General features: G+C 40.4%; 3 protein-coding genes across 4 annotated transcripts in view; 2 read left to right on the forward strand and 1 right to left on the reverse strand.

The window, feature by feature from the left end:
* htatip2 (HIV-1 Tat interactive protein 2) overlaps positions 1-3,915 on the forward strand; it is a 6,719-nt gene extending 2,804 nt beyond the window's left edge. Inside the window, exons 2-7 of the mRNA XM_042488794.1 lie at positions 1-29; positions 129-236; positions 1,656-1,793; positions 1,926-1,987; positions 2,780-3,019; positions 3,599-3,915. The exon at positions 1-29 is cut by the window's left edge and continues 161 nt beyond it. Coding sequence (XP_042344728.1) covers positions 1-29; positions 129-236; positions 1,656-1,793; positions 1,926-1,987; positions 2,780-2,996 — 554 coding nt within the window. The 3' untranslated portion in view covers positions 2,997-3,019; positions 3,599-3,915. The remainder of the gene's footprint in view (positions 30-128; positions 237-1,655; positions 1,794-1,925; positions 1,988-2,779; positions 3,020-3,598) is intronic.
* Positions 3,916-5,396: 1,481 nt separating this feature from the next.
* Positions 5,397-8,416, forward strand: LOC121944463. Its single transcript, XM_042488256.1, has 4 exons — positions 5,397-5,528; positions 5,637-5,698; positions 6,455-7,877; positions 8,343-8,416. The coding sequence occupies exons 1-3, from the start codon at positions 5,506-5,508 to the stop codon at positions 7,771-7,773; spliced, it is 1,404 nt and encodes a 467-aa protein (XP_042344190.1). The 5' UTR covers positions 5,397-5,505; the 3' UTR covers positions 7,774-7,877; positions 8,343-8,416.
* A 2,262-nt stretch (positions 8,417-10,678) lies between these two features.
* Positions 10,679-110,054, reverse strand: nav2a (neuron navigator 2a). Of its 2 annotated transcripts, XM_042490793.1 has the most exons (36): positions 109,981-110,054; positions 98,762-98,834; positions 96,361-96,604; positions 92,537-92,673; positions 82,752-83,976; positions 78,918-79,027; positions 78,723-78,831; positions 76,233-76,658; positions 68,404-68,526; positions 48,763-48,892; positions 45,539-45,857; positions 44,079-44,802; positions 42,285-42,504; positions 39,462-39,733; positions 36,480-36,524; positions 35,790-35,950; positions 35,362-35,544; positions 31,610-31,662; positions 27,332-27,355; positions 26,874-26,948; positions 24,065-24,148; positions 23,843-23,966; positions 23,103-23,296; positions 20,591-20,763; positions 20,250-20,403; positions 19,667-19,853; positions 19,127-19,227; positions 18,926-19,021; positions 18,039-18,216; positions 17,512-17,747; positions 16,822-16,973; positions 15,531-15,602; positions 15,191-15,387; positions 14,993-15,111; positions 13,585-13,785; positions 10,679-13,003 (listed from the first exon to the last, which is right to left on the reverse strand). In XM_042490793.1, exons 1-36 carry the CDS (start codon positions 109,981-109,983, stop codon positions 12,878-12,880), a joined length of 7,050 nt encoding a protein of 2,349 aa, XP_042346727.1. In that variant the 5' UTR covers positions 109,984-110,054; the 3' UTR covers positions 10,679-12,877. The 2 variants fall into 2 exon arrangements, with proteins under 2 accessions (XP_042346727.1, XP_042346737.1); XM_042490803.1 differs by lacking the exon at positions 36,480-36,524.
* Positions 110,055-144,179: the final 34,125 nt, after the last annotated feature.

The raw sequence follows: 144,179 nt of genomic DNA on the forward strand, positions 1-144,179 counted from the left end.
CCTTTGAGGACAAAGCGTATGAAAACCTGGTCAGTGGGTTGATTGAGACGTCAGTTAGCTGCCATTGCTCGTAATTCATTATTTGAGTTATTTGAGAGTGAAATTTTGTGTGTTTTCTATGCCTCCAGGTACAGGAGGTGGTGGACTTTGAGAAGCTTGATGATTATGCTGCTGCCTTCCAGGGCCATGATGTTGGCTACTGTTGTCTGGGAACGACCAGAGCGAAAGCAGGGGCTGTAAGTGTAAAGAAGTATTTCACCGATATAAAGAAGGCCCTCATCCTAATTCAGTCAGCACTGCCTAGTTTAACTGTTTAATCCGAGTTTTAGATACAGCGAGATTGGTGGGTGTGTCTCTTGATCAGCTGTATACTCTTTTGAGTCCGCTGAGGCTGCGGCTGGGTTGGTGGCCAATACGAAAATGCGCAAGCACAGCCTGTATTTCGAGTAACAGCCTCAAGAGCCAGCGAATCATCACCAGGCGATGTAAATCGTGTAATCTGACAGTGGATAACTAGGCACTGGTTAGACAGAGGAAAGTTTACCACAGGTCATTTACCCACATTGTTATTATACAAAGCTGGATGACTATCAGCAAAGTATCCTTTTAACTTTACAAATCCAACATGTGTACTTTTACAGTGTTACAGTCAAGATTTTTCTGCTGTACTGAAGCACAGAATTACAAAAATACTGTACATCTGTTGGGCTTTGATGGGATTGTTGGTCTATAGCAATGACTCAGCAGTTTCTTAGCCATGTGCAACATTTCCTCTAGCACCTGACTGATAAACTGTCTAGGTAGTGGTTGAATGTAACTAAGCACATTTGCTCAAGTACAGTAGTTAAGTATGAATTCAAGGAACTTGTACTTTACTGGAGTATTTTCTTTTCATGCTACTTCATACTTTTTACTCAACTACATTTCAGAGGGGAATATTGTACTTTTCACTTCGAACAGTTTATACAAGTACAGCTGAAATGAGTAGTTGATTAATCAATTAGCTTTTTGTGAGCTAATTAATTGCAAATATTTTGATAAACATTTAAGTCATTTTCTGTATTTTTTAATAATTTCAATTTTTTGTCTTCTTTTTTTTTTTTCATTTTTGAGTTTTAGGAGTATTTTCCCCTATTATTTTCTAGTTGTGAGTTATGAAGCATTTTTACTTTTTTTCGAATTTCGTTTTACAGTTTTGAGTTTCTGGGATGGTTTTAAATATTTTATTGTAATATTTTTTATATTTTTCAGAGTTTTTTGTGTGTGTGAGTTTTTGTTAAATTCCCCCCCTATAATATCTTCGTTTTTTCAGGTGTTTTTAAAAATATTTTCTTTTCAATAATTTTGAGGTTTGGGGTGTTTTTTCTAATGAAATAAAATTAATTTTAGTTTTTTTTATATTTCTCTGCATTGGGTACCAAAAGTAGAATTTTAATACTCTCAGTTTTTTTTCCTTTTACTAAAGTAACATTTTTAATGCACTTCAGCTCAAGAAAAGGAACTGAACAATTCTTCCACTACTGTGAATACACTAATATATCAAGTCTTTGTCTTATCTTTGTTCTTATTAATTACTGCAGTCATTGCAATATGAACATGTGATTTGTTTCTGTCAAAATATTTATTTTTTCTTTTATTTCCCTCTTTTATTTCAGGACGGATTTATCCGCGTTGATCATGACTATGTCCTTAAATCAGCTGAGCTCGCCAAAGCAGGAGGCTGCACACAGTTCCACCTGGAGTCCTCCAGAGGAGCCGATAAAAACAGCAACTTCCTCTACCTCAAAGTCAAGGTACTTTTTTCTTCCTTAACTGCTGGCCACATACTGATGTGCTCTTCTTTCTCGCAGCCTAAGCTTTACCTATTTGTCTCATTAAATAATGACTGTCACTGAAGGATCAACATGAAATGGATTTTCTTCCAGGGACAAGTGGAAGCAGATATTGAGGCGCTGGGTTTTGACAGATATTCCATTTACAGACCAGGGTGAGTGATTCAATCATTTTATGAGACGGATTTTACACATGAGACAGGAAAAACTGTCCCCAAACTGAACTATACATACATCAGGGTTCACACACTTCCTGGAAACAGCTGACCGATTTTTCAGTAACTGAAAATGAAAATGAAAAATAAGGTAAAGAGTAAAACATCCTGGAAAATCATGTGTTGTCCTGGAACATTATTTCAACCATCTTCTATTTTCTTTTAGCTGAGTATGAGCTTCAAGGTTATCTATCAGGGCTCCCCAAAACAGATAACATCTGAAAGGACTAAGTCATGTTCAGAATCATATTAATGTTAAACGGATAGTATTTTAAACAGGCTGCTCGTGGTTATTTTGTGGACACACACAAGTCACAACACACAGCAGCACATGCAGGTTGGATGGCAGTACAAATTATGTGGCCTAAACTCTGAATAATGTAAATTGCATTATTATTATTATTCACTGTCAGCCAGTCTGTCATTCCAGCTAGTTTGAGAGCTATCAGTGGCTCTGAAACTGTCATTTTTTTCAGGTAATTTTCCTTTTTTTTAACTTTCCTGTTTGTTTATTTGGGTTTTTTGTGGGTATTTTCGGCTCATGTTCTTGTACTTTTGATTAGTTTCTTGCTTGTTTCTGGGTCATTTCTCCTTAAGTTGCTCGTTGTCTTCTTCTCATGTTTTTGAAAGAAATCAAGCCAATTTTCTCAGGTATCAATGGGTTAAATAACCCAGTCCAACACCAATACAAGCTCTAAACAATAAATACCTTTATATTTTTCCTCCCAACAGGGTTTTGTTGGTGGACAGACAGGAGAGTCGGCCCGCCGAGTGGATGACCAGGAAATTCTTCGGTGCCCTTTCCTCCGTGTGCTCTACGTCCATGTCCATCCCAATCCAGGCGGTGGCAAAAGCGATGGCGTCAAACACTCTGCTTCAGCCTGAGCAGAAGACGGAGATCCTGGAGAACAAAGCCATCGCCACCCTGGGAAAGAGTGCAGGGAAATAAGAGAGAGCAGGAAATACACTGAGGTAAGAAAAAGTATTTACACTGATAACAGACAGTATGTAAGAGTAAAGCTCCCTGACTCCGGGACATCTACTGTATGTCTAATGACATGGATGTCAAACCATTTAGACACAGGGCACTGAGAGAAAGTTATCTGCTTGTTATTTATCCCTTTTTAAATAAACATATTATCCCAGGACAAGGACATCTGGAGCTCTGTTTATAGAACAAATTAGGTGTTATAGTAACACGATTGGATGATTTTAGGAATGATGAAAAATCCAGAGGAGTGAATCCAATGTGTGTTTTGACTGATGTGTGAAAAAGGATCAGCCCCTATGAGAAGTTATATCACTGTCTGTCAAACGCGGCGAGCTTCAGTCACCTTGCAAACTCATTTTGATAAAGATCTTACGCCTATACCTCTGAGAAGTTGAGTTTAAAAGTACACTAAAACAATAAACTCCCTATATTAAATGTACAATTTATTATATTATTTTTGCTCTAAAGCTGTACACGTGCAAAGTTAATTCTTTAGACTTTTGACGGTTCAAATTTCACTGTGACTTTCACACTACACTTTTTCTCCTGTTTCTTTACAGGTCATTCCAGCAGATGTATAGAGACAACTACATAAACATATTTAATCATAATATTGTATTTGGGTTTCATTGCTTTTGGTATTAAATTATATTATAATATTTTCATCAGGGAATTATTGCCATTTGTGCTGAGAGACGATGTACTGACCAACTGCCTTAAAGTAAATGCTGAAGTCTATTCTGCACTAGATTGAAATGATGGATGTCTTTTATATGTTTTCATGAGATTATCATCAATATTTCACTGAGGTGTGTGATTTAGGAAAATGTTTCCATATTGACTGTATAAATAAATATAATATCTAGTGTCTGAACTATTCAACAGCTGTGTGGCATACTGTATATTACATGCATATACACAACATCTATGCTGTGCTATATGAAAGTTAATATATTTGTTTATTTTAGATTTAACAGTATGTATAACATGCTGATTCTCATTCTTGGGTTTTGATATATTTCATTGCTTTATGTGAAGCAACACAAGTTGTGTTCAAGAGGTGAAAAAGAAATTTTATTTTTCTCTCATTGATCTAGCAGCGCCCTCTTGTGACTAGAAGTGGTTACATTCATTGGGCTCAAAATACTTCTATGATATGCGCTCCTTCTCCTCCACAAATCTGTGGTTAACATTTCAGTCCTTAAAAAAGTTATATGCATGCAAAGTTTTGAGCAGGCTAACTGAATCCTATATAATTCTTTATGGTGAAGCTTTCGTTTGCAATACAGCTTCAAGATGCTTCATGTATGAAAAATCATCCGTCTGTGTTCGGATAAAATCATGGCAATGTGTTGTGTGTAACACATTATATAACATGGATGTAAAATTACAGTTAATTTATTTTTTAAAAAAAAAAGTAAAGTGAGGGATCCTACGGTCATGGAAAACATGTTAAAGCCATGGAATTTAATAAATGTTTTTAATAAATTAAAAACATTACAATATTACATTATATTACATTATGTAACATTACAGTGAATTTATTGGGGGGAAAAAAAGACCCCAATTTTTGTAAGAAAACGCTCTCCAAACCTGATTGATTTGTAAAAAAAAAAAAAAAAAAGCCTATTATTATCATCCATAAAATTGACTTCTCTTTTGTTCTTCTTTATTAGTAATTTTTGGCAATTTCTTTAATTTTCTAGGCTATTTTTGTAACTTTTATTTCTTAAAAAAACAGTGTTGGGCAATTTTTATAGTAAACAAACTTTCGGGGTGATTTTTTTGATTGTTTATTTTTTCCTTTAAAAAAAAGGGACAACTTTTTGAAAGAAAATATCACCAAGATGACACTATTTTTCACAGGCAGAAACTGTGAAAACAGAATTTACTGCTGGATTTTCATATTTCTGAGAGTCCTTGAACATCCTGAAATTCTGATTAGTTTGAATCACATGTTTGAAAACACGGCAGACAAGTGGGAAAAGAAAAAAAGGGGTCCTAGAAAAAATCATGGCAAAGTTTTGCAATTTTATCCATGAAAATATGTGGGAACCCTGTAACGTTAGAGACACAAAACACTGAGTACAGACAGTCTGTGGGTCCATATACATTTTTTGATCTAAAATATGCAAATGCTTGCTTCCTTCAACACAAGCTGCTACCTTAACAAATATTATGGCTTCTACACAGTATTCTGCTCATTTCATCAGAACTATGGCATTGAGTGGGAGAATTTACCTTCAATTGATCTTATTTGGGGGAAAGTACAGCTTTCTCATCTTCCTGCAGCTCTGGGTGTTGAAGTCCAAGCAGCAATTAGTTCAAAATGAAGAACAGCTGAGTTGATCTGCCTCTCATGCTCAGAGGATTGAAGCAGGGCTCCGGCTCTGTGCTCCCTGTTACAACACATCAGTTGTAGCATGAGTTACTATTGGGAATAGAGCAGCTGGAAACAAGCTTGACAATGAGCGCTACACATTGTTTGAGGTAAATTGTCCTGTTCTGTGTCATTTCTGATTGCAGTTTTCTTAAATATTTACTTAAATGTACTTTGGAAACTTCTGATATTAACCTGTGTTGCACTTTACTTTGCAGGCTGTTTGTGCTTTGCTTTTGGCTGCTGGTTGGTGATGTAAATTGTGAGAATACTCAGAGAGGTATCGCACAATATGTCAATATGCAACTTTAATTAAGGCTGGGATATATGGAGAGAATCAGACATCACAATATTTTTGATCAAATACCTCTATGTCAGTATTGCAGTGATATTGTGGGGTTGACTGTCGGTGCTTTCACACATTGCTTTGCTTGGGGGCCACTTCTTGGACTTTGGGAAGTTTCTAATATTTTAGGACATTTCTAAAATTTTAGGATGTTCCTAGAGTTTTAAGGCATTACCAAGATTTCAGAACATTTCTTGGATTTGGGGATGTTTCTCAGGTTTTAGGACATTTAGGATGTTTTTTATGATTTTGGGACATTTCTAGGATATGAGGATGCTTTTAACATTTCAGAACATTTCTCAGATTTTAGGATGTTTTTCAGATTTTAGGATTTTTTTAGAATTATAAAATCTTTCCAGGATTTCATAACATTTCTTTGAGTTTCGGACATTTCAGGGATTTTTGGACATTTCTAGGATGTTTTGACATTTTGAGGATTTTAGGACAATATTGTGCATCCCTACTAATTATTGCTAACCATTAACTTATTGTCTTTTAAAAAATCTCATTGTATAAATATTTTGTAAAAGCACCAATAGTCAACTCTACAATAATGTCATTATATCTGGTCAAAAAAATTGCTATTTGATTTTCTTCATATTGCCCAGCTCAAAATTAATATTGTAATATAACTGAAGTGAGTTGCCTGTTGTTTTGGAAATTTCCCATCTGTGTGTTTTGTTTCAACAGGTTATGTCCAACACGTCCAAGTGGGACAGGCCCAAAGGGGAGTCCACAATGACAACAGAGACGACACAAGATGGAGAGAACCACCTATTGTCAGAATCCCTACAGCTGGTTACAAGACATCAAGTGTGGACAGACTGCAAAGTGGCAGCATTTACCCCACACGAGAAGATCACACCACTGCCTCCAAATCATCACAAATCATAAGACGTTATCCTGTTACTCCCAAGATACAAAATGTACCAAAAAGCCAAATCAACCAATTAAAACCTGGCTTCAATTCACCCTCAGTTATTCAAAGACGAAGTGATGTGGCATACAACCGCCCTGGACACAAAGCTTTTCCTGACGGCAAGAAGATTCACCAAGCAAACTCTGATTCTGTATTCTCCACAGGTGCAGTTCAGGTTCCATCACAAATCTATAATACCAGAATGAGGTCGACAGGAAGTTTTTCACCTGTTCAGGTTGACAAAGTCCCATTTAGCCTTAGACACAACAACAAAGGGGCGCCATTCTACTCCCACGGCAATAAACAAAGTCTAAATATTCAAGCTGTCAAGTCTCAGAAGATGCACGTAAACCCCATCGAACAAAATATATATCCACAGGAGTCACGTCTCACAACCAGACCCAAAAGTTTCAATCAGGGCAGAACAAACTTTTTACAAACAGTTTTAAAACCCAAAGACAAGCAGACTGACTCAGTCGTGGAGGGACAATCTCCTGACAGAAATTCAGCAGGAAAAAGTGACACAAAGACTTCTTTTCCAGCATGGAGTCCCAGGGCCTATAGCAGCGATATGATGTCTGAAGCCAGAGGATACACTCACGTCCGTCGCCTCAAGCCTGCCTTTGACAAAAAAACGCCCCAAGCTAGTTCTAGAAAGATATGGGAAACAGGTTTTTCACATGTAATACACAATTCAGGCGGTTACAACCATGATTCAACAAAACCAGGGTTTGATCATCCAGCATCAAGTGAAAGGCAGCAAAATTATAATTTCGGAGGAAGCAGACCCAGCTGGCGTCCTGCCCCGCCAGACCGAGCACCAAGTCCTGTCCAAGGCAAATTCAAACCTTTCCAAACACATCCTACAAATGATGCTACTCACACATCAGACAGTGAACTCATTCCCCGTCAGACAACCCTTCCTCCTAGTTTGAACTCTACTTCATCAATCGTTCCTTCAGTCGCCGCAGAATGGAGCACAAAGTCTGCTTCACCCACACCGACAGCGGGCCGAGATGCAGAGCTTACACCTCAAGCATCAAACCACGAAGGCCACATTGAGAGTTCAACAGAAATTGGATCTTCCTAGATTCCTTCCAAGATTTCTAAATATCATGAATCCATCAACCTGGAGTTTAAACTGACCTACCACATGATGCTTTCACAAACATGGGTGGCAACAACAGCAAGAGGGTAAGCTTTTGAGGTTAATTAAACTGCAGCATTTTTGGCATCTTATATATATTTGGAGCTATATCTGTTTGCAAGAATGTGAACGCCAAAGTTGTCAAGGTTAACCCTTTGAACTCTGAGCAAACTGGTGCGATTTCTTTAAAAAAAAAAAATGCAAAAGGCAACAAGCAACTTGGTTCCACAAATTGCAAGAATGTAGATTTAGAAAATGACTTTAAAAATCTAGGAAAAAAAAAAATATAATTATAATTTCCTTTTTTAATTTTTTTTCTTTCTTTTTTTAAAACAATTTTCAGGCAATTTTTTGTCCTTTTTGCAAATTTCTTACTCAATTTTTGGGACATTTCTTCTTTTGATGCTCATTGCCTTCTTCTGATGTTGAAAAAAACAAGCCAATTTGCTCAGGTTTGAAAGGGTTAAAGCAGTGATGGAATAACTGTTAACGAATGTTTTTCATCCCTCCAGATTTTAAACCAACCAGGAGATTGGCCGCTTGACCAGAAAGAGTATGAACCTGAATAAAAACATTTAAAACTTTGCCTAATTTGGTTCCTTCATTTTCTCTTTTCAGAACGGTTTTGCTACAGTACACCATGAACAAGAATTGGTTAGAGATTAGTTTGGAAGTTAAACATAATGGTCTGATCTAATTCGGAGTATGTTTTCAAGATGTAATTCACTGTAATTATCATTTACCCTTTGAACCCTCGGCAAATTGGTTACATTTCTTCAATGACTAAGAAAAAAGGAAATGTCCCAAAACATGCAAGAAACTAATAAAAGCTACAAGAAATTACCTTGAAAAGAAGTGTTTAAAACAAAAACAAACAAGGAAATGACTTGGGAAAAGTGTGTAAAATAAATAAATAATTATTTAACACCATTTTAAATCTGTAATTTTTATAATTATGCATACAGTTTCTCTTTTTTTCTGTAGACATTTTTCACTATAGGTTCTTTAAAAAATAATTTTCAAAATCACATTTCTTGCAACTTGTGAACCTGCCCATTTTCTTATGCTTTTGAGGAAAATTGCACCAATTTCCTACAACTACTTAAAGAGGATACTCATAAAAGGCTTTTGAATGCAGCACACGAGAAGTGATGAAGCTCCACGTTTCGCAAACATGTAAAACATCATCTGTAAGGGGACTCCATATTGACAGCATATTTCATATCATTTGTTGTAATAAAACAGTCTTCATATTTTTGTGCCTTCGGCTTCATGTTACTCAGGGTGGCGAAGGGATGACGTGTTTTTTTGTAGACCAACCAGGAAGTTGGCATCGCACTGGTCCCCCTCGTCAAAAACCTTTTTGACGAGGGGGATTTTTGAATGGGATTTGCGATTATCGCCAAAAATGAGCTCCCTGATGAACACAAATTTATAAGACTTACACGTTTTGTTAAGCATGATAATATTCACCGATGAACATCACTTTTGTGTGTTTTGAAGCGTAAATTAAAATACCCCGAAGTAAAAAGCTATTGTTAGGCTATACACGAACTACATCGCGGTCGCACGACTTAAACGTCACAACCACGAACACTTTAAAAACACGTTAAAACGCGATCGAAAAATATTATAAACAGATAAATTTACAACTTCGAGAGCTCATCTGTAAAGCTGTAAAAGCGAACAAGTGGGTTTGAGGAGTTTCTGTGTCCAGTGTGATGACGTTTAACGTCCCCGACAAACACTGTAGTCCCATTTAGCTACTTGTTAGCAACCGCCTTTTTTAAAACCGTAAACGTTAAAAATCGTGTTTAAGCAGACGTATTTTATGTTACAGAACAAAACGTCTACATATTTTTAGCCTGTGTTAACCACAGACCTTATTAAAAGCATTTTACCGGAAACCCAATTCAAAAAACCCATAGACATTACGACGAGGGAATCGGACGAGCTAAAAGGCTAATGGGCTTCCGCGTTTTGGGACTCATTACTTTACCGCTCTATTGCTTTGGCATTTACAGCTTATGTCTTCCACTAAAGATGGCAGCCAAAAGTAATTTAACTTCTGTCTCCTCTTGTAAGAAGCAAAAGCAACATTTTATTTCCCGCACATACACAAACATGTTTTAGAAACATATTTTAGTACAGTGTTTGGCTGTGATACCTGGATTTGTTGACAAGAAGCAAGCGTCATACGGTTTCAAAAACGGAGGCTGACATTTAAAAAAACGGTACCGCGTTATTTCCCGCCTATAAACTCTTTTAAAAACACATTTTAGCTTACCACCTAACTGCGACGAGACTGTTGTTTTCAGCTCGCCGCCATATTGTTTCATACACGTCATCCAACTGCGGGCGTTGCGGTGTCGTGCATTCTGGGAGTTGTAGGTTTTCCACTTTTTGAGCAAAAGCAAGTGTACTTGTCTCTTTCCTGTAGCACTCGGACTTCTGAGAGTCAGACTAATAAAAATGACAGTATTTTAATTTGTTGAAAATATATATATTGAGAATATAACCATGTTTTGTTTTCAGCTTATGTAAGAAGCTGCTGGCCTTAAAACTGATAAAATCTGTTTAAAAATAAAAGTTTATTAATAATAATAATAATAATAAATCTATTATTATTTACTCATTTATTTAAAATTATGTTACAGAAAAAATGTATTCATTCATTTTATTTTCAGCACTTTTGGGGGTTATTTTCTATTATTTTACCATTTTTTCTCTTAATTTTAGGTAATTTTCTTGTAATTTTTTACTTATTTCTTGTCTTGTTAAATTGCTTATTGCCCTTTCCCCATGTTTTTCAATTCAATTCATTTTTTAAAGGAACAATTTGGCAAAATTCAATCATAAATAATCATTAATTTTATTGAATCACAATAACTTAAGACTAGTACAGTGATATCAGATTTAATTCTCCGAGCCCTGGACAGACCAGTGATGACAAACTGCATCAATCTGCTCTGATGTAAAGAGACTGTACACAAAATACTCCTTTTTCAAGTACTGTAACAAATCGGCTAGAAAAAAGTCATCAAAATGCTGCGACATAATCAACTATTTACAAAGTTATGTTACATATAAAAAATGTACATAGCAAAGAAGGCTAAACATTCATTGAGTTTGTGAAACTGACAGACAAATGCTTCGACAACATCCACACATCTCAGAGCAGGCAAGACGAACAGAGAATTAGTCTCTTTGTGCTTACAAGGACCATAGCAGGAGAGCCTCTATAAACTATAAACTACACACACACACACACACACACACACACACACACACACACACACACACGAACAAAGAACATGAGCCACAAAACTGAAAAGTCCTCACAGATCTGGTTTTACACTGTACGTCTCAACAGTGCTGACAACCACACACGGGGGCGACAAAATATATGTTCAGCTTTTGGCTTCTGCTTGGAGATCTGAATGAATGTTGCATAGGATCAAAAACACTGAAAGCACTGGAAGCTGTGCTGGACAACATGAGCGTTAAACGTCCGCATGCCCTTCACAGAAGGCAGGCCAGGAAGTTTAAAGCAAATATTCTTTATATTTTACGCCACAGAAATGTCAAAACCGTTTTACATAATCATTCAAACACAAGCACCTTTATACCTTTAACCTCAGATGAATTATATCACTATAAACAAAGCAGCATATACACTAGATTTCACTTAATTATCAACATGTTTGTTAGGACAGTTTTTGTTCATCACAAAATCACATAGACTATGAGCGTTGACAGTTAAAGGATGGGGATGAGGTATAAAATCAGCACATCTTAAACTTCCCTCACCCAATCAACCTGCAAAATTTCAAGCACCAAAACAAACATCTATATATTTTTCTTTCTTGCTAGTGGTCCAAATATTTACACCAGCTTCACAGCACTGGGTCATACATGCATACAACTTAAATGTTTAAAACCCAAAGTACTGCTTCTCATTCAATCCCTCGGCATCGGTGTTTGATATGATGAGAGGTCGACGCCGCTCCTCGAGGAGAGAGGAGTCGACTCGGAGCCCTGTTAGGTTTACAGCCATTTAGACAAATAAAGAATCGGCTAATGCACATAGTCTGTTTAGAAAAAGAGTAAGGCATTGTTTGTTACAGTTCAGTCCAGCACCAAGAGACATTTGTGCTACAACAGCCTGTTTGGGCCAATGTGCATGAAGATTTCAAAGGACTGTGAGTCAAAGCAAGAACGTAGAGGTGTAAAATGTGAAGTCACGCAGAAAGTTACAACACAGATAGAATAACGATGGTAAACATTAAAAGGATAAATCTAGCCACGGTGAATGTTCCCAGTTAACGCATTTCCCTCCTGAAAGTCCTTGTTTTTTTGTGGGAACTAGGACTCAAATCAAACTGTTTGGGATGTAAAATGAATGATCTTTTGGGGTGCACGATGTTGGACTAAGCATTCACTTTGGCTCGATTTATCCTCCAGCAATCGCACCGTAAACTTCCACCACAGAGGAGGAGGAAGAGCAGAAAGCTGCTGGTTGTTCATCCATGTGTTCTCAGCAGCTGGTGGCTCAGGCTCACTCCAGAGACGAGGGTCTGTATCGCCACCTGCAGGCGGCTCAGACGCGCTGCGGCTGGACGGGAGCAGGAGCGTCGCAGCCTGATGAGCTGGAGCTGATGCTGTGGCTCAGTTAAGGATGGCGGACTCCTGGCTGGTGTTTAAGATGCTGATGGCTGGTGATGTAATGACGCCGCCTCACCGAGAGTGACAGGCTGTGTGCTTTTATTGTGTCTGTCTGATGTCAGGCTCCTGAGAGAGGAGCCACGGGCCACAGCGGTGAAAAACAAACAAACAAACAAACAAAAGAAAAAAAAACAGCGCAGTGCAGTAAAAACTTTTGTTGCCCGTTTTTCTGAAATGCAGTTTGATCCTTTTAATTTTTAAATATTTGGGTTACCTGCACCCAAATTAAGGTGGCTGGATTTTGTGGCATTAAATTATACTCTAAACAAGAAGTTCTCCTGGTGAGAACAGTTCCTCCTGAAAACCGATCTCAGTGTTGGCATCACAAAGTCGACTCCAGCGACGAGTCCAGGATGTCGTCCTGGTGGCTGTTGCTGTTGGAGTCGCTGTCGTAGCTCTGCGGGCTCGATGACGTCGCTGCCTCCTTCAGACGCATCAGCATGTTCATCTGTCAGCAGAAACAAGTCTCTGTATAAGTCTCATTGGCCAAATCATTTCTTCCAAGGTTAACCTTTTGGAACCTGGATCAACATCAGTTTTCATGTGCTTCATTCAGATGCTTTTCACAAGCTATTCATCCTGTTAAAGAAAATGCTTAAAAAGCAAATTGGGTTGATTTCTTTTGAAAACGTAGGGGGAAGGCAATGAAGAAGTTGGCAAGATATGTCCCACAATGCTCAAAAAAAACGACATAAAAATTATTTTGGAAAAAAAGGGTGAAAGAAAAATAACCAAAATATAATTTTAATTAGAATTAAAATTATATTACAGAAAAAAAGGTAAATATTTTTTCCTCAATCTTTGGCACTTCTTTCTGGGTAATTTCCTTGTTTGTCTTTGTTTTTTTTGCTTATTTTCTTGTAATTTTTTTTTTCTAATTTCTTGCCAATTTCTGGGCCATGTCTTGTTAAGTTGCTCATTGCATTTTCCCCATGTTTTTGCAAGATTTCAATGTTGGAAGAGAGCTCTGCAGAGTCTGCATGACTGCCCTGCCTAAGTCTGCTCTTCTTCATGTGTTTTTTAGCTCACCAGTGGGTCTGCATCGCTGTCGCTCTGTGGTGGCTCTTTCCTGACACCTTCCCTCGGGGCAGAATAGCCATCAAATCCCACATCCTCTGGGCGGAGCTGCAGCAGCGGGGGCCAATCAGATGGAGTGGGTGTGGCTGACCACGGGTAAGTGTCAATCACCCAAGCAGCAGGGTCCTCCCACGCAGCCCTGCGACCATACAGCTACAGAGACACAGAATGCAACACTGAAACACACTAGTATGTCATCCAAATTAGCATTGAGGAGTCATAGTATAGTACGTAACAACATAAAAAAGTCATGGTACAGTATGTCCTTCACAATAGCATAAAAAGTCATGATATAGTATGCTGTCAAAATAACATAGTATGATAGCGTAGTATAATAGTATGTCAGAATTAGAAACTTTTTTAAATCACTCCTTTATGAGATTTCCTCTATTTTAATTAATCTATTTAATTTGTCTTTAAATTTATGTTTTAATTTTTTATTTCACTCTGTCTGGATTGGGTTTAATTCCATTATTATTACTATTATTTCCGTGTATACTGTTTATATACTGTTAATTACACCTACTCTTATTGGGTATGGGTTGTTACTGTTATTTTTGCTTTTCACTTATTTATTTACTTAATGTTTATTTAAAAGAGGACACAGCATATTAGTGGATATTAGTATAAAATAATAATAATAATAATAATAATGGTCCCTTGGCAGGTAACAGACAATAGAAATAAGGAAAGAAAGAATGAAAAAGGAAAAAAATAATACAAGATTTGATTGTATCTCTAGCTCTCATTATCACCAGTCACCCAAAATAGCATAAAAAGTTATAGTATAGTATGTCATCCAAAATGGCTTAAAAAGATATAGTGTAGTATGGCATCCAAAATGGCATAAAAAAGTCACAGTAATGTCGTTTAAAGTGGCATATCAAAAACATCACACTGTGATTCCTCTTCTGAGCTGATGAGAAACAGATTCCTCCCCTTCACTTCCACTCAGAGGTCGCATTCTGCTGATTAGCTGCTGCTTAATTGAATCAGATGCTAATTACATGCAGATTAAGACTACAAATTGAATCCATTTCACTTTGATGAACATAACCCCGGTCCTCTGAGAGGGCAAATCTGAACCGTTGTATTATTCTCACACTCATTACACTTCGACTCCATTCAGCTGGATCCTTTAAAAAGCCTCTCAGGATGTCAGATCACGTCTCTGTATAAATCATTTTTTAATTGTTACAACAAAAATATCATAAAAATCCCAGGCCCCAAAATCAAAAATCAAATAAAAAAAATTACAAGTTCCCATTTACATAAAGTGCAAATGAAATGTTTTTGATATTTCAAGCTCACAGAGACAAAAACGTGTGTGTGTGTGTGTGTGTGTGTGTGTGTGTGTTACCTGCAGTCCCTCTCGTACGGCCTCCAGCATGTAGGGGATGATGGAGTAGTTCCAAAGGTCAGTGAACCAAACCCTGGATCCCTCCACGTCCATGGGACAGGACAGGAAGAGACGAGGTCCTGCCGTCACAGATCACAGAGGTAAGACGCTGATTGTTTCAACACAATGACATTTATCAAACGTGAGTCAGTATCTCACCGATGGTGACGTCAGAGGAGCTGTGTGTCTCCAGGAAGCGGTTGAGGTGGTGCCAAACCCGCGGGATCCAGTCGATGATCTTCACCAGCTCCATGTTGCGTGTGCGGCTGCCGATCTCCGTCTCGATCAGCTTCCTCCTCAGGTAGCGGCCGAGGAAGCCTTTCACCGGCTCCATGTGGTTGGCACACAGCACCCACCTGATCAGAGAGCACAGGGGTATGTGACATCTTTAAAGTATTGTACAATATGGTTACAGTTTCCCCAGATTTAAATGCATCTGAAGACAATCTCTCAATATGTCGAGCTGCCACAGTGGCTGGAGGAGTGAGCAGCACTTTACCTGAAGTTGTGGTGGAGCTGCAGGTTGGGGGCAGATGATGTGGCTTGGCTCATGGTGCCGATGATGTAGGGGCTGAGAGGGGAGAAAAACACGGGTTATCCTTTCTTTTCAGGTAACACCAGTTTATTAATTACACTTGCACTATAATCAATAAGTCACTCGATATGTTGCATCAGAATATAGAGGTTGACAGGGAGTTGGTCTGCTTTGCATTGTGTGATACAACTTTTGGACTGTGAGGGTCCAAGGACAGATGAATGTTATATAGTATTTTGTATTCTTTATTTTGTAATTGTTTTCTTTTTGCATTTCACATAAAGCGTCTTTGATTACATAGGAAATCACTTTATAAGTCCTATCTATTATTATTAATATTATCATTATCACTATATTATTATCATCATCATTTTATTATTATTATTATTATTAATAATAATATGTTGTAAAGCCCAAATTTTGACCTGTGATATGAAGTGTTTGCTGTTCTAATAGGGCTCTACTTTCAGTTAAAACATTTTAAGTCACCAATGAAATATTTTTTGGTTAATTGCCATGCTGTAGGTTTATACTTTACAAATATATATATATATATATATATATATATATATATATATATATTCTTTTTTTTTCAGCCCTTACTTAAGTAGTGATGTCATTTAAATATTAAAGGGGTCTTCATGATCATTTTTAGCCTTATGATAGTATGTTGGCTTTCTACCAGAGCGTGTTTAGCTTTTCTTCAAAGTAGAAATAAAATGTTGTAAACAGAGTATTAAAGACAGCCCGAAGCCTCACTCACAACCCTTTATCTTGGACACATCATGAGTAAAGATGATACCTATCTCATAAGGATCTTGCTGGCAGCAAGTAACAAAATACTGGCTTAGAAAAACTGCCCCACTGCTGGCCTTTTTGTCAACATTGTTTAACACTTACATCTCCTAGAAAAGATAATCTCGTCCATATGATTGCAAAAAAATGGTGAGAAAAATGGTGCATTTATTTGAAGGATAGAGATCTCTCATAATCACTGTTTGTATCATGTGCAATAACCTACCGTAAATTAGAAACATTTGCTTTGACTCTTTAAAACCCCCAATGACCTCATACTTATCTGTTTGATTTTTTTTCTGTTTGCTCTGCTCTTTATATGTCTTTGTTTTCCTATCTGTCTTTGGCCATGTTTACTTTGAACATACGACATTAAAACACTATGACAGTAAAATTAATAAAAGCACAATACGTCCCCTTTCATTTTTGGCATGATTTTTGTGTGTATGTGTGTACTGACCAGTGCTGGTAGTTGCAGTTGAAGACGCCGTTGAAGATGTCTCCCAGAGAGCTGACGTGGTGCAGGTTGTCCAGAATGACCACCAGAGGGCTGTCCACCCCCGGGACACCGCTGCACTGCTCTGCCAACCCTGACAGGTACTGACGCAACTCCTTCAAAGAGAGACAGAGAATATTTGAATTCATGTTACCAGTCATGTTTGCTTTCTTTAAACACTGGATTTTTCTGCAAACATCTTTGTGAGCAACACAAACTATAATGTTTAGATGTCAAGTTCTTTGCTATGGTGTGTTAAAATTAACCACCTGGTGCCCTAATATGATCATCCTGCTACTATTTTATTTTATTTTTTTTATTTATTTTTATGATTACATTTTGTAATTATTCAATCATTTTTTAAAAACTTGTAAAATGTGCAGCACATTGCAATATGTTTGAAATATGAAAGTTGGACTTGTAATTCATTTCAACAGTATTAAATTAAACGTGTACAACAGACTATTTCAATATTGGAGATTAGAAACAGAGCATGAATGGCTGACAAATTCAAATATAACCTCTAAACCATCACGACCAGTATGTTTTCTCATCCATTAAAGAAAAATTCCACTCACTTTTAGCCCTCTGCAGAAATCCACAAACTTTGACAGATGTGAGCACAGAGAATACAGAAAACACATTTGTGCTTACCTTGCTGGATTTGTGGTCCACGTTGAATGTGACGACGGCGTGCGGGGTCAGAGGTCGGCCCTCCAGCAGCAGCAGGTGTCGGGACAGCTGATTGGCCAGGTAGGTCTTTCCTGTACCGCTGGGGCCCGACAGGATGACGCGTCTGTGCTCCTTCAGCAGGGAGACGTAGCGCTGCAGCATCGGCTTCGGGATCAGAGTGTCAAACACCAGCGAGTCCACGTTCTCGCTGCTCACACCTGGAAACACACAAACGTCAGGATTTTTAAGTCAAGAGATGTTTAAGTCAAGAGATGGCACAACACTGCTGCTCTTTATTAAGCTTGTAGTTATGCAGCAGTGTTGTGCCAATTAAGGTCAGACTTGAGAGAAATAAGAAAAATAGACTTAAGACACTGTATGAACTTGTTTTAAACTGGATTTTTTAAAAGAATGGTGACTGTTTGGCAGTTTTTCTCTGTAAACAAAAAGATGTGTTAACTTATAACAGACTGGCAGAACAGAATAATAATTGGCAGAGGAGCTGGTACCTTTGAGCTGAATGTTGATGGTGTTGCTGTCTCCCACCAGGTAGCCGCAGGGCAGCAGCTCAGGTGTGTGTGCGGCGCTGGGGATGCTGGGCCGGTGGATTTCTCCGATGTTGTATCCCTCCACGCTGTCCGAGCTCAGACCCAGCTGACTCACTGGGTCCACATGGGTGATGTATTCCTGTCAGACACAAAATCCTGACATTTAAAGGGTGTTTTTTCTAAAAAGGATACCAGCTATAAGGCTAACTCAGGTTTAAATTAAAATGTTTTTGCCGATTAGAAGGACATTTCTGTGTGTGATACACAAAATAGTTGGAAAAACTGAGGTTGCACAATTGACTAAGCCCCATGGATGAACATAAATGTAATTAAATTACCACCAAAGTGAGGTCTTGACCTACAGCTCTTCATCGACAGAGACTTAGAAACACTTTTAAGTACTGACTGGGCCCGGGTCACCTGTCGGTCATCTGGTACATATTTGAAGGTGTGTGTCTGCATTGAATTTTGTTTGATGAAGAGTGTGTAGCTTGAAATGTCACTTCAGTGGTAATTAAATTAAGTTTGTGTTCATTCATGGTCGCATAGAATAGTGCAACAACTCTGTTTTTTCATCTTTTGTATGATTTCTTATCCAGCACCTTGTGCTCCATCATTTGGATGTATGGGCTTTTGTATACCTTTTTATAGAGGAAATAGTTTTCTTTTAAACAACTGTGTGCATTTTGTGTCATAGTACAAAACTTGATGGCCAAGACTCAGACATTTACAAGATCCTTAATGCATTTACATCCCTTTCAAACACTGTCTTTACACTTATAATGAGGTGCTTCTGACATTGTCTCTTTATCTGATTCTGGACTGCAGGTATTCCTTTATATGTTTACCTTAAATAGGCGTCGGACCACTCCGTCCAGGACGTCCCACTTGGTTTTACCGCTCACACCGATGCAACCGATCAGAAAATGTCGCGGCCGGCCCTCCTGCGATGGAAAAACAAGACTGGTTTTAGATATCATTAAGCTTTCAGGTATGTAACAATCTTAACTGACACAGAACAGTTTGTGTTGTACTAAAACACGTCTCACCTCTCCCCACTTGCTGTCCCCGTCCAGGCTGACCACCATCTTCACATGTCGGCCCTCCTTTCTCATCCCTCCCTCTCCACCGGTGTCGTCCAGCAGCATGTCTGATAGGAGGGCAGAGCAAAGTAAGACAAAGTTTCTACATTTCTCATGAAAAATGGAAAGTTAAATGATCATTTTAAGTGTTTTCATGTTTTCACTGGAGAAAGCCAACAGTAAGCAGGTTATTCAAGTGTTTGTAAATTCACTAACATATAATGCCATCTCTGTCTGTGAAGGTAATGATTCCCTTTCTGTCTACAATGATCTCATACAGAAGCATACAGAGCACATACAGAATTGTGTGCTAGTGACAGAAATTTTTAATCTCTACTCTGAATAACTAATCTATGTATAAAACGCATTTAGGTAAAAATAAAGTCAATGCTTTTATACTTCATGCCCCAACTGTTCATGTCTGTGATATTTGATTAAAGCCCATTCAGCACCTCATGTAAATCTACCAGGAATTGTGTTTGTCCCATAACATCAGCTCTGTCTTACCCAGGCTGGTGGACTCGCTGGTGGCGAGGTTGAGGCTGTGCTGGGAGAGCGCCGGCCCGGTTCCCTGGGCCTGGCTGTGTGTGTGAGGTGGGGGGGAGGAGGAAATGGATGCCTGGGAGCCCATCCTGCTGCCCTGATTCTCCACCTTCAGACGGTCATTCTCCGCCTTCAGCTTCTCAATCTCCACCTGCAGATGTGAGAAATAGGCAATTCAGTAAGTCTTGATTTACGTTTGAACAGCACTGCCTAGTTTAACAGTTTGAGCAAAAATTACAAAGTTATTTTTGTAAAAGTTACTATCAGTGTCTTCAAAGTGGCAGGAATATTTATGCTTTAAAGGGGGGAACAAAAGTTGAACACTGAGAATGAAAACTGTTGCTCAACACCCAAGTCAATGATGTCATAACTGGTGGTTATCACCAGCTGTGAGAGCCACAACCTTTGCTGTGACATCACTTTTTGGGTTGTGGCCAGAAGTGCAACATGACTTTTTGCACACTGCGATTCAGTGCTGACTTGCCCTTGAGTGTAATGTTCTCTAATATAAGTGTGTGTATGTGTGTGTGTGTGTGTGTCAGCAGACCTGCATGCGGTTCATAGCCTCCCGGAGCTGGTCCAGCTGATGGGCGGAGCTGAGAGCCTCCAGGCGGATATCGGTCAGTTTCATCTCCTTCTCCCTGAGCTCACTGCGTAGCTGCATCACCGTCTCCGCCTCGCTGTCTAAACACTCTGACAATCTGTACGTACACACATTTACAAGCAGTAAAACACTGTTTAGTGACATGAAATATTATGAATTAAGCAGACTTCTGTAGCTTTCTCATCTATACTGTTTTCACTGAGACTTTTTTGTATATATTTATATAGAAAAAGCTCTTCCCTCAGTAGTGCTACAATCACATACAGAGGACGCTGCGTACGTACAGTGAGTTGGAGTGTGTGTTCCTGAGCATGTGGCTGGAGGCTGTGGTGCCGTTGTGGGGCAGCTTAGGGGAGGACGGCAGTGACGAGTCCGTCATCTCCTCAATGTCGGAGTGGGAAGAGGCCGACTTAGGAGATTTCTTCTTGCTAAACGCCTGTTTGAAGGAGCTTCGTAGCTGCATGTGGAAATAACAGAAGGAAAAATATGGAGACAGTGAGCAGGTGAGGAACACACACACCAAAAACACACGGCTGAGAGGGAGAAGAGGATTGTGCCGGGGGGAAGTGGAGGAAAACAGCTGTGAAAAAGTGCAAGTGAGTCACAGGGAGAAAGGGAACTGGTGGTAGACTGTCTTATTACTTGAGCTACAGCTCTAAACCCAAACTCTGAGTGTGAGTATATAGCTATGGATTTATAATTATAGCTCACTGTTTTTGTTTGGGTTTTTTTAAGGTAAAGTAATCTGGAATCTTATCATTGTTTTTTAAATTTATAAATGTTAAAAATCAGGTCAAGAAATTAGACACAAATTTGTTATTACTAACTTTCTCAAAATATTAAAGGAGAAATCTCAAGGGGAGCTGTTGACAGTGTGGACAGTGTCTCTTTTGGGACACAGACTTCAGATTTTTGAACACAAGAATGAGACAGATTTATATGTGTGTGTGTGTACGTGTTTCTTCACATGGAGAATTACATATTAAAAATATAATTTACACTGTATTAACTCTGTAGTTGAACCATTTCTTATTTTTCTAAACTTGCATAATGAGCAACATATTTGCATTATTTCCCAATTTTCTCTTCACTACGTAAGGCAGCAATGCTTTGTAAGCTGTACTCATCTGTGCTCCTTTTAAAAAAAAAATCTGCATTTTTTGGCAAAAAATCTTTAAAAAAACAAACTGTTTGACTTTCTCTTATTATTTGACCAAGAGTTTGTGTTTGAAGGAGAAATCCACCGCGTACACTTTTAACTCTTATCCCTGCTTCTTTTCAAGTTTGTGATCCCCTACAAACTTTTCAACAAACTCCTGAGAAATTCCAAAGTATTGTGACTGATAAAACAGTCACATCAGCAAGCTGTTGCTACGTTGCATTTTCTCTGTTTTCTGCTCTGCAGTCTTGCATTCTTAAAAAAAGTTTTTAAAATTGGTGTTAAACAGCAACTGTCTGTGATTTTGAAGGACATCTTTACAATTTTTTGTCTTAATAGCTGCACCAAACATATCTAAACATTCTGCCACATCAACTATAGATTTAGAGATATGAGCTCTTTTCACTACAATGCCCAATTTCTGGCAGTGTTCAAGTATTTTTGGGTGGATTTTTCCTTTTAAGAGCTGGCTCAAGCATCATAAGAGCAGTTTTCAGGGAGAGGCAGTGTTAGGGAGGAGTGGACAGGCACTACGGTGGCAGCAGAGGACAGGAGGAGGAAAAGGACAGGAGGTTAGTAACCTAGAAAAAGTGCTGGGGTTAGGCTGCTTTGTTTCTTTTATTTCACACCGCATACCATTCTTACCTCATAGACCTGCCACATGAAGCGAAGCAAAGGAAGACAGAGAGACAAAACAGCACATGTTCATATGGGTCTGCGTGTGTTAATGTGTTATGGAGGGACAGAGATTGAACCAGAGGCCCATATAAGGCTAAAGCTGGGTTTTATTTGACCTCCTGGCAGCTGCAAGCTAATGCTACATCACAACCACCATGAAACAGGAAGTCTTTCATGATCCATTATACACTCTGCGACACACACCGCCCCTATAGACTCCACACACTCTGAGTGAGCACCTGCATGGAGGAGCCTCCTGTGGGGTCTCATCTACACAAACTGTGACAGCTGGACGCACATCCACACACAGGAGGGTCGTTTATTATCACTGCGAGCTAAAGCAGGAAACTCTACACGAGCTCACATCTTTTAACAGCTACCACAGAGCACCACACCGCTCTTCCTAAAACTCAACATCTGGATCAGATAGTGACAAGCACAGGCGGCTAACACAACATTGCTTCAGTCTACGGGACAACAGAGGGCTAGAAAAGTTGCCTACGTCATCTTCCTTGACTTGACCTCCGGTGCATAAAAAAGTCTTATAACAAAAAGAAAAAAAATTGTAAGTATGTAAGATGATATTTTGTATGATTACAAGTGAAGAAACAACTAATGAAGTGACACTAAGACTAGATACTAGCCAGTAAACAATGGTTTGGTAATTTGCAGGATTACTACCACTAAATTTTAACATAAATGTCTGATGTTTTTTGACCTGCAAACCCCCAAATCAGTCTTTACATGTAATTTAACAGGACTGACTAGACGAAAATCCTAAGCGTATTCACCTTTTCCCCAGTGAAAGATGCCTAGAGGGAAGAAACCCAAGCATGTGACATCAACACAGACATGAAAAAGCACGAAGAGACAAAGACAAAAACAAACCACCATGAGACGTGGGCTGGCTGCTTGTTAGTAGTTCATCACGCACACTGTTTAAATTTACAGCATCTCACCCAGTTCTTTTTGTTCTTTTTCTTGTTTTTGGCGTCATTGTCCATGTTGGAGCCCACGCTGGAGTGGCTGGTTGCGCTGGCGACGCTGCTGACACTGTCAGAGGAGTGCTGCCTCCTGATGCGCAGGTCCGGCTGCGGATTCTGCGGATTCTGCTGCTGCTGCTGCTGCTGTTGTGAGCTGCCGTTACTGCCGGCTGAGGAGAGACAGACGAGGGCAGGAAATACACGTGTTTGTGAGATATGTCTTTCATAAAATATCAGATATCAACCAGTCAGTGCTGTCCGCTTCATGACAGGAAAACGGCCTTCAAAGACTAAAATAGAGTATCATCATCAGCATCAGTTTTCTTGTGCTGCTTTCAGACGCTTTCATAAGCTGTTTGACCCTTTGAAGACTGGAGCTCTCAACTTCAACACTTTATTGATAAATTAAGATCTCCTACACATTAAATTGTTTGTTATCAATGCAATGTTCTAGCAGCTTTGTGCGTCAGACAAATTTTGGGATCTTTCTTGTACGACGTGTGGTAGAAAGGCTTTTCTCATGGACGTGTCCCTCACTGTGGCATGAGTGTGCAGGACTGCATCTTGACATACTTACGAGTTATATTTTATGGAAAAATACAAAATAATTTCATTGCATGACTACAGTCGACTTGTAAAATCATGCCACAAAATACACATAATAATTGCATGTTTGACCTTCAAATTTCCCTGCTTTGTGTAGTGGTTGTCTGTACCTGTCCTGTCCCCTTTCGGCGTCAGTTCGGGTGTGTTGATGACGCCGTTGATAGCAGCCTGAGCCACAGCGTTCTGCTTCTTCAGCAGCTCGATGGTTTTTCTCAACTCATTCAGCTCAGAGTCCTACACAGAGAGAATCATGAGGTTCAAAGCCATAAATCACCTTTGAATGTGCACTTTTAATACTTAACAGCACATAAAACAAGAGAAGCTGTTTTCACCTTCTGCTCTGCCGTCAAGGTGAGACTCTTCAGTCTGATGGTCATGTTGCCCAGACTCTGTTCAAACGCTGCCACCAGGTGAGCCTGCAGGAGACACAGAGTTGTAGAACTGTCACAAAAATAAATTGGATAAGCAAAATGTAAACCAGAGACTTAAAGATCTATGTCAATATTTCCCGCTAATCTTTGATTTTAAAAAAAGCAAAATAATTATGGCTAAATACATATTTACCAATCCTAGAATCTAATCAGTAGTTCGCCACACTTCAGCCAAATTCAACCCGTACCTTTATCAGATATCTGGCTAACAAACAGTGACATAAGTCAAAACTTTCTTCCAGCTTAAACATACAGAGATAAAATCAACAAAAATACAAGGCGCCAATAGTCTCACGCTACAAAGAAATTTCTCATAAATCTCTTCGAAACATGCATACATACTGCAAGCCTGGATTGTGTCTCAATTTTTTGGCAGTTTCTGGACTCATTGGGATCAGAGTGAGCTGGAAGTCAATTCAGACGATACAGCTATGGGTTCTAACTGCAGAAAGCTAACTGTACTGCAAATGACTGAATAAATGTGGAGAAAGCTGATTTAAGAAGGACTTAATACTTCTCAACTGAGCTGGAACAACAAGCATAGACCTGAACTAAGAAAAACAACCTGCATCCGAGAAAATGTGAGAGCTGTCGACACAACAGCTTCAACCTTGGGCTAAAAACCCAAACATGACATCAGTCCAGTAATCGCCGCACCAAAATGGAAGCATAACAAAATCCAAGTAATCGTGAAAAATAATAACGGCTGGTGATGAATGAGTGGCTTTGGACAGATTCCCACACTACAAACACAACACTGAAGCCGAACCGTTACATCATCTTACATCATCACCAGAAACAGCCCTTGGAGCTAGAGCCATTCATTCATCTGAGACACAACATCAAGCCAACTTCGGGTAAACGTTTTTTCAATACAGTTTGATTTGACAGATTTCTGGATGTTATAATGTACAGACGGTGTGTCTGGCAGTTCTTTGACCCTTGTGAATGGTGAAAAATACACTTAAATTGCACAGTAAATTCAAAATGGCTGACTTCATGTTGAGTTTAGGGCATGGCTTCAAGAGACTTTTTTGTGTGTCTGGAGATGTTTTATATGCCGACCAAATTTTGTATATCTAGGTTAAACCTAAATGTGGGGCTTTATTTTTTCACGTGCAAAACCCATAAAATGTCAAAATTTTCACCTGTTCTGATAAAAAATGCCAAATTAAGTTAATTTTCAAGACATTTACAAGCCAATTCTTTTGAAGAAATATTAATAACAACAACAACAATAATAATAAATTCAGTTTCTATAGGGTCAGTTTCAATAATGTAGAGATAAAGGATTAAACTTATAAATGTATTTATATACAGCAAATACGCACTCTCAAAGATCTAAAACCTTCAATTTTGAGTGTGATGCTGCAGATTTTACTGGTTTGAACACATCAGGGTGAGTGGGGTCATCCTTCACGATACTGTATGAGGCTTCAGACTTTACAAACAGAAATGATCCGCAGGTGCCTGCAGGTCGTGTGTGAGAGTTGATTTAACTGTTGACTGATTTGTGATTCAAGTCGTGACTTTTTGCTTAAGAGGATGTTCTTAGATTCTCGGCCTTGGGGGCTTTGAGGCGTGTTCAGATAACTCCTCATTTGTCCGTGGCATGTAATCAAATATTTGAGCAGACGAAACCCCTCCCTCACACACTACAGCCCACCTCATGAACCCCCCCCGATCCTCTTTTCTGTCTCAGTTTGTCTTTCAACACCACGCCTTCTTGTATCCAGGCGTCATTAGCCCTAAATCTTCAGTCCACATCTGCGACAGTCCCTCCGCAGTGTGCCGAGACTTGACTCTTGGCTGTAATCTAACACCGATGCCTTCCTTCCATATCTCGAATCCACGGTTAAACCACCAGCGCACACTCACTCAGGCAGCAGATCACAAGCGAAGCGTGGCGAGACTTGTGCAATACAGACGGTTAGGTGGCAGAGAGGATCGTGTCTGGAGACGCTTTAAGAGATTTCCTGATGGTTCTGTCAGATGTAAAATTACACCTTCTGGGAGCAAAGTGCTCGTTGGGAGCTCAGTATTTGATGAATATCACGCAACATACTTGCGTGCGTTTGGGAAATATTTGGGTGCTTGGGAGCAACAGAGTGCCAAATCACAGCTTTTTAATGGTTGAGAATGTGGCTATTGATAAACTTTAATCTGCTTCAGGTCATGGCATATTGATTACATAGAGCTTATCTTCTAAAATTACTGATATAATTACATGATATTACATGAATTCTTTCAGTCATTTTTTTCTGTATTTTGCTGCGCAGCCTCGGTGCTCTAAAGTGTCGTATTGACAGCTTTGCTTTATGATCAAACACCTGCAAAACTAGTGATGCTGCCTTCAGCCTCAGCTGTGCTTTGGGTTCAGTGCTAGTTTTAATTTTAGCATGCTAACACACTAACTCAAGATGGTGATTGTGATCAACATTATACCTGATACCTACAGGACTATACCATTACACCATTATACCTCCTGAACACTGAAAGAATCCTAACCGGGAGTTCACACTTGGTGCACGGGAAACGTTTCAGCTGCAATCTGCAATCCTCGCTGCCAGACGCCACTGAATCCTATACACTGTTCCCTTAAAATAAAATCCTCAACAACATTAGTTTTTCAATGGCTATACTTATGATTAAATTTGTGGCACAATAAACAACATGTCAGGAGTGTGTGTTTGCGTGCTTGCTCACTTACGTTGGCACTCAGCTGTGTCGTCAGGGCGGAAACCTTTTCCTGGGAGGCGTCCAGCTCCCTACGCAGCTTGCGGATCTGAGGTTGCAAAAAAAGCTCAACATCAAAACAACGCAGACGAAAGCATACATGCCTGGTCCACAAAAACATGCAATACCAGACACACGCATCTAGACAAAATATGGAGAAAAAAAACTGTTGCAACAAATAAGGGAGGATCCCAGATTGGAGCTCTGATACGTTCAGGTTAAGAGATGAAACACAGTGCTTGCATAAAAGAGCGCATACAGGTGTACACAGGTGTTCAGAGAGGAACAAGAGCCTGTTACAGGGTCACTCACAATACAGATACATGTGTAACTAGATACAACTGTGAAAACGCCCCCATGTTCCAACAAGTTGAGCCACTGCACAGAAAATTAAAGACAGGATAGAAGTGGTGTGGGCGGGTTGATGCCTACCTCCGACTGAGACTTCTCCTCATTCTGTAAAAACAAACATCAGAAGAAGAGAAAATCATTAGAGGAAGTAGTGATTGAAATCTGACATGCTTTAATGAAAAAGAAGAAGCTGAAGCAGCCGCAGGTCAGACCAAGCACCACGCACATGTCCTGACTCCTGTCTGATTTATTGGCTCCATGGTGACGAGCTGTATAAACTGTGGAGGAGATTGTCGAGTGTAATATGTCTGGAAAGCAGAGATATCCTCCTGAAGGCATTTCACTCATCTCTCTCCCTCTCTCTGTGTGTGTGTGTGTGTGTGTGTGTGTGTGAGAGAGAGAGGGAGAATCCCATTGTCTCTATGGGCTGCACACAGAACAATAGTAAGAAAAGACAGGTAGAAAAATGCATACAGTGTGAGAGCAGGCAAAACAAATGCTCGCACGAACACATCACGCCCCGCTGCTGCTGCCGCTGCTCACCACAACAGTGAAACATGTAACACCCGTATTTACATATAAACAAGCTACACAGTGCACCAACACTGCATCTGAAAACGTTTTTCTCTCAACCTGACTGACGCTTTTGTTACGCCTGGTTTATAGCGAGTGACAGTGAAATTTATCGACTTTCCTTCTTTTACTGGGTGGGATTTCCACAGTAACTTTGGTTGTTCCACCGTCCGCCATTTGTGCTATTTTGGAATAGTAACTGTAAAGAATGATGCTCTTTGGTCACTAGCTACCCACAGCTACAGGGGAAAACAAAAACACTATCCGCTGCTTGTTTTAGTCATAGGCTATTAACCCTTTGATACCTGGAGCGCCATTACTGTCCTTTCATGTGTCTTTCACAAGTATTTAAATCTTTGAACCTTGACCAAATTAGTGTGATTTCTTTTAAAAACACGACAAAAAGGCAATAAGCAACTTAGTAACAGATGATTCATAAATTGCAGGAAATTAGTAGATTTGGGAAATTATTTTTAAAAAGCTAGGGAAATATTTCCAGGGAAAAATGAAAGTAGCAAGGGAAACACTGTAATATACATAATTCCATATCTAAAATTATTTTACAAAATTATTATATTTTTTTAAGAACTTTTTTACAGGTCATATCCTTTTTTCTGTCCGTCTTTTTTTTAAAAAACTAATTTCTTTCTTGTAGTTATTGTTAATTTTTGTTAATTTTTCTTTTTTTTCTGTTTTAGGATTTTATTTATTTTATAAAATTTTCACAATTAAATTTTGTATTTACTTGTAATTAATTAATCTGTCATATTTATCCAATGATATTTAATTCTACTGTAGTTTTAAAGTTTCTTAACATTATCTTCTTTTTAAATCCACAACCTTAACTTTTAAGGCCTGTGGGCAGCCTGAACACATCTCTTGTGTTATGACATAAGCAAAGGCGCAGAACATGTGATAATTAACGATTTTTCATGTGGTTCCACCTACCAACCACAAAGCATTAAAACAGGTTTCAACAGCCTAATGTGTCTGTGCATGTAAAGCCATGTTTAAAGCACATGTGTTCTGCGGCATGAGTAGCTGCTTTACAAAGTGGCATCTGTCCACACATGGTCTACACGCCCAAACAGAGCTGTCAATCACGCACGCAGAACCAGTCGATCCGAGATAATACAAACAGAACAGCTGGTCTGCCTCAGAAACGCAGACAAAACACAGAGATCTCACTCTGATGCAAAATCCTGCAGCAGGACATCAGGAACAAAAGCAATCCCATGAACTGACAACATCATGGCAGTAAAGCAAGGTCTTTATACACAAGCAACAAAAAGTTAACAGAAAACATCTGTGTTCTGTGTAATCATATATTTGATTTACACCTCCGACAGAAAAATTAAAAAAAGCAGAGTAAAGTACTGCTGCACTTAACAGTCCTCCTCATCCCTACCGTTAGCTGCCAGGGCGTGACGGTGCCCGTCAGGGATAAAGTCGCCATCATCTTTGCCTCCACTCTCTTCCCCCCTCTGAATTCAAACCTGAGACTCTCCGGCTCAAAGGACCAGCCAGTGCCAAGTAAAGATCCAGTGTTTCTCTGCTCCACCTGCCCAGGTGAGTAAACCAGCCCACAGAGGGAGGAGGGGCTTTCCTGTGAAGACTGGGCTCTGATTGGCTACTGTGCGTTCATGTGGGCTGTCCCAACAAAGCCAAACCTTTTTCTCACAGGGTGTTTGAGTCAGATATCTGGATGGATTAAATGTGTAACAGTGTGTTTTGCAAACTCAAACACTTAATATTTCATCATTCTAAAGGCAAAACCACAAACTGGTTGCTCTGGTTTCCACATGAACTGTGGAGTTACGTGAAGTGAAGAATACTTTGAAAAGATTTTCCAAAACTAGATAACACCAAAGTTACACAGAGCCTGCTTTTTTCCCCCTTTTTTCTTTAGGGTTGAATAATTGAGCTGATACTGATTCTTTACTAAATGTGTGAAATGAGTTCGATATTTATTTTGAACATGCCAAGTAAAACAAAATAAAATATAAGCAAGACTAACAGCACCAGAATGCCATCGGACATATTCAGCAAGTATTTCATGCCTGAAAAGGAGTAGGTGGAAGTGATATTAATACTGATGGTGCTCTTATTACAGATTCATTTAATACTTTTAAGTAGAGAAATGCATATGAGTGTCTGTATGTTTGAGACTAATGTTAATATTAATATTTTGAGTGAAAAAAAAATCTATTTTTTAAACATGTTCATGATTGTTTTTTGTTTTTTTTCTTTATGCCTTTTTTGCCTGAATAGCACAGTTTACAGTGGAGAAGGGGACAGAAAATATGAGGAGATTGAGGTAATGATATGCAGTAAGGAGCACTGCATTTACATGGTATGTCTCCTAAGTGTTAGGGCTGACATTTGTGATGCACTAAATTGTGTTAACAAAGTGTTGTGACTGTGATATGTCCTGAGTGGAACAGTTTACAGTTGAAAAATAAACTTGTCAGTAGAGTTGGGTTGATTTCAGGTTTTGCCTGTCCGGTCTGGTGTGCGAGTTAGCACTGGTCTGATTTTATGCAACCAGCTGAGCCAGCGTTTGTCATTATGGCACGATCTGGCAAATTTAAAAGTGGCCTACACCTGCGCTGACAGCGTCACTGAGCTAAATCCAACTTTTTGTTGCATTAGTAATAAGCAATATCACAAACAACGTGATTAACATATTATTATGTTCGTTTATAAATGGATTAATGCAGCCAGTAGAAAGTTGTGTGTTTTTGGGTGATAGGACAAGACATGTCAGAGTTAGTCTATCAAGAAAACGAAAACGGTTCTAATATTTAAACATTTTTGATGCCAGTGAAAGAGATGTACTTACTGGCTGTGAGTGACACAGTGTGCTGTTTTGAGCTGAATTTTTGTCAGATGCTGTGTTTGTATTTATTCCCGTCGCTCGCTTTGAAGGCGCCGCAATGGACGAGGAACAGCAAATTCTTCAAGATGAAATGAATTATTACCTCAACAATAGCTCCTATTTTCACTACAAAAACCTAAATAAGGTGGAGGATGGTATGAGGGGGATCACAAGGAAGCTGAAATTTTATGGAAAATGACCAACACCAATAACAACCTAGGCTACTTGCTATATCACAATGTAAAACGTGCGATTTCTGCTTTGAAAAAGTATTATTATAGATGTATGAAGACAGCAAGTGGGCTACTCATCCATCTTGTAAGTGTTTACGTCTCTGTAGATCCAGCCTTATGATCCAGTCTCATGTGCACAGCTGATAGGTAAGCCTATGTTGTTTGTTTACATGATGTGACAGATTTGCAAATTTAATGGATTAAATGTCGACAGATAGTGCTAATGTTACATGATGCAACGTGATAGTCAGATGCTCATTTGCTGTTAGGACATGATTTGATTATGTTCCACTCGGGAGCAACTGCTGCGTCAAGCAAATGTGTGAAATTCAGTATACTGGTCCCCTCCTTTAAAAAACCCCAGTTGTCTGTGTGCTTTTTTGGACAAAAAAAAAAGTAGTGCAATTTAAATACACAACACATGTTGCTTCTATACTTAAATTAGGAACATTTGCTTTGACTCTTTAAACATCCCATGACCTCATACTTATCGATATGTTTGATTTTGGGGGGGGGTTGCTCATTGTCACTATAACATGAAAAAAATGTTCACAAATAAAAAGTATTGAAAAAACACATTGTTTCTGTACTGCGCAATTATTGAGTGTACCAGGATTCAGAGGGAATTTGCATAACATTAATTCCTGATTAACTCTTGACGTTTTGTGCACTCACCGTGGAGTAAATGGAGGAGGTGCTGGAGACCAGAGACAGGGATGATCCATGAACTGAAGAGACAAAAACCACAAGCAAAGGTGGGGATTAGAAAATACGTCTGTACACACAACATCACCATGATTATAACAGACCCCTTCACACACCACCCACTCCGCTCCCACCCAACACCGTTCTGCCTAGTGTTCCCAGTTCCTTCTTCCCGCCTCCTCCCAAACTGCTCTGCGGTCATAAAGATAAAAACTCCTACACGTTACAGTTGGACTGTGGCGCAACTAATGACAGCCTGAGCATTACTCTGCTAATGACTCAGCCGCTAATCACACATCAGAGGCCAGGACACAACGCCAGCTCTGTTTCCTGCCTGGGAGCAGATCAGAAAGGATCAGCGGTAGTGATGTCATCAACCACACAGAGAGGTTAGGCTGATCCCGGCACATTCATGCATTCATTCACCTCAGAGACATCGGTTTACTGAGGACTCACTTTTATCTTGATTCGGTCTAGACAGTGAGGTGTGCAGGGAGCCACATAAGAAGGAAAAATATTAATTTAGATTCACCGCTGTCTGTTTAAATCACATTAATTAGCTTGCGCAGGTCATGTGATGAGATCTTTTAACGTTTGTCATCGTTTTAAGACCTGAAATTGACTCCAGCAACAATGACTTGATTCATTGACTGACAGAAAATACATTATTACAACTATTTTGAAGGGTTTTTTTTTATTTCAGTTTTCAAACAAAAACTCCCTGGTTCCAGCTTCTACTGTCATACATGACAGTAAAATTACTATGTTCAGGTTTTGGATTTTTGGTTTAATAAAACCAACAATCCAAAAAAAGGATGGAAGATATCACTTTGCGGTGTGGGTGTCATAATGGGCATTTCCCAACATTTTATAGACAAAACTATCAACCAATAGGGGCGTTGGGTGACTCAGTGGATAAAGCAGGCGCCCCATAAATGAAGGCAAAGTCATTCTCGTAGCGACCGCGGGTTCGAGTCCAACTCATGACCCTGCTGTTTGGCAGTTTATTGATGGCAAATGTGCACATGTTGCTGCTTGTTTTAGCATTGAGAATCTGTCCTTTTTCATACTCTGGCAAAATTTAACTCGGTACATTCACTCAAGTGGAGCACAGTTTTGAGGTTGTTGCACTCAAGTATATCCATTTTATGCTCATCTATATTTTAATTCCTCAACATTTTGGAAGGAATTTTTTAATTTTTTAATTTTTATTCCACTTAATGTATCTGACACTAATAGTTGCTGTTTTTTTTAATATACAATAACATAAGATATGGTTGCATGATAGGATGCAGTACTACATACTAGTGGTATTCAGTGGTATTCAAAATGTCTAAAATTGGCTCCACTAAGGGCTTAGGTTTTGTTTCAAAGTTGGGGGAGACACTTTTGGGGTTTGGGGGTCAACATTCAACTTCCTCCGTTCTGCTGAGTGTTTTTCCACCACTGTTAATACTTGATTGGATCTAAGCTGTCAGCAACATTGACAGCATTTTAATGTACATTTTAGTTTTCCTCCACAGTTTCGTTGATATTGTGATGTAATGCACACAGCTGTCTCATAATAAAAAATGGCAACAGACAGTCGGTGGTATTTTCAGATATAACAACCATTATTCTCGGTTTCTGAACAACTAACTCAGAGGAATAAGTATATAATCTATGAATCCGTTTTTATTGGAAAATATGTTTCTACAAATATAGGGAGAAGGTGAGCAAATATAAAGGAGAGCATGCAGGCGAGGGAGGGTCTGGGTGGAGGGGATGAAGTGACACTGTGTCTTGGTGTTGTTACCACACAGGACAGGTCTGACAAAGTGTTGGGTGGATGATGTGACTTTTGTCCTGTCAATCTAACAACGGTCTGGTAACGTTACACCTCGACAACATACACATGTACACACAAACCGCATGTCCTCGCAGACCCACACACTGCGATCCAACACACACACAAAGAGAGAGAAAGTTTTCGGAGGTTTCGTGTATGTCATCACGTCTCTCTCACGCCTGTCACTGTGATCCCTGTAATTATCTCCTGCTCTGAAAGGGAAGACAGAGTCATGGAGCTGGGAAAGAGAGGCAGATGTGCTACTGGGGGGCGCAATAATAATAAGCCTGTGTCTGTGTTATTGTGCATGTGCACATTAGATGTGCGCTACCTTTGGGTTTGTATAATAGCTTCAAAATACGGGGAAAAGATCAGGCGTGTCTTTTAAAGACGGCTGTATAATAGAAGAGTGACAACTGTCTCCTTCTCTTAGACAATTACATGAACCTTCTTATTTTGTTTTCATCACTGGTCTTCGCTTTTAAGTTTAACAACATGAATGACTTTTGAAATAAGTTTAACATCACAAAGTTCATGCATTTGCAAAATTACACATTGTCTAAGCCGTCATAGTGTCTTAGATGTTAAGAAGGACTGATTTATGTGATTATTGCTTCACACTTAATAAGAATGTAAGCGTCTACTCTAGATGATTTTGTTTGTTATATTACTCTGTATCTCTGTATTTCATTTGATATTTTGAAAAAACATGATTAAAAAATAAAAATCTGACCCCTCCTCCCTCCTAAAACAAACCCTTTCTTCATTCCTTTAACCCTTTGAAACCTGAGCAAACTGGCATGATTTCTTTCAAAAACATGGGAAGTGGGCAATGAGCGACTCAGGAGGAAATTACCAAAAATTAGATAAAATAAATAAATAAAAAGTACAAGACATATACATAAATACATAAAAACGAAACACTTGTACAGACGTCTGAACGCAAAACAAGAAAAGTGATGGCGATCCAGGTGTCAAAGGGTTAAGGGTCACTGTAACTGATGAGAATTATAATGACTTTGAAATACTGTATACAGTGATATTTTATGAGATAGTTATTGTTCTGTGAAAATCACATATGGTCGCAACCCTACTTTCCACTGTCAGTCCGTGATGATCATATGTGATTTTACTGATTAACTACATCGCCCAGAACACCTTTTGAAAACTCTGGAGTGCAAACTTTTTGGATTTACCTGATGACAGTTTTTGTTATGAAAAATTAAGCCTTGTGCTCTTTAATTACAAACACTGTTTTGTGTCTGCATTATTTTGTGGGTAAGTGTGTACATTGTGGTGTATTGTTTATATTGCATTTCGCTGAGATGCAAGTTCACAACCAGCCGTGGCTATTTAATATTAATGTGTGACTTTTTTAGCCATTAATAGAACTATTTTCAACACCATACAAAACCTCCTTCCTTCCCTCCCAGTTTTTTCCTCTAAATCAAAGCGCTGTGTTTCTATTAGCCCTGAGGATTGAGCAGACTCCAGCGGAGCAAGCTCGCCTGAGCAGGGAGTCATCTTGCTGGTGGGAAAAGCACGGCTGGGTACTTTTCCCAATAAACAAGCTTATGAAAAAAACAAAGCCGCACCAAAGCTGATTATGGATTTCTAAGGGGATGGAGGGATTTTCTTAGAGGAGCAGTTGTAATCCGTCCTAATGTTCTCTAAACAAACGGAATAATAATTCTTTTGGCACGGAGATGTGGAATAAGGAAGGAGAGGCTTCACAGTCACAAAGAGATGGAGGCGTGCAGGTCTTTGAAAAGGATTACTGTGTAATTACAGATTACTCCAAACATCTGAAGACCAGGGCCAGAACTCACACAGAGTCACCGAATATTGAGTAACCTCCCTTACATCTGTCCTTCCTTCTCTTGTCTCCTCTTACCTTCCTCGAAGCCGTCCCTGAAGGAGCCCGACCTGCTCATGGTGCGAGTCTTCTCGTCAAGCGACATGCAGGAGTTTCTCAAACGGTTGTCGCTGCAGGGGTCAAAGGAGACGTCCTGATTGGTCAGACTGTTGTTGCGCAGACCGGCAAGGTTGATCTGACCTGCCGAGGTCGGGCTGGATGCTGTGAAAAATGATATACAAAATTTATGTTTTTATGAGTCAACGAATGGATTTTTAATAAAAAATCCTGCATAGTATAAACTCACATGGAGTGCTGGGTTTTGGTGGAGTGTGTGTGTGTGTGTGTGTGTGTATGTGTGTGTGTGTGTGTGTATGTGTGTGTGTGTGTGTGTGTGTGTGTGTGTGTGTGTGTGTGTTTGTGTGTGTGTGTGTGTTTGTCTGTGTGTGTGGGTGTGGGTGGCATACCGAGCTGTCCAAAGTTGAAGCGAGTGCCAGAGGGGGAGGTGAGGCTGGAGCTGGGGGAGAACGGGGAGTTACTGGCTGATTCCTGCAGCCCGCTGGTAGAGTGTGAACGCAGCCAATCACGGGCCTCCTCGTGGCCTCGAAGCTGTGGAGACGGGCCATACCTACAGGAAGTCAAAGAAAAGGTTCAAGTGGAAGCAAAGACACAAAACTGAACAAGTGCAGAGTGGATTCTGTGTTTTTACAGAACAAGATGATTCTGATTTTTCTGACTTTTTACAATCATGAAGTGGATTTTTTCTCCCTCTTAAGCAGCCGGATTAGTAGCCGGGATCTAACATGATGAATCAGACACCGAAACAAGAAATCACAAGTGTGAACACAAGACGGATTCTCAGCTGTGAGCAACAGAAACTGGGGAAAAAAGCAGCAAAGAAGCCAAAGAAAATTTGATCACCGAAATCAAGCCGGCTACAGCACAACACAGTAGCTGTGATACGAAGTGACATGCCTCCTCACAGAAGCACAACACAACAACACAAGTGCCAAACAAAAATAAATGTCCAAAGCATTTAAGCGTGAGCACAAGCCTCAAAGAGTGAATGTAGACGCAGAAGTAAAAGAAAGACAAAGAAAATTTGGTGAACCAGTGTGTAAAAGCGCAACATGTCCAGCAGGAAGTGGAGTCAGTACCTGAGTCCCTTCTTGGGCAGAGTGTTTCTACCACAGTGTGTCCCGCTGTGGGAGAGAAACACTTCAGAGGAGGAATGCAAAAGGGGCAAAGGAAGATGTGGCTGCATCTCTCAAGAACTACCCAAAAATATTTAAACATATTTTTCTGACACTATGACATCTGAACTAACACACTGCAAAAAAATCTCTATCTTGTAAACTAAGGGTGCTTTCACACCTAACCGGCCTGGTTTGGTTAAAACGAACTCTGGTTCATCTGCCTGGTTAGTGTAGTTTGTTTGGGCTGGTGTGAAATCTGTAAATCAAACCCAGGGGAAGACCAAACAACTGAGCCATGACCACTTTAAAAGCTGGACCTCGGTTTGCTTCCAAACGGACTCTGGCGCATTTGTTTGTGGTGAAAGAAATCAAATCAACCACAGAATTTTATGATAGCAGATATGTGATTTTAGCATGTTTTCAAAAGCTTCACTATAATTAATCATCCGATGATAGTCAAATTTGCCAAACCTTCTGTATAAAGGCCATGTTTAGCCTGTTAATTATTTACACCGATGCATACATGTAAACATGGCAACACATATGCAAGGGCCTCCTGCATATGTCAAATTCTGTCAATTGTAGACAAAATGCAACAATATTTTATTTCCCCCTCTGTTCTGGACCAAATGAACCAAACTACAGGTGTGACAGCACCCTGAATTTGACTGTAACTCCATCTTAAAACTCTCATTGTTAAGACAACTGAAAACACTCCTCTTTCAGATTGTTACAAGAATTTTCCTTAAGAGAAAGCAGACTAAGGCAGATCACTACACTGGACTAAAGACACACTCCATTCAAAAATTCTTGAAACAGTTACAGTCGTCTTAAACTAGATGAATATTGTGTTTTTTGTTGAAAACAAGACTTCAAGGGCTCAGAAATGGTAAAACACGTCTTATGATTGAGATGTTTTGCAGTGTGAAATCAATAGTAAACATCCTCAGCTCATCATGCTATTGGGTAAACCTGCGTGTACATACTCTGTCCACAAGGTGGCAGTATGTGAACACAGACCACTAAACAAAAACAATGAATCTGCCAACATCCACACAGACAACCTCATGTTCACACACACACATTTCCATTCATGTAGGAGCTAGAGGTCCTAAAAATAACCACAAGCTACCACACAGAGTGAAACACCACATAAAAACCATCAAACACAACGAGCTACCGCACACTGCCTCTCTCTGTGATGCTCTCTGTGTGGCAGCAGGTGGTGGTTCAGTAGGAACCTCCACAGCCGTCAAACCAGAAGCCTAACACTGCACACAGGTACATTTACCTGTCCTGCTTCCGAGGCAGCGTGTTTCGGCTGAATATAGGGCTAGCGGAGGGGGAGGAGAGGGGACTGATGGGAGACAGGAAGGAAAAACGCACAACAGACACAGAGAAAGAAAAGTTTAGAGAGTGAAGTAAATCCTGCAGGATAAAGGTCAACTGCGAGATTCTTCACCAGTGAAGTTAATAAGAAAACTCGGTGAGGAGGGTGATGTCATAGCCTCAAAGCTTCGACTCCACATGCTATTAAGTTTCCTCTGAGACATTCCTGTCACATTACACAGTCAACCTGTCAAGATGGAATCCGCTACAATGACCACAATTACTGCGTAATCGACTGAGGACGCCACAGGATTTTGTTTCTCTGCTCGAGCATGGACAGAACGGCAAACAAGAGGCGACACTTCGACGAGACGGACGCTTTTTGCATCATCACAATTCTAGACTCTTTAAAAAGGAGTCATTGTTAGAATTGGGCAGCATTTTACCATTGCCAAAGATGGGAGAAGTCTTTAAATTGTCAAGTGACAGTATTAATATTAAAAAAGTAAGTTTTGCAGTCAGAATTTTACTAAATAAAAGTTTTCTCAGCAAAAAGTAGTAGAGTATTATTACAGATAAATTAACATGTAAGTAGTATTACATTGTTTTTATCTTTTTTATGTAAAGATAATTTAAACTACTTTTATGAAATGTTGAATGCTTTAATCTGTACCAAGGGCTTCTTATTCATAAGATTTTTATATGTTTTTTATATAAAACAGTTACCAGCAACATTTAGTTCTGAAATGCAGTGAATCTAAACTGATTTATAGTAGGGTGCTTTTGATGAATGTTGCTCAACAGAAATCAAACATTCATCATCTCCTTGGTAACCAGAGACCGCCTGCATTTTTTTTTTTTACAGTTTGAGTCTAAATCTGCCGCGTTTTGTGAAGTTATCTGCACAGACAGTGGCCTCAATCACACAAATAGCCCCAAGTATATGTGTTTTATATATGAACTGTATCTACACTGATAGATCATCTCCCAGAAAGTCTGTGATTCGGACATTTGATTGCTGCAGTGGGCTGGGAAATGTCTGCTGTCAGTCATCCTGGTGACTGCAGTTTGGCCGTCCGCTGTCCTCTCAGCTCTGCAGGAGCTTCTGGTGACAGACGGCTGCTTCTGAGGACAGAGACGCTGAATGAAGGTCAGGTGCAGGTCGGAATCGGTGTGGACTACTATCGGCAGGGAGAGGACACTATCAGTCACACTGAGTGACAAAACATGACCACCACATAACAAAATTCTACAGATGTGCACCATTAAGTGTCGAACGAAACTTGTTTCTGTTGAAAATGTATCATTTCCCTGAAACGGCACTCATCAAAAGTGCTTCTGCACCCTACCATAAATCAGGCTTTAGAAACGAAACGCAGTGTAATCTCTGTCTGTTCAACACACTCCCAGACTTTACTGCTGTAGTCCTTCTTGATCCAGTGCCACCAATAGCTTATGGTGGCTAATATAAGCTGACAGACTTTATGCAAGAAACCTGGAAACAATCTCATACAACACACTGATGAAGGAAAGATGCTGCTGGAGAACAGATGTCAGACTTTACTTTTGATGGGTTTTTTTTGGAAAACAATAAAATTCACCAATTTTTCTCACCTCTCAGACATGCCGGTCTTGACGCTGCCGGTGCGTCCCAGAGCGGACAGGGTGTCCTCCCTGTGGGTCCCGTGGCCGGCGCTGCCCAGGCTCATGTCAATAGACTCACTGCTGGTGTGCATGCTGCTGACAGAGGGGTATCCCATGCTGCCCGTCCCGCCGTGGCCGCCCAGTGTGCTCTCTCTGCTCTGGGCGGAGGAGCTGCTGAAGGTGGTGCCCCATGTCAGGCTGTTGGAGGGTCCGGTGGAGTAGACTGAGCCAGGACTCGAGGCCTGTGGAGGGATGGAGAGGATGTTATTGTCTGCAGTGTGTGCATTCAAGTGCTGAAACAATGAGTCGCTAAACCCTTTGAAACCTTCATTGATATAATTTTTCTTGTGCTGCGTTCAGATGCATTTCACAAGCATTTAGACCTTTAAAATGTGAGCAAATTGGTTAGGTGTCTTTCTATGACCTGAAAATTAGCCAAAAGAGAGGGAAAAAATCATGAGAAAATTATCAAATAACTAAAGAAAAAAAATTATACTCATACCAACTACATTTACATATTTACATTTATTATAATTATAAAAATATTAAAATTATAATAATATTAATTATTATTATTACTACTATTAGTTTTTACAGGTAATTTCCTATTTTTGATATTTTACCTTTTTGACAGTTTCAGCTCATTTTCAATTAACTTTTTACCAATATTCCTAACTCCTAACATTTGGTCATTTCTTGTTAAGTTGCTTATTGCAATCTTTCCATGTTTTTGTGTGAAAACAAGCCAATTTGCCCAGGTTTTAAAGAGTTAGCACATTCAGCAACTCATTCTGTTCCTTTAAATTTGCTGCCTTTCTTTCTTTGTCTGATGATTTTTTCACGCACACTTGATGTTCTATTTGCCTGAAGATAACTATTTAAACTTTTGAACCTTTGCTAACTGTTTTTAAAGACATGGCTGCTGCTTAAAAACCATACCCAGTGAGTCACTTAATGATTGAGACATAGTCAGATACAGTCTCATGAATCATGTGAGAAGGTGACGGTGAGTTCATGACTGAGCATGTTTTCACTTTGCAATATGTAGCTTACAGTTTGTCAAACAAGCATCTAGACTGCACATCTCAACTTCCACAGAAAACACTTTGTTTGTTTGTGGTATGAGTCAGGTGAGAACAAAATCATCTTCACGCCAAAGCCTCGTCATCAGCTGACAAACACCTTTGACACAAACACTATCTCTAAGCCCAAAGGTACATAATCTTTCCTAATCTCAAACTAAAACTTAACTTTCTGGTTTGAATCTTGGTTGAACTGTGGAAATGACAGTAGCTCCAAAGTTAAATGATAAAAAATCAGATATCATTGTATAGAGGAAAGTAATAAAATACACACAGTGTGACATAAAACAAGACTCAGAGTCTATTGTAGCGGCTCTGTGAGGCTGTAGTTGGGCACGCTGAGGCTTTGAGCTTAATACAAACATCAGCATGCAAACACCATGACAATGCTACATGCTAATGTTTACAATGGTTATCATCTAAGCTTAGTGTGTTAACATTTGCTGATTTGCACTGGAGCTGCAACGATTAATCGATTGATGTCATCTTGGAGAGTACAGCTGAAGCTATAGGAAATGTCATAAGTTCAGATATTAAATAGCATTTTGAGTTGACGATGACACTAAATAAAAGTTAAACCTGCAACAACTCATTTAGGAGCAGCGGAAACAAGGTTGTGAACACACATTCACATATCATCACCTTTCAAGTTAATATGGAAAACATGCTAGCAAACAGTTGGTTATTACACATCCAGGAGTTACAAAGTGATCTAAATCCAATATTCACTCTTTTTTATCACTGATTTTAGTCTCTGCTGTGTGTGTCTTTAGCTGCTAAATGCTCCACTCCGTTCAACACCCAGGCACTGTCTGTTTGCTGCAGAGCAGGTAGTGTACAGTGAGGTTTTTTTGGCTAAAAACAGCTGCGTGCTGCAGTTTCAAACACTAACATTAGTTAGAGTGAACCAGAACAGTGAAGTTGTGGGCCAGACAACTAAACAATAAGCTGAAACGCCCCATAAAACTCCATCATCTTCAGGTGAAAATCCCCTGTGAGTTCATCATAACCTGTGACCCCTTTGACACTGTACTGGGACACATTGTTTTTACAACAATAACGACTGTAGCTGCTTTAAGAAATTATTCATAAGTTATTACAATTCCTTCACAGAGGGACATGATTATGTGTACAAAGTGTCATGGCTCTCAGCCCAGTAGTTGTTGGTAATGCAGTCTGCACCAACGTGGTTTGACTAACCAATAGGCCGACATTGCCGCCACTAGCCTGGCAAAAAAGAATTCAAATGCAATACCAAAATTAGCTCCAAAGAAAAGAAAAAAAGAAAAGAAGAGAAAAGAAAAGAAAGAGGAAATCTCTTTTCATGGTCAGTAATGAGTGGTGGGCATTTGGAGAATGCATACAGCTAAAAATACCAGCGTAACTAATGAATAAGTGGGTGCTCGGTGAAACAGATCTCAAGATAAACCAGGCTACGTCAGGCAGTTTGAAGATGGTTACTTTGGAGAATCACAGCCAATAATCCTCAAGGAACTCGGAAATGTTTTGGTTATCAACGCTCTAATCATTTAAAGACCACATTGACTGACAGACCAACCCACTGTCTCCATCATTTGTTTCTTATTCGTTTTTATCTTTATTTATTACTTATTTATGTGTCTACATGTTACTGTATGTGTACACAGCAAGCTGTTCAAACTAATTGCACCTGGTGGGATTAAAAAATTGTCTAAATCTGAGTCTCGCTCACCTGCTCGCTGCCCAGCGTCCCCATCCCTAACCCCTGTGCTCTGCCTCCAAACAGGGGGCTGCTGGTCTCGCTGTCCACGCCCCCCAGCCCTCCGTCGGGGGACTCCAGCACCGTGCCCACATGGTTCATGGTGGCGTGAGGGTTGGAGATGACAGTGGAGTTCTTCATGTTTTCAGCCGTAGTGACCGGAGCTTGTTTACTGGGCTTCCCACCAAACAACCTGTGGACATTCAGGGAGTGGAGAAACGGTCAGAACAGGAGCTAAAATACTCAAAAGGAGCAAAGGATGTGATTTCTTAATATACTACTAATTCTGTTAAATAAAAAAAAAAACATCATCAATGAAAGGAGCACTAAACCAAAAGAAGAGGCAGAGTGTAATGATGTTGAATTTAATATTCAAACTTCTATGGAGAGAAAGATTCTGTCTATTTATTGTGACCTTAAAGGAGAATATAATGTTATATAAAGTGATTCTACTTTTAGGCAAGACAAGGCAGATTTATTTATAAAGCACACAGAAATAAAAAAAACAACATAATACAAAAGAACAATTCTATTCAAATGTAAAATAACACATTTCAAAGCTAAAACAATATGATTAAAAACAAAAGCAATAAAAAGCAAAAATAATGTTAAAAGATTAAAATAATATAATGATAAAAAGACCTTGGGTTTTAAAAACATTTAGTTAAAAGCGCTCGAGAATAATCAGGCTTTCAGTTTTGATTCAAAAACTGCGATGGTTGGAGAATTCCTAGGACCATCAAAAACACATTTTTTAATGCATGTTGTACATAATTACATCTTTTAGTGCAACAATGCTTTAAAATAACAAGGTTCACTGGTGCTAAAATTGCCTGAAGCCTCTATTTTTTTTGTAAAAATATAACTTAGAAAACTGATGTTGTTGCAAGAAGCAAGGTCACAAGGTTAAGAAAAAAATAATTAGGATTCGTCCTCCAGGGATTATGAATATTAATAGCAAATTAAACAACAAATTGCATGTAAATATTCATGGCTGTTCTGGATCAAAGAGTTTAACGGAGGCTGGTGGGACAAAAAACACTGGTAGAATTCTTCTTCTTCTATGAAACGACAAAGAGAGAGGAAAGTCTGCAGCCAGGAAAGGTAGAGTCAGCACTCCCTCAAGGCCGACACACACACACACACACACACACACACACACACACACACACACACACACACACACACACACACACACACACACACACACACAGAGAGAGAGAACTCTCTCCTGGTACTCCGCTAATCCTGGGTTAGAGTTAAATGGCAGTGCTATGACGACTGGAGCCGCGGTGGGCGATAATGGCAGCACAAGCCTCTTTGAAGAGTTATCACTCCCTCACATTAATGAGGGCAGAGCACTGAGGTAAGACCCAGCGCCCATTACCCAGCACCACACCCTCCCCCTCCACCCGCCCCCCCTGCACCGCCAAGGCTGAGGCTTGGCAGCTGATCAGCCGGCTCAAAGCCTGCCTTTCACAATGGCCTGATATAACCTCACTGAGCCTGTGTGTGCGTGTGTGTCTGTGTGTGAAAAACAAGCCCACACATGTGATCATTACTCACCGCTGTTTATCATTTACTATGACTGCATGATTACTGTCTTTTAAATGGCTTCTGTTTGTTTGTGGTGTATGTGGATAAATTCAAGCCCATACAAGAAGACCCCACTCAGTATGTCTCATCAGTTATCTGTCATCACGTCTGCAGGATCACCGACAACACAAATTATGTTCCGTGTGTGTGTTTGTGCGTGTGCGTGCTAACCTGCGCAGTGTAGGTGAAGAAACCTGCTGTCTTCCTGTCAGAGGGACCGTCGCTGATCCTCCACTCTGCATCACGACTCCGCTCCTCAGGTTATCAATCTCCGAGACGCCCTTCTCCCGATCTGTCTGATTGGCCAGCGTGACTCCCGAGCCATTGGCTTTGGTCAAGCTCATTGAGTTTTTCCCGTGAGACGTGACGGAGAGCACGGCGGCCTCGATGCTGCTGGTGGAGGACCGGTTTCCGTTGCGGGCAGCTGCTCCAGAGCGGCTGGGTCTCGGCAGACTGCGGTACTGCAGTGTGGAGCGGGCGCTCATGGGCAGGAAGCCGTCATCATGGTGACCCAGCGCTGACCCACCATCCTGCCCGCCAGCCTTCAGCCCTCCTGCCAGCGAGCGTGCTCCAGATTTGGGCATTTTCCCCAGGGTGGCAGAGCCACTTGTGATGGTGGCGCCGCTGGCAGTAACCATAGTTACCATCCCATGGCCCTGCTTCTTGAAGCCGAAGGTGCTGGTAGGGGTGCGAGAGGTGAGTGTGTGTGTCTGGGAGTGAGGGTCTGAAACAGTGTGTGTGAGGGCGTTTGTCGTCGGTGTGCGGCTGGTGGGGATCGACTGTTTCTTTGCCTCATCGCCGCTACTGCGTCCTGCGTCTGAGGGCGAGCGGTGAAGGCCGTTGGAACGAGGAGAGAGGCGACCCTTCTCTGACACCTTGACGTCATCTGTCTTACCTGCAGGACACACAGAAAAGACATAAATGGGGTGTGTGCGTACTGTTGACCTTCTGCGACCCTGTGTCCTCATGGACAGTACATCTTGGGACTGCTTCATCTTATTTTAAATATTTCAGTCTTCTTAACTAAGGCCTGTTCACTTTCATGAAAATTTTTTTGTGCTATCTAGTTGTAGTAAAAGCACGACACAGTACTCTGTCTCAAAACAAGATAGCGACCATCTCTGCAAAGTCAGCACAAGCGATCCTAACACAAAAATGTACAAGGTGCAGGATCTGTTCAAATGTTACGGTTGAAACTTGTTTATTTATACTTAACGGAATTCGTAATTTGATATTGCATACAAATTTGACCAATTTTAGCAACATGTTTCATACCTTACTACACACTGACTATAAAAATAAGCCCAATGTCTCAACATAAGGACATTTTTTTTTAAAGCAACTTACTATTTAAAGACAATGCTTAGTTTTTTATACCCATCATCATCCCAAATAGTGGGTCTCAGGAGGTTACATAATTTCACATTCAGCTCACTGAAAGTCAGACTTCACAAGTTGCACCTTAAAAACTGTCATGATTTCATCTCAGAAGTGAGATGATAAAAATGACGGGTAGAATATCAGCGCATCAGATTGGATCGAGAGATGACACTTGAAATAAACTGGAAAATCTGCGTTATTACTTATTTATCGGTCTGTTTTCTTTTATTGGTGTTGGATGTCTATTTTACCTGAACTGTGGGTCTTGAGTCCAGTGGAGCTCGTGGATCCTGTGCTACTGGTGCTTTTAGTCCTGGGGGACGTCACCCCCACCTGAGTGCTCATTCCTCTCCTCCAGGAGCCCGTGTGGGACACCGAGGGGGTCTTTCTCCCCGAGCCGCCCTTGTCGGACTCGTCAGAGATGTCGGAGGGGTTCCGGCGGCTCCACTTGGAGCCCGGCTCCATCTTGACCCCACTGTCTGACCCGCCGTCTGGCCTCTTCACCTCGTCTCCTGACCAGGCCTGGTGCACCGCCGTGGAGGCCGAGTGCTTCTCTGCATCCGTCACAGGCTGGGAACACACACAGACACACAGGTCAGATTTATTACTGCTGAAGAAAGCGTCTTTTATGAGACGTTGCCAAGTGCCTCTAAAAAGCACTCCATTTTATGACCACAGCCATCATGCTGTGAAATCCTGCCGGCGTCCACACCAACATCACCTGAGCAGTTTGGGAGGAAGCTGTTTGACTACGCAAGGGCCCAAACAGAAAGACTTCTCTTATTTAAAATGTGAGACTTTCTGCTACTTTCACTTTGCTGGGCAGCTCATACTTTTGAGACCTGGACTTAAAGTCAAGTCTTAAGTCTGTCAGAAAAGTCATCTTACATGTCTTCATAATCATATTGCAAGTCAAGAAACTGCAGGTCTTTAGGGTTTCTGAATGGTGACTGTTAAAATGAGATGACATCATGGTCCAATATCTTAGTTTAAAGAACGTATCTGTTTATTTTCTTTCTTTTTTTTAAATGCATGTTTTAGTAAGTGTATGTTATTTGACTTCTATTTTATTTTTTTCATAATTGAAAGGTCTTAATGTTCATTTGCTTGTGAAAGTGTCTATTTATTTACTTATCTTTTATCTTAATTATATTTTAAAAATTATTTATTTATTTAATTCTTTTTTTTCATGTTTGAAAGGTCTTCATCTTCAAGTGTTTGTGAATTTTTTTAATGTATGCTTATTTTGTCACTATAAACCAACAAAAACAAAACTGCAAAACAAAAATGAGATGACATTTGAATATTTTCATATTAAAATCAGTGCATTTTAGGTAGGTGGGACCAAATCCTTCAAGAAGCTTGCCTGGTGCCGTCTTATTTACTTTTCACTTGATGTGGGACGAAACCAGGTTTATATTTGTTTCTAGAAGATTTTTGATCTCAAACAAGTCCACCCTCAGAGCAGAGAAGTCCACTGGAGTCTTCTGATGCCTCCCGTTTACACTAAAAAATGCTGAAATAGCTTCTGTTCCTGACCCTCCTGAGCTTTACGACTTCATTTCCCTTTTTGAAAACTTAAAACATACTTTCTGAGCGTCAGTTCTGAACTAGAAAAAAACTTTTTGAGGAGTTTTTATTGTTTTAAATGAAGGTATAACCAGTTCACCATAGCCTTTATTTAACGGTAAATTACAGCTGTTGGAGAGACGATGGCTGCTTTTAACTTGATTCCACGCTTGCCAAGGCAACACTACAAAAATGCGACAAGCTGCTCTGTTCCCAGAATTTAAACTAGACTTAATCAACCTGCACTGTGTCAGGCTGCTGTACTGAGAGAAAGGCTCCTTTGTGCCTCTCCTTTGTTTTTTTCTCCAGCACCTCGACCTCTGCAGCCGAAACGAACACATGTCACATGGTGACCGGCTCCACATCAGTCCACAACACTCTGTGAGCGTGACATACATGTGAGTCAGCTGACGATATTATCGTCTCACCGATCACTTTCCAGAGGGGAGTGACTCTTAATCAGTGTTTAATGATTTGAGGCCAGAGTCAACATCAGCTTTGGCTTTGCGGGTTCACAGCTGTAGTCGCACATTCTTCTCTGAAGGCTGAGGAATGCTGGGACACACTGGCTTTAGGGAGGTGAGGCCAAGTGGAAGGATACGGCTGCTTCAGTTTACCACTTTATACATTTAATTTACATAAGTTCCCTCTCAATCATCAAATACCCACTAGATAAGTGTGGCAGTGAATTCATCTAAAGAGACTGCCCTCTGCCTGTATTCTCTTTTTTTCCTCTTATTTTGCCATGATCGCAACATATATGGGCGCCCTCACCTGCACGCTGTTATTGGTGTGAAGCCCCAAGTCAATAAAACTTAATAAGAACCTAATAAAAAGGTATCGACAAAGTGCACCAACACACAAAATGTTGCAAAAACAAATATAGTGAGGTGAAACACCAAGCAGACAAAGATCATTGCAGAACGAGTAGTCTAGGGTTGGCTTTCACTTTTTAACTGGTGACAACTACAGGAGAGGTGGTGAAAAGCAACATGGAGTCGACTCGCTTTATGTTGAACAGGTAGGTGCTGGCAGTTAGTTTAGTTAGCTGCTTAGTATCTATCAGCTTTTCCGTTACAAAAATGTAACATGCCCAAAACAGCAGTTTGCAGTGAGCGTATGAACAAACAGTAACTAAAAACTCCCATAGTATGCCTTTAACTTTTCTAGATTTATCATTTAATGTGAAACTCATGTTACCTTCAAATGGAACTCATGTGGTCCTATTTTCGACATGGAAAGTTGTGCATTGTGTTCCTTTGTTCCCTTTTTTATGGTGAATAGCTTGGGTATTTTTTTTTTTGCATTTCTGTGTGATCTTTGGGAATCTATAGGCTTTAACACTTTTTAAAACATCATTGTAAATCAGAACTCTTGAACTCTTGTCAGAAAACTCCTCAAAAGTAGCCCTAAACCTTCCAGTGCAGCGCTGATACCAAATATTCAACTGAGCACCATGAATCACAAAGTAAGGCTAAAACAAAAAGCATCATTGCGTCATGACTGCTTCATGCAGAAGAGAGGAGAACCTGGACATCTAGGCTTTAATGAAATTCAAATCAAATCTGAACACAGTAACTGAATCCAATCTTTCACATCCATCTTTAAACGAATCTATTTGAACGTGTCTTTAAACAACCAAAAGTAATGTAAGAGCAAAAGCTCAACTTTTGTCAGGTATATTACATATTTACTGTTTAGATGAATGCCTGAATGTTTTGCACATTGTGCTTCTCTAATAAAAGAAAAAGGGGGAAGGAGAATGAAAGATTTAATGAGATTTAGTGAATCGAGACAATTTAAGAACTTGGAACCAGATCCAAAATGGAACCGGCTAATCCAACTTGTGGTGAAATCATGAAAAGGTTTGATATTATTTTTAATATAGATGTGTGTGTAGTCTTACCTGTGTGTTGAGACCCTTGCGCTGTGCAGCGGGTGTGTTGGCGTAGGAGGAAATGGAGGAGCTGGTGTTGATGTCATCTGTGTCGATGTTGTCACTAATGCCACTGCTCACAGAGCTGCTGTCATCCCAGCTGTACGGAGAGAGAGAGAGAGCGAGAGAGATTAGCTTAAGTCCTCTTAAACAGTAAATCTTTCAGATTGGAGACGATGGGGGAGTCCTGCTGGCAAACAGCGGCTCTTTGGGAACATGTTTACTTCCTCTTTGAAGACACAGACATTCAGTCCACTCGGCAGACGTTCAGCAGAGAAGCAGCAGTGAGGTGTGATGCTTGTGATACCATGATCACAGCACTGATCTGCATCACTCAGCTGAACTCTGTACAGACAAAGATGGTTTTTGACACTGCAGTGAGATTTCATTTTTGCAAAAGTTGTTTATCTGATAAATATTTGCATGAAAAGAGAAAAAAAAAGTCTATTAACTACAGTGTTAAACGGAAATAAAATTGCAAAGAAAAAAAAGATGGATCCGGCTTCTCTGACTGCCTGGTGATTCTTCTCCTTTATTCTCTGTCTGAACTGGCTGCAGCACACACACACACACACACACACACACACACACCAACAGGCTGAATGGGGTTGTCTATCATATGAACAAAAGCTCGTCGGAGGGGTGACATCACAGGGAGCGTTTGTGTGTGCAAGTGTGTGTGTCTGTGAGTTGTTCAAACAAACCCATCTGAGCAGAGCAAACAGGCTGGGAGTTAATGCAGGATATTTGTAAATATGTGTGTGCACGCGTGAGTGTTTGTGTGTGTGTGAGCGTGTGTGTGTGTGTGTGTGTGTGTGTGTGTGTGTGTGTGTGTGTGTGTGTGTGTGTGCGTGCATCCGCTGGGAGTCTGTGGGGGACAGGAAGCTCGGCCAGTTGGCAAACATCACTCTGAAAGGACCAGAGGGTGGCTGATGGTCATGGGCAGTGCAGGGTTGGCTGCACCACAGACACAGACACAGACACAGACACACACACACACACACACACACACACACACACACACACGTACGTGTACACTCAGAGAGCTGGTGTTGTCAAACTATCTATATTTTAACAGTCATCAAGGGACCGTTCAGTTCATCAGTTTTAGACTAATGAGACATAAAAAACTATCAGCAGTGAAACAATAATCAATTAATACAATCCCACACATACACACACACACGAACACAAACATATGTCACACACATCTGCAACTGCGCTATAAACATCCACGACAAAAAAGATATTCAGAGATATGTAGATTTACAAAAGAAGAAAGAAACAAATCAAAGAATGTTTGATATCTCTACTTAATAAATTGACTACATGATGAAAACTATAATCACCATATTACCAGTACCTCTGCATATTGATGAAATTCTCTATTACTAGCGCCAATGAAATTCCTGGTTTATTTCATATTGACTACTGATACTTTTCTCAATACCTTGCAGCAGCTTGAGCATTTTTCCCAAGAAATCTGTTTTTTTTAACTTAACAACATAAACTTGTCAATGGACTGGATGGACTTGTACTTGTAAAGCGCCTCTCTTGTCTTCTGACTGCTCAAAGTGCTACAGAGTCACAGTCATCCATTCACACACATTCATACAGTGGTGGCCAAGGATACTATACAAGGTGCCACCTGCCACTCAGTTAAGACACACACTCAAATTTGGGGTTCAATTTGGGGTTATCTTGACAAAGGATACTAGGACATGTAGACTGGAGTAGCTGGAGCTCGAACCACCAATCTTTGAATTATGGATGACCACAGCTGCCCCGCACTTGTAGAGACATCAGTGTTAAATATTGTGGTAAAACAAGCAGCCAAACAAGGATTCTGCCTAAATAAAATACAGGCTAAAATTAGCAGTGTGCTAAAAAAAATCTGAATTTTCTATGAGTGAGTCCAAGCATCCAAACAAGCAACCAATGCCAACTTTGGAAACTTGATGATACAGAAACATTTCAATCTGTACTGTAGTTGAATACCCAGCACTTATCACCTCCCACTCATCATTCATCTGTCAGGTTAGATCTTCAGACGAGCGAGACGGCAAGTCAATGCAGTTTTGTTCAGCAGCCAACTTGGAAGTCCCAAATGTTTCCCACCAGCACATGAACACAACATCATAATTACAGTCTTAAAAAAAACTAAACAAAAACAAAGATTGGAGAATGGCTCGAATCCCAGATTCAGATTACCACTGAAATCTAATCAGCTGGCCGATTTCAAGCCAAACACATTTGCAGCTTTTTTTTTAACAACCTGACAAACAGAGACGGAGGGGGAAACATAACTTCCTTCTGGAGTTACCGGCGGAATAAATCAAACAGCAGGAGAGTTTCAGAGTTGAAAGCATCCGTGGAGCAGACAAGCTGAGAGGTGCTGAGAGATTTAGAGTGACCACAAACGTCTCAGCTCGTCCGTACAGCCACAGGGGAAAGTCCCTCACACACACACACACACACACAAGTGCACAGACAGAAAATAAAGATATGTGGACAGCCGTAAAGAAACAGACAAGTACAAACCCATTAAGATCTCAGTGCTTCCTGACAACACACTGAACAAAAGTCATCATGAAAAGATTTACATTGCCTTGACTCACATGTGCGCGCACACATACACTCACACACATGCATCTACCTGGTCAGGGCGCCTGGGTTGCCGTGGGAACCAGAGCGCTGCGGGAAAATGCCAAGCTGGACAGAGAGCTTCATGACTTCATGCCGCTGAGAGAGTTCACACAGCCAAACGTCTCTCCCTCTCCCCCTCCGTCTGCCTCTCTCTCTCTCTGATCCTTCTCAGTGTCTCTCGCCCTCTCTCTCTCGCCCTGGCAGAGTTCCTAGATTGAGCTCTTTTGTCGCTTGTTGCACTGATGCTTCATCCCTCGGGCACTGTTCGTCTCTCTCTGGACTAACTGAGAGAGAAACTGGAGGGGGAGAGGAGGGAAGGACCTGCCCTGCTGCTGGAAACATGAGCCTCCCCCGGGACTGTTAACCACTTCACTGCTGCAGCCACGCCACTAATAGAACACACCAAGACACACACAAACACACCCCGAGCCCTAAATAAGCCACTTCAGTCCTAACAAGAAACAAACGGTAACACAAATCCAAGCCGCATGATCACAGACAAACTCCCCCCTTGAAAACTGAGGGACAATCCTCATCCTGCTGCTGCTGCTGCTTTCCTGTGTGTTTCCCAGCTATGGTTTGTCTGTGTGCGCAAGACTGCAATTTCCCAGACAGATCCACCCTGACTAACTGACAAGCCAGTGCTAATTAGAGATCAGGCCAAGCGGCGTGGCCCAGCCCACAGCCTCCCGCTGGCAAAGCAACCCGCCAGTTAACCACCACCGAGGCCTCTACGGCCAATCACAGGAGACGGAGACGTTAGCTGCTGGCTGCCCCCGGGAGGAAGCGGTGCCAAACGCAGGCCGAAAAGCCGACAACTAATAGATCATCACACCAGGAGGAAGAGGTGAAGTGCTTCTTCCTCTCAAAGATCCAGTGTGTGGGATTTAGGCGGATATAATGGCAGAAATGGAAAATAATGTAGTAAGTATGCTTTCTTTAGTGTATAATCGCCTGAATATAACAATCGTTAATTTATTATTTAGAAAAAGCTGTTTTAGGGGGCAGGTCCCTGTCATGGATGTGTAAAGAGACCTGGATATATATATTAAAGGAGCCTGCTCATTCCTATTAAAGTTGCTCAGCTGTACAGGAAACCAAAAAAGATTGATTTCCGCATTGTGAAATAATCCAGATGATCGGCACTACTTCCACATCGTCGGGCCCTGGGGCTGCAACAATATGAGGTTTTCCTGTTCCGATAACCATCTCAGAAAATATTGCAGTATCACAGTATTACAGAATTATTATTACTGTCAGTAGCAACGACCCACAGAAGGGCTTTATTTTTAGCCAAACAAAAAAGTCTTCCCTTTGAAATAACTACAATAAAAGTAGGATTCTCTTTTTTTTCCAATACCATAGACAAGCAAATGTACACGGTATGATAATTGTCAATTTTCATTCCATGGTATACCTTATAACTGTTTTATCGCCATAACCCCATACAGCAGGAACACTAGAGGCTCCTGCTAGCTGAGTCGGCTACTTTTGGTTTAGCACTCTGCTAACATGAATGGGGATATAATGACTGGATCGCCTGACTGTTCTAGACTTTCCAAATCAAGTCATTCTGCAGAGAAAGAAGGTGAGCACACATTAGCAGGTGCTGGCGAAGCAACCTGTCTGAGAGAATCACTGATTTGCAATGTAAAATTACTTAATTCTGTGTTTTTACTGGTTTACATCACCCGGTTGGTTTGTTTTCAGAAGAAGACCTCTCCGGATAATTCAGCTCCTAGTTAAAATCTTGCGTTATCAGAGAAAAAAGGCCAGCACACATAAGCAGGTGCATCAGAGAAACACTGATTTTCTATTGTGAAACAGCTGTTTCCCGTGTTTTTAACAGTTTTAATCACCCAGACTGTTTTTAGAGAGGAAGAGACCTCTGTGGATAATTCGGCTCCTGGTAAAAACCTCCAGAACAATGAACACTGAGGGGATTCAAACCGGGAGAAGTTTCATCTAGTTCTAATCTGCGGTCCTCACCACTAGATGTCACTAAATCTTACACACTTCTCCTTTTAAGGGTCAAAAACATAACAAAAACCCATTTTCTCACTTAACTTCATACACTATCTTACCATTTTAGGTTTTCAGATTTCTGCCTGCACCATACTATAATGGAGGTGAATGAGACTGTTTCTGATACTCGCAGCAATGGAAAATGTGCAGATTTTGTGTGAACTGACCTTTTTAAATCAGCTGGAATGTTCAGCTGAACTTTGTGAGTATGTTTGCCATTTACCAGGATGACACAAGACTTCATTCTCCCACTCACTGGAGAGGCTAAAAGGCTTGTAAAGCAGTCAGAGAGGACAGTAGCGGAGAAGGAAAAGTGACCCAAATCAAGACATTCCAGAGAGGAACCTCGCCTCTCGCCGGGTCCCTTCAGAGTGCTTTCCCAAAGGGGTCAGAGTTCAGAGGCCAAACCTCCAAAGAGAGAGTGGGGGAGGCAAGAAGACCAATGAAAAAAAAAAAAAAAAAAAACAAAAAAAACGGCTGCCATGTGGGTCAGCCAATAGGAGTGCCTGGAAGTGTCCTGAGAAAAAGGCTGTGGTTGTATTTGTTTAACTTTTCTTGTGCACGTCCCTCGGGGCTGCGGTCGGTCGATGGGTTGGTCGGCCCGGCAGTACAGTGACCCCCCCCCTCCTGAAAAAGAAAAACAGTCCGGTGCTGGCACATGCACACAGGATCTGTGCCGCAGAAACATACACACAGACATGCGGCCACAACAGAACTGTGAAGCAGAAGTAAGGGGATTTCCTGTGTTTGACGGGTGACTACTGGTCCACGCACTGCAGCTGGATCATATCACCCAAAAATCTCTGTCTCTGTCCACAAAGACAGACAGACAGATAGGCAGAGAGGGTTTTTAGTGTCTCTCTCACAGACAGCCCTCTGGATTGGGGGGGGCACGGTTGACAGGTGAAGTCTGCGTGCGTTACACACACACATCATCAGGACAGAGGAGCTGGTGTCGTGACTTCATCCCAAACATATCAGCATCATCAGAAATATTCAAAACACCTTGTAACTATCACTAAATATGGTTTGCATAATGGAGCGACGTGAAAAACGAGTTTTTCTATTGACACAACACTGTCCTTTATCAGTTTTCAGTTGTAACCGAACTTGATGATTTGAGCTTGATATAGTTGGATTTTATATATTATGTACAAGTTATGCGATGCTAAACATCTTAAATTCAAATGTTTTTGAAAAACAGGCAGCTGTTTAAGAACTTTCTCTCTATAAAAAGTCTAAGCACAGTTTAGAAATAAATAAATGAATTAAAAAACATCTAATCAAAAAAGGTCAAAATCTGACCAGACATGCCATGCCAGCTTTTTGTCAACATATTATTTTTTATTGTGAAATTTATTTCAACCATAACAGTCACATATTGCTCAGATTTTATTTTACGATGCCAGCTGTATGTCAGTCAGTAATTTCCACTAAGGGGAGACACCCCAGGTGGTAAGGGGAAAATGTATTACATAAATTTATCACCATGAACCTCCCCCAGATGACTTAAATGAAGACTAAGACTTACAAATATTTTTTGTGTGAAGTTTTCTGAATTTTAAATATGCAGATGAGGCATTGTTTAATTGAATATTCACTTTTTGCATACAATTCCATAATACATACCAGAGCCAGAACAGATTCCTAAATTTGTATTTTGGACATTTTATGGACGTGTTGTGTTCGGACATGTTATGAGAGCAAAATAGCCCAAAATTGACCAGTGCAAGAAAAAACTGTCTCTAACCATTACATGTCAAATACCCTACGTTTACTGCTAACTTCAATTAACCATTCAGACACACTACACTGATTTTTTAAATATAAAATACAATCACATAAATAACAGATACAGGGAGAAATGCTGTTTAGTGTTAAAAACAGAATAGCGCGTGTTCAGACTGGTATAAAATCAATATGCAAATTGGGCTACTTGTCACAGGAATGTTTAGCAACAGTATGACCTGGCAGAAATATATGGCAGGTGTTTCCCCCGGTACTGAAAAGCTGCTTTTCCAGTTTCACCGTATCACAGCTTAAGAATTCTCACATCAGTATCTGTACCTGCAGCTGCTCTTTGCCTCAGGGTTCAGAAAATTTCTTTCAGTGTTGAAAATACATTAATACCTGCAAGCTCCTGGTTATTAAGATCTAAAGTATGATATGATCACAGGTATCTTTATCTCTACGGGATTGATTTAATGTAAGAAAAATGGGAAAAAGTAGCAAATGTTCAGCTGAGAGGCAGTGTTATCGCTTCTGAATTACTGTCGCTGGAAACTCCATAAACCTGACGAACTAACCTCAACTTATCTTTCAAAAGACAACGATCAGCACTAAATGGGCAGAGTGTGAGGGTGAAAGAGGCAGTGAAGGGGCAGCTGGGACGGGACGGGACCCGGCACATTCCAGACCGGAGACCAGGAGCTGTGTGTGGTACGGAAATGACACAGCTGTCCCTACACTGACGAGAAATGACAGGACTGGACAGCACACTCAGGAATGCATGTCTCTCTCTCTCCCTCTCTCTCCCGTGTCTGGTCCCATTGTCTCGTGTCTTTGGGAAAACATTTGCTATCTGCCCTCAGAGAATCTATCAAAGCATTTAGATCCCCCTGGCTGCGTCTCTTTCACACGGATTTCCTTTGACTTGTCTCTTTCTCTCGCCTTCTATTTGATGTGTAAACACACACTCCCTTAGATTCGACCGACTGACCCGGATCCACGTTAAAAACCCGTCACTCATGTCTCGCGCATCGCAAAACACGGGCACACGAGTCCATCATGCTTCTGCATGTGCTCACAAAACCAAAATCGAAATTTAAAGGACTACTGTGAAAAATGTGAAATTTGTCGGGTGTGTGCAAATGCACTACGTAAACACTCACAGCATACAAGCCAGCCCATTGTCGCCTCAGTGCTGGAATGAAACACAAGGCTGTGACTCCTGCGCTCTATGAAACCGGATCATGGAGGGGTCAAATCAAGAAATATTACCAGTTGTGTTGAGAAGCAGCAACAACATGAAGGGAAACTTTTCCCTGAAACGATCCTCTTTTATCCTCATCTGGTTTGAAACCTTCTTTGAAAGTGTCTCCACATAACAGATGATGACCCACTTTGAAGAAATCAAACATTTTCAGGAGTTTCCTTTCTGAACATCAAGACACTTTTTTTTATTCCACTTTGCTCTTTGCCCTATTTTTCCACAGATGCTCTTAGTCTGTTCTCCATCTGAAATAAATTTTCAGTCACACAGTGAAAAAATATGTGCATTAAATAAAATTTTATATTTGTTGATTTTGAAGAACTTGAGTTTAATAGTGTATGAGACTGCATACTTTTAAATATGGAAACAAAACATTGATTGTAAATTTAAAATTGAAAATAGGGATGAGTTTTTGGACAAATATATCAGCTATCAGCTATTGGCTGTGTGCATCACTGCTTGTTATTTTCTGGTGATTTTTTTCTGTAATTTTTGTCATTTCATTTTGCGTATTTTATGATGTGCTTCCAAAGAATGAACGAAAGCTGCAGAGGGAGACAGTGGGGGGAAAAGTTTAAAGAGCAAGCATATTTTTACATCTAACTCGGTTAATTAAGGTTTTTTTTTCAGTATCAGTTAAAAGCAAGTGAGAAACCTGAATTCAGAAAGAGTACAGCTTCAATTTCTGTCTGTTTTCTTGATGTTTTGTGAGTTATTTAGTTCCTTTATTAGATTAAACCGAGCTTGCCATCAACTTTTTTAGACTGATAGTTTCATGCCTGCATCAATTTGATGTTGAATCCTGATGATATATGACATTAATATTTTGTTGGTTTTAAGTTGTGTTGTTAAATAAATGAACTGTTCATGTCAACATCATTTTGACAAAGACTTAAGACATAATCTTAAGGCATAGAGACCAAAACCCAACATCTGCAAAACGTCATAATGTTAACGTCAACACACTTTGAAATTCTAGCAATGTTAGACATTTTAAATATCATCAAACTGATTTTCATTCCAACCAAAATTTAAAGTTTATCCAGTGTAAGAGTCCAACATCGATCTGACGTCACAGTGATGTTCTGTGGCAGCTGAGAAAAAGATAAGAAAGCTTGTGGAACTTAGTGAACCTGCTGCTCGTCTCCCAGCCAGATGAGTCGGACTAGATTTGGGGGGACATGTGTCTTCATATTAAATATTTAAATCAGTTTAAACCTCATATCGCTTTGATGAAGAGCTGTATTAAGTTTATGCAGAATATTACATTGTGTCAGATGGTAATAACAGGATTTTTCCAATCTCAATGCTATCTAAAGTGAAATAAAATGAGAAAACTGTGACTTAAAGGGTTAAAATCAGAACTCAAACACACTATGTGAATGATACCATTTGGGGCTCAAGGACAAAATCCTACCAATATGTTGGTCTGTAACCTGTTACACTTCAAGGGTCCATGACATTAAATCTCTCTTTCACGCAGACTTTTGTCCTCAAGCTTTTCCTGCAGCTGAAACGTGGATAATCATCTTCATTCGGTTACTTTAAAGCTGCAACCTGCACGAACCTGCTGACTCCCCGACTTCTCACCTGCACCTAACATCATGGAAAATATCAATCATGCGAGGTACGGAGGATTAAAACTTACCCTGTGCTGAGCGCTCCACAAACCGCTCACTGCAGATGTGTTAGAGTCCAACATGTTCTGCTGCTCCTTTGCCCTACTTTCTCCATCTACCGTTTCCTCCTGGTTCAAATTCCAGACTGGACCAGAGACACTGGACCGAGTCTCTGACCTCTGTGCTTCCCTTCACAAACTGCGGGCTCTTTGGCTCATGCACTTTGCAATCAAGACGTTCTGGTTTTGAATCCAGCCTGCAAACTGTCACATATCAAGCTCTTTTCTCTCTGAGGGTCAATACTCCATTTCACTGCTTTCAGTCGAGTAAGTCGGCAAATAAACTGAACTGCGGAATTACACAAACATGCTCAAACAAATGATATGACAGAACAGTACAAAGATCAAGAGGGAGCTGTGGATGTTCAAGCTGCGATGTTTGGCATAAAAAGGAGAATGTGTGGGAGAAAAACTCTTATTTACCTGAGAAAGAGCCCCACCTACTGCTGTGTGTGTGCGTGTGTGTGTGTGTGTGTGTGTGTGTGTGTGTGTGTGTGTGTGTGTCCCCTAGGGCGAGGCAGGTGTGCTTGTTAAAAGCCCAGAGGAGGGGGAAGATGGTCTGCTGATACGGTATCTATGGCAACTAAAACATCATTTCTCTCAGAGTCTGTGTTTCTCTCTTCTTGTTCTTATTGATTCTTTTCCCTGTTCTCTGCATGTAAATTAAGAAGCTTTACTCTAATCCACCTCCTCTCACATACAGGAACAAATTTCCTTTGCATGTGGGTACATTTGAAACTAAATATATAACATTACTATCCAAGCTATTTGTGTCAGCTACAACTGTTGCTTCCATATGAAACAAAAGATTTTCACCATCGATTCATGTGTTATAGCTATATGCAACTATTCCTTTTTTGTGCAATGGTTAATACTCTGACAGCGGTACGGCTGGGTAGTAGGGATGCAAAATAATATCCGCATTTTTTAAAAAAAATTTTTATAAGAATAAATATTAAATATATTGTTCACTTTCAAGTTTAAATTTGCCTTTGCAATTAAAAAAGGAAGTTCATTAATGTCACTGACCGTTTTTTGTGCTCTGTTTTTTAAAAGTATAATTTTAGTCACGGGTATAGCTTTAAAATTCTTGTTTTGGCACCGGTTTCGAAAATCCCCCGAAATGATACCCAAAGCTAGACAGAGAAGAGGTAACAAAAACAGTAGGAAACTGATGGTCCAATTATTTCGGAACGGATTAATTTAAATTTAATTATTATCTTCTTAAAGTTGGAGAGACCTGCCCGAAAGGCTGAACGCTCAATAAAATAATAACAGTTTTCCTGCAGAAAATTCCTGTTGATTTGTATTTGCATTTCACTTATTTTAAACGCAAATGACACTGAAATGACTACCGAGGAGATTCGTGCTGTGTGGGTGGAGCAGCATTCTGCAGCAGCTGGAGTATGTGAGCGTGTGTGGGAGCATCCCATTAACTTGGGAACACATTTGACCTTAAATCTTGAATCAAACCGCTACAGATTGTGGGTCAGACTGCCTCAGCCTGCTCCAGCCTGCCTCAGAACGCCTCGCTGGACTGTCTTCATTATAAACACAGACACAGACACACACACACACACACACACACACACACACACACACACACACACACACACACACACACACACACACACACACACACACACACACCACTGGGACACAGCAGAACTGTTTTCGGTATGAACATGGCTCGGAGGCATTTATATCATTTAGTATTCTATGAGAGTCAAAGGCTGAGTCTGGATATCAGTGGAAGAGTGTTTAGTTGCATAAAGTGTGTTGTGAGTATAAGTGAGTGTGTTTGTGTGTACGTGCAGAAGATAAGGCAAGAGCAGACAAAGGATAGGTGTGGCTGTTTGGTATCTCAGACCAAATGTTTAACACATTCTCCTCTTGGTGAATGCGAATTCATATTTCCAAAAACTTTTCCTTTTTACCTTTTCTTGACAAGACCAAATCTCGAGGTAGATTGTGTAAGTCTGCTGAGGATAAAGACATAACTGCACTTTTATTTCAGCTAGAAGACCGGAGTTCATTTTAAGTTTGAGAAGCAAAGTTTCTTAATTTCCTATTTGACCTATGAATGTACGTGACTAACTGGTGCACATTTAAAGGTTCAATGTGTGGGATTTTGGGGGATATACTAGTAGAAATGAATATAATACAATAGGTATATGTCCGTTAGAGTATAATGAATAAAAATGAGAACTGATGTGTTTTCTATACCTAAGAATAAGCACATTTTATCTGCACAGAGAGCAGGTCCTCATCTATGGAGAGCGGCAAGTTGCACTGCCATGTTTCTACGGGAGCCTAGAACAAACAAAAACACTGCCTCTAGACAGGACCATTCATATTTTTTGTGTCCACCACCCTAGTTAGCAGCAACAAGAGAGTTAAAATCACTCAATTACTCTACAGAAAATGACTTTACTCAGAGTTTGTACTGGTTAAAATCACCAGGTCTGTTTGTTTAGACTAGGAGGAGACTTCTGTGGAAAATGTGGCTACCTGGAAAAACCTCTTGAACAACAAACACACAGGATCCGTGAGAAGTTTCAGCTGGTTGCAATCTGAAATCCTGATCTCACTATACCACTAAATCCCCCTAAATCTTACACACTGCACCAATCAATAGAAAAGCATGAAGGAAGGTCTTGGTTAAAAGGTGTTGGGTGATGATGGTGGCCAAGTAACTCACGTTCAACTTAGTCAGCATGTAAAGAAATAAATGGACATCTACTGTCATTTAAATTGAGAAGTAGCACAGTCTCACTAACCATATGAAGGTTGTTCATGTTTCATAATGGAAAAATATCAGGAGAAAATTATGCAAACTGCACTATCTGACAAGCACAGATGGTTTAGGTGTGTGATCATCATTTTCCCTGGTGCCACTGGTCTTGGTAACCCAACACTGACTCACCCTACACCCCTCTGCCATCACTAACCAAACACTCCTGGAGAGTGGAGCCGAGGCTCAACACACACACACACACCAGACTGGGACTCACACACTGCAGTTAGTGTTGGTCCTGAAACAGCAGCTGTGATCAGCGCTGACAGGCTGATGTCATCTGCAGGAAGGGCAGCACGGGGTACAACACTTAAAGGAAGGTTTTGGGGGTTAAAGAGCAGATGAAGCTGTTTTTCTGTGTGTCTGTTATTATCATACAAATAGACTGCTGGTTCTTTGGGGAACAAGATTGCTGGCTCATGAAACCAGCAAGGAACAGAGGGAGGGGAGTGATTATTATTACAGTGAGAGCCCGGAGGCAAACCACAACATTCACTTTCCTTCTCCAGGGGAGCAGGTGGAGGTGGGGTTACAGAGGACAGACGGAGAGACAGACAGGTAGAGGGCGAGACAGGTGGAGTGCCAGGTGTTGTTGGTAGCTGAGGATAAGAACCTCTCTCTTCCTCTACCTGAGGCCAACAGGGAACCTGCTCAAGTCTAGACAGCACAGGTAACATATTGGGGCTCGGGGCATGTGTGTGTTACAATAGGTGTGTCTCTAATGCGTGTTTGTGGTATGACATGATCTAAACAACTTGTTTCTGTTGTTCTGTAGGGGGATTAAAAAAACCCTGAGAAAAACTGGAAGCCATGGTTTGAAGTATTAGCCGTTTTAACTTGCAGTTTTATCAGCATTCCAGATAATGGGGCAGACAAAATAATCTGAATTTGTATCATAATATTGTAAAAATCTAAGGAAATCTTTGAAGTTTGAGTAGTTAACACAGGCATCTGCAATTAGCCTGCACACCAGTTACATGTGTTAGTCACTAAAATAATTACTGTTTAAAACAAATCACTTTCCGGGGTAAAATTATTTAGGAAAAGAAGAGAAAAGAATTTAGGTTAAAAAAAAAAAATACAGCCCAAGAAGCCTGGCTTTCGTAATCGATCTATGAGTCTGAGTTTGTCAGACACACATTGGTTTACAGTGGGAGAAGGGATTTCCCAATTTTTGAAAGTTATCACAGCAGAATTGCACAATTCACATTATTCGTAATCTATCAGGAATGTGAGCTTGCATGTGTTTGATTCCCCACATTGCAGTAGGCTGCCAAATAACATCACACTGTGGTAAAAGTTAACCACAATTCAATTTTTTTTTATTGAAATAAACGAGGAGGCTGTGTCTTTATATGCAGTGCTAATGGAGTTAAAAGACTGGTGTTTAAAGGCTTAGAGCCACAGTGGCAGAGCAAGGCAAGTTTACTCACGTTTATTAGTACAGTACCTTTGAAAGGCAATTTAAAGTACTTTACAAAAAGCATTAAATCTACAATTTAAAGAAAAGAAGAAGGACAATGACAGGTATTAGAGTGAGTGACAGCTATCTAGTGTGTTTTAACAGGCACCTGTTGTTTAAAGGCATATCTGTCATTAAGTGTCATGTTTACACAGTAAGAAACTTCACATGATACCAGCAGAACAGTACTTCCCTGTTGGTTATTTCACTCCTCATCTTTGCCAATGAAGTGGATCTGTCTTTACAATGAAAATAAAGTGTGTTGTCACATATGTTTTGTGAAATTAAGCAATTCAGCTTTTTTCGATTTAGAGTAGAAGCAGACAACTTTTCCCCTCTTACCAAGTGGTATTACTGTTGGCACTGCTCTCGCAAAGACAACCGGATCACATTCAGTTTACGTCAGAGCCTCGCAAATACCACAGTTTCCATGGTTACTTTGGTTGTTTCACTGTTCACCATTTCCACTACCAGGGATAGTAACTGCAAAAACCTTACACTGACACTCTCTGGTAACTGGGGATAGCCACTGATATCTTCCGTGGAATACAAAAGTGCTATGCTCTTCCTGTCTCGGGTTGAACAATGGTTGACACACTTTCTTTGTGCCCTAAATCAAGCCTTTATTTTCCCAGTATATTTAGTGGTGGGCAGAATTGCATAATTTAACAGCGAGGCTTATGGGTAACAAATCTTAACGCAGCAGTGTCATTTTTCTATAGCCATGACATTACGCAATCAATAATTACTTTATCATGAGTAAAAGCAAAAAACTTGCCTATTTCCACTTAAATTTGTAGTACCGACAACTACTTTGTTTCACTTATCACCTTGAAATAATGTGTTGGTTTTTCACATCGACTATGCCAAGGCGTCCCCCAGGGCACAGTGCTTGGTCCTCTCCTGTTCATCCTGTACATGCTCCCCGTTGATAACTTTATACCACATCATTGTCTCCGCTTCTACTGCTATGCTGATGATGTCCAGCTCTACATCTCCACCAAATCCATCACTGCTGCAACTCACTCCCATCTGACCAATGGTGTCAATGAAATTAAATCATGGATCACAAAAGCCAACTTCCTCAAACAAAACTGATAAATCACACATGATCATCATCAAGCCCAACTCTCTCCCCATACACATCTGAGACTGCACCAATTTGTCCACGTTCAAATCACAAATCACCTTTTCAGGACGACTTTTAATGTGTGAATAATGTCTAATTTAATTTTATTGTGACATGTTTTTGTGATTGTTTTAATATTATGTTTCCATTAAAAGTGCTCTATAAATAGAATGAATTATTATCGTGATTATTATCATTACTGTGAATATATTTTCAGTTCTACAAGTTGACCACAATAATACTATTGTAGCAGCAAGAAGAATGTAAGAGGAAAAGAAAGCATTTGCACAAATGTCTAAAACATTAGTAAGATCCTTTATTACCCTGCCACCTCTTTTTCCTATGAAAGCATCAGTCACTGCATCAAACTGGGGGGGTTTATGTCGTACTCTGCTCTCTTTGTGTCACATTCTCATTTGGAAAAGAGAAATGATATCTTCAACACCTCAGCGAAAGCGGGGGGGGCTAACACGCACAGCTACCGCAGTTTCACACCACAAAGACATCTCCTTTTGTCTGCTTTAACAAAGAGAATTCAAATTGGAAGACAGACGGTTATAGATTGCTTCCTGTTTCTCCTGCCGCAGAGATAAATGACAGGGATAAGCACGCTCGCACACACATTCACGCACACACAGAATTCTCTATTGTCTCTGCCTGTTTACTCAGCCTCGCAGGTCCTGTTGTCCTGTGACTCGATGAGATCCTCTGCTGCTTTCCACCCCCTGCTTTACATACATTTGACAGTTGGTAAAACAAGTTCCTGCACTTCCAGGAGATCAGCAGCACTGATCCGCAGTCACATCAGTCACTAACTGATCAGATATTATTAATGGGTTTCTTAGTGTCTGAACAAGCCACTGAATGCTTTGTTTTTCAAGTTGCTTCCTTTACGCTCCTCATTAGTGCAGATTTAGTCTGATTTGGAGGCTTTTAGCGTGAAGGCTTAACAGTTTTAGGAACTCTTCTAACTGTGAACCGCTACCCTTTGAAGCTCGTGACCTCCTCTTCCATGGGTCACAAGGTTTTTGCCCCAATGCGACGGTGACACCCAACACCTTACCCCACCCCCACTTCCACACCAGCTCTGAGAGGCTCAGCTGCATCACAAACGGGAGGACGTAAAAAAGAGGCATTTGAACTACAGCAGGTTTATAGACAGGTCACACACCCAGAGAGCAAATACAGACCGCACACACCTCTAAGCTCCAGAACTTCCACTGTAGCCCTTTTTACACAGAGATTGCGCTACAGAGCCGCTACGAGGTCCCTTCTTTATGCACCTTTTGCATATTTTCACAGAGCCAAACGCCCGCTGCATCATTCTGCTCCAGTGTGTGATTATATATTGCATTGCAGCCTTGCGGACTCAAAGGAGGCGGGACATGTAACACAACAGCGTCGGCCTCGAGTGTGACATAAAACATAAGCGTCGACCTTGCTTTCAAAACAATAACAATGGCATGATGTGTCAATAACAATCATTTAGCAGTCCTGTTATAAGGTAGCTGATCTTATCAGGAGCTCTCTCTCAAGCTTTTCTCAATTTGCAGACATTTACAGGTGCTGTTCTTCTTCTAGCCGCTAGCCGCTTCTTTCTCTCCTGCTGTAGGTTGCACACATAACACGTCATCAAACGTCACACTCCCTCTGACCATCGATACGTCTTTCTGGTTTTTGCATTTTTAAGTTGAGCCCCTATTCTATTGGTCGGCCACTTAGATCGGCAAAACAATAATTCCTATAAATTCCCCGTTCCTATTATAAATCCAGAGGTGACTGAGCTTTTGCAATTGTTGCTCCAAAACTCTGGAATAGCTTTCCCCTTGTTATCTAAAATGCTGAATCTGTGTCTAGCATTGAGCAGCTTCTGAAAACTCATCTCAATAGGTTGGCATTTTTATAAAGTTATCCCTGTTTGCCACAATTAACTCTTGCCCATGTATTGTCCTTATGTATATGTAGTATGTATGTATGTATGTATGTATGTATGTGTGTGTGTATGTATGTATGTATGTATGTGTGTGGGTGTATGTATGTATGTATGTATGTATGTATGTGTGTGTGTGTGTGTATGTATGTATGTATGTATGTATGTATGTATGTGTATGTGTGTGTGTATGTATGTATGTATGTATGTATGTGTGTGTGTGTGTATGTATGTATGTGTGCATGAATGTGATTTTATTGTGTACATTTTATCCAGATGAGAAGCGCTTTGTATCTGTGTGTTTTAAAAAGTGCATACTAATAAAACATTATTACTATTATTATTATTATTAGTAGTAGTAGTAGTATTATACTAATAATAACACAGACCTCATTCCAGAGCTGTCACTACCTCTGCTCCCAGCTCAGAGGTGAGACAACTCTATCCTTCAATTCTGTGACTGCACATTATACACAGGACAGCAAGGCAGCATAATGGCACATTATTACAGCCTTGAACAGCCAGTGTAAAAGCAGCTTTTGACACTCACACAATTTTGGATGCAGATGCAGACAAAGGTGCTCACCCTCCTCCACCTGCCCAAACTGCACCATTAACCCCCTCTCATGTATTAAATTAGTCTCATCTTTTACAACAGAGAACCAGTCATCCTGATTTACCCCTGAGCTCCACGGGCTTCCGCTTGTTATGCTAATGCATTTTATCTCCCACCTCTCCTAATTAATCCCAAACTAATAGCAGTAAGCACATTTATCAGACATACCTTCAAGGGGGAGAGGAGGTGTGGTTGGGAGGAGAAGGGGGGGAGTCACCTCATCCCCTCTTGATTCTAAATCTCTCTCCTTGCTCTTCCCTCTAATCTAATCAAAGCGATAATGAAGCCGACTGAAGATCATGAAAGATGAAGTTTAGGGAGAAACATAACATCTACCTACTTCAATTCAACCTCACAGAGAAACATGAAAGCACAAAATCAAACAGAAACAAAAAGAGGAATCCCCCAACTTTTATCATTTAATCATTTTCCACTTAGTTTCTTCCACTTGCTACGGTCTCTAATCAAAACAAGAAAGAGGACAAGGAAAGATAAGAGACAGAGTCTTGCATGTGAAGAGAGGAAGAAGAAAGAGTAAGAGAGGAAAGGTGAGGAGCGGGACAGTTTGTGTTAAGCCCCACCTAAGGGCTGAGGGTGTTTAAAGTGGAAAAGTGTGTGTGTGTGTGTGTGTGTGTGTGTGTGTGTGTGTGTGTGTGTGTGTGTCTGTGCGAGAGGGCAAAGGTCAAAAGTCTAGAGGACAGGAAATTAGCCACACCTGAGGATTTAAGGAAAAGGCTGCTTGAATCACTCAAACGACTACAAGACACACCAGCATGTCTGTCCCTGCGAAACCAGTTTAAGACTCATGTAAGACTACAAAGCTTTTGTTTAAAATGTCAAATATTGCAAGTCTGAAAGAAGAAACTGGTATATTTCTATTTAATAAAACATCACATGTTGATGATAGCTGGATATAAACTGAGGAGACCAGTCGTTCCTTTGTCCCTCATTCATCTATTCGCCCAGCCCCTCTATGCATCCTGCAGTCCATCTTCATATCAAGCTTTTATTCCCTCCCCCTCTACTCTCTCTCTCCCTCTCTCTCTTTCTCTCTACCCCCCATCCTTGCCTTGCAACATGGTGGGGCTCTGCTTGGCCTCCATCCATTTCCGTCTGTCAATTAGCCAGGAACTAAATCCCTCTCCATCTCTATGACAGGACAAAGACGGCAGCATCACATTGAATCGCTCACGCTGCACTCGAGACGAACTGGAAAGTCCCACAGACACACATACACTCAATCTTCTCACTTTACTACATGCTGTGGCCAATATATCTTAATAATACAGAAGGAAATACATGTGTCTCACTGCTATACTGTAACATTAGGGGTCAGCATTGCACAAAGCTCAGCTAAATCAAATGCTGTGTTGCAGTACAAGTCTGAGCAAAACCAATGCAATAATATTCTGTGAAATACATGGGTAGAACATTTTTTATTAAGATATTAATCAGCAGACATGATATGATTGTGTTTCAACTGTTTCTCAGTTTTCCAGCTGTTTTTCAGTCAACCAGAAACAGAACCAGTGCTATTTAAACTAGAGAACCTAACATTTATTTACATTATCAATTTGTCAGCCTCATATGTTCTTAATTAACAGTTTAATCATTTTGGTAATAAAATGTCAGAAAATGGTCAAATATGCCCTGTGTAATTTCCCTGAGCCAAAGATGACACCTTCAAATGAGATAGTTTTTCCAACCAGCAGTCCAAAATCCAAAGCTAAATGTAAGACAGCATTGTATTGTATTATATTGTATCGAATTGTACATTTAAGAAGTACAAAGCCAGGAAATGTTTGGGTTATTTGAAACAGGACACAGACCAGGAAGTATTACAACTACCAGACATGTATACAAACTCAGTGGCTATTTATATTTACAGCATAAACCAAACTGAACAAACACAACGTTCAGCATGTTCAACAGGAGGGGTATAAAGGCATTTTTGATAAATGTAGTTAATCAGCAGAAGCAGTCCAACTACAGAATCACAGTGCTCTCCCTTGCTTATCTGCTGCATTTAAAATGGCAAAAACTGGTTTGCACTTTAAGAAAAAATGTTTTGATAGTGAAAATTGCTGCATATTTGCAGTCTCACACAGCTTGCAGACTAAGAAAGGCATTAGCAGCAACATTTGTGCCTTCTGCATCTCAAAAGAATAAAGCAAATGTGCATCAGTTGGATTTTATGGAGGTACACAAACCAAGCAGAAGGAAATTACTCATTCCAAAAATGAACTAAAACTCTGCATGACAAAATGACTGGTGAAACAAACTGAACCTCACAAATGGATCATTTCAAAGAGATGTAAAAGATGTTTCAGCCTTACCTGTCAGCATCTCCCTGTCCTGACGATGTGTTTCGATGAAGCGTCTCTCGGACGGCGGCCATGCTGTCGGGCAGGCGGTTCAGGCGCCGCGTGTACAGACCCAGACCTCCGTCAGTCATATAGCTGCAAAACACAACAAAGCACATTAGATATAGTCACCATAAAGCATCTAAGACACACAATTATAGGGCTCAGAGAGGATGATTTAAAGCTTGTCTAAGACTTTGGCCAGAGTTAATACACTCTCCTTTTTTTCTTTTCAGCACTTCTTTTGTTGTATATAGTATATATCAAGAGGAGCCCACGTTCATCTAGTTTTCCCAGCCGGGGCAAAGCTCTCATCAATCAGGGCAAAACATTTTGCACAGAGCTCCCACACAAACGCTGATGACAGCAAACTATCGGACTGAAGACACATTTCTCTCTTGTGGCCAGTGGTAAACAACAGTGGTCTGTAAAAGATGTGGCAGCTCAGCAGACACAGGATGAGTCTGTTCTTTATTCCCACAAGACGGATACCACCATTCATCACCTACAGAAACCATCATCTCCTCCAAGCTGTAACATTATGACTGACTGAGTAGCTGAACGTCAAGAGAAGCTAAAAATATACTGTATATGTGAGTGGAGGCTACGTAGGTCATTCATTTCATTTCATGACGGAAAATTACATTTGAATTGACTTGATTTATTGGTTGTTGGAGTCAGAGGCTGACCGTTAGCAGCAGTTACAGTCTGAAGCTGATGCTGAGGCCTGAACACTTACACAAACATTCTCATTCAAACTAAAACAACACCGACTAATTCCCCAAATATTTACTCGTGGAGGAGATTCCTAATGGAACTAAATATTGACTCATTTAACCCAGGTGTAATTTAATGAAATGTTTGCTGATTTAAAGTCGAGTCTGGGCTGTTCAGGGCAGTGAATGCTTTCTGTGTGGGACTGTGATGATTCAGTTTCTGCAGTCGAGTGAGTAGAAAAATAAGCTCCAGCAAGAGTTCCACCACTAAAACCCTCTCTGTGTTATCTCTGCGTGGATCTCACTAAGAGGCAACCCAGCACAAACACACACAAACGCACGTTTATGCCTACATATACAGTATACACAGAGTACAGTGTTTCCTATAGACAGAGCTCCTTTGTGTAACCTGCAGTCAAACTCAATCAGCATCGGAGCTGCGGGACAGAAACGAAATGGCAACCAGGAGTCACTCAGCAGAGAGCAAACCTGTACAGATGTTTATATTGTTTACAGCTGTAACTATGATGAAGAATCAATTGTCCTCAAAGTTGCTATGATTGGGTGGGTTTTTTTATTTGGCCTCTTGTGGGTCACAAAACTAGCTGAAAACACAATGATGACCCTATAAAGTGGTTATTATGAATATATACTTAAACATCTAGTAGACCAAGAGCAACATGAGTGTCAAAATGGAGTCTTGTTTCTATCAATGATACATATAAGTCTAATATTCACTCTCCCATTGTTCTGATGTCATCGCTCCTGACTGTCTGTGAAAAGATGTCTGGCTCTTTAGCTAGTAGATGTTTAACGTTCACCATCTAGTTTATTTTTCTTCTGAAACAGCTGCTGCTGGAAAGGTGGTTGATGAGAGCTAGGTTTGCAGACTGGAACCCCAAAACAGTGTACTGAAAGAGGCTAAAAGGCTCGGCAGTGATGGGAGATAATTCACTGTGGTGATATAAAAAACAGCAGCTTACCCATGTTGCAATAGAAAAATTTAACAGCTTACATAAATTTAAACAATCCCTGTGAGTTCTGCATGATGTTGCAATTTTGTTCAATCACTGCAACTTTCCCATAAATTTTACTAGTCATCATAGTTTGCTGTGAGTTTCACAAATAATAGCAGTCCCTCCCTTATGTCATCAACTCATTTCCTTAGTTTTGGTTATGAAGTTGCAGACAATGGCAACATGTCTCACATTAACCATCAAAAATGATTGCTGAAGTCCATGAAAGGTTTTGCACCACATGCAATGTTAAAGTAGAACACAAACCAAAAACCATCGATGGACAATCACCATGACAGGGGCTGTTGCATCTAGATCTACTGAGTTAGTAAAAAATGTGCATGTCCAGGGTGCCCAGTGGCTCAGTTGGCAGGGCGGGTGCCCCATGTACAGAGGCTGTGCCCTTGCCGCAGCAACCTCGGGTTCAATTCCAGCCTCGGCCCTTTACTGCATGTCAAACCCACTCACTCTCTCCCTTTCACGCTGTATCTATCCTGTCTCAAATAAAGGCAAAAGCCCCCAAAAAAACTGTAAAAAAAAAAACAAGTGCATGTCCTTTGATTTTTAATAAAAATATGCACACACAAAAATCAAATCACACCCACCTCACACTTGATTTTGCAATTTCATTGCAAAACATTGCAACATGTATTGGAATTTTTAAGAAAAACTGCCAAGACATCAAGCATTTTAGGCTGCAACAACCCCCCCAAACCATCCTGCAATTCCTGAAGGGACTTAAACAGATATGAAGCGGGGACTGATTTGCTGTGACCAGCAGCATGCAATTGCTTTTTTAGAAGCAAACCTGAAAGTACCAGATGTTGCACTGTCTCACCATAACATGAAGGCACTATAAATGCTGTAAACACTCTCTCAGGTCATCTGGTAGTCGTCTGCTAACCATTACCAGGGTCCAAACTTAACATGGAGATTTAGCATTTTGTTACCATGCAGTAAAAAGACCCAGAGCAAACTTCCACAAGGAAGAGCACCTGATTTAAATCCATATCAAAAATGTTTAAACTCTCAGCTGCCTTTAATACTAACTAATTTGTGTTTTTAAGTCTTGTGCTGTATTTATTATTTGTTTTTAAGGTATTATGTAAAGCATTTTGAATGGTTTTTGGATAAACAGTGGTAAGTTGGACAAAGACGACCACCACCAAAGTTGAATCAAATGATCCACAGACCACCCGTCACTGACATAAGGCTTGTTGTTGAGCATACTGTCACAATAACAAGAGAGGAAACAGACAATGAAGACAGGTGATGAATGGTGGGATCCTCCTCTAACAGGATCCACTCCGAGTGGGGTTAGCTGTCCTTTATGGGGAGCATCCATCATCCCAAAGCAAAGTCACCTTGAAGATGGCCGGGCAGTCACACACATGGACACATATTAATCCTTAAAACTAATGAGTAACTGAGCCTCCCTGTCCTCCTGTTTCAGATGCTTGTTAACCTGTAACCCTCTGAGGCAGCAGAAACGTGTCCAAACAAGACAGTTTACGGGCTGAAACCAGCAGCCAGGTAGAGTTTACACAGCCGTGCAACTAACAGAAGGAAAAGTTCCTGAGTAAAGGAAACTGAGGAAATGTTTGACTGACTAAGAATGCCTGCACTGTGGTACCGACAAGAGGAAATTCAGAAAATGTCACGCTCTGGAATAAAAACAAACAATTGCCTTCAGAGCTGATTTTTCTCCATATAGTTATAAACACTCTGACGTACCTTTCTGCCTCAAACATGGTAACACAGTTAGTCCAAAGCAAAACAAACAAATCCAGGTGACGGTTGATCCCAGTCGATAAAAATCTCCAAAGCAAAGGTGTCCGTTTTCAACCGTCTGGCTACTGTCTGTTATCAGGTCTGAACCTGCGTGCGTAATCTGCTCTTATGTGACTAATATCACCAGGTGAGAGCGTGTTTGATCATGGTGATATCAGAAGTGAGTATCAGTGAACTCTGTGCATATAGATTATGTGTCCATGTGCAGCCTGAATGTGTGTGTTGCTCTGTGGGAGCTCTGTGTTGGTATGCAGCCTCTCTTCTCAGCTCCACATGCTTTTCCCTCCTGGCTGGAGGTTGGGTCTGTCTGTGAAAGGTGGGAGGAAGGGAGGGAGGGGGAGGGCGGAGGGATAGATGGGGAAACATACCAACACAGAGATCACACAAAGCGAGGGGGGGGGGGCTGTCCATGTCTCCAAGGGCCAGAGAAGCCAGAGGAAAAACAAAGGAGGGGGTTTGAGATTGAAAAATACCGACGCAGACACTTAATGTGGTGTCATCACTCATGTTGTCTGTGCTGCAGGACTCATAGATGACTAAATAAATTAACTATAAGGATGGATAATCCTGATTTGTTCTCAGTCTACAGTTAAGACGGCTTCTTAATGTGTATAACTTCAACTAATGATTGTTTTAATAACCCATTCGACCTCAGTTGTTTTTTTTTTTTATCAATTAATAATTTTGTCTATAAAATGTCAGAATATAGTATGACGTTAGCACAGAGCTGAAGTGTCTGATAAACAGTCCAAAACCTAAAGATAGTTCACAGCACTGATTAAAGTACAGAGAGACAATATAGCTAAAGTGAATCTATTATTGCAATTTTTGTTTTCTGTCAATAAACTAACTGATTAAACAACTAATTGTTTCACCATGGGAAATGTACAAAAAAACAAAATTTACAATATCACAAATCCATGGTGTCTCTTAAATTTCGTCATCCACCTGAAGGTGAGCTGAATTTAAAATAATGCTAATAGTGTTTAACAATGTCTATCAGGACATCTGAAAGGCTGATAAAGGTCTTCTTTAGTGAAAAGTAGTTTAGATTTAAAAAAGAAGAAGAAACAGAAACATTGATTCTGGAAAGAAATGCTGTCATTACATTTCCTCAATGTCATTTTTTCACGCTGATGAGTAACTCAAATTAAACTACATGTACCTATTTTGTATTGAGATGAAAACATACATTCTTCATGGAATAATTTACAGAGGGACCTAAAATTGTCACAGCTGATGACTACGGAGAATTTACGTCAGTTTTAAACAATCACGAAACTAGCACACTTGGTCAATGTGTTTGTTTCCCATTTTAAATTTTTTACGTATTATAAAGGGTTTTTTTTAAAACTGCATTTTAACTAGATGTTGTGCTTACTCATATGTTGTTGGACACTTGTACTGCTTTTTGTTATAATGATGTTTATGCTGCCCTTCTGGCCAGGTCGCTACTAAAAAGATATTTAAAAAAAACTGACTGATACTTTTATCTAGTGACACAAAAGACATATATTTGAGAAAAAAAACATTAAAGCCTTGACAGATAAAATCAGATATACTGCATGGCTGGATACGGCTAGTGAAAAAAAAAAAAGTTTCTTTTGCGATTTATGTGAACTGACTCTTTGATTGACATTTATGTGGAGGAAAGGAGTTCTACTGCTGCAATATAACTGCCAGCTCCTCCTCTCTGGGTAAACATCCCGCCCCAGTTTAGAAGAACCAGTTAGTGGATGCTAACAGGGCTGTGATGGAGCTAACGGCTAAATGGCCTGAGGGTGTGGAGAAGAGTGGGGGGAGGTCATTGGTCTGTGTCTGTTTTAGACTAACTGTGATGAAATTTTTTTAAAAAAATCTCTATTTAATGGACTAAATGACTGATCATTTAACAAAAAGAGAAAGTGATCATGACACAATGTTTACGTGTAACATCACATGCTATCATAGAGTGCATTTAGTAATTTTACACCTATTACTATTGTAATATGAGATGCTATAATTAATTTATAAATAACTGAATTGTTATTTACATTTATTACATGTCTGTCCATCCTGGAAGAGGGATCCCTCCTAAGCTGCTCTTCCTGAGGTTTCTTCCATTTTTTCCCGTTACGGGTTTTTTTTGGGGGGAGTTTTTCCTGAGGCGATGTGAGGGTGTGAGGAGAGAGGGATGTCGTATGCTGTACAGCCCTCTGAGGCAAACTGTGTTTTGTGATAATGGGCTCTTTAAATAAAACTGAATTGAATGACAAGATTGTATAATTGCTGCCTGAACAATATCAGATTATCAGAAAATCACCACAAGTTTTAATTTGCTTTGCCTTCTTCGGAGGTCCAACCCACCAGGATATCAAATTCTCATTGCAGGCAAATGGCTGCGCTCACCTGCTTACATCACTCACCTGTCCAGGTGTGGCTGTGGCTTGGCCTTTGTCTGCTCACAGTTTCAGACATATCAAGTACTTCAAGAGCACTTAGCCCCCTCGACATGTACAGCTGCCTCGGGGCTGCCGCTGAATCAGCGCAAACCCATGAGGGCCAGAGGAAGTCGTTCCTACTCCAGTTTTTAAGAGCGTTTTTTATCACCTTGCTACGTTGAGCTTTTAGACTCTTTCCTACATTTGCATTCATTAGAGCTCAAACAAATCCCTGCAGCAGCTCTTTGGCCAGATCCTGGGCTCTCTGTCATGTGAAGGCGAGTTGGCACCTTTGAAAACTTCATCTGATAATAACGATGACAGCAGAGGTTTAAATTGCACAGTGTGAAAGCCAAGGTATTCAGAAGGCCTGTTACAACATGGGCAGTGGTTTAGTGAGAACAAATAAACAGGTTATCAGCATATCAGCATGACTGCGGCTGCAGACGCAGAGATGGGATACTTGTGGGATCGGAGCTACACATACAGTGATAAATGTTGCTTATGCTACTGCGCTAAACTGTCAGGTATCATCTGGCACTTGGATTGCAGACAGAGTGAGAAAGGAACAATACCGCCCTCTTCTGGCAAGCTTGTAGTCCACACAATAAAGAGCCTGTAGGATCAAATTTTCAACAATAACACTATCTCTCAGCCAGATGGAAAAATCTATAATCACATGATGCCTCCTTTAAAGTAGAGCTAAGTCATTAATGAATACACACGATCACTTTATTGCTGATTGATTAGCACACTGCTATGCTATATTGAAGTGTAATGAAAATGTACAGGCCTAAAATACAGTCTTTCTACAGTTTCTCTTGCCTACAAAGGGTGTTGAGATAAATCCATTATCGACCAATACTCTTTTCTTACTGGACAAAATTACAATCAAACAATCCTAAAATAAAATTTTGGACTTTATATCAGATACTTTGTTGAGTGGCATACTCACAGTTGATTAAATTATTGAAAACAAACTGAAACTAATCATCATTACACACATTAATATCCAATTTGCAGCCCATGGGCAAAATCTTGGTAATTTGCTTGGTTATCAAAAAGAAGGGGATAATTCCACCACTCTGGTGGCAAATTGCTAAGTGGTGCGTTATGTATAAAACAGTTATGTTCATTCGTTATCTGGTCCCTGGCCCTCTGTCATTTTGCAAATGTGGCCCCCAGGTAAAGCAGGTTGAGTATCCCTGTTGTCACATAATCAGCAAATGTGCTGTGTCTCTTACTTGACCACAAAAAGAATGCATTTGTTAATGGATGGTGGCAATTTCTTGGGCTGCAATTAATAATTATTTTTATTAGATGATATCAAATCCATTAATGTTTATTTATTAATAGACTAATTGTAACACTGAAAGCACTTGCACGGCACATGCTTTAAATGTTTTTAAGTGTGATTTAAAGGGATTTCTTATTAATGTTGTCTTTATTTTAAGTTATCTATAAATAGTTTAAAGGCTGAGAGAGCTGAGGTGAATATAATGATTGCATTCAAATGTAAATTTTACTTTTTTATGTGTATAAACTCAACTTAAAAGTTAATTTAAACTTGAGCTTGTTTATCATATAAAATCTGAAAACTGAGAAAATGAGTTCCAAGAGCCCAATATGACAAATAAATGGTGATCTATTTTAAATGAAAGAAACAGAAAAAAGAAGCAAATCCCCACATTAAAGAGGCTGCAACCAGAAAAAGTTTTGCATTTTTCATAGTAAATTAACAAAACTGCTGTCAAGTAATTCTCTGTAGATCAATGTGGCAATTCAGCAAATAAGAATTTCACCATTAGCGACTTTAAAACTGCAGGATTAAAAAGCCTCCATCAGTGTAATCAACTTACCCACTACCAACATCATCCGTGCGCGCAGCATTCTTGCTCAGCACGTCTCCATCGCTCATGTATCCAGTGACGTCCACGGCGATGCCCTCCAGGTCAATGTCCTCCCCGGCTCTGTCTCCAAGGTCCACGCTGCAGAGGGCCCCTCCCCTGCCAGCCAGCTGCCTCCGGAGGTGCCCAGGGTACAGGTAGCGTCCTCCCTGTCCGCCGCCCACCCGGCCGCCATAACTGTTCCCCATAGAGGGTGCATCGCCCGCCTGCAGACGAGGGCTGGACTGGCCCAGTCGCCATGACGACAGGGAGGGGCGGGTAGAAGTGATGCTGAGGATGCTCCGACCCCCTCCGCTGCTGTTGTTGCTGCCACCACCGCCACCTCCGCCGCTGCTGATGTCTGTGGTGACGCTGCCGTCAAAGGTGGTTTCCAAGGTGCTGAGCAGAAGGAGACAGCAGGAATTAAGAATAACGGTACCGTTTGTGATCAACATGTTAACGGGGAGGCTCTATTAAATCTACTTTTTAATAATGAGGGTGTTTCATTTGAAGTTGCAGAAAATGCCGTAAAACCGTTAAGACAGGCACTTCAAGAACAAAAAGCTCCCAATGCAGTTCTTAGATAATCTGATATATGTGAGGATGATTTCATGACTTGGAATTAAATCTCTATCTGTAGTTTCTGCGTTAGAGTACAGACAACTGCCATTACCGCCCTGAACCCTGAACCCTGTGAACCAGTCAGGTTGCATTTACAGTTTACATCTATGTCTGTAAAGTCATGGATGTTTCACGCACATCTTCTCCCGCAGCAGATAAGGGATTTTGTAATAATTAGCGTATGAATTCTTGATATATGGCCAAAAACATGCTTGATCTTTGACCTTTGAGCATAAGTCCAAGTGGATGTTTGCACTAAATTTGGGAAAAGCCTTTTTGAGATATCACGTTCATGAGAATGATATGCATGAAAAGTTAAAGTGGTCCTTACTTTTGAGCTAAATTTGAAGAAATTCCCTCATGGCGTTCTTGAGATATCGCATGAACCAGAATGGGACGGACAGACGGACATCCCAAAAACATAATTCCTCTGGCCGTGGCTGTCACTGGCATGGAGGCATGACAAAATCCTTTCTATGCTATTCTGGTTAAAAAGATTTTAAAAAGCTTATCTCCAATGAGAGATCACAAATTTGGATGGCCACCACAACCAGATAAATTGTTTCTTGTCCACCAAAGTCCACAGAAATCAGTTCAAAGAATTGTTAAATATTCTATAATACAGGTATACAAACTGCTATACTTGTAGTGGCAAACTGCTTATGCCCCTCAGTGAACAGATGGGTAGAAAGTGAAGATAAGAAACGCTTTGTTACTGTCAAAAACAGGAAAACGGAGACTTACAACAAAGCCTAAACTAAATTGAGACAGCTGGGTCAGCACTAAGACGCGAGGAGAGAGCAGAGGTCAAAATTCTGTGGGAGGGAAAGTGATTAGAGCTAAACCTGAATCAAAGACGACATGAAAGACATGCCCTGCGATCAAAGCAAAAGATCCCTCAAAAGAAGGATGAGACCGTGAAAAAAAAAAGTAATACCTGTAAACCTAGACAGACACAGTCTGCTGACCACGAGGCAGTTCAGTCACAAATCCCCAGCAGTTATCCCGATTTGGCCTGTTTACCACTCAGCCTAAGCAGCCATTGTAAGGCGCCGCACTTTGATGATCCCCACACAGTAGAGTTTTGTTTTCCAAGGCACGTTTTTGAAACTGCTTTATGAGCAGTGCTGAACTCAAGGTTCCCACACATCGTTACGGACAAAGTTTCAAAACTTCTCCATGATGAATAAAGAAAAATGTCTTGCCTGTGTGGTGTTTTTTAAACATATCAGATTAAAACGCAACGCACAAACCTAATTTTCAGCCAGCTGGCATACATGAAAGGAAACACTAAATGCAGGGAGAAAATGAAGAAAGATATGTGATGGTAAACAAAACAAAATCTTTGAGAAAATAAATTTACTGTTATGGTACATTACTTGGAAGGTTATACTTACAGTAGAAGATTAGCGACAATTTCATTACACACAACAAAATTCAATGACTTTTCCAAAACTTCCAATGATTTTTACAAATTCCATGACATTTCCAGGGTTGGAAAATGTGATTGTGAAATTCTAAGACTTCTCCAGGTGTTATGGCTTACATTGATGATTAGTCTTTGGCAAATGACCAGCATATAGCATTTATTCTATTACCTACTGCACGTGTTATTCATCGACATGTTTTTAGACAATTTTTCAAAAAACAATTTAGGTTAGAAATCAAAGAACCACAACATATACCTGAATATTTGAAATAATAAAGAAGTAAGAAAGTTTAACAACAAGCTTGTTAAATTACATATGATACTCGAAAGCAGAGCAGATGGCCTCAGCACTGAATCCACAGTCGCTGCCAGTTAAAACCACCTGTGAGAATGGATATATTAGTTTTTCTTACCTGTGTGTGACCTGAGTTCCTCGCAAGCTGGACATGGTCTCCTCCAGATTTTGCCGCAGGTCTGCTATGTTTTTTACAGTACGCAACCGCCTCGTCTCTGGGTCTTCACCTGAGCGAGATCAAAAAGAAACAGAAATATTTACCAGCACAATACGCTAAACACAGTAAGAGTGTTTACTGTGAGTGATCGCCCACCTGAGAGGTCCTCGATGGAGAGCTGGCTGGTCTTAGTGAAGGAAACGTCTCCACCTCTTCCTCCTGAGCCGCTCTCAGTGTTCGCCGTTCCCTCGCCCTCTGTTTGGGATCTGGGGAAACAAATATTTGAGGGATCAAAGGCGGCAGATATCATCGATTCTGAATTATTGTGCAGTTAGTGGGAACCTAATATTCAGCAAATTGTCACGAAAGAGGGATAAACCTGATTAAGAATTAAATCTGCTGCGTTTCAAGTCTTGTGACCAGAGTCCAAAATGAATGCCTGTTAAGCTCTAAATGCCGGTAAAAAACAAAAAAAACTTGTCTTTGAAGGATAAATCAATGCAGTTCACCCGCTGCACTGGCTGGGGCTTTTTGAGATGATGACGTTTGAATGCCTCAGTTGTATACAGCCTTTGGTCTTTGCCTGATCCCAGACTTTGTCCTTGTTGACTACTGTACACTCTCTGTGAGTGTGAGAGCCAGTCGAGCCACTGACTGCCTCTCACACAAAAACACGACAGCACGTAAACTTCTCTTTAGAGGGGAACACCTCCTAAATTAAGAGTTCTGATATGTTATTTCCATGGCCAAGTAAAGTTCAATGAATTTCTCTGCACATGAGCTATTCTCTTTCAAGGCCAGAAACCACATAATCACGTCTCAAACTTGTGGTGTCATCAAGCATAAAGTCTGGAGCTGCTCCACGGACACAAATGGGAGCCTGCGTTTGATTTGTTTTTTTATACTCAAATGAGCTTTTCTCTGCTGTGGTGTTCTGAGTTCTGAAACAGAAAATGTTCCCATATACTCAGGACATTCCTCTAGGGGCTCTCAGTGTAATCTACAACATCTTTTCTGAACATCTTCTCTGGAGAAACTCCAAAATTTACACTTGATGACATCACAGATTTGAGTTTTAGCACTCTTGTTTTTATGTTTGGGAAACAAATGTTCATCATTACAAACAATTTGAACTGCCTTAAAACATAGAAATTACATGTGAAACATGTGAAAAGGCAGGGAGCAACAATAGAAGAAATGACACAACAATTTGCAAGAAATTAGTAAAATCTCAAATTAATTTAAAAAAAAAAAAAAAAAAAAATATATATATATATATATATATATATATATATATATATATATATATATATATATATATATATAAAGTGAAGTAAAGCAAAACACAAGAAAATGACATGGGAAAGGAAACTAAAAATTCAAATAATTGTGTAACATTTTAATTGTGATCATTATAAACGTAGCTTTTCCCTCAAGCTTTTTTTCCCGTAGATATTTTTTCACAGCTTTTTTTTTAAAAAAAATAATTTTCCAAATCTATTCTTACCAAGTAACACACTGCCTTTTTTTTTTACCATGTTTTTGAAAGAAATTGCACCAATTGACATAGGGTTCAAAAGTCACCTAATTTCTGATGCTGAAAACATTAACCAGCGGTGAAAAGTGGCTTGCTGCTTTTTTTTGGGTGCAACCATGACAAAAATGTGTTTTAGGAGGGAAGAAATTCTTTGTAACATAGGTCACCATGTCACAGGAGGCACAGGACTGTGTTTGCTGATTAGCTGTGGGTATGCTCTTGCCACAATTTACCATAAAAATTAAAACTATGCCCAAATTTAAAGGCAATCGCTCTCAACTTCCATTGCCAAAACATCAAAACTTGCTGCAGACCTCACTCAGCTGCTGCATGGTGTGATTTTGTCATGATGCCTTAAAAAGGAGATAAAGGCGCTCATTCTGAGGTCTCAAGCCAAAACAACAAACAAAAAACAGCTTAAGTCAACACTGAAAAGGGAGTTTCTGAAACCTTTTGATAAAAGGTCAGTTTCAGTGACCTAAAACATGGTTTCTGTGTGGACAGAAGTCCAAAACACATAGAAAAAGCTACATTTTAAATATATATACATATGGACATAAGTCCTATTATTTATGAGAGGGTGATTAGTTTTTGTTTAGGGTGTGAGGGAAAAACCAACATGAACATTGATTTTAAGTTTCTTATTTTTTTAACTTTCTGTCAAACATACTCTTCCTGACAGGTGGAGGTGATATAATCCTGCTGGTAATGGCACCTGACAGGTATACAGTTAGAAAACGAACGTTTCAGAGCACTGACAGTGGGGGTGTTTGGGGGAGTGGGTTGGGGTCAGGATGTACAGAGGGAGAGAGGGCAGCAGCGCAGGAAGTGTCAGGGGGCTAATGAGTGGAGAAGGAGAGGGACCTCCTTCCTTATCACACTGGGACAAGGACAGAGGTCAGAGGCACACAACATCCACACATATTTGCCCAGATACATGTGGACACACACATGCGGACAACACACTCTGCATACGCACACATGAACAAACACAGATGTGACATTCCTGGTTAACAGTTCGCAGATGGCTAGATTCAGATTTTGGATTTTCAGATGCTGCCAGAGAATCAAACATCAGATATGCAATCACTTAAAAAAAAGGTCTCGCTAACTTTTAATTGTTTTATTATTTTTTTAAGTGTAATTATTCAGTCAAGAACAGCTTATCCAGAACTGCTATTCGACTGAACAAATACACTTCAGCAAATATTTGTAAACTTCAAACAGTAGTCAGTAAAGAATTAACAGGAAAATGTGAGGTGTGTGTATGTTTTATAGTCGTAAGAGAATGTTCAGTAGTTAGATGACTTTGTTTAATCAGTGTTTTATGACGCCCCATACAAGTTATTGAGTCGAAGCCAGCAAGACCGACTTCAACATATTTATAGCAGAAAGATTTTTAAAAAGATAAATTAATTCTTCATTGATTTAGAATTGCGTATCTATCACAATATCTGACTCACAATGGACAGTTTTTAAAAAGGTAAAAAAACTGATGCAACAAAATCCGACTGTTTATGTGTGCTTTATCTTATTTTGTACTGCAATTTATTTGCCTTTTTGTATTTGTGCTGGATCTTAAAGGGGAACAAAAGCCATTTTCAAATTAGTACATTCATTGGCTCTAGGCTTTATACCCACTGACATCACAAGTTTGAGACTTTCTTCTCTGGTTTCTCCCTTTGACAGAGAGTAGCACATGTTCACAAATACTGACTGAACTTGCCTGGACCATGGGAATAATACATCGGAATTAATAATTTTGGTGGTGTTTGCTGGTTCCCCTTTAACCATCTAATTCATTCAGGATGATTTCATATTAATAATTAAAACAATTATTAATATGAAATCACATACTTTTTTTACTACTACTACTGGTGCATTTATGTGATCTATGAAGTTGCAATTAAAGCTGAGTCTTAAAGGACCAGTGTGTAGATTTAGTGGCATCTAGTGGTGATGTTGCAGATTGCAATTATTAACACCCCTCCTTTTCAGGCAACTACAGTGGGCATCAGGAAATATAAAAATACAAAAGTCCCTCTTTAGAGTCAGTGTTTGGTTTCTCTATTCTGGCCTTCTGTAGAAACATAGCAGACTCCGCGGAAGATGGCCTGCTACCTACTTAGGTATAAATGGCTCATTATAAGCTAACAAAAAACACATTCATCCTTAATTTCAGGTGATTGTACTCTAATACATTAATGAAAATAAAGTTACGATTATGTGCGGATAGAACAACAATGAATAAACGAATATCATTTCTATTTCTGCCAATAAATCCCCCTAAATCCTACACACTGTACTTTTAAATTCTTATCCAAATATTAAATTTTTTTCATTAATTGTAACTTTCATTGTGGTCACAAATGTTTCATGTCAAAAATACCAAATCTAGATTTTTTTTTTCATGGCTTTAACATGTGTGCCAGCCCCAGTCTGTGTGACCTTACCTGTACATGAAAGGTGCGACGGTGGCCGTGTTGGGGTGGCTGTGGTGCTGTTGGGTCTGAGGTAGCTGCACGCTGATGGTGTTGCTGGCTGTGCTCTGTGTGGTGCCTCCGGCCACAGGGGAGGCGCTGCTCTTCCCCTCTGTGGAGGCCAGGCTGGAGGTGGAGCTGGAGTGTCTGCTGTCCCTGTCTCTGTCCAGAGGGCCCCGGTGCATGGCGAGACCTCCTCCTAACCGCATGCTTCGAGGCCTCTCCCCCGACTCCTTCACTGAGGAGGCTTTCCCCGCGACTCCCGGGACTTTGCCTCCTGGCTTTGGTATTCCGCTGTGTGCAGGCGTGGAGCTCTCCTTTTTGGCCACTTTACCCCCCTTGGGAATGAAGCTGGTGATTTTAGAGGTCCTTTTGTTCGAGTTGTCTGTGTCGACAACAGGTGCTATTTCCTCCTTAAGCTCGTCCCCCTTGAGCTCTGTCCTGTCAGGGACCGAGATGCGTTTCCCCACCTCCTTCCCTTTCTCCTTCCCCCTCTCCTTGTCCTTGTACTTCTCTGTGCTTTTGACAGAGCCCTTCTTGGCAGTCAAAGCTCTGCTGAAAGTGCGCTGGGCGATGCCCCTCAGAGCGATTTTGGGGCTGCTGGCAGTTGTGGACACAGTCGTACCTGCTGTGGGAGCTGCTCCGTAGGCTGTCCCGTTGCTGGTCCCGTTCATTCCCGGCCGGACGTTGCCATCGTCTTCCTCCAGGGGGTCGGTGTTGGAGCCAGTCTCCGCTCTCTCCACCTGCACCACTGTGAGCTGCCTGGCTGGGGCAGCGTTGTCAGTTTGGGCCCCTACTCCGTTGGAGGAGGCAGAAGATTTGGAGCCTCCTTTACTGTTGAAGAGCTTCAGCTTCTCCAGCATTGACTTTTGAGCAACAACCTTCGGAGGAGCTTCAGTTGCCGGGGCAGCCTTACAGGAGACGTCCTTCTCCTGCTTGGCGGGCTGCATGGCAGACGCGGGGATGCTGGTGGAGGAGGGAGCAGGAGAGATGTGCTTGGAGCTCATGGACTTGCTCCTCCAGGGCTTGCTGTTGCTATTTGGCTGGGGAATGGCCGTGGATGAAGAGGAGGAAGATGGAGGAGGATTCTGGGCGGAGGTAGCAGCGGGGATGCTGGTGGAGGAGCTGACGGTCACTGCAGATGACGGAGCATGCTCAGTCATCACCGAAGGCTGTGAGGTCATGCCCTCTGAGGAATCTGAGGCAGAAAACAGACATTTTATTAAACAACGAGATAGGAAAGTACAGCAGAGGAGGAAAAGTCAAGCAGAGGGAGGATCTGGGGGAGAGAAGAGAAGCCAGATGCTGAGTCTTCTTTGACCCCACACAAAGTGGCCTTATAAGGGCCTGGTGGTGGCCTGTGTTGATACAGCCAAACGTGCCATTACTTTCCTTCGGGCGGGCCACCAAAACTGTTAAAAACCCCTTAGCACTAACAATGAGACGAGCCCATCACAAACGTTTTATAAAAACAATGAGGAGCAGGCTCAAGTGCTTTAAAGTCTTGCCAAGCAGGCCAAGTCAAGAAGCAGTGCAGCTGCACTTATAAGGCTTGGACTTATATGGACTGCTTTTGGTCAGCGTCCCTCTGCTTTACAAAGAAACACTGTCTGGTTACAACTGGTTACATGTGCTCAGTCTCTTGTAAATTAGATTTATAAATGGAAAAAATACAGTTTAACACAACAGAAAGTTTTTTTTTCTTTTCTTGCAATGGAAACTCCTATAACAGATTTCTGTCTGAGTATATCTGCAACAAGTGACTCAGCAGCATCTCAACAAGCAGACTTACCAAGAACCGAAGGCCCAAGAGATGCACTGAAATCCGTGGTGATAAGTCACTGCTCTCACTGTGAGAGCTGCTGAGGTTGTCAGTTTGTATGCAGAGGGGAGCTACTGGCTACATGGAGTTCAGACCAGTAACATTTGAATATTCAAACACCAACGGCCGGTGAGAGAGAGAGGGCCTGTGCAGGGAGCACTGGAGGGAATTAATCATAACAGTTCTGTTGCGACATACCCAACACACACACCTACACACACAGACTTAAATGTATTCGAAGGCACTGCTGCTGCTGTGTTGTGCCTTCTCATACACCTTAGATCTCTAGATTCTTAACGCACTGCAAATCAGTCAGTTTCACGCTAAAATAGCAAGATTTGACTTATTAATTGAACAATATACCAGCAACAACAAAACTGCGTCTTAATAAGTATGTTTTTGTCAATAATGAAGCCCATAAAGTTTTCTTAAAGGGTAACTTTAAGGGCACTTTTTCAACCTGTACCCTATGTTGTCCAATATTTTCTGTCTAAGTGACTAATGGAATTGGACCGTTATTGAGCAAGAGTGCTTCAGCTGGCAGTGGCACAACAGGCTGTAATATATCCACTTGGGGCAGTTGTGCACCATCAGCGTATGTCTACTAAAAGTGTTTGTTTTTGCCACTGACATGCTCAGATTGATATTATAAATGTCTGATAACATCATGAAAAGGATCTCTACAGAAAAAAATATATTTTGTGAAGGAGTAATTTTTCATTTTTAATTTATTTTACAGCCTCAAAATCACAATCACCTAATACACCAGAATCCATTCATAGAAACAGCTATTCTAATGTGAATAGATGCAGGATATTTTCACATCTTACTGTGTGAATTAAGGCTTTATTTCAACCAAACAAGAGTTGGTGATAGACCAATGGACCATGGACCAATTTTTTAAAAAATGTTATCATTAGTCACTAAGACACAAAAACATGGAAAAACAGAGTTACTCTGAAGACAAGTGACAAAAACTTTTTTTCTGGGCCCTTTTTGATTTTTTTGTTTTTCTTTCTTAAACTTTTTTCCAATACAAAACCTGTTTCAAGGATTCAAAGAAATGACAGACGATACTTGATTGTCGAAAATTCTTGAACCAAGTCGATTTGTATCGGAAAAAGAAAATTACCTCAATCCATTGAAATTAAGACTAAAACAAAGAGGTAAGAGGTAAAAAAAAGACCTTTGGTGCTAAACCATTATGACAAATGGTAATTATGATGCATATACAATCTTTCTCTGTGACATTTCTGATGGAAAATGATCATACAGCTCTCACAGGGCTCATTTGTTTATGAGTGAAGATGCCCTTAATTCATGTTAGCCACATTAATTACATATTCATATGTTATTCATGTAGTCTCATTAAGTCAGTATTTAGGCAGAATATTAAACACTCAACCCACTTGTTTACCCCTCTCTCATCTGGCTCTCCACTTTGTTTCCTTTTTACAGCACCTTTCATGTCCTAATTGGAAATAGGTACCCGCTCGCCGCCTCTTCTTCCTCCCCCTGTTTAGCATTTAGTGAGAGCAGCCTGAAACAATGCAGCCATTAGGAACTGATTAGAGCCCAATTAGCCGTGCTAGCAGTTAGCAATCGGAAAAGTGGGTCAGGTTGCTAATAGCCGGCGTCCAAATGGAGGCGGCTGAATGAGAGGGGGACCTGCTGTGATTATGGAGCAGGCTGAGAGAATACGGGGACTGGCACTGCAGGTTTGGGATGAGTGAAGCTTTGATGTGGGCCAGCAGGACGGTCTGTGCTGTCCGTGAATGGGGTCAGCTTGGATTTCGGGTCAGGAAGGAACAGAAGAAGAAAGGCAGGACACGGAGAAGCACTGGACACCGAGTACAGCTGGTCGTTGTCATGACTGGACCCAGTGACCAGGACTGACACGCTCCAGTTGGGTTGCTACGGGTGACATAAAGTGGTCAATCTTCAACGTGGCGGGTCAGATGTGACACGAGAGTAATGGACTTGGACACTGTTGCATCATAAATCCGCTACGGTTTCCAGACAAGTTGTAACGCTCCAGTCTATCACAAATAAAAGAGGCAAGTGTGTTCACTCTTTCCTGCTGGTTTAACCCTTTAACATATGGTGCGACATCAGTTTTTAAATTTGAATTTAAAATTTTAAATTTGTTTGATTTCTTTTGAAAACATGTGAGAAAAGATAATGAGCAACTGCAAATTTATTAGATCTATATTATTATTATTATTATTATTATTATTATTATTATTATAATAATGCTATATTAGATAGAATAAAGAAATAGAGAAAAAAAATACAATTCTTATAATAATATCTTAAAAATTATGTTGCAGAAAATATTTTACATTTCCCAAAAAATATTTGTTGTTTGTTGGGTTGGGTTGGGTTTTTTTTTTTTTTTTTTTTTTTGCTATTTTCTTGGAACCTTTTTTTTTTACTAAACTTTTGCTCATTTACAGGCCCATTTCTTGTAAAATTGCTCAGTGTCTTCTTCCCTTTTTTTTACCCCAAAGAAATTCAGTCACTTTTCTCGGGTTTCAAAGGGTTAAAGTGAACCTGTTATTTCTATATTTAATTTATTGGCCACCAGCAGAAATGGATTTCCCTTTCAGAAAGTGTTGCACGTGTCTTATTTTAAAAACAGCTGAGTCGTTCATCAAGTTGAGGAAAGTTCATATTTTCAGATTTAAAAAATAAAACAGTTTATCACAACAACCTCGGTCAAATGTATTCAGACTTGGTAGCAAAATCTCTAAAAATATTCTGATCATTTAGTGTCAATGTGGACCAATCTGGCTTTATTCCGGCTACATTTTGAGAGACCAGCTTTTAATTATCTGCACAAAAAGCACTTGAGGAAGCACTTTTCCTCCAAAAATAAACACAGAAGAGCCTTAACATGCCCAAAGAATGGGTCACTGACCTAATGACCTACTCTGTGCAGCCCTGGGCCAAATCCTGGACTTTAACTGCTGGAGGAAACATGCTGAAAGAATTTAAGTGTTTACAGCCCAACAGCTTAATTATAGCAGCCATTAGAGAATAAAATCAAGAGCAGAAAATGACAGTACAGGAGTACCCAAGGGGAAAAGAATCAGACCACCACTCCACATCCTGTCTGCCATAAAACCTGTCTCACCCTCTCCTGCTCTGCCCACTCCTCTTGGAGCCTCCTGATAACATCAAGGCATTTTGGGAAATTGGCTGAAGAGGACCCAAAGCTCTTCTCATGGATCGTCGCACTCATGTGTCTGTGTGTGTGCGCCCCTTTGTGTTAATGCCCATCTACAGCCGAGAAAAACCATGTAATTTCACACAAGTGTCAACACTCTTCCCTGTGTGTTTGTGTGTGCATGTCCGTGCATGCATGTCAAGTTTAACAGAGAGGAGGATGTTTGTTCTGCTCAGCAACTTCAAAACATTTTAACCAGCAGGATAAGTGACCAGAGAAAAACATACTGCAGTGCGACCACTTCTTGCACATGAAGAAAACAAGCGGTAAACGCATTAGATGTAGCGTCGGCTGACACTGTTTGGACATCACAAGCCCTTCGACCGCTCTCGTCGTCACACCAGTCACAAGACATTAAAGCTGAACCTTTTCAGTCAGTCGGCAACCAAACTCCTGACCTGAAAATGCCCTGCTTACATGCACGACTGGAAACGTGTTGATTTTCTTTGATTTCACACAGAGGGAGCATTGTGATGGTAGTCCCTCCCTGAGTTTTATTACACTTACTGACACCTTCATCGACTTTTAATTTGCAAAATCTACACAAATCATATCTCACTGGCACAAAGTTAGAGGCTGCAGGTGTTTGCTTACTCATCACGTTCTGATTTCAGAAGCTTGCTCTCTCTCACTCTCTCTCTCCCTCCTCACTCATTGTGTTCCCAAAAGTGAGATGGACAGCCGGCTTTTGTGCCAGAGACTGAAACTTTTTAAAGTTTCTCCACATGAATACACTCAAACAGTGACGCTACCGCTCATCAGAAGGCTATTCATTCAGCATCGGCCATACACACACACACACACACACACACACACACACACACACACACACACACACACACACACACACACACACACACACACAGAGAAATGCATGGCAGCAGAAGCATGCACGTACACAAACACAGAACCACAGGTGCCCCCCTGCTCTCTCTCTGCTCTGTGTCACTTGGTGGACACCCAGACGCTGTCACCCTGTGTTAACACAGAGCAGAGGAGAAGATTCAGGTCTGTGTTTCCTTACTGTACAGCCGTGCAGTAATGTGAGTCCATTCTGGTGTCAGGGCCATTGACACAGAGCAGATCTGGACACACAATAGAAGCTGCAGGTGCCTCTCTAAACATCCAAACTGCAGCAAACCATGTTTCAAAACTAGCATGTATATAACTTAGAATGCAGCATGTCAGTCCCAACATGCATTTTTTGGGATCAAAAAGATTTTTAATGATAACAAGGACACAAAAGGAAATTCTGAACCAGTGTCAGTTTTACAAGAAGTTGACTAATGACTATTCATACAACCTCATTACTTAGAAATCAAATTCTTCACAAAAATGTTAAGGGCAGCCGACTAAACATCCTCTCACAGAAAAACAAACCTGCTTTCTGCAGCATTAAAAAATACACACATTTCTAGCAACAACAAAAACAATAACCAGTACCCCCGAACCAGTAAACTGACTCAATCTGCAACAATACTTGCAAAGTTTTCAATGCAAACCTAAAGTTCTACATCTGAAACTCAACTTGCAGTCCTACCTACAGGCGATCTACATGTGCAAGCTGACAAACCTCATAGGTGCTGCAGACGTCCAGGAGGAACGCAGACAGAATTAAAGGACAGGAGGAGATAGGAGAGTCTAAAACCATGGCCAGCCATCCAGAGAGTGCAGAGGAGGAGGAGGATGGAGGAGGAGGAGGAGGAGAGGAGGAGTGTGGTGGTATGGCAGGGGGAGGAGCTTGCAGCATGTCAACAACAGTGCAAAAGGAGGAAGGGGGTCGATTCTCATACTTCCTAATGTCAATCACACGGCCTGCTGCTCCCAAACACATAAAGATAAAAACACACATACATGCACCCCTGTATGCTTGTATAAAAGGTAAATTAATCTTGTTATGTAAACTCTAATTGACCAGATTTCTGGATGAGCTTTGGTTGTTTTCACTGCTCACTCACTCACCTGGTGATAAACTTAACTAACACCTCAAACATTAATGGCACTACTATTACCACTACCACTTGCACTACCACTACAACCAAAAAGTCAACTACTTAGTTCAACTTTTTGAAAAATTCGTTTACTTGATTACAAGCCCCGAGTTAGCCTCCCCCCACATGTAAATATGAAGCTACAGCCAGCAGCCAGTTAGCTTAGCTTGGCACGAAGCAGCCTAGCAACCTCTCTGTGACTCCATGTGGTCACTGGCTGGGCGAAGCAACAATGCAGAACATAACTCCCAATAAAATGCCTACTTTATGTATTCACACATTGTTTTTTGTAGAGAGTAAATAAACAATACTGAACAGTATTTTGAGTTTAGCTCACACACAGGTGTGAAGAAATACTTCACCTACAGTAAGTCATGCCTTGTTACTTTGAATTTATGAGGAAAATGAGAGGAGTGTGTGTTAAAACTTATTCTCGCTTGCCATCACGGAAAGCAGTAAACATATTGATTTCTTGATGTATGTATCAAAAGATCAATTTACAAACTCTTACACAACTTGTGCAGTATAATCCAAGTGTTATTAATCCAGTCACATGCTCAGTTCTTCTCAAATATCATTTTTACAAGTTTCAGTTCAGTTTTAAATTATAAGCTACTAATGAAGATGTATATGTTTTGGAAGTACACCACGTGATACTGAATAAATGAAACAAATTTAAGGTAACACTGGGTGATTAATTGTAATAAAAAATTGTAATTTTGTGGGTGAACTCTTCTACACAGTATACACACACATTCATAAACCCACAAAAGTGCACAAACGTCCGCAAACACAACAACGTCCTCTGGAAACTCTCCCATCTCCAGTGCAGCCGTACATCAGAATAAGTGCCCCACAGTGCTGCTCCCAGTGTTGGTCCCCAGTTAATTTGTCACTTTAAACACAGACAACGGATTCTCTCTCTCACTCACTCACAGACACAGACACACACACACACACACACAACACACACACACACACACACACACACACACACACACACACACACACACACACACACACACCTCTCTGGGCGGTCAGAATTCTCTGTGTAATGCAGGGTAATGAGTTTAGACTATGAACACTAACACAGTCTATATAAAGCCTTGGCCCACTGAGTTGTGACAGAAGCTATTTTCAACACCGCTCTCACTAAATATACTGCCAAACACACACGAGCGCAAGTTTTGTCTGCTGCAGAACTCAAAACACTGGGCAGCACAAGTTTAAACTGGGTCATAGCAGTTTGGAATAAACGTGTGAGAGAACATTTCCGTCTCCACCTGAAAACCAAAACAAAACAATTGAATCCTCAGTACAAAAGATGAACAACTGTGTTTAAAAAATACTTTCCCTCCTTGTCCGTTTCTGATGTTAAAAGTCAAATGTACAGGCTCATGGATATTGTATAAAGCATAACACCAAACTAATGGTAAAAAAACATGTTTTCATAAAAGACAAAGATAAAATCCTTCAAATCACAACAGAAGTCCTAAAAGGGAATTCTGACCTCACAGCAGCAGGAGGAGGGCGCTGTTACTCCAGACTAAAGTCAGCTAATAATTAATGAATTATAAATGAGAGCAAGTGAAACATCATTTTTATCCTCCTCAGTAAACACAAAGAAAATAATGAAAAAGTATAAGAAAAAGTGAAAAATCTAGAGAAATATTTCTTTATCTTTAGAACAAAAGCAATGAATAATAGTGTTTGCATGAAACTAAACCATCACCACAATGGATCTCTTTAGTTTAGTAATAATAATGACAATCTATTGCAATTAATAAAAATAAATAAATAAAACCTAACGAAAAAAACCCTGATAAGTCTCCACATGATTGGATGCCACTTGTGAGCAAAATCTCTAAAATAAATACATTATTAAATAAGTAAATAAAATAAAATAAAATAAAATAAAATATTAAATGAATAATTCAAAAACATACTTATAAAATGCCCAAAACAGTTCAGAATCACAGTCAACTACACCCACAGTAACCCTCTCAACCTGTGGAGACAAATACAGTCCCTGTATACAGCGGGCCGAAAGGAGGTCACTATAATATACCCAACTCTAAATAAATCACCAGCTTGTCATCCTCTACACTGTGACAATGTCCTTAAAACAGTAACCAGACACAGATCCAAAGGCAGAACATCCTAAGAGAAAATCTTCCTTACTTACATTGTACAGAACAGTCCCACTGAGGCCGCAGTCACAGAGTACACTTACTTCAGTGTACAACATCTGTAAAAAAAAAAATGTTTGTTACAGGAACTGAGAATGAACGCTTTCTCCTTATGACGCAAAAAACAAATGTTCTGAGTATTGACTGAATTGACCTGAAACATTAATAGGAGGAGTTTTCCTCTTGAAAAGGAGACAGTTGTTTCAGAGCAGCACTGCATGCTGACGGCTCTGCATTATTTTCTGGCACGGTTTTTTTAATCCTTCCTCTTGGTCTCAAAGCAACAGAGCAAACTTTCCTCTTGCACCCAGAGGATTCACAAGCCACCTTAAATTTCTCCTTAACAGCAAAACATTAACATTTTTAAGAGCTGCAAGGTTATTGTTTACCTTTTTCTATCACTACCACACACACTGATTCAAAGTTTTGTCAAGGCTACCTCCATATTATGATGTTACGATGATGGTATTCAAGGCCTTCCATTCCAAAACTTCGTATCTGTGAGTGTGATTGTAGATGAGGCCTACCTTTGTTCAGGTGCGAGTTGGCTTTGGTCTTGTCACTGAAGCCCTGGCTGCGTCTGTTCCCAGCAGCACTGACCGCAGAGCCTCGTGGAGGGATGTCACTGCCGGCAGTGGACACCCTCGCTGAGGGGCCGGGAAGTCTGATGGAGAGAGAGAGAGAGAAGCAACAGAGAGAAAGGAAGGAAGAAAGAAAGAACATGTTTGATATTAAGCCTGCATCTTACACACTAAATTAACACATTTGGTCTATGTAGGTTTGCAACACATTCTGCTGAGACAAATCCAGTTAAAAGGTCTAAATTCAAACAGGAGGGATCACTGCAATAGGACTGAGAGTGCAGGGACCATGCCAAGGTTATTACAGGTCAGAGAAGCACTGCCTTGCTACTATATAGCAAAATAAGACATCCGAAATGTATACAACACAATGCTAACACCTGCTTCAATATCACATGTTTCAGGCAACTATAAATACAGAATTCACTTTCTGTGTACAACAATGTAAAAATGAGGAAAAAAAACATATTTTCTGTTCTTTATCTGAGTACACAATCACTATTTTTTCATGTCTGATCTGTTTTAAAGGTTATGAGTAGCCTGCAAAAAATAATGAGCATGTTTAATCATCCCACACAAACATCACTCTCTCTTGTTTTCCACTATGTGAATCTGCAGCTTGTGACCTCAGTCAACCGACGCCAGAGGAAGCTGATGTACTGAATTCACACCATTATTTTTTTTTCTGACCTACTTTATTGATTTTCTTCGTGGAAAAGTTCTCCTCTTGCCCTCTAGTTGGACTGCAAAGTCGAGTCTACCTCGAAATGATGACTTAAATACCCACTCAGTCCTGCTGCCAAGATCTTTCTTTTTGCTTTGTACTGTTTTTTGACTCTTTTGGTAACAGTTTGGTAGTTCATGCTTACACTGCTCATCTTCAGTCTCATGGTCCGTGGTTTGGATTAAGAGACACACACACTTTAATAAACATAAACCAACTACTGTTTGTTTTCGTTGCAGCTCTGCTTGTCCCCGCCTCCTCATATGCACCTATAGTAATCTAATGGAGACAGATGAGCCCCAGAGCAGCGTGACGTGTCCAAGTTAGGTTGGACCATTTTGTCAAAAATGCATGTCTCAGGGAGCTGTGGGCTCAACAGCCTCAGATTACACATCCTACTCCTTTATTCCCCCTCACAAATTAAACTGGATAATCAAGCCATTGATAAGCCTTGGTGAAATTTATAACACCTTGATTCCATACTGTGAGCCGATGTGTCGCCTTTAGTGAGGTCTGCGAGCCGAGCCGTAATCTGAAACCACGCCGCGGCACACAGACTGCTAATGAAATGCTAATTCACAGGCGGCGACATCATCATCATTATCCTGGGACTGTGAGGCAGATGCTGATAAGCAGATTATAGCTCGCTCTCTCAGCTCTTGTATACATTAAAGAAACTCTCATTTCCGGCACGCCATTCACTTTGACTGGCCATTAGTTATCTGACCACTGCAAGGTAATAGGTTTTACCACATTATTTACTTGAGAGTAGCCTCAGATCATCTGGCTTTCAATTATGGCAGGACCAGCGAGTCTAACTGCCTTCCCCCTTTGGACTGGCCGGGGCATAAAAGAAATATTTATTTGACGGGTGTATTAAAGTTTTTTTGCTGTAGATTGACAGGAAATGTGGGAGAGAGAGGGGGATTGATACGGAGCAAAGGGCTACAGGCCGGAATCAAACCACGGCCGCCGCAACGGCCTCAGCATGTGGGGCGCCCACTCTACCTAGTAAACTCGAGGTCCACACCCATAAACTGTATTTTGAACTATTAATATGGGCTACAATATGTCAAAACGAATATGGCTGGAGTTGTTCAGGTGGGACTAGAGTTTGAATACCCGACCTGAGAATACCCCCGATGGGACTTTCAAGACCTGAGGGCCAGGCAGGTATTTGATAAAATTTCTGGGTTTAGGTGGGTTTTTCTGTGTGCTCAAAACCTGTTTGACTGGCATGACCTGAATTGTACAGATGTGCAAAGGATCTTAGATCATCATATTTGCTTATTTGTAGAGCATACAATCTCTGACACAGTGGTAAATTTACTTATATATGGTATTGAAATTTACTTATTTTTAAATTTTTGTAGAGGGGGAAATACACATCTGTCCATGTGGAAAATGGCAGTGGCAATATTTTTCATCCCACCCAATCTCATAAACAAAAAAATAGGCTTTTCATTGTCTATTGCCATAACATTTTATGATAGGGCCTTTAACTCTCTGAAACCTAGAGCAAAATCAGTTTTCATGAGCAGCTTTCAGATGCCTTTCACAAGCATTCAAACCTTTGAACCTTGAGCACACTGGTGTAATTTCTTTTAAAAACATAGAGCATAATAGAGCGTAAATAATGTTTCACATATTGCAATAAATTAGTAGATTTAGAAAATAATATTTCAACACATGGGAAAAATGGCAATGGGAGGGAAGATAGCTGGCGAAAAAACTATATTTATAATTATTATAACTGCATTTTTTAGATTTTGGTAGATATTATTATGATTTTTAAAGCAATTTTCCATATTCTATCCACTTTTTTAATTTTTGTTATATAAATATATTATATTATATTATTTATATATTATTTATTTATTTAACACATTTCAGGTAATGTTGTTGTACTTTTTACTATTTTCATGCGAATTTTGGGTCATTTCTCCTGTCGTTGCTCACTGCTTTTTTCAAAAGAAAGCCAATTTGTCCAGGTTTCAAAGGGTTAACAGAGAACATAAGTTAACAGTGAACATAAGAAGTTAAGTGCTGTGTGGTTGGAGAGCACCAACAGGATCTTGTAGTCGCACATGCTGACCAGAAGGTGGGGTCCTTGCATTGCTTTGGAGAAGAGCTGGTGCTGGGGCAGGTGCAATGAAAACAGAATCTGGGATGGGCAGCATGCAAAACCACATCCTAAATCCAATTTCAAGGCGCATCATCACATAATACCACAATGCATGCTGAAAAAGGGGCAAATGTGAACGCAAAAAAGACTCGAGAGCGTCACAGTGAACGCAGACGGAAGCTACATTTTAGACACACATTAGAGACACATTCCAGAAACAGATTCTTTTCCGTGTTAATTATTGATGTCACATTATATGGGGGATGTGCTTGTCAAGCGCTCTCTCTCACACACACACACACACACACACACTTACTTATGGGTTATCTAAAGGTCTTTCACAGCCCATTTAGCAGGCCTGCCAAATGAGGCGCACTGCCAGACAGACAGCGCTGTCAGAAAGTGGAGCCCAGAGCTTTAGTTCCTATCTGCTCAACACCGCCACTCATGCATATTAGATAGTGCTTGTAGTAGATATTGCCCTTAACCACAGACAAAGAAACAACATGAAACTCAACAGAACAAAAGAAATGTTATCCTTGATTAGGGGCAATTTCTACTTTCCTATTTCCAGGAAGGGGACGGGACAGGAGGAGTGCTGGAGGAAAGAGAGGGAGGGGCGAGAAAACAGAAAGGCAGAAGAAGCTGACCTAGAGGTCTTTTTCTGACCAAGGGAAAACTTGAGCAGTTTACTCTGAGAGCCATCCCTGGAGGAGAAGAAAAGAGAGATATGGAAGAGGACAGAGACAGAGAGGTCAAGTTTACAGTAATAAATGACGGCAGGCGTGAACAGGAAGATAGAGATGACAAAATGATGGATTAGAACAGCAGAAACAGCAAGAAAGTGAAGATCCAGTCACCCAGTTTCAAGGTTAAGTTTCTTATATTTCCAGTTTGATTGAACGTGTCAGTGAGCCTCACCTGGACTGCATCTCGGCCTGTGCTGCTTTCTGGGCTGAAGGGGCAGGAGTCCCATGCGTAGAGTGGCTGAGCTGGGCCGGGGCGCTGCTCTGCTGGCTCAGCGGAGGGTGTGTGCTCTGGGACTGAGCGGTGGGTGGGAGAGAGGGCTGGGAGTTCTGCCGCTGGGCCTGCTGCTGCTGCTGTTTGTAGCGGGACAAGCTGAAGAAGAGGCCGAGGATGGCTTTCAGATTACCATTACGAATCTCTGCAGGGGTCAGGGAGAAGGACAATGAGGAATATTAAAAAGAGAAAGATTAAGCAGCTGTGAGGACAAAGTTTAAGGGAAATTTTGTGACTACAGCTGCAAAATGGTAGTAGGAGGACTGTTCTTGGCTAAGGAACTAATGCAGGATAGCTCTATGACAGTACTGCTTTTACTGGCTGTCATGTTGTATTGATATTGTTGTTAAATTGTGTTATTGACTAATTCCTTAATTGCATTTGCCCGCTTAATCCTATTTAGTATCGAAGGCAGAAAGTTTCACTTATGCCTTTGCAAATTAAGCCCACAGTGTACTTTAAACATAATCACGTGACAGTAAAACTAAAAAAAAAAAAAGACGTGACCAAAAAGACATTGTACACTTGAATTCCAGATTTTGACTACCCCAAAACTCTTCCCACCATCCGATTCTCCCCAAAATTGTGATTTTCAAGAGTTATCTTAAAACACACTTTTACTAATTAGCCATTATTTGTTCATAATTTAACTGTCATTATTACTGTTTCTTTCACAATGTGGTGACAGTGAATACAACAAGTTTACAGTGTTTGCTATTGTTATTACTATACATGCTAGAATAACAGCAATGGTATTTTATTATTTTTTGTTAATATATTGCTGTTATTGCTCAAATTTTGTGTTTTTTTTCCCCTTTGTTTTTGTTTTTGCTGTGTGTGTGTGTGTGTGTGTGTGTGTGTGTGTGTGTGTGTGTGTGTGTGTGTGTGTTGTAAAGCACTCTGGATCAACCGTGTTTGTGTTTTAAATGCTATATAAATAAAGTTTATTTGTCTTAAATAGTGCTGTTCCAATACTGATACAAAAATGATACGGTATCAAAAATGCCTTTGAAACTGCCTAAAATGCTAGTTTGAGTATCTGTGCTGATCCAATATCACATCATTTATTTATAAACAGCAGTTTCACACCAAGATAAAACAACAGTTTTCCTGGAAATTAATTATTTTTTGCCAATTTAAAACGTAAGCATACAGAAAGAGTTGTGCTGTGCAGCCACTGGCAACTACTGTTAGAGAGTCTCATTCGTGAGGAGAAACTGATTAAATAAAAAGTGTTACATTAAGTGTCGAGTCATGTTGTATGCCATGCCAAACAACAATAGTAGTTATTATTTCACATCCACAAACGGTTTCTAGTATACAGCTATCAATTATTTTTTAATGCAGTGGTATGGGAACAGTACTCAGTCTTGGCCGATATGCAAGTTTGTGTAAGTATTGGAAATCGTATTAGGGCGGATAAAAATGGTATTGGAACATATCTGTACTTAAATGGTCTTATATGGTTCTGCAAATCCTAAATCACCCTCTGTCTTCACAGAGTCCACTGCGGCTGTAGCAGTGTCATTTCATTTGCTGCTGTTGCTTATTGTCAGTTTAATTCCATATACTTCTTCTAGTTTTAGGAGAACTGTTTACTTATTGCTTAAAAGAACATACAAGCCACAACCTGCCTTACTAACTCCTTCATTCGGCATTGACACGATTAAGTGAACAATCCTCAAGTTGCTGTGAGTACACTGGTTTGTTTTGTTTTGCAACGCTGTTTTCAACATGCAACCTGAATATTATTTACAGTCTGCTGTTGGCTTCGGCTCTCCAGTCTATCTGACTTGCAAGTTCTTTGCAAGAAAATACTTAAAGAATATGTGCTCCTTACAGAACCGAGGACTGACCCAGTGTCTTTCTTACTGTAATGGGACATGCTGTCCACTGATACACATTTTTGCAAAATGATGACACTACCAGTATTGGTATCACTACTATTATTGTTCCTGGTGTGATTAATATGATGTTGACATTTAGGCCAGAAGCTGTCTTTTTTTGTAGTACATTTAAACACAGCACTATTGTGAGCTTTCTGGTACATTAGTAGTCATATATTTGGAGTCATCAGCCCCTGCTGAGTCTACATGTTTTAATGTGCACTGTCTGGCATTAATGAAGTGTGTCCTGGCAAAAGAGCCTGCCAATAAAAACGCCTCAGTGTATCAAGTAGCCACTCTTTATCTTTTTTTCCACAGCACAAAGGACATTGTTTCAGTAGCTCTGACGGCCTGGTTTGCATTTAGGTCTACCATTCTTGTTCCAGTGAAAGCAGAAGAGCGGGAGTCCAGCTTACCCTCTGAAGACAGACCCTGGATGTTGACTCCTTTGGCTGCCAGGAAACTGAGGCAGGCATCGATGTTCTCAATCTGGGCAGACAGATAGACACAGCTGTAAGACACTGCACCCTGCACATTTCCATTCAAATTTGCATATTTGTATAATGTGAGGAAGCGTGCCGGTCTGTCTTTTACACGCTTCTCATGAGAGCTCAGTGGAAAAATTGGCTGTGAACATCTTTAAGTCTTTCTTTAAAGAAAAGCCTAAAGCACAAAACGGTCTAACCTTCGAAATGTTCAAACAATTTTCAGAAAAGAGGTGCTGAACACAAGAATGAAACCAGATCCATACATCCTTCATATTCATTGATTTGATAGTGTTGGACCGAGAAAAACAGGCTGTTATAATGGGAAGTTAAAACTGTTGATGTTTATGGGACTGTCTTTGGCAGTAAATACTTATTTCATGCCAGTAAGCTGCACAAATTTGAAATCTTAGGCCCCGAACAGTCCCTACATTTTGCAGATTGCAAAACATGTTTCCAAATAGTATGATGAACACAGAGAAACAGAGATCTGTGTAGGTACATGAGAACCTCAGAAAAAGGAGAAATCACAGGAACTACCACAAACTAGTCCGGGAGCTTCGCCAGGATGACGGTCAGTTCAAAGCTTATACTGCCTTCACAAGCTCTTCTGAAAAATCGTATTTACTGCATTTATCGTATTTACCACATTTACCAGTTACGAGCACATGAACGGCCTTCCAAAGTCATAATTATGGGTGGGAAATTGGGAAATTTTGATGATAACTGAGTTGCCGAGTTGTGACGTTTGCTTGACAGTGTAAACAATTAATGGTGAAAACCCAAACAGGAAGTATAGACGTGCGGTCGGTGACTTTATGGAGTGGTGCAGAACTCCTAAAACTGCTGCTAAGGGGAAAAAAACAAACTGGGCCTCTGCTACATTCATATAGTATAGGCTATACCTACCCAATTACACAGGAAATGATAAGGGATATAAAACAAAACAAAGTGATATGTACATTTTTCTCATCCACATTTCTTGAGATTTGTAGTGATGAAATAAGTGTTTCCACCAAATTGAATCCAAATCTAGTTTTTGAGTTATCAAGCTGTAAAACAAACAAATGGCACATTGTCAGTCAATTAAAAAAAAAAAAAAAACATAAAAAGACAATGTTGTAAAATGTTAGGAAAGCTTTAGAGACTGGCTCCTCACACTGTGCTGGACAAAGCTCAATATTTGCCACATGGTGACATAGTCAAAACAGGATTCAAACCAAAGCAGACTTTCGTCAGCAGAGCAAGAGAGAAACAAACCATCTACACTGACACAGTTGCTATGACAGCAGCCCTGGCAACCTGAGCAGACTGCTGAGCTGTCACAGGGCTGCGAGAGGATTTGATAGGCAGACAGGCTTTGTTTAGAGCCCATGTGACCCATTATACAGCGAGTGTGCTGGCTGGCCCACGTAATCACAAAGTAAACCACATAAAACAAGTCATCAGGCACAGTCGGTGCAGATTAATGATCGCGCGATCAAAGTTTACCAACTGTTGTTCCCGATGAGCAAACACACCAGGTACGGCACACAAGATATCAATATGGTTCGGCCGTTGCTCTGACTGCTGGGTGGTACTCCAGGCAAGGCAATTAACAGATGGATTGACTGTGAAATGGACATACTGAAAGCATTTTACAGTATGCACAAAGGTTAAAGAGGTGCTAAATCTTTTCCAGCATGACATTTATTACCAGTGAGAGTCAGTTTATACCACACTGTGTGCCACAACGTACTTACAACAACCCTGTTTTGAGAGCACAACCACTTAAAAATAGTCTTACAGCCAAGGGAGAACAGATATAGAGCAGTGATACTCCAGGTGGTTTCTAAACCAAAGTACATATGAACTGAGTTCTTTGTGTGGGCTGCAACCGGGAGGGTCCCGCTCTCTAAAGATTAATGACATGATTACACTTAATATGCACTGACTAAATATAGCTTGACCTACAGCTCCCTCCATGGTTCTCCTGTCAGGAAGTCTCTGGCTGTGAGGTGAGAAGCTGACGTGTAAAGCATTTGCATCTTCCTCTAATGAAAACACATGAGCATCTGATGCATACATACAAGACAACTACTTCCTTTGTGCTACCCACATCTACAAACATACTTTTATTACTTACAGCCACTACTTTTAGATTACTTCTATCCACTACCATATCACTAGTAGTTACACTTACACTCACATTACTACTACATACATGAAGAGCTGTATAACTACTCATCATATCTCCTGTTACGTCTCCTGTTTTTGCTACTTGTGACATCCACCACATTACTTTAATAACATTCATGACCATACTACTGTTAGTTACATCCCCTTGCATATTATTTTGAGTTACTTGCGCTACCATTTCTTTTCAGTTAAACCTACTACTAAATCACAATTAGTTTCATCCAACATATTGCCATTAGTTACACCCACTACTACAGTAGTCTAAATTACTTTGACTATTACTATTAGCCCCCTCCCCAACTTATTATTAGTTGCATCCACTACCATGGATCTGACTGAGAATCCAAGGACAATGCCATGGAAGTGACTTGTCAATCACAAGGTTCACATGTAAACCAGCAGATAGCAAATGGCAAACCAGCTCCTGAACAGCACAGGTTAAAAAAAGAGAAAAAAATCGAAATGAACCACAGGAGGAGAATATTTCGAGCAGCCCTGATGAAACTAAAGTGGACAACAATCGACCAAGTGCTAGTGGCTACTTGAGCAGCAGCACAGAAGTCATCTCCTGATGAGGGGCTGGGCCTTACAGTATATATGAGCTGTGTTAAAGCGTTTATATGCCCATTCTAGTGTTACTCCTTTGTACAGCTTTGCTGACAGTTAATATTCTGATTAGGAATAAACCCACATCCTGCGTGAACTGCCCGTAGCTTAAAAGGGTACACCTTTGCTACTGTATTGTCACATCAACATGGTGGTGGTATTGGAGAGCCAAATAATATGGCACACGGTATTAAAAGTTTGTGGACTACTGGTCTATTTCAATACGGTCTTAAAATCCATTGATTATGATCCTGACAACAATATGCCACTAGGGGAGATGGCCAGTGTTTCAAAACATCTGGTTTAGCAGCAGATATCCGGGACAATCATTTCACCTCATCTCTATGAGCAGATATCTGCATGCAAACAAACAAAAAAACAAAGGTAATCTTAAGATAAATCGTTATCTGACAATCGCCATTAGTTTCCGAGATCGCATTTTAGCCAATGCATTCCATCCACTAACACAAAATTAATAGGTACTTACGTATATTATTTACCACATTTATATTAGTCGTGTCTATGCTACTAACCTGAAAATCACATGCTATAAGCACCACCTCATCACTAATAACTCTATTACTGCCAAACCTGAATACCCAAAACCTGATTTTTACCAAGTCCATCTACCACCAGAACATGAGTAAGTACATTTATGTAGTGATTGTTTGAGTCCTCCTTGCTACATTATGTACGCCATTACAAGTGCTAACCTTCACTGCTGTGCCACAGTTTTATTAATCAATCCAATACTTGATCAATACAACTTATTCCACTCCTAAAGTCCGTGTTTATCTGAGTTATGTCAGTGTGTGAAGAGGCTGGCGGACTCTGGGCCACTGATTGAGTGGAAACAGCAGTCTAGCCCCTGCTGTCATTTTAGTGACCTCTGACCCCAGAAACAGCTGTTAGAGGGGCTGACATGTGCTGCCCTTCGAGGTGATACAGCAGAAAACATAGGAACAACAGGAATGCAGACTATGATCCTCACTAAATACCACAGACTCTTTAAAAAAAAAAACCTTTCTGAAATGCCCACTCAACCCCAACTGGACCTTAACTCCATTTGAGTGACCGAACCACTCCTCTACTGCCTCCAAGTCTTTGGTAAAGTTAGAATTTAAATAGCAGCAGCCTGCAGAAAACATGTTTTTTAAAAAAGTAAAATGACAAATTTTGTAAAAAAATCTAAAAAATATGCACAAAGTATGCAAATACAGTCAAAAATAAATAAATGGTAATACTCTTGTGCTCAAACTCAGCTCATCACCACAATAAAATACCTCAAAACAAGCTCAGAGAGAAATCCACAGCAGATCCTGAATGACACCACTGGTAGTTCCCACCTGCCTGGATATGTGATCTGTTCCTGCAGTGTGACTGCTCTGCCCGGCCTCACACCTCCACCCAGGCCACCGTCACCTCCTGCTCTGCTCCGGCAGCAGCACGGAGCCGGCTTGCCAACGGCCCTCTGAACAAACACCACTTCCCATTACAGGGATGCTATTGTTGTGTGTGTGAATGAGACAGAACGAGAAAGAGAGAGAGAGAGTGAAAGCGAGAGAGCTAGAGGGAGGGAGTGTGTGTGCAAGCACGAGTGTTACGTGTCTGAAGCTGGATATGACTGATAGGAGCTTTTGAAAACTGATACTGAGGCCGATATTTTTAAACCAAAGCTGCTGATAGCTGATCTAAAGCAATGAACTTGTGTGGTTCAATACAAATAATTTAGTCTTGTCATAATGAAAAAGCCTCAGAGGCAGCCTTAGGAAAGTTAAGGGATGCAAACTCTCAGCTCGTGTTGGGTGATAAGACAGAATACATACAAAGCAAGCGCGGAAATGTGTCCACCGGTAGCGATTTGGCAATACCGTTTCTGCCACGAGAGCTATTCTAGGCAGATGCTGTAAATGAGAGCTGGATTATTGAGTGATTTCGTGATTCTCGTGTGATATCGCAAATTAAACTGCCTCACCAGGTGATGAGAATTACATGGAGGAGGAGAGTGAGGTTGTACATTCAAAACCTGTAACACTTGAAATTTTTACTCTTAGGAACTTAACAACTTAACACAATTTTAAAAGTATTTGTTTTTGACTTTGGTGTTTTCTAATAAGGAAGTTGATTTTTGGTGTAAGGAAGTTCCAAATAAACAAAGAAATGTATAAAACGTGAAAATTAAAATTTACAGAACAATTATTTAAATTCTTATTGTTATTGTTATTTAAACCACATTTTTTCTGGTCTGATGAGGAATAAACCGCCTTCACACTGTCACCAAACAACATGATTAGCTGATGAGTCATATTTCATAAAAACCCAATATTACACGATACACCCGATACACTGAAGATCTCTACCATTTAACTTTCTAACTGTTGAATCTTGTGGATTCTGATCACGTGGTAGTGAGACAACATATTGTCAGTATGCATGTGTATTTGCACACGTGCCTGTATGACTGTGTTTAAATCTGTCAGGATCTGCCCACACACACTTTCACTCTCAAGAGGTTTTCACAGATAACAGTTACCAGCTCACATGCTGAACTTTGACGTCTACTTTAATAATTCTCTCACTCTTGACTGAAATATTTATGCAGAGGTTTCAGTATCTCGAGGAAGTGCTGTTTTTTACAGCTTATTGATAAAAACACTGATGCACCAGCTGCTGTGATGCACACATCATGATGCAAAATCACACACATCAACCTCAGGCAGCATAGTGCTTCTGCAAATGTATTTTTATAGACTTGCTGTTGTGTGTCTTTATGCACGTCTGTAATCGTGTTGTGGACACAGTGTGTATTCTCTCTTTTAATTAAGCATTATTAAACATGTTTCGTTGTATTATCTTTTCGTAAGATTTATAATTATTTATAAACCCTTATGTTCATGTGGTTTTAGATTTTCCTAATTATCCTCCGGATGACACTATGCTTTCACAAACAAAAACATTTTTCTCTGGCTACTTCAACATTTCCCCCCGTTCTGTGAGCAGAATAATTAAAGCGAATCTGCTCATTTGCAGTCTGAAAAACACTTAAGGGTTGTCTTTACTTATTCAGAAGACATTAGTGAATTCTTTTTTTTTTTTTCATTTTAACAACACCACGTTTTGAGATTTCTGGAATAATTTCTTGTGTAATTTACAAAGTGTTGTGTCATCTTCTATGAATGCACTAACTGTTTCTGCAGCAGATGACTTTCTTATGCAACAAATGAGCACAATATGTCTGTGTGTATGTACAAGGGGTGGACAAAAAAAAAAACACCTTGCCGTGCATCATGGGAATCACAGTATTGTGAAAGATTGAAAATGTGCTTCACTGCAGCAGCTTCTGTTGCAGGGCTATTGTATTGGATTGCATTATTCAAGGGACAAGGTAGATTTATTTGTCATTGTTTTTAAACGTATTTATTTTGTCCACTCTTGCTGGGTGCTGTTTCTTTGTCACCCAGGGCTCAGGAGCTGATAGAGGTCTTAGCCCTTAGAAATGAGCATTTTGGGGTTTGGCATATTTGGTTGCTTAGAAACAGTAGATTGCTGTCTTGTGTTCAGTCTATCACGTGATCACCAGAGTCCTGACCAGCTGACACAGTTGGGGATTTCTCTTTCTCTAACACACATACACACAGAAAGTACCACTCCCTTTGATCAAACATTCACCCGCCCATTGAATCATTAATGAAACATCTTTTGGGTCTTGGCCTGCTTACCTGCATAAAGCTTCACCAGCAACAAAACCTCCAACATCCATCTGTGTCTAGAAAACAGCCACATAGCCACCGGTCTAAATCTGTGATCTTCACTACACACACTAACACAACACTGTGCAACAGTTTCAAGCAACACTGCACCTGAAGGGGACACACGGGGCAAAAGGTAAAGAAAAGCTATGCTGTCAGGCCAGTTTAACCACAAAGTGAAAGAGCTGTGTCGTCATTTAAGGTTTTTCTGTGAATGTCGATGCTTCCTTCAGTCTGTTTTTGCCCATTTGACACCTGGTCCTGCTGGTTTCTACCTGTGTGGCTGACTGTCAGTCTACCTCCTTTACCTCTCCCTCTCTCTTCTGCAGCAGTAGAAAATAGACATGTTAGAGAGAAGAAACCAGTCCAGCAGAGAAGTTATTAAGAATACAGGTAATAATTTAAACCCATGAGTGGTTTACCTTAAAATCAAAAATACATTTTTCCTCTTACCTGTACTGCTATCAGTCTAGATAGTTTTAGTGAGTTGCCAAGTGTTGGAGATTTCAGCCGCAGAGATGTCTGCCTTCTCTCCAATATAATAAAACTAGATGGCACTCTGCTTGTGGTGCCCAAAGCGCCAAAAATACATTTAAATAACTCAACAGCAATGTCTCTTTCCAGAAATCATGGCCCCCTTATTCAAAAGAAAATCCACATGCCCTGTTGTGAGCAGTTTCATGTAGGAACTATTTTCTTTCACTACATTCACCAACTTTGTCACTGTGCAGAATTACTACTACAACTGCTAGCTCACCTAGCACCACTGAGCTAGCTAACACTATAGCTCAGCTATGGAGGACAATATAATTTACATCTCATACCGTCACGAGCATGAGCCCCTCGTCCATGACTACGCGCACGCTTCCTTTATGAGGTGATAGTGTTAGGAGTTAGAAACTCGACAACTCAATTCGCTATGCAATTCACACTGATAAATACAACTGCAGGTATAAGACAAAAAATATAAAAAACATAAATATTACACAAAAATATATTTTATCTTTTTGAATTAGGGGGGGAAATCTGCCTTGGAACAGGCTCTTTCACTCTCTATATCATCCTCAATACACAGTGGAGAAACATAGTCTAAAGCGTGGTGTGTCCCTGAATTTGCAAATACATATGTAATGGATTATCCAATCATTTTTAATGTAAATGTGGGTATAATGTGCCTCAGATAATCTGCTGAGGACCACAAGATAATGTAATTTGAAGGGTCAGTTCATTCAAATTTTAATATGCATTTTCTCACTAATATTTTGCAGAAAATGTTCATTTCATTTATCCATGTTTGGGATACTTGTCACTCGCCGTATAATGGAAGTGAAAGGAAACGATTTAGAATTTGTGGTGATTACAGCATCAAAAAATGCATTAAAAAAAGTCAACAGTAACATTTCTTTTAGGGAGTAGTGTCTGCAAGTTTTCATTTGCACTTCTTTCGACTACTAAAACTGTCCCTTTAAATTTAGCTTAACTTCAAAAAGCTGTTCCATAGTATCTGCAGTAAATTAAGTACTTTAATCCATTACTAGCACTGAGTGAAATGAGGATGATGAAATGTTTGGCTGATAAAGCGTAGCTGTCAGGCTTTTTGCAGGTGAAATCTAGTTCATTTCAGAAGCTGCTGCCTTAATGCTGCTCGGACAAAACTCTCTGTATGTGTTTGTGTGTCTCTTGTGTGTTCAAGGCATCCTGTGTGGTTTTAACAGCTCAGTGTCACATCGACACCCCCGTTTTGCACTGAACCCACACAGGCAGACACACAAACAAACACACACACAGAGGAATTACTGGGTGGCAAAGGAATGACCCGATGATGGGGGTCCGTTTAACGACGATGTGACAGTTGTAAAAACAGCCTTTCGCTCCGGCCTGGACAGCCCGCATGTTAATCACCTAGCGTGAGAGTGAGCTGAGAGTGCTACAATTTATTCCACTGATGGAACTTATTTCCATGTTTATTCGTTTAGAGACGGAGGTTAAGTTAAGTGTTGGTAATTGGCAGCAGCTTTGGAAGCTTTGCAATGAAATCAAGTGCTGTAAAAGTGAGCTCTCATACTCCTCCACCCCAGCTGCCACCTAAACTCTCAGGACCTGTGCGTGTGAGTGTGTGTGTTTGTTTTGACAGCACAACAACACACAAAGCAAACATTTGCATAATGACTACCGTTGCACCTGCCCTTAGCACTGCTTGAGTGCGTCAGATTTTCCTTTAAAGCTAACAAACCTACTGAGATTATACGCAGCGATCCAAAAATATCACACACACACACATACACTCACACTGCAACATCTGATCTCATCCAAGCAAAATAAAAGCAGAGTTTGACAGCAGCCATCCAATAAACAATATCACATTGGTTGAATGCACAGTATAAAAATATATTTTTTTGTCTCCCTGTTGACTGACACATGCACCATCCATGAACACTGGGGACACCATCAAAGACAAGTTGTATATTTGGAAGCGCTTGATTTGTCTCTGAAGTATCCTGCAATTTTCTTGTCTTAAAAAAAGCTGCTGTGTTTGCTGATGACAGTGGGGCTGGATGTGAAAGAGGCTACACAGGATGCTGATAACAGCACAACAAAACCACAGAGAGGCCCCGACCGCTGAGACCAAAGAGTGCAAAGCGCTCAATTAAAGGCGACTGGGGGGCGTAATCAGAGCTAATGGGAGAGGCCTAATTGATAGTAAGTGGAACAGGAAGAAGAGGGAGAGGTGAGCCATTTTCAGAAGTGATTTGTAAGTAAACTCAGGTGTTCTGGTATCACGCAGCTTGCTCACAACTAAGGCAGATCCCCCTGGTAACACCTATGCTGCACGGCCAACTTGCTCCACAGCACGTTAACCAATCAATCAATGATCAGACCAAAACATGCCAACAGCCAAATCCTTACTAATCAGGTCAGTCGAAAAAACATTTCTCATCACTAATACAGTATCCTGACATGGAAATAAGTACTGTATTTACAAAAGGGGATAAGTTATAAAGAGCAATATATACTTTTCTAAGTCAGTAGAATCCTGTACTTTCTGTGTCCTGTCTGCTTTTAAAACAGGGTTTTAAACAAATGAAGGGATAGTTTGAGCACAAATAGAACAGTGACGATTAAAATAGAGCTGCAACAACTTACTAATTAACTGAGTAGTTGTCAACTATTAATTTAAGAAACTAATTATCGATTAATTGGTTTAAGTAATTGTGTAAGAAAAAAGATTATCTGGAATTCTCTTATTGCAGCTTCCTAAATGTGAATACTTTCTCTTTTCTTTTGTCCTCTGTGACAATTAACTCAATATATTTTGGTTTGAGGACATTTGAGGAAGTCCTCTTGGACTCTGGGATAGCTGATCGACAGTATTCACCATTTTCTGGCATTTTATACACCAAACAACTAATCAGTTTTAAAGGCTTTCAACTGCAGAACACCATGAGGCAATATAAATAAACATGAAAAATTAACTCTCTCTGGTATTTCGTAAGAAAATTAATCCACGCTGCTGATTAACTTCCAGATAATTTGAAAAGCAATATTTTGGTCCGATAGATTTTATCACACTTAGCTACTTTTCTTCTCCGTTTTGACTGAAGAAATAGTTTTACATTACTTTGAAGTGTATGCATCACACAATTACTATGGTTTGTTCATTAGACCAAAAAAGCAAGGTGGAGAATTTTCTGTAGCTACATCAGCAACATAACTTATAACATGGCATAAAACAGAAACAGACCACAATAAAAACATGAAGATAGAGTACTATAAAATACTAAAAAAGCACTAGAAATCAATCCCAATGACAGAGTGTCCTCGTAAGTGTAGTAAGATGGGTCCATGTTCACAATGGAGCAAAGGGTTCAGCGATCAGCTGTGCTTCCACCTCCTCAGTTGTTAACTCTCTGTGTGTGTGTGTGTGTGTGTGTGTGTGTGTGTGTGTGTGCGTGTGTGCGTGTGTGTGTGTGTGTCTCTCCCTGGTGCTTTGAGGCATCAGTAGTCTGGCTGGTGGCCAAAAATAGCCTCCTCAGCTGGCACACTGGCCCAATTTACGACCCTTCACATTCAGCGGAGGGCAGCCCTGCCCTGGGCTCTGTCGGCTCATTTCCCACAGAGAACACAAAACTGTGAAAACACCGAAATCCCACCAGCAGCGTTACAAAGGAAATCCCACTTACATATCTGCTAAATGTCACTGAGGACAAAAATCACGTCACAACTGGCTGTAAACATTTGTCTCTGTCCTCAGCGCTGATGCTCACCGCCTGCTCTCACTCCTGGAGATGAGAGGAATGCTCGCTCCTTTGCAAGTGTAATAAGATGAGGCAAAACTGGCCCCAAAACCCAAAGCCTGCGACGCTTTCAACTGAGTGCCAACTGCCAGAAGTCTGAGCCAGAGGTTTTCACGGACGGCAGCCCGCAAGACCACAAAAGTAAAAATAAATGGCCTAACTATTCACCAGTGACTTCTGTGCCACAGCTCCCAGCGAGGGCCACATGAGGCGGTGAGATAGATGGGAAATCAAAGAGGTGTGTCGCTTCACACACACAGAAACACACACAGGAAGTAAATTTCACAACATTCTGCCAAAACAAACTTAGAAGGTCACTCACCATCTGAGAACGGCTCTTGGGACAGCCATTGATATCTCCAATCTTCTCATTGGCTGAAGAGAGACAGAAAGAGGAGGCAGAGACAGAGAGATAAAAGAAGCCAGTATGAAACTGTTTTCAGGCGAGTCCAGTTAACATAATCCTCTTTTATTTCCAGTGGAGATCCCTGAGTGTGTGTGTCCCCGACAGTTGCAGGCTGAGTGGGGAGAGCAGAGGTGTCGCACCGGTAACTGTGACCCCCCCAAGCCCTCCTCTCCCCACCCGCTGTGACATGAAACACTATCTGGTCACAGCAAATGGGAACGGGGCCACTGGGGGCCCGATCTAGATGTGTGTTGTGCTGCTTCTTTTCAAAGGGGGCGTGTGGATGCGTGTGTGTTTGGTGTCGAGGATTCCTCCCATCTATTAGAGACCCAGCCCACAGCAGCTGAGACACGATCGTCAGCTCACAGCTGACAACTGTGCCAACAGCACGGCCTCCTGCATCAGGAGGCACAGTGGGGCCCACAGTGCAGCTCCAGCTCAGGACCTTGTACTGCATTACCTACCTTGCGAAAAAATACTCCTCTGTTCAGTGAATAAATACAGTGTCTTTTAGAGATTGTCTAGGCAATAGTTCTTGCATAAAATGTTAAACTTGTGTTGCGGTTTTGCCTTTCGTTCACATGACAAAGGCATTCTGGAGGCCTGAAAACGCAAACTAAAAAACTCCTTTTTTTGAAAACACCACCCCTTCTGTTGCCATGTAAACTGCCAATGCGCAGAACCCTTTGAGAAGGGTGACATTACAGACGCACTTGGCGCATGCACATTATGTTTCAGGCAAATACCCATGTGCGAGGAGGAAGACAATAACAACAACAATGGCGGACTACTGAGCTGTGTCTCTGCAGGAGTAAAAGGTAAAACTATTCAATTAAAAGATTAACATTGTGGTAAAGAAAAAAAAGAAATGATTACTTCTACAGAATATGTTGTTTCATAATGAAAAGCCAAATTTGGAAGAGTGATTTCATTGACTTTGCAACAGTCGAAAGGTTTCATAAAGTTGACTTAATTCCAGTGTCCAATAATGAGGTGTAGTCACAATGGAAAAGCAGATGTGTCCATTTTTATTTATCTTTTGTAACTTTTGACTTTAACAGCAATCAGTTTGCCTGACTCAATGAAAACTGTAAGGGAAGCTGGGCAGTTGTACTCACTTTCCCTAATTTGTAAGTATATAAGCAAAAATACATGAAATAGCATCTAATACTTGTTTAAAGGACACTTGTCATGCTCATTTTTCAAGTACACTTTATTTTTCTCATAATGTCTGTGCTGAAATCCTGTATTCACGCTCTGTCTGAAATGCTTTGTTTTAGCGCTTGTGTCTTTAAGCCCCCCTCCTAAAAAAGCCCAGTCTGCTCTGATTGATCAGCGTTTCTTCGCTTCTCAGCTAGTGGTGTCTCTGCACCGTCATTGCAGTTGGAGAATGACTGTAACTGAGTAAAGTAACACTTTTTAGCATGAAAAGTCACCACTTAAAGCTTCTAAAACAGAGAAATTAACAACATCGGCAACCAAGATTTCTGGTTTTGCTGACTTTAACATGTGTCTACAATAAGCAGTGTAAGCTACATAATTTAAAGTCTTGCAGTAGCGCCTGGAGGACATCTCAATAAAAAATTTGTCCCAAGCTGACCTCAACTTGTCATTTGAAAGAATTCAAAATGAACTGAGTTTTTTTGTTCATATGAACTTCCGACATTCTAATTATATCACATATATATATATATATATGACTGAAAAAATGAAAAAGGATAATGGTACCCTTTAAATGTGTGTTAGATGTGTTAAGACATTTAAATGATTGATGATTTAATGTTACTACTGTTGGCTATGGTTTGTGTGCTTCCTAAAATATTTCACACTGTGGTGACACCCAGAAAAGACAGCTACTCTGTGATTTTGAGACACATTAAATGTTCCAAAAATAAAAAAAACACAACAACCAGACATATTTTGCCTGGTTGACTAGTGCAGAGCAGCAGCCTGCAAATCAGCAGCCGGACAAAGGCGTCTGTGAAAAGTCTCAATACTGTAATGAGACAAAAGTAAAATAACCCAAAAGGTCACAGATCTGGCTGAACTCTGCTGGACAGATTAGAACAGTTGCCTCAAGGACAGTTCGTAAAAACTTTATTGGTGTCCTTGATCTAGAAGTTTCCCTCTTCCAAAGTCCCGACCTTGAGTGTGAGTTGGTCAAATAGCTAAACAGGTGCCATATCCGGTCCCAGTATGGCTGTTCCGACACCAGCGGGCTGCTCCAGTTTCACCAGCGATTATGTGGTGTGAGGTTTATTTCCCAGCGGACAGGAGGCAGCAGGCAGGCTGAACCGGTGAATGGACTATTCTGTCTCGTGTTGTTTTAACATGACCGCAGAGCAGCAGATCAGCTGTCGAAGTGTATATATTGCATGTAGGCTCGATGTTGTGAGAATACAAAACAAAAAAACTGGAAGACGGACTTTCCAAAGTGCCTCACAAGATAACATGTAATCTTTTAATCTTTTCACAGAAAGATTAATGCAAATAAAATGAATATGATGAAATTAATGCTCATAAAAAATGTATATGTGTTTTTGACTGACTCGGAGTAGACTGCAAAATAATAACACAATCAGTGAAATTGGCAAACAACCTAAAAACACGTTATCCGTCACTCAGCTCAACTCAACAATTTTACCCGCAGCTATCTCTCCTAAAACTGTGTATGCCTGGTCTGAAGAATATGTAAGGCATGCACATTATTGCACATCATAAATACTAGTTTATGTGTGGTGAAAGGGTCTACGCATGGTTTTGGGGCATACACATCATCTATGCATCTGGTCCTGGGTGTGCAGGACTGACTGTTGCTGAAGTTAAGATAATTTCACCCCTGTAATAATAAGAATAATTTAGGTAGCCAAGATCATGGCAGGAGGCTGCAGCTAGTGTTATGGTATGAGAGGAGGCTGTCAAGCATGTGATGTAAATACATTTGACATACAAAATGCCCCGAGCCTTAAAAAAAGCATCACATGCAACAGCTACAGTATGACAGCTATGCAGCAGTGAGACTCTGTGTGCAGGATGAGGCTGATCATAGGAAGTGTACAGTGAATGTGGGTCAGAGACGAGGGGGAAGAACAGGGAGCAGACAGAGTCAGTGACATGCTGAGTCACCGGTCAGCTGGTGTCAGCCTGCTTCAGCCTCAAGGCTGTCTGCACATGAAATGACAAGCTAAGGACGGCCAGACGAAATGACAAGACTGATGATGATACAGACGGGTGTGAAGGTCAAAAGCACAGAGGAACAGCCCACTTTTACAGGCTGAATATCTTCGTATCTTGCGAATGTGAACTCATGGTGCTATTTAACGTCTGTGTAAGAATTACAAGCTTTCTGTGTTTCATATAGGGTGATGAGAAACTTTAAAAACTGAGATGAATCAGTTCTAAAATGCACTATGGTCAATGTGAAAATGAGACTAATGTAATTATGTTCTACAAAGTTTATCATAATGTTTTAACTTATAAGAGAGGGACTGTAATTACCATAAAGCAGAGGACACCTTAAATTATTTTTGGGGGCTTTTTTCATTTTTTCTTTCCTTCTTTTATGTTTTTACACGGCAGCAAGAATTTCAAGTCATTCGTACTAAATCTCATAAAAATTAAGACTTTTTTTGCTTCTGACTGAGATTATTAAGGTTTATGGAGCTAAAATAAATCCAACTTCTTCAAGTTCACTCAAGAGCATAAGCGCAAACCTGACAAAAATGGATTTTCATTTCTTTAATAGTGTTTTGTCCTGACTCTATCAACACCCGATGGGAGGGAACTATTCAATGGTGCCTGAGTAAACAAACTCTTTGCACAATTCATTCTGAAACTGGCATTTTTATGTCAGACAACAGAGTTGGAAAAGAAAAAAAAAAGCTGTTAAAATATCGCAACTGTTTGGTAAAGATCCACCACATCTTAAAAGTAACTGATGACGTGTTTCACTTTCTTTCAGCAACAATGTGATCAGAGCTTGTTTCCTTTTTGCAGATTTTGGAATCAAAAGTGTGTTTTCCTTACCTACGACCTGTATGATCTCAGCCAGCAGCACTCCGTCTGCGACGTCTGTTTGCAGGTCCTTGATCAGACGCTTGTGTCCTGACTTGGCAAGGTAGTGGTTGGCCCAGTCCGTGTAGATCTGCGGTCAGACACAAACACAAACCGCAGCATTCAGTTATGAGCCAACAGAAATAAAATCCAGTCCAAAACAGGGGCAACCCCGTCAGGTCGTCCACGTGTTTCAAACTCCATAAACACTTGAAAACTACAAAAGGTATAAATGGTTGGAGCAAATTTACGACTCTAATAAAATAACAACATGGTTGAATGGGAGCCGAGTAGCCCTCTTTCTTTTGTTGGGGCTCCGATCTGGCATATATCCGCGTGGTATTCAAATTGGGGCCATTGTGTTCAGCCAGGGCATTCATCTCGCAGCGCACGGCGGCTGTTTTCAATGGGCCATGCTGACATCACTCTCTGGGGACAGAAAAGACCCTTCACTGCCTGGGGGGGGGGAGAGGAGGGGGCAGAGCAAGCATCTGAATAATCTGAATAGCTTCCTTCATAATTAGTCACCAAACTCTTTCTCTGTTTCTCCCTCTCTCTCATCAAGAGCAGTGAGTTTCTATTTCTGGTGAGATAAAAAAAAGGCACTCAAAGGTTGAAATGAAGTGGCAGCGAACATTATTTCTAATAAAGAAGAAGTTATTTTTGAGAAACTGAAACCTCATGGATCTATCTTGATTTGAAGCATTGTCAGGCTCTTCTGTAAACTCCAGAGACTCTGTTTAACAAGTGTAACTTCAGAGCAGTTTTTCCACCCACAGGGATCCGGAACATGTGCGACAGCTCGGCTAAATTAAGACGCCGCTCCCTCGGCACTACACTATGTCTCACTGTCATTTTCACACATCCCCAAACACTGCTGCACCAGTCAGGTGAAAAAGACGACAGAGGAGAGACGATCAGTATGTTTAAGTCACCTGGTTACAGTCTGTAACTGTCGGTTTCTGCAGTGATCTCATTTCTTCAGTGTTACGTAAACAGGAAATCTGATTTTTCAAGCTGGATTATTGCTCCTGGAAAGGGCAGATTTCTTGGCTACTTACATGTGTTACCAGTTTCCCACTTTTTACATGCACACATATGCATTAAGTTAAAGAATCCCTGTGACAGCAGTGCAACGGGATAAAACAAATCCTCATTAATCATAGTGATGCATCCATATAAATCAAAATACTGAAATCCAGAGGCAGAACAACTGAAAGTAGAAACTGTGTCTGACACTTGTGCTGTAAGTAGGGAGATATATTGATATTATATCGTGACATGAGACTATATATTGTTTAGGATTTTGGAAATTGTAAGTGTTGTCCTTTTCTGGTTTTAAAGGCTGTATTAAAATTATGTAAATTTATGAGCTTACCAGACTGTTCAAGCTGTTCCATTATTTGCCGTTACCCATACGGTTATTAATTGCTGGAACAATGGAAGATTTTGGGTTTTTTTTTTTGTTTTTTACACAAATACCATTATATACCCTAGTGAAATGTCAGGAAGATATTAAAAAATACCACCCCAAGCCTAATATTGGGGTGTTTTGTCATGTCAAGTCAAGCTTAACTAGAAGAGCACATTTAAAAACAACAGTAGTGACCAAGTGCTGAACAGGCACAAAATACCAAAACAGATGAATACAGAAGAGAGAAAAGAACAAATTTCAGCAGGAACAAGATTGAGCCACAAATTAATCAAGTTCAAATTAATCATAAACCAAAGAGAAGACGTAGGTCTTCAGCAACGACTTTAAGGTTTCTATTGTTGGAGCAGTTTTTTATTTAAATCCGTAAACCGTTCAAGAGTTTGTGATCTTAAATATTTCCCATATCACCCAGCCCTAACTGTAAAGGAAAAAAATGCCTACTTACTTACAATAACCCTAAAATAAGTGAGCCATGGCTCCAAAATAAGGTCAAAGGCAGAGGAGAAATCTGATTAGTGACCTGCTGCATGTATACGCAGATCTAACAGTAAGCAGTAGTCACCTGGTTACAATTATACTTCGTATAAATGTGTTATGAGATTTCCTGTTTAACCTCATTTCTCCCAGTAACCCGGCTTCTAATGTGAGTGTCAACTTTCTCAAGAATTACTGTGAAATTCAAGTGCATCTATTAGTACTGAATGAGTGCACAGCATTGTTGGGGTCAAACCTTCAGCACAAACACGGACACACAACACGCATGGTGGTGAGGTGTGTGACACGGTTGTGACCCTCGTTTCTTTGAGTTTGCACTGTAAACAGACCCGGAGCAATTCTGCCACGCTACTCATCGGGTGAATCACCGTTCTCATGATGGCTTACAACAGGTGTGCACACTTCAAAGGCGCACACACACGCACACACACACATACACACACACACACACACACACACGTACATATGCTCATCTACACGCACAAGCTAAACTGCAAAGGGTTTATGAGAGTACACGACCACACATTAAACACAAAGAGGCTCGGAGCGAGGTGTAAATCATACAGCCTGCATACCCAAACACAAATGCACTGTTATAAAAAGCCCTTTGAATAACACACAGAGCTAAAAAAAAAAAAAAAAAAAACCTGCCGGATTAGGCTCTATCCTTTCAATTCACACTCTCAGCTGGTCACGGAGAAAAGGAAGTGCAGTGTTCAGGAGCTTTTGTGTGTGTGTGAGTTTTCTTTGAAGTAGTTTCGGGCAGGTAAATTGAGGGGTTAGAGTGTAATCAAAATCGGGGTGAAATGGGTAGCTGTCAATCACAGAGGGGGATATCAGAGGGATTGGGGGGGGGGTCAAACAGCCTGAGGGCAAGCAGTGGGGCACTGAGAGGTTGTAAGAGGAAAGACGAGGGGAAGTGGGCAAGTCACAACAGGTTGCCTTTTAAGTTGTGAAAATTAAACTCCTCAAAACACATTTTGTGTCTCTGATGTCGTCTTCTCAGCCAAAACAGATCCAAACTTTAAAAGTGATATCTTAGGCACTGACGGAGGAAACATGCAGGGGTGATGCATTTTAGCACTGTGATCCACAGAGAAATTGAACAATGGCTTCTTTCAGCCTCTACTAGTTTTGGTTTGCAACACATTTACTGTTTAGTCACATCTTACCTCTCTCAACAACCTCCTTTTTAATAGCAGCCAGTAGCTATTTTCAGCCCAATGCTGTGTTTACAATGTGATTGCATTTAGGCATTAAAACAACTTGGTTATGGTTTGGAAAAGATCATGTTTTAGCCAAAAATGTCCACATTTGGTGGCAAAAAGTCAGTTGGAAAAACAGTAATGGGTTGCAAATAAGTGCCCACATTCAGCAGCACAAACCGCTGGGAAAGCCACAAAAGGTTGTTAAAAAATACCAATACTGGCGGCACAAAAGTCACCGCAAAAGCATGAACAGGAAGCTACAAAAACCTACATTCAGCAGCTCAAAGCCCCGTGAGTCCCTACAAATATCCAAGTTGGCACAAAAGCCATTTGAAAAAAAACTGGTCGCTAAAAAACACCAATATTTGCAGCACAAAAGCAACTGGAAAAATTTCAACAAGTCGCAACAAAACACCTACGTACATTCAACAGCAAAAAAGCCCCTGGAAATGCAGTGACTGATCGCTAAAAAAATAACCAGTGTCGTCAAACAGTGGTCTGCAGTCTCGCCTAGGTGTTACGACTACTATCTACTGTCCCCTTTACCCCCGTTGTCAAGGTCACACGTCACTTCAGAAACCTTAATAGGATAGGTATAAAATTCACAAATGCACTGTGATGGCCATAATGTGCCTATAAGACTTCTTCTGCCCCCAAGAGGCCAAAAACATCAATTAATGTAGCTTTGACTGACTTGCTATCATAACAAACACTGTGGTTAATAAGTCGAGACTAAAATTTAAAGTTTAAGACTTGTAACCCTTATCTTACATTTTACTGCACTGGTTTTAAAATTTATATTTTAACCAATATTTCATTGACTCAGAGAAGGCGCAATAAAGCTGCAGCAAGATGCCTGATGCAAAATGTAAACATAAGGGATTAATTACTTCTATCCATTCATAATGAAACCGTCCTCAGTGAGGCATAACCAGCACTGAAGTCCATCCCACCACAGACCAAATGTTACATCATCATGTCTGTAAATCAGAGCCCCCAAAAAGACATCATGCACTAATCTGTATCATGTGTGTTTAACCGCACTTTTATTGTAGCTTCTGTGATCTGGAAATTGCGTGAAAGGTCACAGAAAGACAAGCAGAAGGGAAGACGGGGGCTGATGAGAAGCAGGAGACTGATCTGAGAGGCATTTTAATAAGCTGAATGGTTAGTGAAGAGGAGTATTGACTCCATATTGACTCAATATTTATCAAAATGAAGTCTCAGTGAATCCAGTCTCTAGGCTTCATCAGAGGGAAGCCCTCTGCATATTATATAGAAAATGTAATCAAACTCCAAAGGGTTGTAAAGGACTGCTGAATCAATATTGCAATTACGTGGGTAAGAGGGCAACGTAGAGGCTAAGTGGTCAGCGTTATTACCTCACAGCCCATGTTAAGTAAGAAGGGAGTAGTTTCATTTTCAGGTCATTTTCTGTGTAGCAATGGCTACTGAACATCTGTGCATTGTGCCAAATTAAATGTGTCTGCGGCATCCGGTAACAAAAGCTGTCAAGATTCAAAAGTTGGCATTGAATGATGAGTCAGATTCTTAAGTCTTTCTTTACCTAATCTGCAATCAGATGTGTCCTCATCTAAAACAGGACTCAATGCTTTGTTTACACGAAAATGTATTTAGGCTAAATTCTTACACAGCTGCTTACAGAACAGTAACTGGTGCAATGGCTTAAAGGTAGGCTGATTTTGCCAAATGGAACCTTTTTTTAACCACTTTTAAATTTGTAAAAATATCCTGTATTCAATAAAAGTATCAAAGTACCAATGAATTAGATTTTGGATTGCCATTGTAACCATCTTAATTCATACATAAAAAGCTCCATTGTACTGTAGACTCCAAATCTGTCCATCTTAAAGTTAGATGCACAACCATCTGTCAAAAAAGTATTTCCCCTGCATTTGGCTCAAAGAATAATGGGAATAGTGGGATTGGGACATATAAATAATAAGCGCAACAAGGCCTCACTTTTGAAAAATGATATATCTATCTATCTATCTGTCTATCTATCTATCTAAAACAAAGGGCACCATGGCATCTCTCACATCCATATGCCAACACTGAATCACTGAGTGATCATATTAAAAACTCTGCTGTTCAACAGATACATTTTCCAAGAGGGAAAATCCCCCCATTCCCTGAAACTCCCAGTAATCCCAACTCTCTCCTCGTGGGATTGAGGGTCTTTTTTAGGAGCTGTAAATTCATGTCGGGGACAATCCTGTCACCACAGAAAGCAACATGACACCAAGTTATTCATACTATCAGGGCCTTATGGAGAATGTCATGTGTAGCCCACTGAGCTACTGACCTCCTGTTTAGGGAATTTTAACAAAATATGAGCATCTTTTTTTAACACTGACCATCAAAAGTGTAGTCCAAAAGTATTATGACAGATGAACACTTTCAGGACGTTTGATTTGAAACAAAAGAATTAAGCATTAGGTGCTGACTAAAGCTGTAATTAGAGGCTGTTCACATCCAAATTAAGCAAGACTTAGAGCCCTAAAGACCTCGACATTGTGACATTAATATGAACTTGGATGAAAGACAAAGACCTGTAAACAACTGACCATGCTTTGTCACGCATCACATGTGCATGTTCACATAATAACATCCAATTTAAACTTTAAGTGACACAGAGTCAGATCTTCAAAGCTTGTGACAAGCAGCGATGAGTCACTCATTCAGGCAGCTGCATCTTTTTTTTTCTCTCCACACAAATATGCTTCTCATCCAGCATTCCCGCTGCCCCGGCTTGCTGATTCACCAGGCCTGTGTGCGATGCCTACAGAAGGGCATGACGCACACAGGCCATCCCCGCAGCGCTGGGTCAGCCTGAGCGGGGAGAGGGCGAGGGCAGCCAGGACATCACACTGAGAGAGTGCCCTTGAGCCGAAAGAGTGAAAAGTGACTTTTCTGTTTTGGCTGGATGGCTCAGCTGCAGATGCAGAGGCGTAAGTTTAGCAAATGCCATGACACATAATGACGGAGGCTGATTATACAGTAGGAGGAGCAACGCAGATGTGCTTTAGTACTTCTTGTGGTCATATGCGTGTTTGCGTGTTTATGTCTCTATGAAACTGCCACTCAGCTGAAGCAACCATGTCACATTACATCACCCTCACATCTCTGTTGTTGTTTGCACCAACACTGAGTTGTTCAGTGCTTACAAAACAAACAACATTTCTATAATTTTACAAGAACCACCTTAGTTTTAAGGTTAATGAAGAATGCTTGCCACATCTCCCCAGTTTCCCATGTAAAACTTCTCGCATTCAATCAAATAGCAAGCCTCAATCTGCAAAAATCAAGATCCTTGCAACTACAATGAGAGCAACTAAGATTTTCTAACCTTCTCATACAGCTCCTCAAGCTCACCATTTACTAATCCTGTGTGTCTTATGGAAAGCACCATTGTAACATATAGAGTCTATTAAAGTAAATTATAGAGTAGACTCAAAAGAAATTGTATGACACAGGCACATCAAACTTTATGGTTAGCTATACACACTAGCAGCTATAGAAATGCCCACAAACAGGACATTCCTAAAGTCCTACAAAACACAGTTTTCACTCTCAATAGGAAATGAATTACATAAAATTAATAAAATTAAATTAAATTAAATATCATGATGAATTTTAAAGTTAATGTATCAGCATGAACTTTTTCGGGCTAATTCACAATATTCACAAAAACAGGAGCCACTAAGTATTCCCATAACAGCAATATGTTGAATATGTTTGCTAGAGATGCATCAATCAATCATCAAGTGACCAGAATTAGGCTATTTGAGCAGTGAGTAGGTCAGAACCTGTGGCAATTAAATTTACGTGCATACTCTGCATGATGGTTCACATACAGTCCTTTCATAAAAATCTAATTTATTCCCATGCCATGCATGCTACAGGCTGTTTGAGGCTGTTGTGTTTAGTTAACTAGCAGACAAATCACCCATACTTGTATAATGAAGCATAGATAACTATTTCATATAAATGGTTGAAGATGCTAAAAGTTTCTTTATACAGGACATATAACTTAAATACCAGAGAAATAAAAGATACAAATATTCATATAGACTATATTTTAATCTTATTGCTGTCAAAACCTAAAAATTTTCACTGTTTCCCTGGCAACACCCTGTCTAATACCTGGAATATTCATTACCGACCCATAAAGTTCTATGCAATGGAAACGTCTTTCACTACTCCAGTAAATAGGACGAACCTTGGATAGGACTTAACAACGGGAGATATTTCTTGTCCAATCAGATTTGGAAACTTGAAACCTTTGGCTCAGCTATTATCCTGAGTGCTAACATTGTGCTAACACAATATAAAGTAAATAACATCGCGTGCCTTTGACACACACTAAATATTACTGACGGTATTTTTGACAGCAAGACTAGCTCATGTTAGCTGTCCAGCTGAGTCATTTTCAAGGAAAATGATACAACTATTAGCGCCATATTTCGATAAGTTTAGTTACATCAAATCAGAGTTGCTTTCTTACCAAGTAGGGTCCATTTGATAGACTGGGTAGTTTAATCCGTGGCAGCAAAACGCTCATGATTGAGAGGAAAATGAAATGCTAACGTTCACTTGAGCTGAGAGGCAGCTGTCAATCACGCATGATCTGACCACGCCCCCACAGTCGGCTAAATTAACTCTTTGAAACCTGAGCAAGTTGGCTTGATTTCTCTCAAAAACATGGGTAATAATTGGAATCAAAAAAGGAAATTACCTGAAAATAATAAGAAAAAAAGGAAAAAAATGGCCTATATACACACAGCATATATCTAAATAGATAGAAAGAGCAAAATAATTCTTTTTTTTTTGCAGTTTGCAGGGCATTTCTTGCCAAGTTGCTCATAGGTTTTTCTCTGTGTTTTTGAAAGCAATCATATACATTTTCTCAGGTTCAAATACATTTGAAAGGTGTCGAAACGCAAGAAAACTGATGTCAATCCAGGTGTTAAAGGGCTAACTGTTTTTGTACTAGTTATGAAAGTTTATTATCATTCAGATTTTTATGGATGTTTCATGAGATACTCATCTTTTATATCATGTATGCATTTTTACCTTTTCAAGCCAAGTTTCCAGTAAAGAAAAGTTCCAAATATATTTGTGTATGCTATTTTAGGCTAGTTCTTAGGGACTGTACTGTATTTATCAGAGAAGTGGGGTGGCTGAAGCGCGCCTTACATATTTATTTATTAACTTACCTATTTATTTATTTATCTGTCTATTTATTTATCTATCCAAAGCTACAAATATTTTGATCTTTTGCCCCCTGAATGACTGGGGGGAAATGCATAACCCTTCCGTCACCATAAATAGGTCCTAAACATTTTTTTTATAAATACATTCACCCCAAATGTAGGTATTGAAGCTATGCAACAAGCAAACAGCACAAGTGAGAGTTATTACCAAAATAAATTTCTTAAGCAAAATGCAAATCCTTCTTACAAGTTAAATGTTGAAAACAGGTTGAAACTTCTATTTTCATCAGAATTTCAAATGAGACATCTAAAAGTGATTTTTAAAAAGACAGAAGCTTTTGTCACACAGAAATTTGAATACGCAACAATAATTTCTGTATTTTTACAGTTTGTGGCTTTGATAAATGGTGTAATTTTTCAGATTCTCTCTGTAACTGAAGTAAATTTTTTTAGGAACATGATTTTGTGTGCAGAATTAGTTTTTTCTTCTCTTGTATTATATCTGGCATCAAGTTGTTTGTCGTCTGAATGTGCATGCTTTTGTGAACTTTTTGCAATTTTGCCAATTAAAAATAAAGCGGGTCAGACTTTTAAAAACTTGCAATTGGCCAAAAAAGCTGCAATTGGTGCATCTTTCATGTTTGCACAACAGCTTGGGTCTGTTTATTTTTAGCTTGATGGTGATAATATGGCACATTTCTTATTCCAATGGGTTTTTGAAACTCTTTCATAACTGAGAGGCTGAATTTTCTCAACCTGTTGAAAACCATTAGTCTTCCCTTTGAAGTCCAAGCATGAAAATCACAAACCAGCAGCAGCTCATTTTTTCTCCCACATTTTCACATGACAGCAGTAACACACAACACCTCAGGTCTTTCAACAGTTCTCACATACATTGACGGCGCACGGCTTTCCAGAAACAATTATGCTGATAACTTTGCGACTATTAGCCTTATTACTTTCAGGGTTCAGTAAGCAACCTAAAAAAGCACTGCACTTAACACGCCATTATGAACTAATCTACCGACATGAACAAGAACTATAAAGAGAACACAGCAGGACCGAAGCTGCTACAAAGTGCTATCTCTCACGAGAAGCTTTCAGAGGGAGCCAGAACTTAAACTGCTCTCGTTACACGTCAGGTAATGGCACTAAACTGAGGGCTGAGTCTACTGAAGACATGCTCTGATAACAGTGCTTTCTTCTACCTTTTCTATGAGAAATCTACCTCTGAATGTCAAGTGTAAAGTCTCTGTCACTGATTATTTTTAGGAAATCTTGAGGTTTATGAGGTGGAACCAAATCCCAACATGAAGGAAGCAGGTAGTGTGTGTTACCTGCCTCTGTCAGGGGGCTTCTAAAATAATTCCCGGCTGCTCCTGGAGATCTGGCTGTGCCCCTGACATTTCTATTTCGAGCTGACCCTTCCTCTTGAGTCTATTCCTCTCATAACTCTCAGGTCAACACTTAATCTTCACTGTGAATGCTGCTGTCTGTTAACCCTTTAAACCTGTGGAAATTGGCCTGATTTTTTTCAAAAACATGGGAAGGAGGCCACCATCAACTAAACAAGAAATGGCTGAAAAATCAGCAAGAAATCAGTAAAAATTTACAAGAAAATTGCCTGAAAATCAGCAAAAAATAAATAACAAAAAATCCAAATCAAATGACCTTGTAAATGTAAGTAAATGTTAAAAAATATATTGAATATAAGAGAATTATACATTCCATTTTATCGAACATTTTCCCTCATTTTTGATATTTAATAAACCCCCTAACTAATTTTCTGATCATTTCCATATCACCTTTTACTATTTTTGGCAGTTTACAGGACATTACTAAGTTGCTCATTATTCTTTTCAGTGTTTTTGAAAGAAATCAATCCAATTACAAACAATCCATCTGAATGCAGCACAAGGAAATGGATGCAGGTGTTTAAGTGTTAACTTCATGTCAGCTTTAAAATGAACAAATTACTGCAAAGTAAATCTCTGCATGGTTCATCAAGTGGGCAAGCTAAGCAAAAACACAGTAATGACACACTTATAGATTCATGAACTCACTGCGTACACCCCTCCCCTCCCTCGCTGGCATCTTACCAGTTTGTAGTTTTCGCAGGAGAAGCGACTGTAGCTCCTGGCCGGCACCCTAAGGCCACCGTACTCCGCCATGTGGAGCCGTCACTTTTGCAAAGACGTCTAACCAGGAAAAGGAAACAACTAGAGCTCCGCAAACTTCCAGGAGATCAAAACACGAGCGCACTCAGTCATAAAGGCAAAGTAGAAGGGATAAATATAGGCACGCTGTTTGATGACTCTCCTCTCTTTTACCTCACATCTCTGTAACAGCTCTGTGAATCTGCATGAGCAGGACATGCTTTAACTCCTCTTCATAATGTGCCTCTCTCTTACCTCCACTCACACTGCATTCATAGTGAAGCTTCAGACACACTGATACTGTTTTAACCCCTCTCTCTCTCTGAGTGTCATTCACTCTGTCTGAGTCAGACACCCTGACTCAGTTCCCTCCTATGCTACTGGTAGAGAGACAGACAGCAACACCCTGTATCTTTAGCAAATTTCATTAAATCTCACGAACATATCTGGATAATATAATAAAGCAAACAACAGACATACTGTGTGACAAACATCTCTGATGAGAAGGTGTAGCTGCTTGCTCTTTTGTTTTGTAAAGATTCAACAAATCCCTAAACTCCTTAATGTAATGATTTATTAAATGGCAAGCTGGCAAATCCTTATAGGGTTCTTGTGGTCTTGTTCCACGGGCAAAGCATAGTAACCAACTGTGATCATGTTTCCACTGTTGTCTCACAGCAGGGGAAAACCACTCCAACTGGCAATATTGTCTACCTGCTAGGAAGCAAGGCAAACCCATAGAGTGCCCAAATAATGAGTCCAAAAATCCAGAATTGAGCGAGTATTTCAGCACCTCTGGTTCCCTTGTCTCAAAGTAAGTGTTTTTTTTTTTTTTTTATAGAGGCCTGAAAAAAGGTCTGTGATTAACAGAAGCTGAAAAAAGGTTCACATTTTGTTTTATGACATCAGCTACATCACCCACTCATGAACTTTTATGTGTCATCACACCAAGCCAGGAACAAGGCTTTACAGCCTCGTAGTGGTCTTGAAGAGTCGTTCGTTTATAGCCTAATATGGATGAATAATATGAGGTTATCTTGCTGAAAAACACATGCAAGCATCACAAATGTTTGTATACCACAGGGTTTATTTTCTGCTATGATCCAAAATCCAATGGAAAAATCCCAGGCTTTTTGATGAGGGAACAGAGCAACACAAACTTCTGCATCAGCCTGCAAAAAAACATCATCTGTCAGGCTCTCTATAGTCCGTCAGCCGAGTTGTGTTTTGTCCTGTACTGACTCAACGCTATCTGTGATCCTGGCAATAAGAGAGTCACCCCATGTGTCCGAGACAGGTGGTGTAAATGTGATGGATGTCTCTCCTCGATGTGACAGAGCTCCTGACGCTGACTGACAGAACACTTCAGTGTCCTCTTCCTCTGACACACCTGGTGCTGTAATGTACAGCGCCAGGTGTGTCAGAGGAAGAAGACTGTGTGAAAATGTAAAGGTTGGGGATGCCCTGTAGCTCAGGCTTTTTTTGTTTTTCATGTCTTTATTAAGTAAGGACCATGCATAAAAACATTAATCTCAAAATGAAAAAAGATGATTCATGCCAGATTTAGCAATTAGCTAGTTTACATCTGCCGTCCCTGGGCAGGTACAAACAGAACAAATACCTAACACTAAAAAACACCTTTTACACACAATAAAAACATTACAATACAAATAGATACAAACATCAACATACCAACACATCCATCAAGTTGGATGCAAAAGCTGGTAGAACGGCGCCCCGTGTACAGAGGCTACGTCCTCGCTGAAGCAGCCGCAGGTTCAATCCCAGCCCTTGCTGCATGTCATCTCCCCCTTTCACGCTTAATCTATCCTCTTAAATGAAGGCAAAAAGCCCCAAAAAATGATCTTAAAAATGTAAAGGCAGCATAAAGAAGGGACTTTGTAGCCCTTCCCTATAGCACAATCTCTGAGTAAAAGGGGACATAGACACACACACACACACACACACACACCTCAGGCTTTGCTACTGAAACATTAAGCATATGAAGCAAATGTGAAAACTATTCACAGCTCCACCACTTTTTGTTGTGGTCCCCAAGGTGACCTCTATAACAACCCACTGGTGCTACCGTAAGTGCAGTTAAGTCAACCAAGAGAACATATTCTTGTCAGCGACCCCTCCCGCTGCCCGACCACGCTGACTCTCATCGATAAGGACTCTCCGTGCTGCTGCAGGCTGAGGGCGACATGTGGCGACACATCCCCTCTGACCCAGTCTGGGCCGACTAGCAGATGGCTGGTGGGAAAATGATGGATGGACTCATGGATTCATTCTCACAATAATCTAACAGAAGGATGCGGGGAGTGGAAGGAGTGGTGGATAGGTGCAGATGATACACTTATCATACTGTTACTTCTTCTGTCACACCTATCATATATACTTTATCAGTAAAGCTTAAATAAGTCAGCACTGAGCAGAGGGAAGCATCGTCTGCACAGCTCTCTACACTGGCACTGACCACTAGCAGGCACAGACAGATGGCTTCTGAGAAATCACTGTCCCTGGTCTGTATGATATGACAACAGAAGACTGCAGTCTGCTCTGCCAGCTGCTGAGATGCTTTAAATAGGACACAATGACTCCAGCTCCCTGCTTTAACAGTGATATTTCCAGTGCTTGACCACAAACTGGACTGAGGCATCCCGGCAGCTCAGTTGGCTGAAATGCATCATATCTCACCTCTGTCCAAATCTTTCAAACACTACTGTCTAATACGGGATATGCACTGATCAGCTCACTCAATTAAGTTTGATTCAATTTCCGCACAGTCTGTACAGATTACCTTATTTTAACACAATGGTTTTACACATCAACTTTAAATTTCATGCCACGTTTTTAAAGGTGCAATCATTTAGTTCAGTCAAACAGTCTTTCTATACAGTTTAGTTGCGTGATGTTAGACAAACTACAGGAAAATGCAGCACTGCTACTGTAACATTTCACATAAAACTAGACTGATTTCAAGGAAATAAGGCACAAGAAAGATTAACTGGAAAGAGTGAGTCTGGAAAGATCAATCTTTGGTTGTAGGAACATCCAAAACTGCTTCCAACAGGGGCTCAAAAGAAAGGCCAGTGTGTCAAACCACTTTGTAGTTTTTTTTTATTTGTTCTCTGATTTCACTGATTTTTAAGCACTGTGCTCCATTGTTTCTCATTTCTGCATTTTTTTCCTCTTAGTTGTTAAGGCAAGGCAGCTTTATTTGTACAGCACATTTCATACAACAGGGCTGTACAGTGAAACAAAATATAAAACATATCAAACGATAAAGACTTACAATGAAAGAGTAAAGAGAAAAGATATAGAGGGTAAAATTAGTTACAGTTAAAAAGATCACCATTAAATATAGCATAAGTGCAGATAAGAGGTGCAGAGATAAAGATTATGTAAGGAACCAGGGAAAATTGGGTTGATTTCTATTAAAAACATGGTGCATGCAAATGCAATGAGAATCTTAACAAGACAGGCAAGGCAGCTTTAGTAAAATAAATGAATTAATAAACAAAATACAGGAAATTATGTAAAAAAGATTTTATATATGTGTGTGTGTGTGTGTGTGTGTGTGTGTGTGTGTGTGTGTGTGTGTGTGTGTGTCAAGTTCCTGACTTTGCCTTATTCTCTCCTCTGCATCACCACTGCAGCTGGAGCAGCTTCCCTTTCTTCTCAGCTCCTAGCAGGATGCACCATGGCTGATTTTTGGTCTGTGGGCCCCTGGCAGCTACTTCATCCCCCTCCGTTCTCTGTTTTACTCATACAGACCTCTAAAGTGGCTTTAGCCCACAGAGGGCTGAAACATGCTGCTCTAAATGAGCCCTCATGTCTCTGCTTGTCTCTGTTTGGCACATGAAAGACATGAGGCTTTTTGGGGCATGGAGGCCATACCAGGCACATGGTAGACAAAACGACCTGGCAAGAAATCAGCAGTTTAGAGTATGGGAAACTGAGTCATTCATCAGAAAGCCAAGGGACAGAGTGTGCATGTGTGGTCATGTGTATAAGAGATACATAAACTGATTTGAAACTCACTGCTGGTGGGTGGAGGACAAAAAAACTCAGATTGCAATAATGTAACATCTGCATCCAACAAAGATCATTCTGATAATGCTTGTGGACAGAATTTAACCTGACTATCCGACAATGTCGAAATATTCAGAGGTTAATCCAGATTATTATAATATTGGATCATGAAAAAAAAGACTTCTAAGTCCCCTAAATTGGCGCTTTGTTTGCTGCACAGCTGAAATGGCACAGTGGTGTCTGCCGTGCAACATCTGAGCAGAACAAATCCTGAGACATGCAGCCTGATGCACATGAGGGCACAGCAGCCCTGCAAGAGTTATTAAAGAGGGCTTAGCTTGTTAGTGGCACTGTATGAGTGAGCAAGCCATATGCAATGATAAAACTGATTTCCCGGCAGAGACGGCTGCCTTGGGGTCCTTAAAAAAACTGTCATTCTGCAGGTGTGGCACAGGAGCAATGAAAGTCTGCACACTATAACTTAACCTCTGTATTAAACTGCAAAACTCTTCAATATCACTGTGTTTTTGAGTAGAGTCAACAGAGTCTGACACCCAAGGATAACTTTCTCAAAGTTATGCAATGCACGATGTTTCTAAAACACCATATTTACAAAAGTAATCTCTCTCAATCATCACTTAATACCCACTAAAACTATGTTGCAGTGTATTTATCTGCAGACACCCTGCCTTCTACCTGCACTTTTTTATTTTCTTATCATTTTGTTGTGGTCAGGATGTTACTGAGTGTGTAGCCCCCAGCCAATAACAGAACACAGGTGAGGTTGGCACTTCACAAAAATGCCATCAAGAAGCAGCAGCACACATCCAAAATGGACAGTTTTGATTGTGATTTGGTCTACATCATAGACTGTATAAATATTATAACTTTATTGCAACTATCTGAAAAGAGGCATGTCTCCACCTGCCTTGATGGAGTCAGACATACTTCTGTCAATAAATCGATTCTCTCCCAGTGCTTGTTACTGGGACAAGGACAGTAGTCCAGTTAAATGGCCTAATTGAGATTTCAAAGCTTGAAGACAGGTAGCTGAATTCCCCTTTCTTCAGTTGTCATACCTCCTGGATGGTTGGGATAAACAATAACTGACAACAAAAACTTTACTCAGTCAATAAAATCAGCCCAAGAACAATTTGTAAAAACAAATGAGCAGTTGAATGCATGTCACGGCTACTGATGTCTTCAGTGAGAGTCACTCAAGATTACATACAGACAGTATCACACACACAGAGTGACACAAAGACAACTACAGCATACAACAAAACTAACAACAATTAAGGTCCCATTCTTTTCTCAGCTTTGGCATGTCTCTGATCAGGATTAACATATAAATCACATATTTTGATTTATGCTGCTCAGGTCGTATGTTGACATGAGGATCATGGCAATCAGATAATCAATAGACCTGTATTAGAACAGAGGTGCTCATGGACATCGACTACACTTCATAATAAAAAGGAAGGTCATTTTAATATCTGGAAGTGTGTGCACATGTTCAAGTGTGCCTCCCTGTAATCCCTTTGTCATTCTAACTCTCTCTCTCTCCCACACACACACAAACACACACACGCTGACCCTGTGGCCCACCGGCATCCCGTCAGTCATGCTGTGTGGAGGTTGCGGGTGTGTAATTAAACTAGCCTCCTTATCGCCTCATCTCTAGACTCTGGTAATAACCTCCTCTGCTTCCATCTCCCTTTCCTCTGTGAGCTTGGCAGATCCAGATAAGGACCACGGCAGAAAGAAAGAGAGATGCAGAGAAAGATGGAGAAAATAAAGAGAGAGAGAAAGTCCCATGTGCCTGTGTTATGTATAAACTCAACAGGGTGCTCATTATGTAAACTGACTTTTATTAAATCTGCTGCTTCCTACTTTTATCACACACATCAGCCAATACAAAGATCTTTTTTTTTCTCGTTTGTTTGCACCACATGACCTTTCTGCACCTGACCGGCCCTGTATTTTATCACAGTGTCCCAGACCCTGTTGAATATTTACCATCTCTGTGGCACTGTACACATACATCACACCAAGCAGCAGGCAACAAAGCAGAACCAAACACTGTCCTTTCTTATAAATGCTTGAAAGGAGCACACACACGCACACACATGAATGTGCTGCAAAACTGGGCTTGAAGTCCTTGCTAAGCCTATTTTAAGTTTCCATGCAGACATCAAAGTAAAGCTGGTATCAGGTGAGGGGAAAAACCGGGATGCACGCCTTCAGCACTTTCCTATGATATTAAAACGACCGCCACAAATCCATTGCGTGCCTGCAATCCAACACCGCAGCTACTGTACGGATTTGGGCTGATGAGACAAGCATTTTCACTGATACATAAACACACACTGGGGGAAAAAATCTAAGTGAGACATGTCCTGCAGCTGCAACATGAGGGGAAGAAAGGCAGGATAAAGATGTGAACACTGTATTGATGAAAGGACTAATAACAACAAAGAAAAACCTATTGGGGCTGTGATTTTATATTTTATATGCATTGAAAAGAGCTGAAACACAATACATTTTTAACAACCCCCTGGTGTTTGACCTTAGTGATGACCTGGAAGTGTTCAGCCTACCAGTTTCATGGTGAAATTGTTCTGCTCCCAGCGGCACAGCATCAAACTCATGTTGCGTCTTGGAGCTTCCTTCCTCAGAAACACCTGCCTCACATTGAGGAGGACTGTTGGTTGGCCAGCCAGGCCCAAATATAAGCCATCAGAACCAGGTCAAGACCAGACTGGACCAGAAAATCCACAGGAAAAAAAATCTGAATCCACAGAGGAGGTTTAAGAGAAATGTCCCTAATGAGTGCACCATGTAGATCCAGAGGAAATGTTAAGCTGCTGCCTTCTCGAGCCCCAGCAGGTCTCTGTCTGCCTGAGGGGGAGACAGCTCAGCGCCTCCAGCTTCTCTCCACCCACTCTGGGACACGGAGGAGGGAAAAATAAACGCAGGAGGTGAAAGGCAAGAGGAGCTCCGCGGCCTCTGCTGCCGCTCTGAGAGACAGCCAAACCAAACGCACCAAGAGGAGGAGGAGTGGATACCCCCCCCCCCTTCCCCTCCTCCTAAGCCCACGGCAACACATTGTGCTATTGCTCTTCAATGGACCATCGGTCATATGGGGAGGAGAACGAAAGAGAAAAAGGACAGACCTCTTAACCTTCTAACACCCCTCCCCCGATACCAGACCCCCTCCATGACAAAAAAAGTGAGGAAAAAGAACAAAAAAGGGATCATCAGTGCACCCTTGATAACAGTGGAGAGACTAAATAGTGGGAAGTGCACAGCTCAGAGGCCAAACCACGCAGAACTCAACGCAAACCGTCTCTTTTTCTATTTATTATTTCTTTAACCAGCTCCTCTGCTGTCTGGTAAAAAAAGGCCAAGTTTTATTTTCCCCAACCAGAGCAGAGCAGTCCGGTCTCTGATCATCCGTCACCCACATCACATTGCAGCAGCTGCATGTGTTTATTTATGTTCATGTGTACAGTGGGTTCATAACCTAAGCCTTTATGTATGTGTGAGTGTGTGTAAGAGAGTCCGCAGCACAGGATGCCCTCCGTTTGAGTATGCTCCAACCCCCTGTGCACATACACACACCCCACCGCCGACCACAAATTACAAGCCGAATTTGAATTTTGGGAAAGGCCCAAGATTTACAGAAAGTTCCCACAGTAGGGGGATGCATGATCACTTCCAGCAGGCTGAACTAAAATGTTTAAAGCTTCACGAAACAACAATAATGCTGAAGCCATGTAGGCAGTATAAGGTAATGACCTGTGATGTTTGCACAGAAATAAATGTCTGTTGCTTCTCTACAGCCAAATACTAAAACACAACAGTGGCGCAATGTACAGCTGGTTCAAGACAGCTGTGACACTTATCTTCTCACGGAAAATGCATTTTGGGTAAAATGTTATATTTCATGTAGAACATTTGCATTGCAGTCTGCAAGTCAGGGTGTTTTCCTTCACAGAATTTCACTTTAATTTCATAAACAGAGCAGTGGCTGGCTTGCCAGAAATAAACACCACTGACAAACCAAAAATGGAGTGACACTTGAGAAAGTCACATCTCCTCAACAGATTTAGGAGGACATCACAAGCTGACATTAATACCTCTTTTCCACCAAAATCCAGCCCAGATTTTTTAATAATCACTGGACCAGAGCCGTGTACATGGCTCTGCAGCAGACTAGTATGCTTTTCTGTTTTTATTGTTGTGTTACGTTCAATGTCACAGTGAAAGGCTGAAAAACAGGTTAGCAGACAGTAAAAAAAAAACAGCACCGGGGCCAGTGAAAATTTTATGGTGGTTACTTTTTTTTAAAATCTTATTTACTCAGTTTCCCTTTCAAGTGCTGACTGATTTGTAAAAATGTTTCAGCGCTGCTTGTACAGAGATGAACGGTGTTTTGTGGTGGCGCGTCATTGCATAACCCTGGTAGAGGGGCAAAAACAACCCTGCTCACCCTGGTGATGTATTTTCATGGCTGCCAATCGGAGCCGGAGCCGATAAATACCTGTCGACCACAGAATCATTTGACCCAGGTGTGACTGTTACCTTTCCCATTAGATACAAAGCCAGATGTTAGCAGGTGTTAGTGGGTCTTTTGTGCAGTGGGAAAGGTGCCTTATTGATTGACAATGCCAAGGGGCCTTGTGAGCTGCTTTGTGCTGAATCCAGAGATGTCATGCAGGTATCATGGTGTTTACTACCTTTACTATCTTCAGCTTAGCATGCTAACATTTGCTAATCAGAACTAAACAAGCACAGATTAGTCTGACAATATTAGGTTTGCAGGTACTTAGTCATAAAACAAAGAAATGAACAAATTCAGGATTTCACTTGATGGTGATCATTTTGTGGGGGCCATGAATGTCTGTGACAACCTCTTCATGGCGCGAGTTGAACCTTGGAGTTATGTCCAAAACTTTGTGCCAATTCATGCATCCATGTTGAGATGTATTTCACTGAGTGGGTGAAAACTTTGACCTGACTGTGACGTTAGATGAAAAGTCAAAGAATCACCAAAGTCAGTAGGATTCATCCTCTGGGGACTGTGAATGTTTCAGTCTGTGGGTACTTGGCTTGGGAACTTATAGGGTTGCGGATTCCTGTCCCCGCACATACCAAGTATAGAGTGCGGACTGGCGGCTCAATATGTGACATTTTGCCTCCTCAGCACTATTGAGATGCCCTTGGGCAAGGCACAGGAAACTCCTGAACTGCTCCAGGGACGCCAAATTACCCTGTGCTTCCACTCCAAAACAGAGATTCCACTTATTTGTTGTGAGTAAACATGCAAGACTGACAAATAAAGACAGTTAAGTTAAATTAAAATATCATGGCAACCCATCCCACAGTTGTTGAGATATTTCATTCTGAACCAAAGTAGTGGACCAACCCACACTGCCGGCACCTATGAGCGATAAACACCAAAAATGGAAAGTAAACAATATAAAGTGGAGAGTTGAAATCATACTTTACTTTTCAAACAGCAACTAATCTTGCATGTGCAAAACATTTCCGATACCATACAGTATTTCACCAAGACAACACAAAAACACCCCCATCCACTCAGCCGACCACACCACGGGAACATCAGTCCCCCATTGCTCCTAACCAGCACTGATTTAATGACATTCTGGCTCTACAAGAAGGGAATATGTCAGCATTTAGTTCTTGTGTTTAACAGTTTTAGGAACAGGCCTTCAACAAGCTCATTAAGTGCAGCCGCAGTCAATGGGCTGAGTATGGTTCCTTTCACAGTCCCAGATAAACCTCAGTGTGTCAGCGACAATGGGGGGATAACCCTGTCAGGGAGGGCCCTTTGTTTTGGGGGAGCCCCACCTCAGAACTCGAAAGGCGGGGGGGTTGGGGTGATGGTGGGAGGGGGGGTTGGGAAGGCCCTGCTGCCGGGCTGTTCCACTCTGAATGGGGGGCGAGGGACATATGGACTTGCCGGGGGTAAAGTGACGTGCACAAAAGCGATCAGACAGGAGTCTACTGAGGAGGTAATGAAAGACTTACTACTTTAGTTGCCTTTTTATTGACCCCACTTTTACATCACATACAGTCCTCTTTACATAACGTGGTATGGAATCACATTAATGTAAAAAATTGGCACTTGGCACAGAATTTTAGATTAATCAATTAGCTGTCATTAACCACCAGCTAATTTAATATAAATCAATCAGCTGAATTATTTTTTAAGAAAAAAAAGTTTAAATGCTAAACCTTTTTTGTCATATTTACTAAAACTGTCACTACATCCACATAGTTGAACATGAGACAGGTAGTCTCATGAATTATGCTCCCCCTCCTCCTCGTAGTCCATCTATAAGAAGAAGAACCTACATGAGGGTGCACAAAAACAACCAATGAGAGCTGAGAGGTGTATAACGCAGATGTCAATCCTGTCAATCACTGCTCCTGAACTGTGGTCAAACTGTCAAAGCAGGTAACGCGGATCAAATATGAATCAGATTCTGTTACTGCTTTGCCCGTTTCTCAAATATTTTCAGGAAAATAATTTTGGTGTACTATTTAGCTGTAAAATGAGAAAGTTGGTTCCATCGGCTGGACTGTTTTCAACATGGAAGCCGGGTCACAAACGTTCTCATTTCACAGCTAAACGGTACGCTAAAATATGTATCTGAAAGAATATATATATGTGTGTGTGTGTGTGTGTGTGTGTGATCATATAGGTTCTGATGTAATCTAAGTTTAAACAACAAATTCTATACATTTTAAATAGTGTACAAAAGTAGACTATCCTAAGGTTCTGTTTATATTTAAATTATTTATTTATTATTTCTGTTAAAATACAGGTACAAGTTATTTGAGAAAGGTGTGATGCCATACGGCAGTTTCGTGTGCATGACTTTAGAGATCGTGATGACCTCGAATGCTTGAACGACCAGAAGTCTGCATAGGTGTGGATTGTCAGAAGTTTCTGACTGTTTAATGCTGTGCTATAACGTATGCTAACAGGTGATATGTGTATGCGTTGGTAGTGGACCAGGAGAAACATGACTTTGGAATGACTTTGCCTGAAGTATTTTTTTGTATGCTAAAATAAACCTTGTTTAAGTTTTTCCTCGTGTGAGTACCTGGATTTCATAAAGAAACTGGAACATGAGTCAAAACCGAGAGACTTGCTGACTAAATGGCCTAGGAACTTAAGTATATTAAAACAGCCACTTTAAAACATAAAATATAAATGATAATTTCAAGTTTTTCATAGTATTCTACATAGAAGGATAACTTCTAAAGATCTGATCGTAAATTTGAACTTCTTAACTTTTATGTTTCATTTGAGCAGTTCAGCTTACGTGATGGTGATCACATAGTGAGCAATAATTACGGTCGCTGTTGCATCAAGTCAAATTGATCTCAGATGTATTTTATGTGCTGTACATTATATGACCTGAAACATTGAATTTTTATACTTTATGAGAGGTATCATGTTTTCCAGCTTTGTACAAACAAATTTCCTTTTTATTTAGACTCGGATCATCAAGTCTGATTTGTTGTATTAAAACCTGACAGCAGACGTCATCGGCTCTCTGTTGGCTCCACAGAGGTCATGAGGTATTCAACCTGCCTCTCAGTCCTCGCTGACCCCGGGCACGGGCCTCTGGGGAGGGTGACTTCAGCCCTGCTGACCTCTACCTCCTGGCTTCTCCTCCCTTTTCCACACTGCCTTCTGTTTCCAGACAGAGATGGAGCTGATTGCGTTAGTCTAACCGCCTCTGCAGCTTTAATTCCCCAGGGGGCGCCACTCACAATGACCCGTTTGTCTGCACCAACAGGCTCCCTGTTACAACTAACGCGAGGAAAGCAGAGAAGGAGAGAAAGCGAAGAGAGGAGGGCACCTTGGGGGAGATCAATGGACGGACGTTGACTCAGGAGAAGCAGATGCCCGGCCTTAATTAATATGGTTATGTCCTCAGCCATGACCTCACACAGGAAGGCGAGGGGACAACCGCACAGGAAGTGGAATCTGATCGAGACGCATTAGGCAGAGATGAGGTCATTACAAGAGGAGCCAACTGCCATATGATCATGTATATCCTCAAAAAAGAGAGCGTTTAACTGAGTCTGTAAAAAAAAAAAAAAAAAAAAAAAATCCCCCGTGACAATGAACGAATGTATAAATGAATAAAAGAAATATTAAGACATTTATTCTATAAACATAACAGCTGAATTGTCTCAGATACATTCAACAGATGCACAGGTCCAATTCAGTTAGAAATTGATAAAACAACAATCATGACTACAGTAGCACTGCAACAAGTGATTATTTTTTTCATTATCAATACATCTGCTGGTTATTTTCATGATTAACAGATTAATTGTTTAGTCTATAAAATATAAAAAATAAAAATAAAAACTTTTACATTTTACTTCACATTTTAAAAAAATACTCATCAAAACTTCCTGGAGCCCAAATTTATACTCCAGATCGCTTTATTTCCCCCAACCAACAGTCCAAAATCCAAAGACTATGTTTCCTATCATAAATGACAAATAAAAACAGCAAATTCTCACACTTAAGAGGCTAGAATCACAAAAAACATAACATTTTTCCTTGAAAAATGATCAACCTATCTTTATAAAGACAGTGATGAATTTTCTTTCGACTGACTAATCATCGCAGCTCTAGACTACAGTTGTTCATATTACATGAAATCATGAGCAAAGCTGGATCTAGAAACCACAAATGTTTCAACATCATATCCTGCAGGAAACACTATAACCAGTCTCTTTATCGTCAAATAAAACCCACAGACTTAAGACTTGCTGCTATCTCATCATCTGACCGTCGTGCACCTGTGTGAGTGAAGCTTCTGCTTGTGTCAGCCGTCGGACTGTTTCAGCTCAGGACCATCATCTCTGTGCTCTCTGAGAGAGGACACAGACTTGTGTTGTAGCTCTTATCAACAGCAACATGGGCTTCCTCCTGCCTGATGCTGATTGTAACATGCGTGTGTTCGCTGTTTGGTGAAAACCTCTTATCTCCAGAGTGTCAGCTTTAAGGCACTGAAGAAAACAGCGGCGATTTCAGCTTGACAGAAACAGACTTTTTGACACATTCTGACGGCTTTCCATGCTAGCTGTGACACGAAATGATAAAGAGCGTACGCCAAATCCACAAGGATCACTCACAAGTCCTAACAAGACACGTCCTTTTTCCTGTGCTCTTTGTCTGAACTGCTGCAGTCTGTTAAAACCTCAGTTATTCCTCTGAACAATGAACTCTCCAACAATGAATCACTAAAACATCCATTAAATCTGGCTTTAACTTGCAGCTCCTCCAGAGGAGACATATGTGTATGTGTGACCCTTTGTCATGGTAATAAAAAAAAAAGCAGCAATATAGTCACGCAGACCCCCCACCCAATCTGTCCTCCTCTGGGCGGGTAGGAGGGCATTAGCAATCCAATGCAGCACGGTGGTGCTTTGCCTTTCACTCTCACCTGCTGGGCCGGGTCTTCAGGAGACTCACGCTGGATGTAAAAGCCATAAAAAAAAGTCATTACTGCCTTTCACAGGATATGGGGGGGAAGGGGAGCGGCTAAAGACATGAGAGAAACCTCTTCTAGGGGTCAAGTGAGATGGGTTTTAAAGGTTGATTGATTGTATTTGTATTTGCAGACCGAAGACGCTGAAATTTCAACCCAATCGCCAGAATATATGTTGGCATTGTGTGTTTCTGCAAACCACTGGCAGATACGTAGAAACTTCACGTTTCAACAGGTTACTTATGTTTAGGCACAAAAACAACGTAGTCATTGTAGGTAAACATCCTGCACAATATCTGCTGGAAAAACAGCGATGCCTCAGTAAAAAACAACCACTTTTCTTGCCAAAATCCTGCCTGGAAAAACAGCGATGGAAAACATTTGGTGCCTAAATAGCTGCTGAAAATACAGCAGTGTCTCGCTAAATCACAGCTGTGTCTCACTGAAGTGACACGCCATCCACTGTCCCCTCCACCTCTCAAAGACAAAAAAAGCTCATACACTACGTCACTTTCGAAACACTGATATGATGCATCTGAGACATGCAAATGTAACATATTCATGTTTGCAGAAACATACAATGCTGACATTTTCTTCTGGCGACTGGGCTGGATATTTAATATTTTCGCAAAAGTATTCATTTGTTTTAATTTGATCTATATCATGTTGAAATCTCTGTTTTTATTATTATTATTATTATTATTATTATTTTATTTATTATTATTATTATTGTTATTATTATGTTTCCCTTAAATCAAATGCCGTGCTTGAAAATCATCTTGACCATCTACAATATACAATATATATACAATAACTACAATATCACAATATTTTGTGAGCCAATATTGTATTAATGCACGGATGCCAAGTACTTTTTATTGTATAAATCATTAATATTATAAATACAAATTAACTTATTGGTAGCCCACTAAAATAGAAAAATCATTCGCTTTTTCAGTCCATTAGATATATTTTGTGGCAATAAAAATGAATAAAGTGAGATGAACAGACTAAAAACTTCATCTTATACAACAGATGTTGTATAAGTTTTTTTTTGGAGACATAATTTAAGGTTGAAAATCGGTAAAAAATCACAATAAATCACAATATATGTTATCATAAGACTCAGCATGTCATAAAACATTTAAGATCACAATAATATGTCCTCGTGACTAAATTATTGTGAAAATATTGTATTGTGGAGCCTCTGGTGACTCTAACCCCTAGCTGCAACTAGAGTTTTTTTCATTGACGTGATCTCTCAATATTTTGTCAGGAATTGTCAAAAAGTACCCATTACAGTATAATTTGTACATACAGGATCTATGATGACTTCCTCAGATATATTCTTTTTCATAAACCAGAGCAAAACCTCCAAAGTATTCAACGTGTGATAGAAAAAAAATCCCACAGTGAATGTTTAGCATTCAGATGATTTATTATTTATCAAAATTGTTGTCAAGTGATCTTTTCTTGATTATTTTCAGTAAATGTATCTACACTAAATTCCTTTGGAGTTACCGTCTGCTGCGGTTTAACTATTCATAAGTGTTCAATATTAAAGGGAAAGTGCAGGCGTTACATTAATAATTACAACTTACATGAATGAATAACCAGGCAACAAAATATGATGTCATTGCTGGTTTCCCTGCCTGGTTTTCACTGACTGTATATATCAGTCTAATCTCTCCCCTCCATCACCACTCATCCATAGTTTGCCACTGAGGGTCATTTAATTAGCTTTGAATCCATAATAGTTAAATGAGTTCACACATGTCACCGGGTACTGCAGGTTCACGGTCAAACCAATTCCCAAAATGAAATTACACCCAATTTAAATAATTCAAATGAGGGGTATTATAATCCCGGGCAATTACACACCTTGAGGAAGGGAGGAAGTTGAATTAATTGAGCTCCGCGTCGCTGATGCATCTATCACAGTGATGATTTAATATCCACACTAAGCTCCTTTCTCCTGGATGCCTAAATTGTGGATCTTGGTTTATTTACAACAAGATCTTCTTGGTAAATATTAGCTGTGGTGGCTTGTGACCCTCTTCACCAGTCCCACTATGTTTTTATGTGATTGGGCTTCAGCTCAAAAGCTGAGATGAGCTTTCATAATGAGTCTAATAAAGCCAGTCTTTACACAGAGGCTGACTTAAGCCTTTATCTGCAAAGATACTTATTAAGATAGGGGCTCCTTATCACACCGGCACACGGACAAATCTCTCTATGTGGCTGCGTGCTCATGTGTGAGTGAGCATGTGATTGTGTGTGTGTGTGTGTGTGTGTGTGTGTGTGTGTGTGTGTGTGTGTATGACTTATAAAGGTCTGTGCACGCTCCAAGTAGCATCAGAATTTATTTTTCAGGGTCTCCTGCTGTGAATGTGGCTTTCAGAGATTCTTCGTTTGAACATTTTCTTTTTCAAAGCCTTAGCTAAGAATTAATGAGCTGGCAACAATGAACACTCGGGTTTCAAAGAGCAAGAAAATGAAAGAGAGAGAGAAAACAAGGGAGGAAGAAGAGAGAGAAAGAGAGAGAAAGAGAGAGAAGGTGGTGCAGGATAAAACTGAGGTATTACAGATTAATAGAGAAGACTGTGGCCTTGAATGACTGAAACACACACACACACACACACACACACACACACACACACACACAAGTGCGCTGTTTGTGAATGAAATCAGGTGTAGGGTAAAGAAACAAGCACTAGAGGGCAGCAGAGTATCTGTGCAAGGTTTTGCTCTCTGTAATGACAGTATGGTAAAAGGTTAAAGGTCACAACGGCTTGTCATTTCATGTGATGACACATGAGTTGGAAATAACACACACACACACACACACACACACACACACACACACAAACATAGAGCAAACGGCCTCAAATACCATTCACACGTTTCCAGACTATCGCCTTCACTTCAGATTCAGCAGATTGTGCCAGACTTCACACTCACACACACACTCACAAACACACACACCTGAGAACACAGACAGTGCCCTCCTCTCCCCTGTCTGTAAACACGACCTGGATGTTTCCCTCTGCCTCCTGCTGCTCTCCTTGCATTATGGATTAACTCTTTGTTACAGGTGTGCACAACATGTTTGTGTGTTTAGTGCCAACTGGGTCATCGAGCTGGATGTTTGTGAGGAGCAGGAGCCTCGTCTACACTCTGACTCATGACTGCACTAATCCTCCTGATCACCGCAAACGCGTGCTGCTGGTAGTTACCTGTGTCATTTTTTTTCTTTTAATTGAAAATACTATAGAGTAACGGGATAGTAAATGTGCAGATGTACAATTTAAGTTTTTTTATACAAAGAAAAGAGCAGTGTTAATGAGAAACATTTATAGTTGTTGTACACATAAAGGAAAAAGAGGAAAACAAAACAAATCAGAGAGAGCAGAAAAGAAAACAACAAACAAACAAACAACAACAAAATCCAAGCAAACCAACATCCACATACCCAAATCTGGCTCATTTAGAGTGAAAAGTACCTGTACAATCTGTGTCATTGTCAATGCATCAAGGTGTTTTGGAGCATCTGTCCCTCAAGCCCCTTGTTTGACCTCTACCTCAGCTTCTTTCCTACATTTCCCAGAATGCCTGAAAATCTCCCATTTCAGCTACTGTTTATCTTCATGAATATGTTGGTCCTGTACCTTCTATTTTTTAAGTGTTCCAACACAAAAATAAAGACTGACTGTGATAGAGATAGTAGGAGCAAGATGACAAGCTTTCCTCGAAATGACTCAGACGTCAACCCACTCTTCTGACTGTGCTGCATTCAGGTCTATTTGTTACTACTGTGGGAGCTGAAATTGCTCTCTCTGCCTCTCATATAATGGATTTTTCTCCCTCTATTATTGTTGAAAGTTGGCGCAAAATGGCAGCTCCAGAAAGATTGCTTTGGGTGAATGGACTTTCCCTGATTATAAAACTAAAGTAAAGAATTTTAACATCGTGTCTCCGAAGATGGCTGCGATAGCACCAAAATCATACAGCGGCCTGCACATCTCCGGAGAGCCTCGTCTCATCTCACTCTGCCCTCAGAGCAGATTGGGTTCACAGTGAGGACCAACGCTGTCTGTGCACCAAATCCGCTGAGGGTTGGACCCGTGCTGACAGCAGTGCAGCATCCTCGGGAGCTATTCTGCCTTTCAGGGCTTCCTCTAGTTCAGTCAATCCCTGGAGTGAAGCCCAGCAGACAGAGATGAAAAATGAGGACAATAGAGCTATGAGACAACCAACACTCCCTCTGTATTAAAGGGTTGTCTAACCATGGACTGTTTTTTTCTTTCAATTCAAAGAAGGGCAACAGTGCATAAAAATGTGGATGGAAACAATGTTTTTGTCTCATATTTTGTATTATTTGATGGTTTGCTAAAATAGAAGCAGTCAAAACAGAAGTTGTCTTTTCTGGATTTCATCACTTGTGAAGGACATTGTAGGGCATTTATTTGAGAGAAATGTGCTATCTAAATAAAGCCTCATCATTTTATGTAGTCTATGATGAAACTCAGATGCTTGGTGTGTGATGCAGATGTGTTTCAGAGTGTATGCAATCAGTGGAATCAAATTCCTGCTGCTCTGGTGTAGAAATCATGTTTATTTTTTGCCAACATTTGTTTTATCTTTTTTTTTTTTTTGCATTAGGTGGACCACTGAAATATCTGACCATCACATCCGACTCAAGTGAAAATTACATTTCCCTGTTTTTGTTGTTGGTGATTTGGGGGGTAAAGTATTCCTTTGATATCTAACTTTATGTGCATTCCCAAAGACCTTTGTGATGTTTGAAAGGAGCAGATAAAAATCACCGTCTGTATATCTCTTAATTACTTACACCATGTTACACTGAATTTGTGAAGAAAACTGTGTTTTTCTTGCATGCCTCTATTGAAAGCAAAATCCCCCCAAAAATGAGAAAAATCTTGATATATTAATACACCACTATATTAACAACAGCAAAACTATATCAGAAGATCCATTTACAGACGCTCACACAAATTGTGCAGGATAACTCAAGCCTCATTTATCCAGTCGTATGTTCAGTGCTTCCCAAGCAGAGAGGCCTTTCCAACCGGGAACTGAACATGAAGTGAAATTCATCTATGCTCTCTTCAAAGCCAGACTCCACTGAAAAAAACAGTAATTTTATTTCACTGCACAAAGGCGCTGCTACTCCACCACTGATGTTTTGATGTTGTGTTGCTGTTGTTATATGCTGACTCCTATGACTTCAACTTTCTCCATTTTTGGATTTTTTGTTCACTGGAGGCATGCAAGAAGAACAAAGTTTTCTTAAGTAATTCAACATAAAACATGGTGAGTAACTAACATATATATGGTCACTTTGGGGGGGGTTAAGTTCTCCTTTAAGTTTATGTATTTGAATTTGGTCTCTATTTGTCACTTTATCCTGATGCAGACGACATATTTTTAAACAGTTATTAGCCGTATTTACACTTACTGTTTAAGGTGGGAATATCCTGCCATTATGCTGCCTTTCTTTTCCTTATATAACGTCTGATCGTGGAAAGTTGAAAGACCGGTCTCACGTGTCATGTCATGCTAGAGGCAGACACTCGTGTGTTTAAAGTCATGCCCGTTGCGCCTCCTTTGAGTGCGGGATGCCGTGATGCAGTGTATATTTAAACCTTGGAGCAGAATGATGCCGCTATCGTTTGGTTCCATGTAAAAGTACAGGGGTGGTACAGAGCGGTGTTTCTATAGCGTGCTCTCTGTGTAGCAGCAGCTATTGCCTGATAAAATGAGCTGACTAACAAAGTGTATTGTACAATACTGTAGTTAAAAAAGTTGACTAAGAAAGGCAGACAAGGCAATTCACAACCACATAAAAAACAGCAGCTGTCAGGGGATTCCCTTGCCTAAACATTCAGTAAAAAACACTCACATAAACATGCCACACA

Source organism: Plectropomus leopardus, chromosome 1, assembly GCF_008729295.1.
Source record: "Plectropomus leopardus isolate mb chromosome 1, YSFRI_Pleo_2.0, whole genome shotgun sequence".
In the NCBI taxonomy this organism is placed as follows: Eukaryota; Metazoa; Chordata; class Actinopteri; order Perciformes; family Serranidae; genus Plectropomus; species Plectropomus leopardus.

Bases quoted from the DNA above. Each gene is read 5' to 3' on its own strand.
- LOC121944463 (XM_042488256.1), top strand. From the start codon at position 5,506: ATGAGCGCTACACATTGTTTGAG. The intron at 5,529-5,636 runs GTAAATTGTCCT...TTTACTTTGCAG, and splicing joins AGCGCTACACATTGTTTGAG to GCTGTTTGTGCTTTGCTTTT. The intron at 5,699-6,454 runs GTATCGCACAAT...TTGTTTCAACAG, and splicing joins TTGTGAGAATACTCAGAGAG to GTTATGTCCAACACGTCCAA.
- nav2a (XM_042490793.1), bottom strand. The intron at 42,505-44,078 runs GTTAGCACGCAC...GAATGTCCACAG, and splicing joins TCTTCACCTACACTGCGCAG to GTTGTTTGGTGGGAAGCCCA. The intron at 23,297-23,842 runs GTACAGACAACC...GTCTCTCCTCAG, and splicing joins GCCGAAAGGGGACAGGACAG to CCGGCAGTAACGGCAGCTCA.